At 41.2% G+C, this 121,954-nt stretch overlaps 6 protein-coding genes and 2 long non-coding RNA genes across 14 annotated transcripts; 2 read left to right on the forward strand and 6 right to left on the reverse strand.

Annotated features, from left to right (window-relative positions):
* Positions 1-1,201: 1,201 nt before the first annotated feature.
* Positions 1,202-7,086, reverse strand: spag6 (sperm associated antigen 6). The gene is made up of 11 exons (XM_051410516.1): positions 6,623-7,086; positions 6,448-6,543; positions 6,202-6,368; positions 4,803-4,986; positions 4,483-4,688; positions 3,393-3,566; positions 3,127-3,279; positions 2,791-2,982; positions 2,268-2,384; positions 1,990-2,135; positions 1,202-1,480 (listed from the first exon to the last, which is right to left on the reverse strand). Exons 1-11 carry the CDS (start codon positions 6,645-6,647, stop codon positions 1,417-1,419), a joined length of 1,524 nt encoding a protein of 507 aa, XP_051266476.1. The 5' UTR covers positions 6,648-7,086; the 3' UTR covers positions 1,202-1,416.
* A 1,028-nt stretch (positions 7,087-8,114) lies between these two features.
* On the reverse strand, positions 8,115-14,046 carry LOC127369679 (uncharacterized). Its single transcript, XM_051411245.1, has 5 exons — positions 13,975-14,046; positions 10,724-11,186; positions 10,570-10,638; positions 10,153-10,299; positions 8,115-9,822 (listed from the first exon to the last, which is right to left on the reverse strand). Exons 2-5 carry the CDS (start codon positions 11,183-11,185, stop codon positions 9,553-9,555), a joined length of 948 nt encoding a protein of 315 aa, XP_051267205.1. The 5' UTR covers position 11,186; positions 13,975-14,046; the 3' UTR covers positions 8,115-9,552.
* An 819-nt stretch (positions 14,047-14,865) lies between these two features.
* bmi1a (bmi1 polycomb ring finger oncogene 1a) lies at positions 14,866-24,619 on the reverse strand. Its single transcript, XM_051410870.1, has 10 exons — positions 24,314-24,619; positions 20,374-20,508; positions 20,070-20,166; positions 19,345-19,400; positions 18,706-18,753; positions 18,390-18,498; positions 17,603-17,642; positions 17,195-17,293; positions 16,936-17,016; positions 14,866-16,179 (listed from the first exon to the last, which is right to left on the reverse strand). Exons 2-10 carry the CDS (start codon positions 20,483-20,485, stop codon positions 15,820-15,822), a joined length of 1,002 nt encoding a protein of 333 aa, XP_051266830.1. The 5' UTR covers positions 20,486-20,508; positions 24,314-24,619; the 3' UTR covers positions 14,866-15,819.
* A 1,322-nt stretch (positions 24,620-25,941) lies between these two features.
* On the reverse strand, positions 25,942-30,311 carry commd3 (COMM domain containing 3). Of its 2 annotated transcripts, XM_051410871.1 has the most exons (8): positions 30,111-30,305; positions 29,144-29,255; positions 28,042-28,105; positions 27,900-27,934; positions 27,135-27,195; positions 26,990-27,046; positions 26,850-26,903; positions 25,942-26,186 (listed from the first exon to the last, which is right to left on the reverse strand). In XM_051410871.1, exons 1-8 carry the CDS (start codon positions 30,247-30,249, stop codon positions 26,127-26,129), a joined length of 582 nt encoding a protein of 193 aa, XP_051266831.1. In that variant the 5' UTR covers positions 30,250-30,305; the 3' UTR covers positions 25,942-26,126. The 2 variants fall into 2 exon arrangements, with proteins under 2 accessions (XP_051266831.1, XP_051266832.1); XM_051410872.1 differs by lacking the exons at positions 27,900-27,934; positions 28,042-28,105 and having other exon boundaries at positions 30,111-30,311.
* Positions 30,312-30,381: 70 nt separating this feature from the next.
* On the forward strand, positions 30,382-41,849 carry LOC127369463 (uncharacterized). 2 transcript variants are annotated; one of them, XR_007886076.1, is made up of 3 exons: positions 30,382-30,748; positions 37,046-37,247; positions 40,562-41,849. It is a non-coding gene; the product is annotated as an uncharacterized LOC127369463 (long non-coding RNA). The 2 variants fall into 2 exon arrangements; XR_007886075.1 differs by lacking the exon at positions 30,382-30,748 and adding an exon at positions 36,117-36,261.
* A 7,987-nt stretch (positions 41,850-49,836) lies between these two features.
* LOC127369267 (uncharacterized) lies at positions 49,837-53,836 on the reverse strand. Of its 2 annotated transcripts, XR_007886047.1 has the most exons (4): positions 53,290-53,835; positions 50,633-53,211; positions 50,427-50,530; positions 49,837-49,972 (listed from the first exon to the last, which is right to left on the reverse strand). It is a non-coding gene; the product is annotated as an uncharacterized LOC127369267 (long non-coding RNA). The 2 variants fall into 2 exon arrangements; XR_007886046.1 differs by having other exon boundaries at positions 50,427-53,211; positions 53,290-53,836.
* Positions 53,837-55,132: 1,296 nt separating this feature from the next.
* Positions 55,133-99,495, reverse strand: mllt10 (MLLT10 histone lysine methyltransferase DOT1L cofactor). Of its 4 annotated transcripts, XM_051410462.1 has the most exons (21): positions 99,122-99,495; positions 95,096-95,175; positions 91,666-91,720; positions 89,162-89,271; positions 88,943-89,046; positions 88,412-88,505; positions 84,904-84,993; positions 78,778-78,873; positions 78,141-78,477; positions 77,001-77,219; positions 75,947-76,438; positions 70,067-70,224; positions 65,973-66,090; positions 62,578-62,656; positions 61,203-61,390; positions 59,845-59,994; positions 59,393-59,448; positions 58,729-59,030; positions 58,420-58,440; positions 57,912-58,002; positions 55,133-57,617 (listed from the first exon to the last, which is right to left on the reverse strand). In XM_051410462.1, the coding sequence occupies exons 1-21, from the start codon at positions 99,282-99,284 to the stop codon at positions 57,333-57,335; spliced, it is 3,288 nt and encodes a 1,095-aa protein (XP_051266422.1). In that variant the 5' UTR covers positions 99,285-99,495; the 3' UTR covers positions 55,133-57,332. The 4 variants fall into 4 exon arrangements, with proteins under 4 accessions (XP_051266422.1, XP_051266424.1, XP_051266423.1 ...); XM_051410464.1 differs by lacking the exon at positions 84,904-84,993; XM_051410463.1 differs by lacking the exon at positions 58,420-58,440.
* Positions 99,496-108,545: 9,050 nt separating this feature from the next.
* skida1 (SKI/DACH domain containing 1) lies at positions 108,546-114,575 on the forward strand. Its single transcript, XM_051410466.1, has one exon. It carries the CDS (start codon positions 109,110-109,112, stop codon positions 111,615-111,617), a length of 2,508 nt encoding a protein of 835 aa, XP_051266426.1. The 5' UTR covers positions 108,546-109,109; the 3' UTR covers positions 111,618-114,575.
* The last annotated feature ends 7,379 nt before the right edge of the window (positions 114,576-121,954 follow it).

Below are 121,954 nucleotides of genomic sequence, written 5' to 3' on the forward strand. Positions count from 1 at the left end.
GTTCCTAATTATTCACATTTAAATTCAAATTTGGATGCCTAATTTTTATTTTACATTAGTGACTTCTTTTTTTAAAAATCATTATTATGCTTTACATTTATCACCCCGAGAGATGTCTGAACTATTGTAAATAACCTACAGTGAGTGTGTGCTATCGTCTGACCTATACAGTCTCTTTGGCTTTAGTTCTCTTTGCCATTTTCATTATATCATTTTACATATGATGTAATTTATACATCTAATGAAGGCTATTATTTCTTAATATTTAAAAAGAAAAAAAATTATATTCCAAAACCAGGTTCACACATTTTCATTCAACATGAATAAATTAGAATAAAAAAGATGTTCTTGGGTCCGCCGTTACACAAAAGGCAGTCTATTGCTTTGTAACGGGCTGTATAGCAAAATGCCAATGTTAGGCTATCCTACAGGCTGTACTAAGGAAATACGCAGGCGTCTTCTTTTTGATCCTATTTTTCCTTGTTTATACGTTAAATATAAAATATGCTCATTTTTATTATATTTATTTATATCCAATAAACTCGGCAGCTGTAGGCTATAACTTTATTCTTCCACATCAACTCAAAGTCTGCATTTATTCTTTTCTGAATAATATTAAAAAGGGAAGCAATCTAAGCCTGCTTCAAATCCCCAGAAAGAGATCATACACATCGCAGACCGGAGTCCTGTTGCTGTGTGGATGTAAAATCTGATTTCTGACAGGAGGAGGGGGAGAGGAGGGGGAGGAGGGGGAGGCGGCAGCTGCAGCAGCAACATGTTCAGATCTCCGCTGCGGTGAGAGGCGGAGGCTCATTTGCAGCGTCAGTACAATGTGGAGAACAAGCAGAGACAACCCAGCAGACAATAAACAAAGAGCGGCTCGCCATGTGCGCTGCAGCTGCCCCACACACACACACACACACACCCACACCCACACACACACACATACACACACACAGTGGAGCTGCAGTGGTGAGTCACAGCCGCCAGGAGGCAGTCTGACCCCTGCAAACCACAGCAGAGATGGAGCTGGAGATTCAGTATCACAGATATATAGAGTAGCTTATTCTCTGTAATGAAAAATGAAGGTGTGTAAGAGCTGCTCTTTAGGTTCAAATCTACGTGTCAGTGAGCATCCAGCCTACTGAAGGGTCTTTGAGCTGACTGTGACCTCTGACCTCTCTGTAGTGGGCACTTTAGGAATAGTTTATTCTATCTTTATTTTATCTTTAGGGTCTCTTACACAGCATATAGTGATACTATTGGAATATATGGTCCTAATACAGAATACAATGTATATAACACGATATAGAAAATGGAAAACTTTTTTCTGGTTTAAACAGCTTCAGTTTACTGTGAAGGCACATGCACGGTACATCCTCATGTTAACATTTCAGCAGGATGTGTGAGCTGATGTCAGGCCGGCTGGTAGTTCTCCAACCGCTCCAGCAAGACCTCCGAGTAGCCAGGCGAGTAGTACCTGAAACCACACACACACACACACACACACACACAGACATACGCACACACACACACACACACACACACACACACACACACTCAATGTGTTTTTTACTGAAGGATATTTTGTGCTTTTTACCATTATTATACAGCCAGGAATTTTCTTTTTACAAACAGTTTAACATATTTAATTGTATTTGCTGAGTTAATTCTTATTAAACCTTGATTGTAATTATGCAGTGTTCCTTTTACTGGAATTTATTTAGGCTTAATTTATTGTTAAAGCACTGTGTCTGAAAAAACGTGTGAAAAAAATGCAAAAAGAAATAAGAACGTATGATTGTTATAGGACAGGTTTTAGCTGACAGTGATAGGAAAGATGGTGGAGAGAAAGGACATAGTACTAGTACTTGTGCGAGTCACCACACAGCTCTGAAATTACTACTGTCTATATGGTCATGTGATCTAATCAGTCACTGCTAGATTACTGTTTTCGTTTATGTGTGTGTAGTGGGGGGTGTACCACACCTGACTATCTCTTCAGGGAAACAGCTGTTGATAGCGTTGATGTGCTCCTGAAGAAGGGAACCCGGCTCAGCCTCGATCTCTTGCAGTTTCTTCAGCCCCCCGCTGGTCACAAACAGACGGCGAGCCTTGCTATCATGAGGTAGAACCTTTGATAGGAGGAATGACAGGGTGTGTATTACAGATAGAAAACATGAATCACTAAAACCTAAAAAAAAACCTGACATTTATATTATAAAAATGCAGATTCAGGTTGGGATTCTGGCCTTAAGCTCACTCACCTTGCTGAACTGGCAGACTACATGTTTGAGGATGTTGCTTGGAACATCGTAGAGGAGGGGCTCCAGACCTGGCAGGTAGGTGCACTTCTGCAGGACACTCTTCAGAGCCTTCTTACTCTGAAGAGAACAGGAAGAATTAAACATACTGCACATATAAATCACATAAACCTTTTCCCTTCCTTTAAGCTGTGTTGCCCTTTACTTTGGCCGTTGATACCAGCTGACCTGTGACAGGAAATCTCACCATATATGACTTAAAAAAAGAGCTTTGTCCTCTTTCAGTGCTCACTAAGAATCCATCAAAGTTCAATTACCATTATCAGTTATTTGTCCCTCACTGTAAGTGTAAGCTGACAAAATATTAACAAGCTACTATAACATTTTAATTAAACTACTACAAGTGGTTATTAGCCAAGAACTAAATCTTCCTGTTTCTAAGAGGTTAAACATGAGCAAACGGTGTTTCCACTCTGCTTAATACACAGTCCCAGTGCCCATCAACCTGCAGAGCAGCAGCTCTTACTTTGGCCTGCAGGTCCTCTGAGCTGTTGGCATCCATGTACAGTTCCAGCAGTTTGGGCAGCAGGTGAGCTGTGGCCACTGCCTTGGCGTGCTCAGGGGTGTGGTGACCTATCTGGCCAATAGACCAGGCTGTGGCCGCCTTGATGTGATGTTCAGACTCCTCGGACAGACACAGGGCCAGCTGGGGCACCCCCTGCAGGACAGGAGGACACACAGCACAGCAAGACTGTCAGTCCAGTCAATATGACCTACATGCTGGACCTGAAGGGATGTGTCGGGTGTAGCTGTCACACACTGAAGGGGAAGTCAGAGGAGAGATTAACAACCACACACACACCTTGGAGAGAATGACCGCCATGGCTAGGTTCTCACTGTGAGCTGCCACATATCCCAGCATCATGATGGCCGGCAACCGCAGGTTTCCACGGCAATTGCCCAGATAGTCGATCACTGCGGCCATGCCACCACAATTCACGATCACCTGGGACAGCTGGAAAAACATACACACACACACACACACACACACACACATACACACACATATTACTTTGCGTCCGGCCACACATACGTTTTGCCTTACAAGTGTGTGAGTGTGTGCAGTACCTCTGGTGTGTGTTTCACCACCTCCCTCATCAGGGTGGTGACATTCTTCCGGACATACTCATCTGGATCTCTGAGGCAGGCCACTGCTGCAGGGAAGATCTCGGCCTCTATCACCATCTCTGCCAGGCTGACCGAGTGCTTACTGATCTGACTGAGGGCTGAGAACACCTGTCTCTGGATGGAAACATGTCGGAATAATTCACATTGTCGTAAATTCAATTAAAGCTGCATGACACTGATCTTATATGTTACTACACTACATCCTGCATGCATAAAATAAATCTACTGTGGAATTCTTGAAGTTACTAAATCTGTCTGCAGTTGATGTTAATATTCAACATTTAGACTTTTAATCGAAAGATTTCTATCTTGGAATTCTTTCAACTTTCTGTATGAATTAAAACTATTTCACCATCTTGGCATGTTTTATAACACTGATAATCTATGTTTACTCAAAAATTAAACAGATTTTCTACAATGGCTATTTTTACTCCATGCATGAAATCATTTTTGAAAATTATAAAATGAAGAGTGTTTCGTATTCGTGACAAAGAATATTATCAACTCCGTATCTTCAATAAAAATGTTTGAGAAAATGTTTCAAATCACTTAAATTAATTCATACAGAGGACAATTACATAGAGAAAGAACAATAACATGGAATAGAGCCCAACAGAAACTGTAATGGATACAAATATTTAGACAGTATGTCTTTTGAGTACATTTTTTAAAAAGTAACATTTTCACAAATCTGCTGTACAGGGGTCTTTTATAATTGAATGATATTGAGTGGGGAAAAACATTTATTTTGTTATGATGAAAAACAGCCTTAAGCTTCAATAATCAAAAATGGAGGGCACTTTGGTCACATGAATATTTAGCATGCATGTCTCAGGTATTGATTATATTTACCTTATATGACAAGGGTTGTTATAAGGTTTGTAAACATTTTACAAAGAAAGGAAAATAATTTAGATTATCAGTAAAACTAATTCCATAAAAACATCCAGTGAGAAATGTAGTTTCTTTCATTCATGCCGTCATACAGGGTCCGCTGAGCTAAACCAGCAGCTGTTCAAGTGAGACCTACCTTGAGTTTGGCGTCTGGATTGAGGATCATCTGTGCCAGATGTGCGATGGCACCACAGTCCACCACAGTCTGGGCCAGCTCTGGTGTGTGTTTGGAGATGTCGCTGAGGGTGGAAGCTGCGATGCGTTTCAGGGCCATCTCAGGTTCCAACAGACACAACACCAGCAGGGGAACAGCACCCGCATCCACAACCGACTGAGACAACACTGCACGGTGATGGGAAAACAAAACAAACACAGAAAGGTCAAGGCGGTAAATATGTGTGCAGAAAAAGGCAGAGGGAAATCAGAAATCTGAGCATGTTAGTGTGTCTTCCTTACATGCGTTGTGTCGTGCGATGAAGCCTAGAGCCCAGGCGGCTGCCTCCTTCACCCCGGGGTCAAACTCCTCCAGGCAGAGGACCAGAGCGTCAACTCCCCCGCAGGCCACCACGGCCTGGGACAGCTCGGGGGAGTGTTTGGCAACCGCACGCAGCACAAACGCTGCTGCCTTTTTATAGAACCTCTGTGTGCAAACACACATCAACTGTCACAGTCCAAACTGAGCATTAAAACAACATTAGACATTCATTAGGACTGAGATACTACAGTTCCATGATTTAATGACAAACCCCTGTGTAAAGCAATAAGATTAGATTTTTTTGTTTGGATTTAACCAATTAATCATTTAAAATCTCATGTAGCTATCCTTTTTACCCCGGTACTGTTTAAAGCTCATGTTTTGTTGTCTTAAATCCCTCAATTCTGTATGTGTAACAATAAGAATTGCAAAATCAACCAATTCTACCTTCAAATATTTTTCTTTTTACCCAATAACCCTGATCAACAGTAAGGTATTTCACGTTTTTACACTTTCACATTTGAGTGAGGTGACAAAATATCCAAATGATAATTAAACCTTATTATTACACCAAATTAGGACAGATTTTATATGTTTTTATATGCCATTGTACTCAGGTACTGCACAGTTTACATGAAGAAACAGTTTTTAATTAAATATCTACTCTTTTTGTCAAAAACATAATTCACAAGCAGTGGAATATATGTTATAACTTATTTAATTTGTGTTTTGGCTCAGTTAAACTGCAGAGAAGTCTAATGGTCAAAATCGTGGCTATAAGCAGTTCTGATAACATTTGTAAAGTCATGAGGCATTATGTTAACAAAGCAATGTTAAGTATGTTTTTTGAGCTGTTAAAAATGGGGTCTATATGATCCTAAACAGACCATTGCGGTGCATCAGCCCGCCTTTTAAAGCTGCAAACCCACGTCCAACATTGTGGTGTTTTTCTACAGGTTTAAATGGAGATTTTTGGCAAACACTGAATATTTGACATAAAATGTTTAAACATGTAAACTGGATAGTGTCCAACTTTCAGTTTATTTATGAGACCACAATGTCCCATTAATGACATGAACTAAACCATGTCTCCCTCCAGTCTGAGCCTCTCAGTGGGCTGAGAGAGAAAACAAAGGCCTGGTTGCTCTCATAGTAAAGGGCTCTTAGGTTTTGAAGTAGCCCCCAGGCGAACTGCCAGGTTAGCCCAAAACACACTCTCACATTCAGGGGACTGACCCTGGGGTCCTGCAGGGTCTCTGGCTGTGTCTTTTCTTTCCCTCCCTCAAACACAAACACACACACACACACACATATATATATACACACACATACACCAGTATAAAACTAGCTCTCATACGACCAAAAGGATGAGATACTGACATTCTGCGAGGCCAGAGAGTGGACCAGCTGGGGCAGGATGTCTTCCTTCACCACGGCCTCGGCCAGGTCATCGCTGTGGTCTGCCAGGCGGCCAAGAGCCAGAGCTGCCGTCTGCTGGATGCTGGGGACCACATCCAACATCAGGGGGCGCAGCATGGACATTACACCTGCAGAGAGGAGAGGGAGGGGGGAGTAAATACTTGGAGTAGCAGCTCAGGGGAACATTTTATCATCTTGTTTTCTTACCAGCATTTTGAAGCATCTCTATGTTTTGGGGTCTGGATGCTAAATCAGCGACAGTTTGCACAAACTGCATCCTTGATTTCTGATACTGCTCAAAAACTGCAAAGACAGACAGAAAGACAGTTTGACTCCTGGCTGAATCTTCCTTTAATGAATGTAAACAGCTCACTAGTCTCACCTTGAATGATGTGTCGTTGACTCATTGTCACTCGGATGGAAGAATGCCTCCTCTTAGAGATGAAATGCGCTTTATCTCCCCACAAAACACACCGATACGATCACAGCGTCGTCTCCTGGCCGTCTCCAGGTTCGGGTATAGGTAGTGTTGTTGTTGTTATGTGTTGCCGTGGAAACAAGACAGGAAACAGAATTTGTGCTGCCGAAGATCGTCTACTGCCAAGATGAATCACTCGCACCTCGCGAAGAGCTTTTTTTATGTTTCCCGGAAATACGCCGAGGATGGGAGGTCTGTGCCGCTTCCTCGTTTTTCGGTTCCCGCGAAAAGACAACCGCAGACATGTTGTAGGCTTTTCAACAACAGCGTCGATTCAAAGGAAAACACAACCGCGAAATGGACGCGGCCATTGGCTGAGAGAGTAAACAAGGTTTTAGCTGACAGTCTGCGGGTTGAACCTGCTCAACACTGCAGAATGAAAGAGGGTTTTTTTTTTTCTTTCTTTTACTTTTGCTTCCCTCGGCTGCTCAAGTGTGTCCTCACATGACCTGCATGGGAAGTTCCACTTTCATAATGTGTCAAAAAGAAGAGCAATAAACATTATTAGTATCATGGTGCTTATATCGTCTCTGTTGGTATTGTTTTATATTTGTGTCGCCGCTGCAAAGGAAGAAGAAAAGGGTATAAGTTACATGAAATAAAAAATGTTTGAATGTAAAATGAATAATTAAAGAAGTAGCCTGTGAATAAACATAGGTCCAATAACACTGTATAATCTGGGATATGTTGCATATAGCTGGATGGCTGAGGGAAAGATATTTCAGATGAAGCGATTTATTTATGGGAATGCTCACTTTACAAAGTTTCTGTAATCAGTAATAACTTTACCAGCATTCAAAAGAAAGATTAAATCCTGAACATTGTAGTCGGATCATATTCCATTACTACATTTTGTTAAGCTACTTTTGTTTGCTTTTTCACACATGTAATGCACATATGTGTTGTTGTTTTTTAACGGGGGGGATAATTATCACATTAAACTAAATGAACCGTACCATCCAGTTGAGCTCCAAACAGCAGATATTGCTGAATAAGGCTATACTTTGTGTTCTGTGAAAATACTGCCGGACTGAACCTGCTTATTCAGTTTAAATCCGAGCTGCCAGATGAGTTTGTTTAAACTCACAGCTGTGTTTTGGGGGATTTTATTGTATATCTTTAAATTAATAAAATTTTGGGTTGGAACATATTTTAAATTTTTTAAAAAGAACATCTTGTTAATTATGACTATTTTAATTAAATTTTAATTCATTTTAAAAATAAATATTTAGTAGCCTGTAGCATCCAGTAAATCATAAAATGCCTAAAAATGTGACTTTCACAAACAGCAAATGCCAGTTACTTGAGAATTAACTACATTAATTGTAGTCCGTGTGTGTGAGAGTGTGCGTCAAACTCCCGACAATGGACAATGACACAAAAACTCAGTAGAGACTCTCAGCACAGGGTTTTTTTTATTACATGCCTGTTATGGTACACTCAGTTAGCTGCCAGTGTGTCGGATAGCCTTCAGAGATTTAGGGGAAGATCTACCCTCAGTTGGCGCTCGGTGGTTGAAGTCAAGCTTAATGTTATTGAGGAATGTCTGAGTCAAGAAGATAGCAATGAATTAAAAAAAAACACAGATATTTAATTATTCATAGAAATGTAATAAAATCCACTTCATTTTATGCAGCATATTATTAATTACAGTTAAATGTATTTCAGATCAGAAAGGGAAAGGAGAGAAATAAGACAGAGAGGCAGGCTTACGTATACGTGAATTAAAGGTTGTCACACATTAGGAAATGCTGATTTGTCTAAGGCAACTTGGCACTAAGAGTAATGATATGCACCATTTCTGTGTCAGTGTGATAGCTGTGTTTTATCTTTTCATTTAATGTGGATTTAGTGTGTTGGCGCCATATCACAATATATTCCAGACGTCTGAATTACAAAAAAATGCCCACATTAGGCTTTTTTCACCTATGTAAATGTCTTGCCACAGTCTATATTATATTTTATTCCTGTATATTCATTTCTGCACTATTTTATGTCTTTTCTCTTTTTCATACACATTATTTTCCTTTTTAAAAGTAAATTTAATAAATGAAAGAACAAATAGCCTATTACCAAATTAATAAGACAAATAATTTTGTAAGAAAGTAAATTCCACTCAAAAACTATGCAGAATATAACATTTTGTACATTTGACAAAACAAAATAATTTTTGGGGCTATTCTTACACACCATCAGTGGTGAAAGAAGTAATCGGATACTATAGATATATAGTATTATAGTATAGATATATAGCTAGTATTATAGTATATAGCCTACTCTTAGTTATAGAGACTGTAAGTACTGACACCACACTTTGAAAATACTCCACTACAAGTAAAAGTCTTATTAGCATTAAAAACTGTAAAAAGTATAATTAGCTAAATATACTTAAAATATAAAAAAAGTACTCATTCTGCAAATCTTAGTTATGATGTTTTTGGATTAATATTACTGCTTAATGTTTATATTGCATTTTACTGCTGGAAGGTTGAGCTAATTCTAACTATAGGCTACTGATTAGTGTAATCTACGGTGATCATATTCTATAAGCTCATCATATGTTGTTAGTGTCTCTGTCTCTAAAAAGTCAACTTTTCATGATCTTAGAAAAACAGCCGTGTATTCAGCTTTGTGGCTGTGTGTTCTCCAGAAATTTTTTTTAAATAGCTCATTTAGCTTAAGAAGTACAGGAACATTTTCTGAACCCATAAAATAAAGGAAAAATCCAAAATCACTAAAAGTAGCTAGAGTAACTAAAGTTGTCACATTGTTGAACGATATTTTCCCAAATGTATTAAGCTGCATAAAATACTCAAAGTACCTCAAATTTTCGCTTAAGTACAGTACACCTCTTCCTTTTCCTCCTCTTCCTCCTCTTCCTCCTCTTCCTCAACGGCCTCAACACTAATTATCTTTTTTCCAACGGTTTGAACTTTGACTTTGAATGGCACTCTGCACAATTTCTTCCCTATTGGGTGCCAAACAGCCAGCTCAGTTTCAAACACAGTATCATTCTCCTGCACCAGAAGCTGCAACATTCCCGGCTTGTCATCGCACTCCAGCACTCCCATCACACCCAGAATGCAAGTTTTGACTGGGACGTCCTGCAGGGAGAAAATGAATCGTTAAAACAGAGAGGTCCCTTGGATCTTTATTACCCACAGATTCATGCATTACATCTTCTGGTAAAGAGTGGGGGAGCCATTTTAATTAGCTGAAACTCTACAGTAAAAAGAAAGTAATTCATTGCATGTAGGCCTACTTGCACTTTGTTGAACTGGTTACTATTGAAATCTGTGACATATCCATGTCTTTCTATTTTAATTTGGATACATTTTAATCCGTACACCTTGCTGCATATTATCCTTAGAGGATTTGGTTTTTAAGATGCAAAATCTATGTTTAAAAAAAAAGCCCAATAAAGAAGAACCTACCTCAAATGCTGTAAAGGTTGTGGACTGCAGGTGGTGTCCATATTTTGATGTGACTGATCTCAAATGTGTAAGCTTTATTTGGGCTCCCTTCTGGAGTGGCAACACAGCTGCCTCCCTCCACAGGTTTACTGCAACCTGTGTGCTGTCCTTCAACAACAACAAAAAAGGACTATTATTTTTATGCTCCCAAACCCAAAAAACTTTTAAATAAAAATCTCCTGAAAATCAGCTATAAACAGACTACACCCAGTAGCATATAAAACGCCTAAAATTGAACTTTAACACTAAGTAATAATATAGAATAAATATATTCTAAATAATACAAGACAGTGACATCTGTCTTTGAAGAAAACATTTACTTTTAATACATTATAACACTAACTGACTTGAATCTTATCAACAAAATGTACAGCCTACTTCCTGTAAATTCAGCATCCTCAGGGGCACCACATTGTTCTTCACCTGCATCCGTTTGATGGCGGAGATCTGAAATGATGTATAGGTATTCATTTTATGCTCCAAGATCACAATATGAAAATATAACTGAATCTTTTTGAATGAATTAACTGACCTTCACCACCTCCCCCTCCACCGTCACCAATCCCTGCGTCTTCTTGATGCCTTTCAAGGGACTCATCTTGGAGACGGGATTGAGGAGCCTCTCCGCCTCCATCTGCAGCTTCTGTGACACCAGCACTGGTGTCGAACTGAAAAACTGTGTGTCCCTGGAAACACTGATCTGGTAAGGTGGGGACTGTCCTCTAAGGGTGTAATGTCTCATCACATACCCCTGACCAAGAGTTACCTTAGCTGAGTACTCCTCAAAAAGCAGGAGTTTAGCTACAGAACATCCATCACTAATTACAACCATCCTATTTTCTTTTGTTACTGATGGTTTGGCCTCACCGCTGTCGGTGAAATTCCATGAGACAACCCTTGGCTGGTCTTTAATGCAGACCACACCAATGTGTAGAGGTTGGAGCCGAGAGAGCAGCGTCCCTTTCTTCTCCATCAGAATTCTTTGTAGCGCCATTCTAAAACAAATAAGCAGAAAGTTATGTTAATACAGAGTCAGCTATGTCCACTGCAACAGATGTGACAAATGATACCTTAAAAGAACTAGACTGTTCTCAAGCCATACAGGGAAAAGTTGGGGGTGAAGGAAAAACATCAGTCTGTATATTGATGGGTTTTTTCCCAGGATCATTTATATTTAATATAGTTGTAATTGCTTATTTTAGAAGGTTTTATACCACAACAGCCACAACAACTACACAGGCAGGAATACTGAACTAATGCATAATGACAATTGCAAGGAGAGGAAGAGGGAGTGAGGAAGTGCAGGGCAAAGACCAAGGATATATTTTCATTAACGATTAATCTGTCGACCATTTTCTTGAGTAATCAATTAGTTGATTGGTCTATGAAATGTAAGGAAACTATGAAAAATGTAAAATGTAAGGCAACGTTATCAACATTTTTAAAATGTTCCACAAACATGAATGAAAGGGTTTGCCAACTATTTGATAATCGTCATTTTTTTGTGCATTTTTGGTTCCAGCTGACGAACAACAACAATCAATCGATGAATATAGAAAACAATCAGCAGATTAATCAAAGATTAAAATAATCGTTAGTTGCAGTCCTACGCAAAAAAATGAAAAATGAGCTCCCCCTCAACCAACTACAACATAAAAGATTGTACTTTTATATTAATACACGAATAATAATAATAATAATCTAATATTTAACAGTCATAGGGGGCATTTTTCTGCATTGAATACTAAGTAACTGTTCCTGCGTATACATTATTACACAATGCAAGCCTTTGGCTACTTTGCCACTAGGCCTTGGCTGCACTCAGCTACTCCCTAAAACACCTCAATGCGTTGCGGTAAAATAAAGCTCCATCTTGCTTGCCCGTTATAGACGAATTGATAACGGATAAGGTAAAGGTAAAGCCTCTTTCCTTCCTCAAATACCGATGTACCGATGAATCCCAGTAAAAAAAAAAAAAACAAGAAATCCATTATAAGTTTAAACATTTTTTATGAATGATTAGATTCATGCCAGATTCTTCTGCTGCAGCTTTACCCCCTGCTTCGTGCAGCCATTAATCGGACCTTTTCCACGACTAGGTTTTCATATTAAAAGAATGGTTTAGCCATATCATGTTATAAAATAGTTTAGCCTACATTACTATACTATAGTGAGGAAAAAAACACAAACCTTTCTTTCTAAAGTGTCTTTAACGCGGTAAAACCTTCGTTGGAGATGAACTCGCTTAATGGACTTGTTCCGCCGGTCTCTCGGTTTTGCGGAGCAGAAGAGGGAAGAGACAAAGCCACAGTCTCTTCTGGTATTTCTCCAGTTCTAATATGTATTTCAAATTAAAAGCCCTGTTTTCAAATTAAAAGCCCTCTAGAGTTGTATACACTGTCCAGGCGTATGTGTGTTTTTTTATGTATTATGGATCATGGAGAAGGTATTTTGAAAAATACCAAATTGCCTCTCCATCTTCTGAGGTGACTATCAGCTGTTCCAAATGAGTCTCTTGTGTCATGTCAGCAGAGCATGATATTACGTCATCCTTCCCAACTTGAATGATTATTTATCAATCATCAGTTCAAGGTTAGATTAAAGATTAGTTGATGATCATGTTCACCTGGGTAGTCCAGATCAAAATCCTTTATGCAAGTGATAATCGGCTTCATGTTTATAAATATGTGGCGGGAATTCTGGGGTAAAAGCAACTAATGCACTAGCCTATATGGACAGGGCGATGCAACTCATGGGTTGTTTAGTAAGTAAATGATCTTGAATTAAAAGCAATAAAGGGTTCGTAGTCAGCTGAATGTTAATACATTCATTATTGAACATTTGTTGAACGAGAAGATTAACTTGTAACTCCACTGTTACAAGTTGTGTGAATATTTGACAACATTCATATGAAGGACAGAAAACGTTTACTTAACCAGTGGGAACATAGCCTAAGTGAAAATGGTCAACATCAACAAAAGAATGAACACATGCACATAATAAGACATTTGTTGAACATTTTTTAAATGTTCCACAAACATGAATGAAAGGGTTTGCCAACTATTTGATAATCGTCATTTTTTGTGTATTTTTGGTTCCAGCTGACGAACAACAACAATCAATCGATGAATATAGAAAACAATCAGCAGATTAATCAAAGATTAAAATAATCGTTAGTTGCAGTCCTACGCAAAATAGTTAAAAATGAGCTCCCCCTCAACCAACTACAACATAAAAGATTGTACTTTTATATTAATACATGAATAGTAATAATAATAATCTAATATTTAACAGTCATAGGGGGCATTTTTCTGCATTGAATACTAAGTAACTGTTCTATACATTATTACACAATGCAAGCCTTTGGCTACTTTGCCACTAGGCCTTGGCTGCACTCAGCTACTCCCTAAAACACCTCAATGCGTTGCGGTAAAATAAAGCTCCATCTTGCTTGCCCGTTATAGATGAATTGATAACGGATAAGGTAAAGGTAAAGTCTCTCTCCTTCCCCAAATACCGATGTACCGATGAATCCCAGTAAAAAAAAACAACAAGAAATCCATTATAAGTTTAAACATTTTTTATGAATGATTGGATTTATGCCAGATTCTTCTGCTGTAGGCTACCCCCTGCTTCATGCAGCCATTAATCGGACCTTTTCCACGACTAGGTTTTCATATTAAAAGAATGGTTTAGCCATATCATCGATCAGAAGGATCGGTATCATGTTATAAAATAGTTTAGCCCACATTATAATACTATAGTGAGGAAAAAAACACAAACCTTTCTAAAGTGTCTTTAGCGGTAAAATCCTCGTTGGAGATGAACTCGCTTAACGCCGGTCTCTCTGTTTTGCGCCGCCCATAGTTTGCCACAGATGATAGGCTATGGCCAATCAGAGAGAGAGAGAGAGAGAGAGAGAGAGAGAGAGAAACAAGAGAACACTAAACCAAACAGTAAACGTCATAGGGAAAAGTTCCTGGACTAGTGTGATTTCAAGACCAGAAATAGAGACAGAAAACCTGTAGACTGACGCGCCAGTGTGTGTGAACCGGTGTAGACTCTGGAGGAGAGGTTGGATTAGGGAAAGCATTTCCTTCTCACACAGACTGAAGAGGGTGCAACCTAATGCAACCAAATGCAACCTAATGCAACCAATTGCAATAAAAGCGGGATAGCTCGCAGCCATTTGTTGTAATAGATTGCTCTCTGATTGGTGTTACTAAATATTTACTATTTAGGCTAAATCTTTTATTTTTTAACCCTCTTTAGGGCAGCTGAGTAACAGAATGATTCAAAGCATAGAAAATCTGCCCTCTTTCATACCATCTATGTTAAATAATAGCCTAATCAGTCGTAACCTGCTAGGACAGATTAGTCCTCAGCTCATTTTCCATTGAAACTGCCGATATTCAGTGCAGTGTAAATGTCGTTATTTGTGGGATAAATTATCAACACGCACAAAAAGAACAACTTTAAAAGGCTTCCATGTTTAACTGGATGTATTTAGAAACATGATTTGATCACAGGCTAGATCTCAGAGCTGGCTTCCTTACTTAAGTTAACTCCATCACTGCAAACACTTACCAACCAGTCCCATTTCTATTATTGCTGTATTTGGTTCAATATTGCAGAGCATCGGGCTGACTTTATGACACAAAAAGGAAATCGAACTTTTTTTCCATAAGTGTAAAATGTTTTATTTAGATGTTTTATACTGTGCAACAGTAACAATACAATAAGTTGTCCATACAATCGAGCGATACAAATACGGAAAACACGGGAGACATCAAAACATCTGTCATTGAGCATGAAATGGAGCTGAACAGGACCCCAAGTCATTCCCTCAGAACGAAGGGGAATAAGAGAATAACATCATCGCTGATTAAATATGCATTTCGTTTCTATTTACACGTGGATTCTCTAAAACTGCTTATAACGTGTTAAAGACGTGAAGCATAAGCAATCCGATTCCACTGCAGCTACAAGAAACTGTTTTTTTTCCAGTAAAAGGCAATTTAAAGTTGATTTTTTTTTTTTTTTCCTCCAGAGGCAAATATTCCGTGAAGCCAGGCAGCAGCGCTACACAAACTGTTTTTTCCTTTTGCCGGAACAAAACCCGAAACACTTCCAAAAACGCGTCAAAATGACACTTGTGGGGTTAAACACGCAGAATCCTCTTCCATAATAGAAAAAAAAAGTGTTATCATGAGCATGCATGTTTAAATTGACAGTTTCAAAATATCCCAACACACATGAAATAATCATGATAAACACGTTTCATTGGAAAAAAAAAGAAAATATAAAAGTCTATCTTGTCACTTCTGTAAAATAAAGATGTAGCTTTAAAAAGGAGATAAATGCTTGTCCTTTTCCTTTCCAACTTTCTTTTTTTTTTTCATATTAAAAAATTCCCACGCCACCCAACTTCCTCCTTCCTTTTATTTTGAAATGCCTCTGATTCCACTACGTTTAAACTTACATATGATGCCATAATATTCAGAACAACAAATGGAGAGAGAAAGAGAGATAACATTGTCTACACAATGGAACTACGTTGGCATGAAAACAGTATTAGCTGAGCGGGTGTCTGGCGTTGGCTGGTCCGGCTCGGTCCGGAGCCCCGCGTCATCCTGAGGAGGTCGACGAGCCGTTCAGAGAGACCTTCCGGGGCTTGCTGCCGCCACTGCCGCCGCTGCCGAACTGAGTGAAGGACCGGCTCGGGGTCGCAGGGGCGGCGGCCGGGGTCCCGTTGACGTTATTAGGGCCGTGCGGGAGCTGCGGGTGCGGGGACTGCGCGGGTGTGCCGGGGCTCGGCAGCGACGAGGACGTGGACGGAGCCCCGGCGGGACTACCGGCTTTGTCGCTGGCGGAGTCGCTCTCCGGACCGGATCTGCTCGCGCTGTTCTGGCCTTCCTGCTGTGCATGGCTCACCTTCATCTTCTTACAGTTGGGTCGGACTCTGTACTTCAACGGCAAAGGCCCGTTCTAGGTTGAATGAAGAGGTAATACGAGGATATACAAGTTGAATTAAAACCATTAAAAAAAAAACTAAAAATCACAACAACTTATGATAGCTAATTAGGCTACTTAAAACATTTAATATATATAACCAAACACTTTTAAAACGACAAAATATATTCTGAAGGACAGGGAAAGCACATTTCTCAGCAACAAGAATTAAATGTATTTTCAGATGAGTTGTATTTTTCCTCTCCTCAGGGGATAAAGACCATGTTGGCCTACAAGCCAAATGAAACATTTGGAAAGTTAAGCTATATAAAATTGGCTGAGCTAGACCCTTCCCCTCAGTAACCTACTATTTTATGTTTAAATAACAAAAATGTAATTAAAAATAGTTTTTCAATTTACCAAATTTAGTGTCTGCACCCCTTATAACAAAGGTGTGGAAACCCATATTTTACAAGCTTTTTTTCTGAGCAGTGTATAAAATCAAATGTATGATCCTCAGATTGTTAATTAGTCAAATATAATGTATATAGACTCATTTCAACATCAACACAGGTTGTCAGTCATTATTTTGCTGTAACTAAATACAGATTTTTTTACTCCAGACAGACATGATATCAGCAACATTTATTTAACTTAAAATGATCAATACTTTTATATATTCTGTACATAAAAAGGCGGCAAAAAACAAAAACATTTATGCTTTATGACTGTTAGTTTCACAACTTTATGAGGACTGAAATTAAGTCTACTCTGTCCAAAAAGATAACTTACTCTTCTCCAAGTGTAGATATATGCTATATCCATTAACGTGTAGTAATCTTTCAGAGGTTCGTCTTCATACATGACTTCAACCTAGAGAGGAAAAACGAAAAGTACATTTTAATTTGAATGGAATAAAATATAGTAAAGACATCTGCATTTAAGAAAGATATTGAATTCTCTTGAACCAACAAATGTATATTCAAGTCATTTAAAATGTCCACATTTTATTTGTCTATAAAGAAAAAAAATCCAGTAAATCAATAAAGACCTGGTAGGTGCTTGGGATGTCCATTTTGCTGCGCAGAAACTTCCTCAGATGCATGACTGTCATGGCTGCCGGACACTGCAGGTACCTCTTGTTAGCCACCTGGAAATGGAGTATTCCAAAATTATACATATGACAATATATTTGTATGTATATTGATATAGAGTGACCAAGGACCTAAATGATTACTAGTCTGGTCCACCTTAAAAGCAGGAACACAATCTGCTTTACAGAAAGAATGTAGTAAACTGTGTGGACAGATTTTACAATAGAGCTGGTGGATTAATATTCTTTAGTTGCTGCCTTAAAAAGGAGGCTGTAGTATATAATACATTCTTATTTTGCTCTAGAGGATGCCAACAAGGAATAGTTCTGGCAGAGAAGAGTGTGGCCAAAATCAGCTCGCCATACCTGATCTTTTGATGGCTTGTTCTCAACTCCAACTCCCAGTCTGCACAGAATACAACAAAAAGAGAATATTAATAAATGTACAGCTCTGTGATATATGTCTTTCTATATGTCAACACCACACAATAACAACATTTGATCAATAAGATAACTTATTTAAATATAATATATATTTGTGTATCTACAGAATCCACCACTTGAGTGAAAAGTACACTTTATTGTTTTCCTCTTTTTTCCTCCCACAGATATTAGTTATTTTCTTGAAACTTTATCTGACACAAACAGTACTTGCAGCTTATTCCTCATATAAACACCCCTTAAAATATGTTTATAGTATTGCAAGGAAACCAAGAAGGCTGTCACTGCCTGAAACAATATTTCAGACCATAAAATTAAATTAAATACCAATGAAGTGAAAATAATTAAATTCATGGTGAAACAGTCAGGGACAATACATTAAATATTTCACTTTAATTTCACTTCCTTAAAAAAAAAAAAAAAAAATTGAGGGTAGAAAAATACTTCTAACACTCAGACTGGATCTAACCAGAGATAATGCAGTATATTTAGGTCATATCTTCCTTTCATATTTAAATAAAATCTGATGTAACACATGGCTTTACCCAATACGTGTGCTTAAATTTTTTCTTAAGCATATTATGGCATTATTAATAAAGACATTTCTCCACATTGTAACTAAATTAAATATTACATTCGATACTCTTGTTAAAAACAACCAAATGTCATTAAAAATGTAGAATATTATTCAACAACTAAGCCAAACAACTACCTGGTCTGATCAAAGAACTCAATAGAGAGGCTGATGATCTCATCGTCTGTGATAATTCTCTTGTCCTCGTCTGCCACCTCTCCACGATCCTCATTTGATCCATTAGAAGCTGTAGAAAAACACACACACATATAGATGCACTGAATACCCAGGAAATAAAGTTAAAAATAAAAAATAAAATGGAACATTGAATTGCAATGAAACACCTACGGAGTGTAAAGTCTTTTGTTTCTTCTAAAAGTTTAGGAAATGTGATTCTCTCTTCACCGTGGCAGGGAAATTACATAACACACACATTTCACACTTTCTAACTTACCATCTACTGGGTGCTCAGCATAAAAGTCTCTCCTCCTCTTCATTTCATCTGAGGATAATCAGGAAGACAATGAATTACAAGTCTGTTCACCATTAGTCTTCACTGAGATATAGATCTGAACATTGCAGTGCATTCAATAAGGCCAGAATGGTGGTAGCAATGTAAGAAATTCACATTAATGGTTTGATTTAATACATGATGGATTCTTTCAATACAGCTAAAACAAACTGTGCCTCAAAATCTGCCATACATCCCACTGAAACGAGTTTTGCATGACCTATTTTGAGAGGTTTGATCAACAGCACACACATATACCACCACACAAGAGCAGAACTTTACAAAGAAAACAAAACACTGAAATGTGATAACAGTAGAAATGATCTCAGCTCAGCAACCACAGTGACCACATTTATGAACAGATATGCACAAACACATTGACAAACACTGTAAATCTTCACACATCTTTCTATAAACATGCATTACTCTTTTATTCAAACAAGTGGTCACACAGTTGTTGTGGTGTTCTGATACTGCCGGTGGAGAATGCATTCAACTACTGATCGAAACAGTGCGAATGCAGAGTCAGAGTGGAAGTAAACACATGAGATACAGAGATGATTCAAACTGCCGCGCTCTTACTTTTGAAGAGGCCGGGGACTAGCTTGTAGACAATGTCCTGCAGAGTTTTGTCAGACCTTGATAGAGGAAGAGAAACTTCAGTCAAGTCATTGAGATACTGGAATCAACAACATTCGCAGTTAAAACTAGAAAAACAACTGATACCGGTGGTTGAACCGTTCCTATTCAATTAAGCTCACGGAGAAGACGACAGATGACAGCTTATGACTGAGAAGTATGGTTTTTTTTTTTACCCTTTAACATACATCCCTAAAAAACTATTTTCTTGTATTACAGCACATATACAATATGCACATAACAATTCAATAGACGTTCATAACAGTTATTCAAGGGTGTGGAAAGATCTCACATATATTATGTCAGTGGTCCCTAATAATGTGAATATTTTAAACCAATGACTGGCCGATCCAGCTGCTCAGTTGGGAAACAAAGGGGAAAACCACAAAGGGCAAGAAAGAGGAAACAAAGAATGTTCAAACTATTGTTGCAGCTGCTTAACATTTCTAATACCAAAAAACTACATCTTTATTACAAAGAATTAAAAAAAAGGCAGACTAAAGGTGCATCAGTTCAACACATAGACAGACAGTTTGTTTACTTTGTGAAACTAAGGCACCTCACTCTTTGACAAAAAATAAATAAATCAAATCTCTATTTGAAAACATTAAAAAGGAAACTGAGAAAAACTAAAACGATGCAGAATATTCTGTAACCACAGTTCTCACCTAATGTTGAGCAGAGGCTTGGTTTTATGCACTTGTACATCGCAGATGGGACAGTATTTGCTGGTTTCCAGGTAGCGCACAATGCACATCTTGCAAACTGCAATGAAAAGGAAAGGAAAAAAAAAACAGTCAGTATTAGATGTCATCTGAAAGTATATCCTGAACGTGAACTGGTGGCTAAATCTGGTTTTAAAAAAAAGGGACACAATCAATGTGTATAAGGTTCCTGTAGGCTGTAACTTGCTGCTAACAGATTCTCAGCCAGCAGCAACGAAAGGAGAGACATTGTTTCACGTTTGCTCACATGAGTGAAGACATTCGATGATGGTCGTTGCGTCTATGAAATATCCTCCGCACAGGACGCACATGAGGTGAGGGTTGAGCTCGGTAATCTTTATCCTGGTCGTCCGATGCATGTTGAGAGAAATGAACAACAATCCTGCGTGGGGGACAAAAAAAAAAAAAAAAAAAAAAAGGAACAAGTCAAAACACTGCATGCATGGCAGGCGAGGAGGCATCAGAGGGCTGCAGGTTGCCTTCCCAGCGCAGGGCAGACCATTTGGAGGAAGAGAGACAGAAAAGAAAGAAAAAAAGAGGCTGCTGTTTGTTTGACTGTGTTAAAGCAACATCATCTTTTATGCTAATCCAATAATAACCAAAGGGGAAGGAGCCCGGTGGCAGATTGATAGGCAGCAGCGCCACAGTCACCTGACCGAGGCGCAGTGAATAATCATAAATCAATCACTTCCACTGAGGGATCGATGGAGCTCCGCCGCTCCTCTTCCTCCCTCCCTCCCTCCCTCCCTCCCTCTCTTCATCTTTAAATCAACATCGTTTAACACATGGCGACATCAGAGGGGCCATAGCAGCGCGGAGCTAACCGCAAACGAGCTGGAATCCAAAACATTTTGTTTAAAAAAAAAAAAAAATTTAAAAGAGAGAGCAACGATGGCACCGACAACTGTGGACATGTGGAAATATTCTGCAAAATCTGGAGTTTAATGCGACACTTTAACTTCGCTTGAATCAACTAAAAAGGTTTGGAATTAAAAAACAAATATGGAGACAGAATTGCCAGACTTATAAAACAAATCGGACCAACCAAGCCCCGCGGACTGATGTCGGCTACCCTCCAACATAAACCGGGCGTCTGCGCTTCATAATGGATTTTTCCCCAATAAAACCGGACACATTCAGGTTGCGGCCGCTCCACTTTACACCCACACATCAATCCCAAACCGGGACGTTCTGGTGGAAAATAATATTAGGCACGGGGTCTGCGGTGCCCCGGGGTGAGTGTGGGTGAAAAGGGAGGGGGGGTGATAGGAGACACCCATTCACTGCGTCAGGTGTGCCACACACAGCTATGGGGGAAACCTGAGCGTTTCTATGGCAACTCCTTTTGCTTTTTAGCCCACATGGCTGCTCGCCAGTCACCAGAACGAGGCAGGATTCTCCAACCAAAACAACAACAGCACGTCGAGCTCGCCGGTGTGCGGGAACAAGGAGGGACCGGTAGGCTCCCCGTCCCTCCGCGCTCACAGACAGCCGCTGGACTGCCAGGCTGCCGAGAGCACGGCTGCCATTTTGTGGAAGAAAAAAAAAAAAAGCCCGTATCGGTTCAACGGGCTGCGGGGTTTCCTTCGAAAGGGGTCGAATAAAACCAGTATCCGAAGCGTTTACACGGGCTTCTCAAATCTTTACGGACCCACGGGGAGGAGTATAAGTGTCCAACTCGGTGAATAACCTCGGCTTTATTCCGCTTCGCTTTTTGCGCCGTGTTTTTCCACGGCGTGTGCGCGATAAGCAGCGCCGTGCAGCACCAACATGGCCAGACAGTAAGCGATTGCGCCGAAGTTGAAGCGCACACTGGATCATACTTATTTATTCTGCGCCATTACGGAACACTTCATAAAACGTAAACACTGCCTGTAGCCTACTTTGTGCCAACGCGCGTTTTAACTTTCCAAACCGGTTCTGACACAAACCACCACGAGCCCAGGCGGCGGAATAAGTCAGGCAGAGCCAAAATATCATCGTTTATACATTTTATCCAATATTTAAGAGCCATGAGGCGAATGTATCTTTTAAAATGGTGGGAAAGTGGTTCTAATTAAAAGCTGGGATGGGATGACTCTCCCTTTGCTGTCGCTTGAAGAAATAAAAAAACCAGCATCATTTAAAGTCTAAATGTCTCCTCGCCTATAGACTGGACACGGGGAGGTGACCCTCTTTAAAAACACTGGAGGACAGCCAGCCAGTCCAGCTCGGAACCCACTGTTACTTTATGGAGCCACAGCCGGGGCACCATGCCCGAGTCCCGGCCGGTCTCAATGCTCCAACCGACCTCTCCTGGCCGTCTCTGAACAGACCACTGTAGGCGAGTTTGGACAGCGACTCAGTCCGCTCAAAGGATGCCTTACACATGGATAATGATGGATAACGTCGAGCTACATATAAGCAGGGAGCCTGTTGCGCCATTAATCGATTGGCTGGTGTTTGGACAACTGCTGTCCCTCGGTCCTGTGGGAGCTGCTCACTTTCTAAGACTTTCAGCTCAATCACTCCACAAATCCAAACGTGGAGAAAGTTCATTCATAGTGGGAACGAATGCGGCACCAACCAACACACGCTGGACTAAATGAAGGTTGTTCAAGACCCGCATTATGGATACAGCTACTAATACAGGCTGCACATAGGAGATGCAGTGTCTACATCATTTTATGTGGACAGCCAGGTTTAATTGGAGTTGGCGTTGATAACACATAGCCTAGCCACTCAATTAATTTAGAGCTGCTACTCAACCTTTAATTTCCTCAATAAAGCAACAACAAATGGAGAGATTTCCCCTCGGTTCTTGCAGTGACCCAGAGTCGTGCCAACCTCATTTATTCCCAAACGAGAACAGTTCCCCCTGTAAAGGTTCCCCTTACACTTAAATCAACAGCAGCTGGAAATAACCCAATTAAAATCGTCAATGGGAAAAACCAAGACCTCATATTAACCGCTGTAGGTCAATTTAGAAAAATCTTGAAATGAATAAACGGGAGATTCCCCAACTGGCCACATGACCATAAACCTAAAGTCAATACAAACAAGAAGAACTTGCATTTCGTGTCTTAAATTGTGCTCATCGCCCGCTGTAAAAGCCTCCAGTCAGTTCGGCTGCATGATCACATCCATCCACCCACCTGAGAGGCTGTCTACCTGCACACCCGGGTGGGGGAAAATACATCCATTTTAACCCATTAAGCACACACAGGCTCCCCAACAGCATTCATGAGTAAAATGATAATTTTTTTATCTCCCCCCCAAAAAAGAGGCTCTGGCTCACGTCTGTCTGTCTGTCCTGTATCACCACATTGAGAGCCACACAGTGCGCCAGCATTTAGCCGTATGAAGGTTGGGGAAAATATGGAAATCCATAATGAGCTTAAATGTCAACAAACAAACTGTGCTGGCCATAGCTCATATGAAATCAAGGGAATTTACCGAAGCTTTGGCTGCTGCCGAGACGCAGCCTTTTGTACCCTGGCCGAGGTGTCGCCTACATTTTTTTTTAAATTTCCCTAAAATCCAACCATCCTTCTTAATTAAGAGAATCACACAGGAGGAGACAAACGGCCACAGTGCTTGATAAACGATGAACCAGTGTTTACCAAAGCAGCCGTCATGAAACATTTATGCACAATTGAAACGGTTTGTCTCCGTGTCACGTTTATGGGAGCCATCCAAGTTAAGTTAATAAATCCAAAATTCGGTCATATACGCCTGAAACCAACATCACACTCGGTTCCCAACACCCCAAACATCCCGACTCTATAAAATAAAGACGCTGTGTGGAAATATGGGCACAGAAGGACCGTTTGGAGCACTTGCTGCTGTTAACATCTCAGCCAACACAGCCTGCTTCGCCCGAGATCTTCCACTTTACATAAATCCAAACGACTCAAGGCGAACCCCGACCGCGATCAACTTATACGGACAGATTACTGGACACTAGATCATTCAGCACCGGGTGTGCCTGACTCTTAATTCACGTTTGTGCCCGAGTGGGGAACATCTTTTACCAAAAAAAAAGTGGTGCGCAGACACACACGGAGCTCCACGTCGCTGATCGCTGCAGCCACCGTTGCAAGCTCCACATCCACCGCTGGATCGGTACGTAGAAAAACACAAAAGCACCGAGCCCAAACCTCGCCTTCTGCCCCCGTTAGTTAGAGACGATATCGAATAAGACGTACCTGGAGGCTCGGCTGGGAATCGGTGGGTCTTGAGGCGAATAGACAATGAAAGTTGGGAGGCGATCAGCAGAAAATGAATAGGAGCGGAGCCGCCATCTTGAAGCAGGCTGCAGACGCTGTCAGTGGCGGAGAGCGCACGGCGGACCGGAGCGCATTTCAGATGTGCGAATAAAAACTCCTCTTTTCCTCGCCGCTTGCGCGCTGTGTGCGTATCCGATCCGCGGCGAGAAAACGACCCAGTCCTCCGGCTTCGGTTCGGGGAGGCTCCCACTTCAGTACCGATAACTTTGCCTCCAAAATATCCGCTTCACCCCCAGTGAAATGCAGCAGTGTGTGTGTACTCCGTGGAAACTGACACCGTCCCCAAAATGGCTTGTAGTTCGACCGCCCCGCTTTGGTCACGTGGTCCCGGTGCTTAAGGGTGCCCAGGAATTACTGTCGGTGTACGCTGTTTCTCTCAATCTACTACGCATGATATAAAATAACACACAAAACACACACATGTACACTCGAATAGCCTTTTAACCGCAAAATATCACAAAGAACAGAAGAGTTTGCGCTTTTCTCGAGCTGAAATGACACCCGGCAGCTGCTTAAGAGCGCATAAAATGTAGGCTATACTGTCGGTGTATTCTGGTCTTTGTAATGTATGACGCATGGTTTAAAATAACCCATAATACACATTCATACAGTTGGATGCACTTTTCAGCACGAAAAGACACCGCACATGCACAAAATATGCATCCTACTTTTTCGCTCAAATGGGCAATGTGATAGGGGCGTCTAGAAAGTAGGCTGCTGATGGTGTTCCCTCGCCTCTGATGTTAAAAATAACTGCAGCAACACGCACTCACACACGTTCATGTCGTTTTGACCGTGAAAAAACGCCTCAATCCCCTCATTAGAAAACATGCAGTCTATTGGAGGATTAGACAGCTACCTTTTTTTTTTTTTTTTTTAAAAAAGAGACCCACGCACTTGGTTAAAATACGTCCGTGTGACAAATGGCTCTGGTGTCAAACCTTTGTCACAGGCTGTTCTGACATCTGCAAGAAATGCGCCGCAACTTCCAACTTGATGAATTGGATCCTTTATCCCTCAGCCAGCGCCGCAGAAAATGAAGGCATCTCGGATGTTTATGGAATCTGAGCCGCCGTGGCGCTTCAGCTGCATGAGGAGCTTTGAACTTTCAGCGGAGGTGCAGAAAGTCTAAAAGGGGACCAAATATTCGCATAAGTCTGTAAAGTCATAGATCTTTGTTAGTAGGTTTTTTATACATATATATATAAATAGCTCCCATCGGCCGGAGCCATCCAGGAAAAAAAAAAGCTGGTCTGATCCCCTTTGCAGGAGAGAAAATACACTGCTGTCATGCAACTATGGCAAAAATCCTATTCAGCGTTGGTAAGGGTTGACAAAACACATGTCTACCAGTCACTCCGCTGGCTCCATGTTCAAATTTTTTTAAACATCTCTCTGACACAAAACCTACAATTTCAGAGTGCCATCAATTGTATTTATTAAAAAATATTTTCCCCCACCAAATTGCAGTGTTCTTACAAAGACAAGTAACACTGCTGGATCAGTGTGAGCACATCAAGCCCTGGAATTATTCAAAGCGCAAGGTGGACTTTTTTATTTTTGTTTGTTTTATTGAAACACAAGTTGGAATGGTAATTGTCTCGTATAGCATACACGGCACGTCAATGTCAGGTACAAAAGAAGCTATTAAGAGACGGGTAATGCCGCTGGAATCTGCTGAAGTTCAGTGCTTTGTGGCGCAGAAAAGGCGAGGAAACAGGACACCGGCACATCACATCTGACTGGCTTTCTCCACACTCTTGGCAGCGTCTTTGAGCTTCCCCACCAAATCCTGAAAACAAGCAACCATTGATCATTTAATAGGAATAAAAGTGTCGGGCATAACCTAAAATATCCAGTGAAAAAAATAATATTTACGCCATGAATAATACTCCTTATACAAAGAATTAAACAATCAGATTTTTTTTCTGAGTAAGTCTGACTGGACACTGAATGACAGCAGACTGTATGTCCGAACTGAATTCATCAAATATTTTGCATCGTGAATCTGACTGCAGCTTACATTATTTAAATAAAAGGTCAGAAAAATATCAAACAGCCGAAGTCATACAGGAACTTTATGTCCATATAACCTTTCTTATCATATTAGATGAACTTAATGTATCACCACCAATATAATCTCTTAGTGTTTACATGTAGGCCTATTTCATATTTAAAAGGTTTATCTGCAGCAATGAAACCCACGAAAGCGCAAAGATGTAACGATACAATTAAAACACATGTATTTTCTTTGGAAGTTGCCCTGTTTGAAGTGGAAAACTCTCCGTACGCCAACCAGCCAAATTAATCTACTTCTTTTATTTTTGTTTTATTGATAGGGAGGCTGAATATGGCATGGTTCAACTGCAACTCTGGAATAAAAATGCCACAAGGAGAGCAAGTTTAGAAGTTTAGGTCCAGTAAAAAGCAACAAGAAACAAACTCCTTCCTCTACCTGCAGTTGCTCCATTGTGCAGGTGAAGTCGATATCTTCCGAGCATCCTTCATTCTAACAAAAAGGAACAATTTTACCCACAGAATCACAACAGCAAAACGCATGAACGTGGAGGCTTAAAAACGTGCTCCGAGTCTCACCTCCGTGTTCAATGAAATCGAGTAGAAAGGCTCGTTGACCTTATCGACCTGTTCGTTCTGTTGGGGAAACAACATTTTAAGTTTGGCGCAAGACACTGCGCAACAAGAAGACATAATGTGCTCCAAAAACTCGTGTTTTGTGTACCTTCATGTGGTACTGGAGACGCCAAGACACGTCGTTAATCTGAGGCGGACGCCTTCCTATGCTATAGAGGATGACAGAAAAGACCTTTAATGTAGGACATTACACAGAAAATAAGCAGGGACTGTGGGGGGTTTACCTTCATGAACATACAGTAATTTAACGATGCTGTTGCATCAGGCAGTCAGGATCAAAGTGTCAGCCTATGTGTTCTGAAAAAGTATCTCATGTCATCATTTCTTTAGCAGATTCTCTTTAGCCTTTCAGTATTCAATGAGTGGGCCGTTTGAGGTTATTTAACCATATGTCCCAAGGTTTTTGCGTACCATAACATTTTAGTGTGTGATTAAAAGACTCTCCGTGTTTTATATGAATTGACAATTTGTTTGCAGACAATGTGGCTCTTACACAAAGAGCGTTTGTTTATGGTGCGCCATAAAGCAGCATTTACATTGCAATTAATCACACTCCTTGACCTTTTCGTCCTGACACGCAAAAGACCCTCTCTGTTCCCTGACTGGGCCGAAGCAACAACCGGGTTGCTCTTCTCTCAGTTTCCAAAGCCAGAGTGTCAAAACTCAGATATTCACTCAGGAGGATCCGTGCGTAATTCCCCCACTTCTGATGTCATTCATAGTGATGTGGAGTCGAATAAAATTGACCTTCAGTGTGTAATCATCCATTAGCAGAACCGTTATAATTCTGCCAACAAATGATTCTTAGAAATAACAACTTCACCTCCAGAAATCTCTCACAGCTCAGGCTTACCTGGCTAATAGGTGTTCCAATTCTTTTTTATGTTTCTGTAAAACAAAACACGTCGATGAGTTATGGGGAAGTCCGCCACAGTTACAAGAATTCATGAGAGAAAAACTGATTTAATGAATGTAACAGTGTTTTAAACTGTCACCTGATATGTGCTGTAGAATATTTCTATTCTCTCTGCACTGAGTGTGAGTTCTTCGAGGCTGGAGCTGCAAGAAAAAAAAAAACCACCAAACTCTGTTTACTTTACAGTCTTTTTTTTTTTTTTTTTAAGGTGGTCAAATTCTTGGACACGTTTTTGGATTTTAATTGTAACCCATGCATTTTTTTCCCTTTATAATAAAAAGAACTTACAGAGAAACATGTGTTAGTGCTTCAGTAGTTTAAAGGTTGATGTTTCCATTGTCTAAGTGAATTTTTTTTTTTTTAAAGGGCGTAAAAAAGAAAACAAAAGTAAAAAATACTTTCCTAGAAGTCTGAGAGATTCTTTAGCTATGTCTTGGTGCTTGTTTTGGACAATCACATGTTCATCTTCATCCAACTCTGATGATGACTAGCTACACCTTCCCTCTCTTATTATAAACACCCAAAGAATGACTACAAAGCAAAGGCAACGCAGATGGTCCACTGTGGGAAACTGAATTTTAATAATAAGCTGCCCTTACCCATAGGCCTATAACAAATTTAACTACAGCACTTATTACTCCAATTGATTTGCGTCCATTTGCAAGTTCCATAAAACTTGAGCATGGCTTCACTGTCGATTCCAAACGTTGCTTAATAATGTTAATTGATTGTTTATCTGTGGGAACACTGCTGCTAGTACACAAGCAAGACATCCCAGTTGCACATCTGGGACATGGCTAATTAACTCATTTCAGTAACAACAGCTCCTGAGAGTCACATTGCTCTGCAGTATTTTAAAAGCAGGCTATGGTGTTTTCTTCCAGTTGTACGGGGCAGATTTAAAGATTTAAACTCATTGCTGTAATCTTGGGTCTCTAATCTATGGTCTCTTGGGAGATGCAATCCGCAGGTCACATTATACTGTCCTTTACATGTAAATACCGAGCAAACAACAGGCTCTAGAGCCACATATTTCCTGCCACAATGTCTGATATGAGCACTATTGTTCACCCGTGAACAGACAACCTAATGAGCCTATTTTTAGAAGTTCACTATGAGCGTGTGCAGCATGTATTGACTACACGTTAACAGGAAACCTTCTTCTCTCTAACGTCGCCTACCTTATGGTCGACTTGTCTGCGTTTTGTTTGACCGCCTCCAGTATGAAGGTGGTCGCTGCAGCGTGACTCTGTTTGAGCAGGATCTGGTCGATCTGCTTCAGTTCGGGTTGATCTGTAACCACAAGCAAAACACACACACACGCAGTTAGATCACGCAGCTTTTTATTCCTCCATACGCACAGAAGTTTGATTGCTTTAAATGGTGTAGGATTGGCGATCCATACTCGTGCTCTCCAGATTGACGTGTAGAATGGAAATCAATGACGATTTGCATGTGAATGGACCCCTCAGCTGCATCAGCCAGGGGTCCTTTGTTTGTTTGTATACTGAACATTTCACTTTCTAAATAATTCTGCCATTAAAAAGAGCTGCAGAAAGTTGGACAACGCGTGGTCGTCGAAAACACGAGAAGTAGCCATGACACAGTAGGAGCTGTGACCATTACACGAAGGAGAGAGGTCTGGTGTCATTTTGCATCATTTAAATTTACTGCTTAAACCCGATCAAAATTAGCAATAGGCTATCCAGAGGTCTGCTGCGTTCAAAGACCTGCTGGTTAAAGCGGACAATCGGGTGTGTATCCATCATCAGCTTTGACTAATGGCGATTGAAATAGCCTAACATAGTGTTTCTAATGTGCTGAGTAGACTTGATGCCAGTTTAAATGACAAAAGGCATCCCGAGTGGCCGTGTGATTGTGTGACTGCTGCTGAATGTAAAGCAGGCAGCAGAAAAAGGGGGCGAAGATCGCTGAAAGCCCAGCTGACGGGCGGCTGTCTGCGGATCCAACCTCGCCGCCTCGTTTAAGATCTTAACATGAACGCTTGGAAAACGGGTTCAGAGCAACTCGCGGAACCGCTGCGGCGCCGTCAAAAGCACCGAGAAACACCGAGGCAGCTCCTCTTCAACATCCACACGGAGAGAAACCGGAAGCAGCGGCGGAGACAAAGCGGCGGCGGCGGCTCACCGAGGACTGCAGCGTCGGCGTGAGACGAGAGCAGGCTCCGGAAAGACACGTCCACCAGCACCTGGAAGCTGGTGTGGGCGAAGGCGGAGGGGTCGGCGAGAGACTGCAGCCCTCTCTGCACAGAATCAGACAACTCCATTTTGCAAAGAGGTGACCCACGACACCAGACCACGTGACGGATCAGCTGATGTATAGCGTGTGGAGCAGCAGGGCTGAGCTGAGGCGATTACACCCCAGAGTATGGGGCTGGCAAATGTCGAGGAATCACTGCAGGAGGGTCGTCCTAGATGTTATAGGAAGCATGATTTTGTTGGGGAAATGCTCGCATGTGGTGTTTTTTACCACCTCCTTGTTGCTGTAGGAGACTCAATGAGTGCAGTTTGCACCAAAGAGGCTAAAGACAAACTTGTGCACTAAAGTTTTGGGGGTGGGGGGGCGAACAAAATGAGATGAAATGTAATTTTCTGCTTCATTGTTTGAATAAACTGAAACAAAAATATTCTTCACAGATGATCTTACCGAAAACTGGAGATCTAATGGACTCCTATTATCTCTTTTACAGATTGACAGCTTTTACCCGCACAAAGATTCACACACAGATCTGCCTACAACCAATTGGACTCCTTTCCTATAAAAAAGTAACACTTTTGGTTTATGGGATGTTGAACATTGTAACTTCTGTGGCTAAACTGTTAGGGCACTCTATTAATAAGTAGGACACTGAAGAGCTGAAACCAGGAAATAGCACATATATCACTCTGTTTTTTTCCTGTTTAATCACACCATATGAGAGGACATTAAGTAAAACTGATGAGACAAGCATATATTATCATTATTATTATTACATCATGTTGACATTATTTTCACTTACTCTATTCATTAAGTACCCTGAAGACTTTAATCCAGCATAAACCTAATGTGCCTTATTGATTTTCTCTTTAAAAGAAAAAGATGAACAGATGGAAAGGACTGAAATGATGCACAACATGTAAATATTTTAGTTAATTCAGCCAGTCATCGTGAATATGTTGCTGTTTTTCATGTGAGGAAGAGTCTCGAGGCAGTCAACAGGTAGGCTACAGTGTGAGTGAGTAGGTCACTTCTACATTTCCACGATGTCAGCAAAAACATGTGTAATCAGAGTGCATTGCAGTCGGAACCACATGACAACTAACTCTGCAAAGGAAGTGCATAAAAAAAAAAAAAAACCAGACAAGTGTATTACTAACTCTGATTGGGCTGCGTGCAGATGGGTCTTAATGGTGCAAACTGCTCCTTACAGTGTTGCCAAAATTAACTATAAAACTATCAGAAAAAAACCCCTCAGGCTATAGTTATCATGTGACACAGGATTGTTCCTCTATGGCATAAAATACCTGGAGAAGTGCATCTTTCAGAGAAGCAGTGCTGAAGAAAGTTTCAGCAACACTCGCCTCTCTGATTTATCATTTCCTTGTATTTATTTATTTTTTTTAAAACATTTTTACATTGTAACTCAGTACAGTTACACCCCCGTCTGTCTATTGAGTCTGGCGCCATAAGATTCTGCGCGGTTCTTCCACATGTTTATGACCACCAACAGCAGTCAACGGGTTAAACTCTTGAGGGGGGGAAAACTATTTATTCAGCTTAAATGTTGCCTGTCGCTGCGGTATGCACAGCTTTTACAAATTCCGATAATTTCAGGCTGCATCATTTGGGGGGGGTCGTCAGTCTGATCCTTCATGATGCAGAATCGGAGGAGGACTGCGGTCTAGTGCACGGCCACACACGCTGCAGCTATCGCGGTGACCTCTGACTCCGCGCTTTGTCCAAAGTCCATTTTGGCTCCGGGTCTGGTTGTGAAATAGATTAGCCTCCACTCTCTCCCCTGGTGCTTCGCTTTTCCTCCAAGATATGTCCCCTCTCGACGTCTCTTACATCACATTACATCATCATATTTTAGGCGTCACAAGGCTGATGTCAGAATTGATCTGTCACAGTTTCCCCATTCACACATACTGCATGATGCCCCAAACCTCCTTGCTCCTGTGCTGCAGTGTATGTTTTAACAAATTGTATGTGTTCTTAATAGGTTTATCTAATTCCTTCAAAATAAAAGTCTCGCCCAGTATAATGCAACCCTAAAATCCACTAACCGACGAGGTGAATAGCGATGTATTAGAAGTGATACGACCCTATTAAATAAACACTTTCTATATACTAGTCTTTTCAGCGTCATCCTCAACCCAATCAGTTTAAAGCGCACAAGTTTAACAGAAATACATCTTTGTGTTGTCAGATTGAAAATCAGGCTGCTGAGCCTGTGTCTTTTTTTTTTTTACCCCTTTAAGTCGTTTCTGACACAGCTGTATTAAGAAAAACTGCATGATTTGCCCACATATAATCAGCTGACATGAGTGCTCTTTACGTCAATATGAAAACTGTCCTATGGAAGGTAAAAGAGCGCTGATGTCTCCAAATCAATGTGATTGGATCAGCTTTAACCTTTAAACTTTAGGACCTTTGCAAAAGACAAACACGTTTGACTTGTGGAGAAATAAAGTTTAGTTCAACTGAGCAGAAAGTCTCATATACAGCCTGCTGATATTTGCAGGTCAAATTAAATGAGAAGTTGTTTGAATAAAGTTTTGATGCAGAAACCTGTAAAGGGCACGCTGATCTGCACCTCTAATAAAATCTCCCCTGCTTTATTTTATTTGGATTTTGTGTTTTATTGATAATCCTTGGTTGACTGGAGGTCACCACAGTCCCTTTGGTTATTATCATATCCCTCCACTGACTGTCTAACAATGGCAAACGTCCCCTTTAAGAGGACGCTGCGGTAATTTGACCTTGGGAGATGTGTGCATTGTCAACAAAGAGACAAATTTTCAAAGCCAGCTTGTTAAAGCGGAGATCTATCAGCGGGGCTGTTTTAATACGACTGACTGTATGTATGATCAATGTATTGCAACAAGAGTTATAAGCCGAGAAGACATTGGCAGATTGTCACATTTCTACTTTTTTTATTTTTTATATAGCCTATATTTTTTGCTTGCTATGTTTTTTATTTTCAAAATCATAATAAATACACATCCAAAGAGTAAAAGTTATCAGATCTCTGAAAGGAGTGAGGATTTGTAAAATAAGCTGACAGTCAAGGCCTGTTTCTGTGGTCTGGCTTGGTGGCTTGTTTTCCTTTTACACAGCTGCATATGATAACAGTAAAATCAACGAATATTTTACCAAAGCCTCTGTCCTTTCAGAGTGTGGATGGGTTCCTGTTGTGCTGCATTGATGCAGCATACTGCACTCTAACATTTCTCCATCTTTGAGAAGGAGTTATACAGAGGTGACTGGCGATCCCAGGGGTCACCCGCCCTTTAACGTTAATTATATTCGTATGTCATACTGTCACCATACAGCAGAAATACAGTTAGTTATGAGCATCACTGCAGAGAGATACAAGCTCTGGGTTCAGGTCTCTGTGATTTCTGAATTTGTTCGAGCTGTGCTTATCTGACACTGACAAAAGATGTCTGCAGTAAAACGGCCAAATGAGTAAAGTGATCTCCAAATCCTCCTTCGACGACATATCAAAGGTTCTGTAGGCTATTCATAAATTCCAATAACTCTCAGCATGGTCCAGTTGCTTGTGACATTTCTCTTGTTAACATTTGTTTAAGGATTTCAACATAAGTAGCTCCTGGCTGTTAATGTCTACAGTGTGCTGTGATGATAGAAAAAAAGGTTATTTGCTGAGTTAATTCATTGCGGAAAGTATGAATCTCTTAAGTTGTCTGTCTGATTCAAGGTTCTCACATCCAAAGAAAAATTCACTTTTCCTTAATTTAGAGTAAGAGTAACCCATCAACTGTAACGTTTACTGATCTGTTTAATCATCAGTTCATTATAAGACTTTATTTTCCAAGTAACGTAATTAGTAACTGTTTTTTTTTGTATCGTTGCCATTAATCATATATTCTATATTCTACTTGCCATGTGCGGATATTGTAGAAAAACTAAATAAAAACTGCAGTCTGAACTTATACATTCAACATGAACGTGTCTTATGAATACGTTAAACGTGCAGATAACTTACAAATACCACATAAGTTCGGTTTTGTTGTTTGATATAAAAGGAGAAAGGTCTGCTTTATGGTGATCATCATGATCTCTGAGAGTCTCAATCTTAACTTGAAATATGCATTTAATATTTATTGATTGAATGAGCAGCAGACATAAAAGCAACGTGGCAAAATATCAACTATCCAATGCCTTTGCTTTGCCATGTTTCATTCTATCATTTATAAGCTCCAAACATCCATATTTTGCTTTAATTAAAACTTAATTAAGCATGAAAAAGCATGAAACCACAACTCTCACCAACCAGCTCCGGGGTCAGGACCCCGATGTAACCATGAGGCCCTTAGGAGAGAAGACTTAAATTCACTGTGATTCATATTATTTTTTTAAAACCTTAGACTAATCCCAAACTGTAACCTTAGAGGAGAACTTCATTTCAGCTCCGGGGAGGGAAGAAAACTTTCTTTTGCACTTTGTCAAAAATCAAGTCTGTTTAATGATTTTAGCACGTTGTAAACGTTGGGGTCCCAGCAACCTTTCGGCTTCATTAGCTAAAATATATCAGACACCCTGGAACTAATCTACACTTCTCTGATCTGGCTCAAAAGTTTATTTGTTAAAAAGACATATCCTGCTGGGCCCAGATTGTGTGTGTGTGTGTGTGTGTGTGTGTGTGTGTGTGTGTGTGTGTGTGTGTGTGTGTGTGTGTGTGTGTGTGTGTGTTTCTGTGTGTAGGCTACGTGACAGAGAAAGAGAGGATCAGAAAGAATGAGCGAGAGGGAGAGAGACAGAGAGGGAGATTTTGCAGAGTGATTCTGCCCCCTGTTGGAAAATAAACTCCCCATCCCCTCCTCCCCTCTCTCCTGCTTTCAATGCACTGTCTGCCTTTAAATTATTCATTCTTTTAACTAACAGGCTGATCGTCATATTTCCGGACATATTCTGTTGTTTTTATTGGAAGATTAGGCTACTTGTTTTTTTTTTTTTGTATGTGACAGAAGTGTATGTATAGGCTACACCACAAGTGATGGCAAATAACCACCATAAATAGGCTAAATAAATAAATAGGAGATATATGAAACCGTTTGTAGCAGCACGTTGGCGCCGATGAATTAAATGTGCAAAAATATGATTGATTAATCCCATTTAAAGTCTCAGAGAAGAGAGAGGATGCCCTGCAGAAAAAAACAGGGCCATATAGAATCTGTAATTAACGTCTCCCTGTTAAGTACCTCATTAACTAGGTTATATATAGAGCTAATTAAATTGTTGTCCTGCAGAGCCTATATATTCTCTTCTTTATTGAATCATTTGAATGTGTAATCCGTCAGATATGGTGGTGAAAAGGAATAAGAAAGCAGCGCGGATACGTCCCTCTGATGCTAATATGATAATGGCAGGAGGACAAATGCCCCTCCACGTCCCCAGAGGTCAGCATGGGGTCAGTGTCTTGCTCACTGACACTTCAGCAGGGCGCGTGGGTGTGTGTCGGCGCACCAGCAGCTCGAGCCCACACCCTAAAACGCAAAATGGCGGGAGAGCGGCCTTGTGCATGAATATGCTTGTAAAATGTTGCGAAGTTGTAAAGGTGCCGACGGCTTTTTTCCCCCTTCCTCTTATAACCGCTGATGGAAATTCATGGAGGTCGGGGGGATAACAAAGAGCACGCGCGCACGGTCACGCGCGCCTCCGCGGCCGCTTGGTGGCAGTGGTGTGGTTTCTCTCTCTCTCTCTCTCTCTCTCTCTCTCTCTCTCTCTCTCTGCTGTGGGGAGCTCATAGAGGGAATCATCGTAGGGGAACAAAGAGAGGAGGGAGAGAGAGAGGGGGAGGCTGTGTGTGTGTGTGTGTGTGTTTGAGGGGGTATGTGAGGAAAAGAGGAGGGGGAGGAGAGGAGGTCTCCCTTGTGACAGGACATATATGGAAATCTGAATGGCTCACATTCACCTCTACCAGAGCGCGCATGCCTGCTCTAATTCACCATCTCTATAGTCAGCACCATCACCACCATCACCTCCCATTATGACTTGGAGCGCGCGCCAGCCAGCGTCACCGGTTAAAGTCCTAAATGTGACAGATGTGTCGGTGAGAGAGGCACCGTGGTGATATATATATATATATACATATGTATATATATATATATATATCCTAAAATAAGCTTACCCCTCAAGAGCGGAGTATCTGTGTGTGTGTGTGTGTGTGTGTGTATGTGTGTGTTTGTGTGCGTGTATGTATGTGTGTGCGCGCGCTGGCTCATACTCTGACAATAAAAGCTTTTGGGGTTCAATGTGATTGCAATTACAGCTCTTTAAGCCTGTCTATCACAGTTACAATATGGCAGGCCAATGTGTGGCGGAGGGATATTAAATGCAAATATCACCTGACGTAAAATTCAATAACAGGGTACACAGTCTTTAACCTGCTGTTCACCTTTTCATATGTGTCGCGCTGCGACTGCATATTAAAAATATATGAAAATGTACAAGCAAATATTCTAATATAACAATAGGCTAATCCGCAAATACAGGATAAAACACATGGACTATGTATAAAATATAACTAAGTAATCTCATGTCTCATGAATAGTTTTTGTTGATATATATGAATATTCTATAATATATAAAAGAAAATAGGCTATAACAAAATAATTATGATCCATTATTATTATTATTATTATTATTATTATTATTATTATTATTATTATTAACTTTACTGACTTTTCACATTTAAAAAAAAACCAAAAAAAAACAAATCTCATTGTGTCTGTAACCTTTAGCCTATTATATTGGCAAAAATACTGAACTATGCCTATCGTCATATATTTTAATTTTAATTTTATAATTTAAAAAAAATATATTTAATCTTTCAGGCTACGTAAATGTCGAGAGAACCGGTGTTTCCCTGAGTGCGGAGGGGCAGCTGTTCCTCCTCCTGCCTGCCGGTGAATAGCAGCTTCCTGCCGGCCGCTGCCGCTGCTGCAGCCGCTGTCAGGAGTTCGGTTTCCCCTCACGTCCTGCTCGGCTCCCCGGCGGCGCGGCTTCGCGCCGAGCACAACAGGCAAGTCGTACAAAGTGAGAGAGTAGTTTAGCGATTATGTCTCAGTCACGAAACGTATTTATGGTTTTAAAAAAGGAATTTAAAACGAGTGTTGTTTTTTTCCCTCAGACTTATTCTCACGGTGCACCCGCCATATTTACCCTGCCTCTGACAGAGCACGGCAGGCAGTATGGGGCTTTTACAGTTTAACACATTTGGCTCTGCATTGCTCCACTTAGAGACAAATTAGGGGCATTGTTTTTCTCTAAATATGTTAAACAAACGTATCTTAACCTAAAACAAACCTATCCGGACTCACATCTGTTTTACAGCGCTATAAAAACCCTGAAGTTAATCACTGCTTGGTTAGTTTTTCAACATTGTTGCTGCTGGTTTGGAAGTGGTACATTTTCCTTATGATGAGCCCATCAGACAAGGATTTGCCAAAGTTCTGTGTGTTGTTCAATGTTTTATTCAGGATTGAGCTTGTTGAAGCCTCATTTTAGTCAGTCCACATGTTAAAGCCTCAATCAGAGGCAGAAGTCTGGATCAAAGTGAGTTAAGTGAGTAATTGAACTCTGCGGTTACAAAGGTTACAGTCTGGTTTGACATGTTGCCAGAAAAATCTGCGGGCTCTCCCTTTCTCCTCAGCTCCCACAGCATGACTGTTTCTGTATGAGTGTGTGTGGTTGTGTGGATCCCAGTGAAGTTTGCAGTGGGTGCAGAGGAGAGGAGGATTTTAAGCTAAATGTTGGTCATGGAGGAACAGTTCTGCAGTAGTTTCAATGAATATTCATCCTTTCACCTGCCATGTCCATCTTCTAAAAGTCCACAGCAGCCCACTCTCATGGCTGGCCATCTGTGTTGGGTCCATGAGGAATGGGAGAGGGGGGCGGGCAGGCTTTGAAGCCCAGAAGTGAAGTTGTTACACCAGCAAATCTAACTGTTTTCTATCAGCACATTTGTGCTACAGTCCATGAGAAATACAGACATTTAAACCCAAGGCCAGTTTGATAGCTGCAACAGAAGTCTGAATGACAACTGAGTGTAAGTGGATTGTTGTGATTATGAGTGTGACAATGTAGCGGAAAGAATCTGTAAAGATGTTTTTTGATGCTTTGAAAAAGTGCTAAAAAAGCTGTTTTCTTTTTTTGCGACAGTCAGCTCACAGACTGAAGGCTGTTTGCACATTCAAGAACCTACCATAGTCCTTCAAAACCTGCGTTTCTTAAAACCTCTTTATCCTGCAAACTGAATTTTCCTTCAGGCATGCACAGACCTGAGCTGTAACATATTTTGTGAAAATCAGAAGAAATGTAGGAATATCAACATTTTTGTAGAAGAAATACTCCTATTCAAGTGTTAGAGCATTAGAGAGAGATATTACTATTCACTATGGATATCATCTTTATAACATTTTTAAATGATGTAATATTCTGCACACAGTAAATAAATATTTGTAAATAAATATATTTTTTAATTATAAAATAATCACATAAATAAACTAGCTAAGTAATTTATTATGCTAAGTAAAAAAATTATGATACTTTGGTAAAGTTGATTAATTATGTTATAGTTAACCCACACACACACATGTTATCTGAACAGGAAATACAGACGGTCAGACAGACAGACACAGAGGCAGGCAGGCGTCCACTGCAGTCCAAATTAAAACGCTTTACAATCAGGCAGGGCGAAGGACGGCCCTGAGGCGTCTCAGTTTCCTTGTACAGGGGGTCTGAACCAAGGATCAACTTTCATGTGAGCACTCCCAAAGAAGGATGTTTCTTTGTTCTATCAGGACCAGTCTCTCTCTCTCTCTCTCTCTCTCTCTCTCTCTCTCTCTCTCTCTCTCTCTCTCTCTCTCTGTGTTTGACAAGTGAAAGAGATGAGGATATGAGGAAATGTAATTTTAAAAGATACAACATTACTCTAAAAAAGGCAGAAAGAACACCATTTATACACCGTGACATACCGCAAAGACATGCAGGGCCTCTCGTACTGTGCACGAAAGGAGAGTTGATTGTAAACATCCTTTATGCAGTCAGTCATTCATTTATTAAAGTAACAGTGTAGATTGACTGTCAACGTGCAGGTCCAGTGTGGCCACACAATAAATAGAAAATATTTACTGTGCTGTCCCCCCCCCCCCGAAATGCAGGGTTAATTGAAGATAGTAATGCCGAGTGTATAAGCACAGATTCATTGTTTGGTGATGCAAAATGTGGCTGATGTGTGCAGAAATGTGCTCTCCGAGAGGCCGCCATTGGTTTGTGTGGAATGAATACAATGTTGGACACAAAAGGAGCACAGCAGAAAGAAAAGTGTCAATCTCCACCTGACTCAGAGCCCATTATAGGGTGAGAGAGGAGACAGAGATGTGTGTGTGTGCGTGTGTGCGTGTGTGCGTGTGTGCGTGTGTGCGTGCGTGCGTGCGTGTGTGTGTTTGTGAGCCTGTGTGTGTGTTTGTGCTTGTGTATGTGTGAGTGGGAGAGGTAAAGAGAAAGACACCCAAAGGTGTATAAAGCGCATGCATCCATTCACTGTCATGATCAGCAGCTATTATCAACAGCCTGAGCTGGTTGCCAATCATACTGAATTATTCTGCAGTGAATCGACTCGCAGGCAGCTGACCAATGACTGTTTCCTTTACGCAGAAACAAACACTAACTCTGCTCGGTCTGATTTCATTTCCTACCCTTTCTGTCACTCCTTTCATTGATTGGCTCCTGTGCTTTCAACTAGAACCTCTCTTTTAGCAGTCCCACCCTCCTTTATTTCTACTGCTGTCTTTCCTTGCTGTTCCCCCTTTTGTCCACAGCACCCAGCTCGTCCTCTTTTTTTTGTGCTTGTGGCTGAGCAGTGATGAAATCTGGGGTCCCTGTGGCAACAGGCGCTTTTAGTGCGTGTGCGTGTGTGTGCGTGTGTGTGTGTGTGTGTGTGTGTGTGTGTGTGTGTGTGTGTGTGTGGTTTTCAAGGCAGGGGAGTGCAAGCAGCAGTCTGATCCATACTAATGTTCATTGATAGGAAAATCAATGGTGCATTGATCCAAGACTTGGCTCTGAGAGAGAGAGAGAGTGGGGTGGTGAGGGGCACTGGTGGAAGAGCAATAGAAAGAGGAAGAGATGGCGAAAGAACAGCAGAGGAAGGAAAGGATTAGGCAGATGAGAATGAGTAAAGAGAAAAAAAACAGGGAAAGAAAGAAGTTCAAACCACTGCAGGCCTCTGTGAGTCTGTGGATAACAGAGATGAGGCTTCAGCCCCGGTGGCTGCTGTTGGGGGTGGGTAACTATATGTGTGAACAACCTGTCGTAGCCTAACTATTCTCTTTTCTCTCTCTGTCTCGCAGAACTGCTCTTGAGAGTGGATGAACAAGCCTCAAATGGAACCTGAGAAGAGGAAAAAAAAGAGGAGAAACAGGAGAGGAGAGGAAAGGAGGAGGGGAGGGAGAAAATCAATTTTCCCAGACAGAGGCAGGCTGGTCTAATGGAGGTCTAAAAGAAGAGGAGGAGGAGAGGACATATTTTCCTCTGATTACCTCCTGTATAGCCTCCCTGGCAAACCTTGAAAGCTAGCATCGCTACAGCGGCCTCGCTCATCCGACCTTTTTTCACAGAAGGTATGGAGTCTAGTTGCTTATTCCACTCGGCAGCAGTCAGGCTTTGAGGTGGAGGACACACACACTGCAGCTAAAAACATCCCAACATGCAAAATGACAAGGAAGTCAATCAAACTGAAAGTAGATCATGTCTTCATGAGCAGAAATGCACATTTTTCTCTTTACTCTGAATTCTCAACAATGGTAGAACATTTTGAAGCCACATCTAAGTTAATTTCTCCTTTTTCAATCTCTAAACTGCCCTTTGTAGAAGTTATGTAACCCCTATATTTCGGAGGGAGAAAATGAACTGGATTAAAGGGATAAAGGTTTCCATTTGGCTGAGATGAATCATTTATAAAATATAAAGGAAGGAAATTTGTCATTAGTGTCTCTGCCAAATGAAGGGAGATATCTAGAGTACCCCTTTGCTTGTGATTCTCTGCTACAGCGGCCTCTCTGAAGTCATATGACCAGGTCGCTATGTTCAATTTCCTGCTACAGGCTTGATTATTATAAATTGGTAAGTGAAGTGGACATTTAGTGCAATGCAGAAAATGCAGGCAGTGATTTGTTCCAGTTCTAACTGAGTGAATGTTAAATCTTGTTTATGGCTCTCCTCATAAAGTAAAATGAATGTACGATGGTAGAAAATTTACTGGAAAATTACCAAACTGATGCCTGGAAAAAGGGAGCAATAAATCTAAGATTTTTTGATGTAAAACTTTGTATAAACCGATGGAGCAACATTTGTCCCAGTTAGAGCATGTGTGACAGCTTCGCTTTTTAAATAAATGATAGTGAGTTCAAATCTGTTGCCTCATGTTGCCACAAGCCATGTGAAGTTAAGAGTCTAAAAGGCTGTGACCTGCAGTAGAACCAGAAAAGAGAAAAAAAAGGGACCAAAACAGGGACAGATGTGGCTCCAAAACCACAAAACCCCTCCAACAGCCACTGTGTGTCTACTTCTGTAGCTTTGTGATGTGCTCATTAAACCTGTGAATGTTCAACCAGCTATTAAACGTTTCAATGAACTTTTCTTTGCTTACTGTACAAATATGGTGTTTCTTTCCCAGGGAAAGGAAAGGAGGGTTTGAAAAGCTATTAAATGTAGCTGAAGGAGAGCTTGTAACACACTGCCTGTCTGTCTGTTACTGTTTTTCTGTCACTCCCTCCCTGTCTCGTTGGCTCTTTGTGTTTTTCTGCCTCTCGGCCTGTCTCTCTCGGCCTGTGAGGTGAAAGTGGCTTCCATGGTAACGGCACACTCTGTTTATGCCACGACGTCTCACTTCATCACAAGCTGTTGATGGCTTTGATTTGCATGCGTGCCTATGTGTGTGTGAGCGAGTGTGTGCGTGTGTTTGTGCCCCCCCCCCCCCCCTCCCATTTCTGCAAAACAGAATACTCCCTAAAACACACTCACATACACATCATACAGGTGTTTGTGAGACTAATATGGCAGGTTAAAGCTATAATTCACACAGACACTCACTTTCCTCCATAAAATAAAGAGAAGTTATGTGAAAAAGCTATCTTCTCTGATGTTTCTTCTTTTGTCGTCTTTAAAGTCACATTTGTCTTTATAGGATCAAGCTCAAGGTCAGGATATGCAGTTATTTTTCCATCTCAATCACCAGTTTTAAGTCTATACCACTTAAATGAAAAAATTTAAGCAAATAACTCTCTTGAGAAGCTACAAAAACACCAACATGTGCATTTATCTTGTGCAAACTGCCATATGGAGTTTAACTTTAACAAAACCATAGAAAGGAAATTGGCACTTTAGCTGTAAAGATTAAAAAATGTAAATTTAATCATACTCATTTCCTCATTCTGCGAGCTGATCCCGTACACTTAACCACTTAAATTAGCAGCAGAAACAATGATTATGACTTCTTTTCACCAAAACCAGTCGCCCCCAATTAGAGAAGTGAGGGGGGGGGGCAGTGGAGGGTAGGGGATATGAGAGGGGGTGAGAGCAGAGGAGGGAGGGAGGGAGGGAGGGAGTGAGGGCCTGGCTAGCCGGACCCCCTGCAGGGCAGAAAGGGGGGAAAAATGGATTCCATACCAGGAAATCCATTAGGGCAGGGAGCGGCGTGGAGCTGGCAGCACAGAGCGGCCGCCGTGTTTTTAAAAAATTCCTCATTAGGTGTAATTTCTAAATTACAATCAGCATGGGCAGAATGAAAAAGCGAGGATCTGACCAACTCATCAGGATAATCAGGGTAATAGCATGATTCGGCGTGTGTGTTGGAGCAGAGAGAGACAGAGATGAAAACCAAAGAGGGCAGAGGAGGATGGAGGGTGAATTTTAATTCTGCTGCTGCTGGACACTGACTTTGGGATGTTTTGCTGCTTTTTTTATGTATTATTTTTTCAGCTAAGTGATCTCGGTAATTGCTGTGGTGGGGTTTGGTTAGTTAAAGCAACAAGCTAATGCACAGCAGGAGTGTATCTGTCAATATCTCTCTTCTTCTCTTGCTATCTGACTCCCACTCCTCCCCTGAATAAGACAGACGCGGAAAAATTGGTGAAAGTGAAGCGAAACAGTGGAAAAGGAGGAAGACGAGGGACCAAAAAAGAGGGTGGAGAGCGAGAGAGGAGAAAGGGAGTGAGGGGCCTCAGTAAGGGAGAGAGGAGGGGAAACGGCAGGAGGGGAGGAGGGAGGGAGGGAGGGAGGGAAGGAGGGAGGAGAAGAGGTTAATTTGCACATATTAGAGAGGGCAGGATTTTTCATTAAAAAGAGATTGAAGTTGATATATGCCTGTGCGCTCCTGACACACTGTACACTCTGATTGTGTTAAGTCCTTGACAGAACAAAGGATTTCCCCTCTCTCTCTCTCTCTCTCTCTCTCTCTCTCCCCCCATCTATCTCTAACAGCCATTGCAGCCCGGCTACAGCTCTGGCAGCATTTCTGTAGCTTTATGGAGCTGTTTCATGGTGAATAGAAGCTCAGATAGAGTGTCATATCACCTCAGGAGCCCCCCCTCAATGCATATGCATACACTTACTTTCTTTCCTATGTAAATCCATGTGCATGCAGGGGTGAAAATGGCTTTTATGCATGTACGCAACCGTTGGATTTACTCTTATGTGTGTGTGCATTGGACCAAGTGGTCAAAGGCTTCAGCCTAACATTTGGGTTCTCCTTCCTGGTTGCAAACAGGAAGCACAAGAAAGCCAACGCCTTTTGATATTCATTTCTATTCCCCGGGACCGAGGGAGGCATTTAATAGAGAGCTGTGTTCACTACAGTTACTCGTTTAGCTGTTGGTACTTTTTGGAGACTTCCAGTCCATTGTTCGAGGCCGACATTCACTCAGGTAAACTGATCTGGTGTCTGCCTGCGGCCTGAGGCCAAGTTTTACCTTCTGCAGAAACAACAGAAGCAATAATAACAACACTTATTTATGATCTGTTGTTCAGGACACACGCAACTGGTATAAATCTCTCCCTTCTCCCCCCCCTCCCTTTCTTTTATCTTGTTTTCCTCCGGCCACATCTGTCATTCCACGCTGGAGGGTTATACCTGATCTTTGACCTTAGTTAGCGCAGCCCTTGAGACCTGATTCACACACACACACACACACACACACACACACACACAAGGCTGTACACACAACATAGGAGATATTGATTGGTGATAGATAGATAGAGCAGGGCGGGCCTGATAAGGAGGCCATATTTGATGTTTGTTCTGGCAGTAGAGAGAGAGGCAGAGAGAGATTAAATCACAATGAGCAGCCTGCTCCGTCCTTGGCTTCGTCCCCACTTGAGGCTTTACAGGAGTTTAGGGGTCGAGCTTAAAGGATGACGGGTGAGGGATTGTGGACAAGGGGCGCCGGTCTGCTTAAATCCACTGTGGTAAGAGCCATTGATTAACATGCACTGCAATGTTATTCAAGGGTGTGTTTTTGTGCAATCCAAGGTTTTCAACATTTCAAGCTTTTAGATGCACAACAACAACTGCTTCTATTCTAAAGACAGATCTTTGTTTTGCCTCCCTTGTCCTCCATGTACAATGTAGTAGACTGATTGACAGGCATCAATACATGTCTGTAGGCTCACAATGGACACGCACACACGCACAGACACACATGAGCTCATTCAACCATGGCTGCTCTGCATATCCTTCTGTTCAAGAATTTGTGTTTACCCCCTCTCTGTCTGCAAATACTCCTGGAAAAATAGTCCCAGGTACTCTTGGGTTACATGATCACGAAATTTGTAGCCAGTGCATTTTCTTTTTTTTTTTGCGTATGACCTATTTAGCATTTATAAGCTGTATATGAACATTTTACAACACACTATAATGTAGTTGTTATAGGACAATTACAGGATAATGATAGATGCTAAAAATTTAACAGTTGCACAAGTAGAGAGCTAGGAGATATGAAGTCATTTAGACTCAGCAATGCTGACCACACCTATTGGAAGTTTGCTAACATTAGCTAACATTAGCCACCACACTGGTTATACCAGACAAAGTCAGGCTGTAACAACAACACTCCTGAGTGGATTGAATTGAGAAAGGGTTTGTTTTATTGCTTATGAATTCAGCATTTTATTTGCAAGAGGAAGGCGGTGTAATTTATTCTTCCAAAGGTTAGGCTCAATTAAGTGTTATAAGGTAATGTGTTTTTTCTGCAACTTGGAGAAAATAGCTATAAACATATATAATGATATATTATATAATGATATACATTTTAGCATTGGTTAACAGTTTATATACATACACTCACAGGGGGGTTTAAAATAGTTTTAAACTGTTAACAAATGTGTTGAAAACGTATAAAGTCTAACTATTTCAACTATTTAAATACGGCATAAATGGGGGAGTAAAATAAAGTGTTGCCAAATTAAGGGTCACATCTACGAAAGAAACAGAAAAACACTGGTAGATTTTAATTTCAGTGTTGAGAAGAAAACGTCGGACTAGAATGTGAAAACTGGCCCACACATGAAAACACTTGTGTCTGAGGAGGGCATATGCTTTAAATTCACATGTGGGTTTTCACATGTGACAGCATTTCCCCTGAAGACATGTAGGCTCTCTTTTTCTTTCTCATGATTCCCGCTAATTTGCACAGGTATTCTTTTGATTACAGTTTTGTACACACACACAACTTGTTGTGATGAATCCATATTGTAACTACAATGCCAAGTTAAAGGTTATGTTCTATTGATTATTACATAAATGTGGTTAAATCATAAATGGACCAACCCCTGTTCTAGCAGAGCAATGACCTTAGAGTCCTTTTTACATATGACCAGAGCCAACCCAGGATCCAAATCCCCTGGTCGAAAAGGCAGCATGTGTACGTATGAAAGGCTGTATATGTTGGCCAGTGTGTGCACGGTCTCGAGGGTTGGGAGATTATGTCGACAAAAGGTGCACCTGGTGCTTTAGATTGAGTTTCTCTCCTCCCCTTCCTCCCTTTATCCCTCTTCCATCCCCCTCTCCCCTTCTCCTCTGACCATTTCCAACATTACCCTGGGACTTTTAAAAGATTAGACTGCAGCTTTTATAATTGTGCCACTAATGCGTGTCAACAACTTGAAATGAGGGAGACTAATGGAGAATACTACTTTTCAATATCAGAAATACCTCCCAGTTGTGGGAATACGCTTTCTAGTTATTTTATACTCTAATATAATCATGTATGTCAGGGCAGATTATTGAGCCCTATCCCCATGTAACTCAGATCTGTTTCTGTGCAGCTAGTGATAAACAGAAATGCATGTGTTCAGTTACAGTTTTTTGTATCAGTGCAATAGTTACAACAGCATCAAGAGACCTGTTACTTGTTGATTTATATGCAGTGGTTGGCGCTCTTGCAAACTGACTAGCACTCATTTTTCTGATAATGTTTTTTATAACTGAGTTATGGAAGAAGTATTTAGATCCTCAACTTATGTGCCAATGAAAAAAAAAACAACTCAGTTTTAAGTCAAAGTTAGACATTCAAAGTCACACTTAAATACTGCAACTGCCCTGGCTCCCTGTGATTGATATGATTAGCTTGTTATGCAACACAGGAATAGTAATTTACTGTTGAAGCCTGTTTGGTCAAGGTGGAGCTAGCTTTAACTACTTTATATACAGTTAGGTAGTTTAGTCTAGTGTTTCCCAAGCTGAGGGTCAAGCCCCCCTCCAGTGGGTCATCCAATGATTAATGAGGCAGGAAAGAAGAAAAACAAAGTTCAGCTACACAAATTTGTTGTCACATTTTGGACTTTTCTCTAATCTTTTCTCTTTTTTTGGTGAAATATTGGATCATTTTGTCTGCGTCTAACAACTCATAAAGTGCCATAATCCACAAATGTTTGAAACCACTGCTTTAATCTCAAAAGTCCCCCCTCCACTCAAAAATATGTTTTTCTTCTCTTTCCTACAGTTGGATGTTTGAGCTTCACTGTGCAGAATGATGTATGTGCAGTGTTTGATACTAAAAGGATGTTTTCACATTCATCTGCTGAAAGTAGAAACTTGAAGCCACCAGTGCACATACACTGAGAGTGGATCTTGTGTCCAGCAGGAAAACTTTAGAAGTGAACACAATTTGCGTAATATGTAATGAGGTAGAGAGTCGATTTTAATGTGGAAATTCTAATTATAAATGTATTATATAATTCTCTTAATACATGTCTGGAGGGGGTCTTACATTTTATTTTATAAGCTTATCATATGTTTTATGTATAATATTAATTTGAAAGTCATTATTACTGTCAAATAAATATAGTGGGGGGAAAAGTACAGTATTACTCCCTGAAATATAGTGGAGTAAAAGTATAAAATAGCATTAAAAAGGAACTGGAAGGACCACAAAATTAGTACTTTACAGTAATAAAACAGAATTTTACATCACTTATTCTGCCAGCACAGGCTGCTTTACCACATGTGACAATTAGACTTGTAACACTAGAATGTTTGGGTTTAGCTTGTGGTAGCGTTGAAGTTCCAAACCACGTTTTTTGTCGATTAATGGGTCATATTTCCAGACCTGCAGCAGCGAAAATATGAATTTGTCTGCTTTAAAAAACCTCACAGGTTATGCCCTGCCTTTTGTGTCTTCTGCTTTAGGACACACAGATGCCACAGCTGTTTTCAATGTGTCATTTTTGTAACAAATGAATTAAACATGTTGTATTAAGGCTACCTGTGTCCACAGATGCTTTTCAGGGTGAAATGCATTTACAGTTCACCAGGAGTGTCCTTTTGTGTTCTCCCGCTCTACAGCAGCAGACACAAGTTAGCAGAGAGACACACACGCCAGCTCCTTTGTGTGTGTATTTCAAGGTCTGTGTGATCACATACACACGTGTTCAAATAGCACCTACACACACACACACTTACCTGTCATGAACCCTTGAAAAATTCACCACCAGAGTTTAAGCAACAAGTTCAGCACACAATCATTTGCACACACAAATCTCTCTCTCTCTCTCTCTCTCTCTCTCTCTCTCTCTCTCTGCCCCTTACTCCCACAGCACGTATTTGTGAGCAAAGAAACTGAATCAGCTGTGTGTGTGTGTGCTCTTGTGGGCATCACATGTACCCCACCACCACCACCACCCCCCATTTCCAAAACACACACACTAGCCTTCCCCTCCAGCCCAGGGGTCTCCAGTCTGCATAATAAATGAGGCCTGCTGATAGGTGGATGAGCAGGGGAGGGGGAGGGCTCTCTCTCTCTCTCTCTCTCTCTCTCTCTCTCTCTCTCTCTCTCTCTCCACACACACACACACACACACACACACACACACACACACACACACACACACACACACACACACACACACACACACACACACACCAGCCTGTACCATTATGCAGCCTGGGTCTTTTACCATTTAACAGCTGTTGCCGTTGGAGAAATCCCAGGTCTCTTTACATGCTTGTTGTTCACTCATTTATCGTGATTGCAGCAGCGGTCCGACTGCTCTTCAATCTCTGATGTTCTGATTCCAATACAGGAAATTAGCTTCAAGCCTCCACAGGGATATGTTCCTTAAAATCCACTGCAGTGTCCTTGAGCAAGGCACTTATCCATCAACTGCTTAGGGCAGCCCCCAGGTGTTTGTGTGTGTGAAACCCTCCCTCTTTCCGCAGCTTTTTCCCTGATGTTTATTAGCTAATCATAAAAATACACACATACAGGTGGAGCCTGTAATGTCAGAGGATTTGAGGTTGGTAACTTGTTATGCATGTGGAAGCTTTTTGAGCTGAAACACTAAACTTGCTTGATGAATACTAAAATCAAAAAAGTATAAAAAGAGGAAACGATTAATAACACACCTTTTCTTCTACTCTATCACCTTTAATGTAATTATTATATATGGACACACACACACACACACACACACACACACACACACACACACACACACACACACACACACACACACACACACACACACGACTAACCAGGGGTGGAATTATTTAATAATATAGACCTCTCACATAGCCAACCATTTGAAAGTAATTATCAGTAATAATCTGCCGCTGACTGATCTATTTTTACCTGATGATCAAAACCAGATCTCATCTCAGATCTATATCCTGTCACATTCATTATAACCCCACAAGATTACATTCATCTCTGCCAGCACCACCTGTCCTTGTAATGGTGTTTCATTCTTCACCTGGAGCCCGTTCACAGTGATGGTAAATACAGGAAATACAGTGATGGCTTTTGACTAATAAGGTAAGATGTAAACATTTGAAGATAAAATCTATTATGTTTATGAATGTGTGTGTGTGTGTGTGTGTGTGTGTGTGTGTGTGTGTGTGTGTCTTTAATTTCTGGTGTTATTATATGTTTATTCAAGGTCTAACATATCAGTAAGGATGCCTAAAACATCCCTGCCTAATCAGCATGTTAACTGTTGGTCTCCTGCAAATAAATATATAAATAAATACATTATTAAGTCACATTTGTACCAAAATAAAATTAAGACTAAACCTGCTTTTAAAACACATAAAAGCCAAAGGGGGAAAAAAAGCCATTGCAAAGAAAAAAGGGAGGTTTCTAGATGAGTTTAATTGAATTTATACATAATTTAGTGCATTTCTGTGTGGGTCATGTGGCTTCTCTGCAGTTGGCTGCTGTGGTCGATGGTCTTCAAGACAAAACCCAGTGGAGGTCGCAGACAGGAGGCTGTACATTTTACAAAGAGACAAACATCACAGCAAAACTATTTTATCTTATTGGAATATAATTATATTATAGTAATATAGTGGAGGGTTAATTGATTAAGGTCACCAAAACCTAATTTCAAGTCAATTTAAGAATATTATAAAATATAATAGGGGCATGAGGTCACAAAAACATGTGCCTATAAAAAAGTGCCTATATCATAACGTCACCAGACCTTCATTGTCTGTTACATTATACATAAATATTACACTGTATGTAGGCTACATTACTTGCTTGCTAGATTAATATATATGAAAATATGGGCTACAGCCAGTGGCGTGTAGTCGCTTTCTGTTTCAGAAAGTGAACATAATATATTTTTTTTCTAACAATAATTTCGGGAGAGTGTGTGAAAATTATTTCGCTGCTTTTAATCAAACATTTGAGAAGATTTTTAATATTGCGCAAATCTTACATGAGTCAACAGGACGAGTAGCCTCGGACAGAATAAGCAGGGTGATAATGTGGACGGCAGAGCTGCTGCTGGGAACTCCTCTCTGCTGCAGAGCTGCATTTCCCCTATCGAAGGGGAATAGCAGACAACAGAAAATCGCTTATGTAAACCCCCTCCCTTCGCCGCTGAATTTATATGCTCTTGGCGCACAGTGAAGTTGTCCTCACCGCTCGTGTGCGGGTTTTTTCGGAGCTCCTCTCTTCTCGCCGGTAGTGGGAGCCGCAGGCAGCGGAGCAGGAACGGCTCGCTGGCCGCGCAACGCGTCGCACGGGGGCAGGCGAGCATACCAGGCACCGCTGAGTCCGGGGAAGAAGCTGCTACACGCCGGGGCGATCAACTGTGTACACTGCAACCATTACAGCATCTGCCCCGCATGTGACCCGCATACAACTTATTTATACAGCCTATTAAATCCCAAGAAGATGTTTATATTATTTATTTGTATTTAGAAGTCTTTCAAACCTTTAAAACGAAACGTTTAAATTTCTCTAAAATAAATCCAAAATACATAAATACTACAATCAGCTTTATGCAGCCTACTGGGATTTATTGAGAGAATTTGTATTTATTTTTTAGCAATTTGCAATTTTCCTCTGATGGTTGCCAACATGAGACAAATGAACAAGAAATGTGTAACGTATATGAATAGACAGACAGACAGACAGACAGATAGACAGATAGATAGATAGATGTTGTAATTTTCTACCTCTCTCTCTCTCTTTCAGACACAGACACAGACACACACACACACACACACACACACACACACACACACACACACACACACACAGTGGGGATTGTGAGAGCAGATAGAAATGAGGTTTGGAGATTTTTCTTTGCATTCCTTCTCCCATGCAGAAATATCTTCCAAATATTTATTTGATCATCCATTTGTTCCTCACAGCCAATCCAACTTTCTTTTATTTACTCAGTTTTGTTTTAATTCTGCAAAATATTTACTTTTTCCCCCCTTTTAAATAAAAATGTGTTGTAGTTTTATTCTCTCTGTAATTATTTTATATTTATCAGTAACTGGTTTTTGGCTGCAATTATTCAGCAGTGGTTTCTTGTGTATTCTATGATGTTTTTAGTGTAAATGATAATTGTAAAATAGTTTCATTTTATTGATATAAACTGAAATGGGTGTCAAATAAAGTCCTTCTGTGTTGACTAATAATAATTTAAAATTTTAGGCTAAATAAACAAAACTGACATGACTGGACCTTCAAAATAAAATAAATAACAGTGCACTTATACTTTTACTGTAATTTGTCCAGTTTTGTTTCCCCCCTTCAGTCTCTGCGTGTGCGTTGTTATTGCATCCAGAATCTCCAAGGTGTCATTGAACTGGGAGGCAGAGAGAGAGAGAGAGGGAAGGGTGTATATGCATGTGTGTGTATGTGTGTGAGTGTATCAGGGGGGTGATAGAGGAGTGTCACTTAGCAGAAGAATACAGGCTATCTGAGAATGAAGAGGGATGAGGCTGAATCCTGCTGCTTCTCCTCACCACCATTATCCTACAGGAGGGAGACCTGTGGGGGGCACACAAACACACAAACACACAAACACACACACACACACACACACACACACACACACACACACACACACACACACACACACACACACACACACACACACACACTGGGAATCTCCTCAGCTGTTCCCCCTACACTCTCCCTGTTCCCTTCCTCCTCCTCCTCCTCTTCCTCCTGCCCCGGCCCTAAACACCTCTGTTTGCCGGATCTGGTTCCACTCGGCACCGGATCAGGGCCCCTAGCAGCTGACTGCAGGTTTCTGGCTAGGATTAAGCCTCCTAATGGCAGCCACTCTGTGATGATTTACACTGCATTACTGTACACACCAGCGGCTGCCTCCTCCTGCTAATGGTTTATTACATTGGAGCCTCTCTCAGCTTTATTGCTCTTTGCTCTCTCTCTTTGAGGCTGAGGTCTAATTAAATAATTTAACTGAATTACCAGACATATGCCAAAACCTGTGTAGGAATTACTCATGGCACTTGGTTAACCTGTTTTATGGTTCCGCTTTCATTTCTAGTGTGTGACGTCTTCATGCAGGATGGGAAAGATCATGGCAACAAATCTTGGATGTAAAAACTCCTGGGAAAACCATGAATCTCCAAACTACCCACTTTACAGGATCAAAGTAAAACAGCTTTACTTTAAGCTTTGAGACAGTGCATTTTTCTAATGGGTGGCCTTTAAATGGTTTATCAACTTTTTTCAAAATTCAAAATCACCAAACTTGGAGGTACATGGTTTTCATTGCCCAGCGATGAACTGGATGTGGACTAAAAACACAGGTGTGACTTTAATTGTAGGTCACAGTGGAAGTAGTGGTTGATACATTTAATACAAGTAAACATAAATTAAATAGTCTTCCAGATGTACTTCTTGGTAGTTGCTCTCTTCCATCATTTTACTTGGGTAAAATCATATTTCTCTGTTCACTGTGTTTTTTATTGAAGTAGACATTTTTATGTATAACAACCTAGTCACATACACTAAGATGTGCTGCTTTGCCTGAATTATGAATGTAGAAATTTGTGTGTGTACTGTACAGTTGTAATTTTTCAAATCATTTCAAGCTGTGTAATTTGGTTTTCATGGATACAATCAAGACAATACAAATAAAATCCAGAATCAAATCAAGCTTTCCTCTCTTTGGTTTCACTCGGCTTCAAGCGGTCTTGATTGCAGTTTTGTTCTCCGGCTTTTTGTTGTCTCTGAAAAATGCCAAACAATTAAAATACTTTATTTTGAAGCAGGAGAACAAACACTAGAACAAGGGGACAGAAACTTACAGAGGCTGCTCAGTCAGAGGCAGGTGCCCATGTTGATGCATTCCTCGTTGACAGCAGCTCAGCTCGCATCTGAAGCCACAGATATCTGCCCAACATTTGTCTAATCATCCAGGGTTTAACCCTCCTGCTGGCTTATCTGCTCTGTGTGTGTGTGTGTGTGTGTGTGTGTGTGTGTGTGTGTGTGAGAAACAGCGAGCTCTTCAGTCTGCTAACACCAGGGCTTAGTAGTGTTTTGACTTTGTGATCAGGCACCTGGTTGGGCAGCACACAGGGGTCCTCCATCAGCTGGTAAGCCCTCCCACCCCTGGGGTGGGTTTCTGGGGGAGTATGATCGATGATGGACACAGCAGTTCTGCCCTGTGTGTCTGTGTGTGTGTGTGTGTGTGTGTGTGGCAGGGTGGTGCTGCTATTACAGGGAGTGGAGGGGAGGCAGCTCTGATGGTGGAGGCTTATAAGAGATAGTCCTGGGTGGTGGTGGTGGTGGTGGTGGTGGGAGGGGGTGTATGCTGTTTAAACAGCCTGCCTTTGATTGACAGGGCTGATAGTGAGTGGAGGGGGGGAGGGGGGGCATGGTGAGGGATATTTGGTAGAGGGAGGGGTGTGTGAGCAAGTGCTTGAGAAAAGGGAAGAGAAAAGGGAAGAGAAAAGGGGGGTTGTGTTGTTGAATGCAGGTTAGATTGTGTGTGTGTGTGTGTGTGTGTGCAGGGAGGGGGGGGACTGAAAACTCCTGAAGGGGTGGGGGGTATTTTTGGGGGAGCAGGAGTGCAGGAGGAAAGTGAGCTTTTAATTACCAGGGCAGAAGCAGATGTAGCAGAATGGTGCCCCCACCTCTAAACACACACACACACACACACACTGGTTGTTTCTTGGCAGCTGGAAGTCATCAGCTTTGGGGGGTGTATGTGCATATTTGTTAGGACAGGAGCCTTGAAGCACATTGTTTAAATCTAAAGATGTTCAGCTTCTATTGGCACTTCTTGATTATTCATTTTCCTCCCCCTTGTTACTGAATAAATCACATCTCGCTGCCGCCATCTCCTCCATAATTTTCAATGTAATTAATGTCATATAAAAACCAGGTATGCCATTTCACTCTTTTCAACATACCATGTCATTTAATATTTGCAAGTTTAAACAGAATATACTTAATATTTTCACATTTATCCGCAGCTTATCTGGAGTCGCCTCATGAATCGTTATTTATCCGTGATCAGAAAAACAAAACAAAAACAGCTTTAATCAGAGCTGTATACATTTGAAAACTTAGGCTACTTCTTTATTTGGCCTATAATAATACAATACTATCATGTATCATAACAAGGTTTTATTTATTGATGGATGTGTTCTGTACTATTTTAATATGTTGTATACATGAATTTTTTGAAAGATGTGTTATTCTAATTTGGGTGTTTTTTTTAGCCTTCTGGGCTTATTTTAGCTTTTTTTTCTACTGATCTATGAGCACTGTCCCTATCGAATAAACTAATAAAAATGTAATTAATACATATATAGTGTATATATATGGGTGTCTAAAACTTTATATTAAATGCATTTCCGAACAATATACTGCCAGCATTGTTGCTATAATGAATCAGATCTGCACTATATTTCTGTCAGCAAGATAAACATTTTGAAAATAGAATTTGGATTGTACTGTTCTGAAAAAGTTCAATATTCAGAGTATTGAGAGTTTAAAAAATATCTTTACAAGTCAGTATATTCAGTATTAATTTAGGTGTAAATGGCTCAATATTGCACATTAATTCCATTTGAAACCTTTACAATAAACTCACTGTCCAATGCATATTTAAAAAAACTCTGACACAAAGGCTGAATGTGCCTGTTACTTTATCCATAGTGTTTCTTTATTTTGGTGTTTTGAAATACAATGTCAAATCCCCTGCCCCCTTCTTATTGTCCACTTGTACAAAACTGATCCAAAGAAATGTGTGCACAGATGAAAACACGGTGCCCCAAGTATAAAATGACTTCTCATCAAGAAAATGGTGCAAAACTTAAAAAAGAAACACAATGTCCCTGAACATATAAAAATAAATTAATACTTTGTGTGTCCAGTCACTGTCAACCTTTTTGTCTGGTGCTAAAGATTCACACACACAAACTGAGGCTTCATTGGCTTTCCTTCACACCAGCACGGCCAATCACAATCACTTATGTACACCAACGGCCAATGAGAAAGGTCTATGTACACTTAACGAGGTAAAAACTGTGCCACTGAACACCCCCCTGACACACTTCCTCCCCCCTACAAACTATATACAACCACACCCCCCAATCAGCCAACTATCAAGTAGCTTCTAGCTTTCAAACACAACACAGAATAGAAGTCATTAAAAGGGTTTACAGCATGATTCAACTGTAGGAAGAAAGAAAAACAAACAAAACAAACAAAACTTTACACAGTAGTACAAAATGATGTTAAATTGCAACACCAGCAGGCTTTTAAAATATATCATCTTTTGCCCGTTACACAAACTCCCAATAAATAAAAAGCAAACAACAAAGTTGGCTTTGATATTAGAGAATGCAGCAGAATAATATTTCCTGGTTTTATTAAAGAGACGGCATGTCCAGCCTGACTTTTCTTTTTTGTAATCTGTTGCCTATGCGACGCAGCTTAATTACCAGCAGCGTTGTTCAATGACGGGGACACAGGTAAAAGGAAAATAAACCCCTGTTGGCCTCAGGCACTTGGGTTTGGACCCTGATTGGCCAGTCCTGACTGTTGCGGGTTTTGAGCGGCCGCTGCTGTCGGCCTTTTAGGTCCTGATAGGCTGGTCCTGCTCAAGAGGTAGGTGCAGCGGGGGGCTCAATCAAGAAGATGAAATGTAATGACTTCCACGCGCTGACAACCGACTGAATCATTTATCTTTGTGAGTGTGTGCCATGTGGACTGATGTATCCCTCTGAGCATTTAACTTGCTGTTTTTTATATATTTATTTCCCTTTTTTTTTTTTACATTTCACTTCCCTGAGTGAGCCCCCTGTATCTGGCCCAGAGAAGAGACAGTCAAAAGCAAGGCTTCTGCGGTGACTGTACGAGGCTTGGCTCACTGACATTAATGGATCTACACAAACGGAGTGAAAGAGACACGGGAAGAGAGGCAACGGTGAGAACATGTGGGATATTTTCACAAGCCTCTCACCCAGTATTCCCCTCGGGACCGCTGCGAGACAGATGTCAAACATACATCTGCTACTGTTAAGTCCTGTGGTAGGGAATTGTAGTTTATTTTTTATATTCATGTATTTCTGCTATTTTTCTTTTTACGCTTGAAGTTCTGTGTGTGTGTGTGCGCCAGCTTGAGTGCACAACTCTGATAGCTGAGGCCCCTGAGAGAGTGAGACAGCAGAGAGACCAGACCGAGAGGGGTGCGAGTGTGGAGGATTTGAAGCTGTGGGAGAAAGGATGGAGACAAAGGAAAAGAGAGGAAATGATGCAAAAACATGACAGTGACAAGAGAAAGAAGAAACGTGAAGAAGACGCCGAATGAGGAGATTAGAGAAGAAAATATCAAGAAAAACTAATTAAAGGAAAAGCTGACCTGTTAGTCAACTCGCCTGTTGAGAGAAGAGAACAGACACAGCATGTGCTCACTTACTGACACTAACGCACTAAGTTGCCTCCAGTGATATCAAATGAAAATCATTATCACAACAGTGATAAAATAAAACCTGAAGCAGCACTAAAGATAAAAAGTAAAAAAAAAAAAAACTGGATGGAAATAAATAGAACAAAAAACAAAAAATGCTGTGTTAAGACTGTAACCTGAAAAAGTTGCAAAAATAAACCTGAAAAGATCAGCTAGAGTGAGCTAGTGACAGCAAATAAATGCTATCACTCTATGCTAATGAATTAGCATAGACAACTGGAAAGAATAATCTACCACAGGACACAGATTCCTCTGCTGCCAATGTTCTCAGCACTGAACTACAAAGGTGACCAAGAGGCTGATCTCCCGAAAACTCTGCATATTTATTTAAAAAAGAAAACAACCAAAAAGGCAAAAGAGCATCTGCCGTCATGTCTTCTCCTGCCCTGCGACGCCCACGGCCTTCTCAGCTAGCCGCGGCTTCTGTGCCCCCGAGGCGTGCGTGTCAGCGTGTGCGTGCTGCAGCGCCAGGAAGGGGTTGGCGGTGATGGTGCCTTGGCCCTGGCTCTGGGCGCTGGGCAGCAGGTTGCTGATGGGCAGCTGAGCGGAGGAGAGCGGGATGGAGGGAATCTGGGCAGAGGAGGAGAGGGACTGCAGCTGCTGGAGGTCCTGCTGCTGCTGCAATAGTTGGTAGAGCAACACCTGCTGATGCTCCTGGGGGAGAGAAGGAGGGTTGGAGGGAGGAAGCAAAGATGGAGACAGAAGGGGAGAGAGGAGGAAATAAGGAGCGGGCAAGAGGAAAAAAATTAGAGTAAAGTGAAAGTTTCAGACAAGAAAGGGAGGGAAACAATGGGGGAGGGAGAACAGTTAATAAGCTTGGTGATTTAAGACATTATCCAAAGAAACAATATCTTTGTGTGTGTTTAATGTGTGTGATAGTGGCGATTGCCTGCCAGTGTGTGTGTGTGTGTGTGTGTGTGTGTGTGTGTGTGTGTGTGTGTGTAGTACCGCTGAAGGCTGTGAGGACAGCAGCTGCTGGAGCTGATGATGCTGCAGGAGGAGTCGCTGCTGCTCAGACATCAGGCCGAGCCGCGCAGCGCTGACGAGACAAAAACACAACTCGCAGTCAGACAAACACAGTGTCCTTACGCAGCTATCAGGACAAGACATTTTATTACACAACTTCAAAACATTAGCAGTTTATACCGAGGACACCCCCAGGAATGGCTGACTACAGCAAAATGAAAAACACGCACAACCCAAATATGAACAGGCCTGAAGAACAAGCATTTTACATGTACTGCTATTTAAATATTAAGAAAGAACTAAATTCATGATGAATGTGATATAGCTAAAAGGGGATTTTACATAACTACACACACACACACACACACGCACACGCACACACACACGCACACACACTGCTGCAACATGTTCACAAAATCTCCAGACTTTAGAGACATGAAGGAGGCTGAGCTAATAGGTTGCTGCGATGCTGAACCGACTTCTTTCTCACCTGTTCTTACTAGTTGCTGAGCTGCTTAATCCAACACGCAAGCAAGAGGAGACAAAAAGAAGGGGACGCAATAAAGTTCACATTCAAACATCTTGGGAAAGTAAGAGACAAGTTGTACATTCACTGACATGAAGAATGACTTTTCAGTACTAAACAACGTACGCATTTAGAAACCTTTAATCCACTGACTGAATTTGTTGAGGTGGGTGATATGAATTGCTCCTGTTTTTCAGTTTTGCTCAGCTTGCTGTTGTAGCCCAAAAAAGAACATCAGAAAATGATTTTTGGGACAATAAACATCAGACGTACCTATTATTAACGGGTAACGTGACGCCCGTAACCGCTCCAGTAGTGTGTGTGTGAGGGCTGGCGATGCCTGCTGGTGTCTGGATCACCCCGTTCAGCGCCCCGACAATTCCCCCCATACCCAATGCGCTCCCTGCACCCAGAGCCCCCATCAGCCCCGCCACCCCGCCCAGCCCGGCTGAGGCCGATCCGACAGCAGCGACGCCGTTCAGCTGCGGCTGGGGCGGGCTCTGGGAGATGGAAGGAGGGGTGGAGAGAGAGGATGTGGAGCCGCTACTGCTGTGGCCGCCACATGACGCACTGTCCTGAGAGAGAGAGAGAGAGAGAGAGAGAGAGAGAGAGAGAGAGAGAGAGAGAGAGAGAGAGAGAGAGAGAGAAAGAAAGAAAGAAAGAAAGAAAGAAAGAAAGAAAGAAAGAGAGAGAAAGAAAGAGAAAGACACCATTAACTCTTCCATTTGTAATTGATGATGGATTTCATCACAAATATAAATTGATGGTGTAAGTGTAATAATGTGTAAAATTATGACATAACTAACCATCTGATGCTTGTTTCACTGAACCTCAGCTAATTCAGATATTATATTAATGACATGTTACTGCAGCACTGATGACTTTGTGGTGATACAGGATTTGAACGGATTACGATGTGTCAGGTGTTTGCTCTTACCTGAGCTGCCACGGGTAAAGATGAGTCAGTGGCTCCCAGGTGAGCTCCTTTCACATCTGCAACACAAATTAACGCATTAATTTATATTCTGTCTGTGTCTATGTATATATATGTATCAGGGCTGCAACTAATGCTGATATTCATGGTTTCATTTAATTGATTGTTCGGCTGATTATTTTTTCTGTTATATATATTTTAATCGTTTGGTTTATTAAAATGAAAAACAAAATAGTGAAAAATGTCCATCCTGAGTTAATATTTCATTTTGTGAGATATTCAGTTTAAAGTAATAAATAGAGGAAAAAAGCAAATCTTCACATTTGAGAAGTTGAAACCAAAAAATATTTCTTCTTGCTTGATTCAACAACTGTACTAATTATTCAGTTATCAAAGCAGTAGATGGATCGATTAATTGACAAATGCTTTCAGTTATTGTGGGTGTGGGTGTGTACCAGAGGAGGCCGTGGTGGGGGTGAAAGGCACTGATAGCTGAGCGCTGAGAAGCTGCAATCTCTCTTTCTTCATAGTCAGAGTTTTAATCTGCTCCTCCAGCCTCCGGTTCTCCTCCTGCAGCTGGTGGAGGGACTTCAACATGCCCACCACTGAAAGACAGGAAGAGAGAGAGAAAAAGTTTTCAATATATTGTGTGAGAGAAAATACAAACTCAAATGTTCAACAATAAGAATAATCCTCCTGCCACAGTGTGCGGTCAATGCAGTGCTGTACTGGAGGGATATTTTCACAAGCGAGAACAATGATGCTCTGACTTTCTGTAAAGGCCACTCCTTCCTTACGGCAAAACCATGCAACTCAGTGACTGATTAGACAGATATACTCCACAGGGAGGTCAGAGGTCAAGATCGGCTACAGAACAGTGACCCTGGTGCCTGTCCAGACTCAGTATAGAGCTCAAGGACATCTCAACAAAGAGGAGAAACTTAAACCTGACTCATCCAGATGAAGGATGACCTTTCTAACAACTGGTCCACCTTCCTTTTTTCATTATCACTTTATAGATCCCTGAAGGGATGTTCAGATAGGCAGATAACTGACAGAGATCGACAGATACTACAATAACAGATAATGTGAGAAAGTGACTGGAGAGACGGAGCATGAGGTAGCGCAAATGGCAACAGCTGAAAGGCAAAATGGCGAGGGATCAATTTAAAGGAAGTGAGAAATGTGGCAAACAGGGAAAAGGTGGAAATAATGATTAGTAGTAGTGTGTAGGACTGGGTATCGAACCTCAATACTTTCTTGACCGAAATATGTGATAAGTACCGAAAGCTGGCACTGATTGTCTTGTAAGATTTGTAATCTTGTCGTCTTATTTTTAAGTCAGATAGTTCCCTAGTTAAATCACAATTTTGCTATTTTATGACTATTTTTGTGTACTTAAGTACTTCTACGATTGCTTATATTTTGACAAATTTAATTGGTTTCGCTGACAACATTATAATTTATTAATAAAATACAGCATATCAGAAATGGTCACTTGTAGAACGATACGTTTCTGACTTATTTCCATCACTGCGCCCAGTTGGTTTTTAGTCTCTCAACCTTTATCAACATGGAGATCATTTAAAAGACAAGAGCTAAAAAAACAGAATTACATGAGCATGCAATTGATATTTTCTCAAACTTCTGGCTCAGGAATGTTTGAAAACTTTAACAGAATAGTAGTCTAACAGTGTTGTTTTGGTATTTGAGAGTCAGGTGTTTTTTAGTGTGTGTGTGTGTGTGTGTGTGTGTGTGTGTGTGTGTGTGTGTGTGTGTGTGTGTGTGTGTGTTTGTGTGTGTCTCCTCTCACCGTCTCCCTGCGCTCCTTGCTGCAGCAAGAAGCTCTGCCCCTCGTTCCACTGCCTCTCCAGGAGCTGCTCTATGCTCGTGGCCACCGGGGGCATCGTCTCCCCGCCGGCTCCCCCCGCCCCTAGCAACCCCGGCCCCGGCAACGACCCCGAGGAGTCATAGCGGATCTGCAGGCCACCAATGGGAGAGCTGAATGAAGGGAAAGAGAGAGAGAGAGAGAGAACGAGAGAGAGCATGGATAGAAAAGGAGAGATAGAGAGGTCAATGGGGAGATTAACGACCCAACATAAACGTCAGACAAACATAGACACTGCTGGCTATAAAACTACATCAATTTGTTGTTACAGTGGCCTCTAATGAAAAGGGGCCAGGCTTTCTGTCTGTGTGTGAGAGTGAGAGAGAGGGAGCAAGAGAGAAAGAGGGGAAGAAAGAGGACATGCAAGAGTGAGGGAGACAGAAAGAGGGAAGTGGACTGTCTTGATGCGATAAATCTTGGTGTGTGTGCTAATACAATCTGTTGAGTGTGGAAGAGGGGAAATGAGGGACAGCAGGAGAGAGTAGAAGGGACAGAGAGGTACTTAATGTGAGGAAAAAGTGAAAAAAAGACACTAATGGCAAGATTTTTCCACTTTTGAATCACACCGCAAACGTAAATACACCGATTTTGAGTGTCAATATCACAAAATTATCAAAATAATGTTTAAAATGTATGACCTATTTTTATATTAATACATTAAACAAACTACAACATCCTCAAGGTAATTACAATGACCTAAAAAGTGCTACTAACATTCCCCCTGTCACCATGTCACAATATTTTCTTTTAAAGTTAAATGCCAACCTTTCCCACACAAATTACATCCCATAAATGCAACATAATATAGGTGGAGTGTTAAAAAATAAATATCCAAAATCATAAGAATTGTGACTGACCTCATCAAGTGAAATTATCCAACCCACAAAGAAGTAGAATCAAACAAAAATGGATTTGTACCATCAATATTCCCATCCTGAAAGATCCATACAAATGTTCCCAAATGAAGCAGATGTCGAAAATCATCAGACTGTCCTTCCATGTGTGATTAAACTAAGGGGGAAAAAAATCTAACTGGAGTTGAAGGATGGTTACCACCTTCAAAAACACAAGTTATCGTTGGCTGAGAGAGCGAGAATTGCCTGTAGGGGTACGAGCGAAGGGAGAGTGTGCATGTGTGTGTGTGAGGAGTGAGAGGAAGAGAGAGGAGATGAGGGGCCAGCAGAGGGAAAAGCAGAGAGGGGGGATGGGTGAAGGAGGGTGGTGGAGGGGGGGCAGTGAGGAATGTAAATGGGGAGGGATGGGGGGGCATCTGAGTGAGTGTGTGTGTGTGTGTACTCACCGCGGGGTGGTCTTGGGAGAAGCTCTTATGGAGAAGCCCTGAGCTCCGACGCCGCTGCTGCCGTCTCCCACCTCCTGATCTACACACACACACACACACACACACACACACACACACACACACACACACACACACACACACACACACACACACACACACACACACACACACACACACACACACACACACACACAAAATCAATTGTATATCTAAGACCAAGTCCGCACTTAGCTGGCTGAAGTTGAAAACGCTTTATGTGTAAAAACAACGCGCATCCACAGCATCATTTTCAGCCCATTTTTGTGAAGATCTCTTGCCCATAAAGAGGAAAACAGCTAAATCTCTTCTTCGTTCTATTTTGGTGGGCAAACAACAAAACTGTGCATCTCAGCCAACATCTGGTAAGGGGTGAGACAAACAGTCTGGTTATTGCTGAGTCTGTTCCGGTTAAACCACTGTTCTGTACCTTCCTACTCTCTGGGATCACCTACACTGTGTTTTAATACAGCTCATGTTTTTATTGTTCTCATATTTACGCTACATATTTCTTAAAAACATGGCTAAATACAATAGATTACTTAACCTAATTAACATAAAATAACAAGTAATGTCGCTATGTAGGATCACTTTTACCGTACTTTTATTTGGCAAACGAGAGGAATACATATATATTTGTTCATGTAGGATTTAAAAACAATAAAATTGGTTGATTAGTCAGTTAATAGTATTATTTTTACACAGCAGACCATAAACAAGGATAAAGTAAAGCCAATGTCAACATAACACAAGGGTTAACTTTAAAGCTGCAGGAAATAACTTCTATAAAATATAACATTTTGTCGTATTTGGTGAAATTTCACTATATCCTGACAGTAGTACATGAGACATAAGGCAGAGGACTTTTCCTAGGGCTCCCTGGCATTTTCAAGAATCCAGTGTGTGTGAAGATAAAACAACCAATCAGTCCCAAGAAGGACAGTTGATTGTTTAGTCTCATTCCCAAGTCATCAAATATCAAGGCTTTTGGTCCCTGGGAATGAGACTGAACAATCAACCATCTTTCTCACGTCTTATATACAACTGTCAGTATATAGTGAAAGGTTCAGCAAATATGACAAGAGATTTATTTTCATAAAAGTTACCTACTGCAGCTTTAATGCCACTCAGCCCATAACCAGGCTTACAGTACATTATTTTCCAAAAGCTCAGTTGTCCTCAACACTAAAATACATTACCGTTGTTCTCAAAATGTATCCACTCTGCAGTTTGTTTTTTAAAAGCTCAGTTTTTGGGTGAGAAATGAAACAAAACAATACAGAGTGCCAAAACAATGAGAAAACGCACATTTTCCTATTTAGTCAGCGTAGTGCAGACGACATATTGTAATACTTGTGGATCTGCAGCCTATGAAACTTTGTCTCTCTTCCTTTATATCTCTTTCACAAGCCTTCATTCAAACTGCCTGTGCATTTGCCTCTTTTCCTCTACCTTCTGTGAGAGTCTTTACCTCCTCCCTCTGGGCCCCTGGCCAGACGCTTCTTTTCATTTTCTTCAGTAAGAGTAATGAATCACACATGCACACACATGCAAACGCACACTTTTGCATTTACACACTCACAGAAACTCCCCTCTACTTAAGACAGTCAATCCCAGCTTTTACCCCCACCAGGTCACCACTCTAGTCCCTCGCTCGCCTTCTTTTTCAAGTCCTTTTTCCTCTCGTAACCCTTTCCGTCCTGGCACCTCCCTCCAGACACTCAAAAGCAAAGAGAAACGGCTGCCAAAGTAAACAGCCTACATGCAAACAAACACGCGCACACCTTGCATGTTTGTGCTCACATGACCCTTACTAGTTCACAAACAGAGCTTCACGCTTGTGTAGCTGTACACACGTGCTATACACAGACTGTAACGGTAAGAAAATATCACACGGGAATGTTCAGAAGGGCTGCGTAACAGTAATTCTCATTATTGATTAGACATTAATCAATTTTATTGAAAATAAATCAGCTGTTTTGGTAAATGATCAATAATTTTAGTCCATTTTCATAATTAATTCTCTGGTTGCACCTTCTCAAATGTGAGGATTTGCTGCTTTTCCATATTTTATAATCACTGAAAACTGAATGTCTTCTGCTGCTTCTGTTGGACAGGTAATCAATGGTTCAGGAAGTAATTGGGAGATTAACAGATAATGATATTGATATTAAAGATATTCTAGACATTAAAATACAAAATGGAAAATGTTGACATTTGTGCTTGAAAAACGGCTCAATAAATCCAAACTCTTACATCAAGTAATCAATTAGTATACACATCTTAAAATTTTACTCTGTAAATTAAATATATTTATAAAAAACATAAAAGGAAAAAGTGAAAAAAGTGTAACAGTTTGTTCCTGGTGCTACCAAACTTTTGTTTCAGGAATTACACAAAGCTCACTTCTGTGTACACACAGAACCTGCCTTGTCTCTGTCTGTTGCACAGGCGCACAGGCACACAGGCACACAGGCAGGCACACACACACACACACACAGGCACACACACACACAGGCAGGCAGGCACACACACACACACACACACACACACACACACACACACACACACACACACACACACACACACACACACACACACACACACACACACACACACACACACACACACACACACACACACACACACACACACACACACACACACACACACACACACACACACACACACACACACACAGAGCCCTGTGGCCCCCTGTCATTCAGGCTGATTAGTGAGTTGACCTGCGGGTCAGAGTGGATCTGGCTCTGATGACTGCTGACCGGCAGCAGGAACTACCTACCTTCCTCCTCTTAGCTCTCAACTCTGTCCTCCTCTCCCTTCTTTTCATTTGCTTCTCTCCTCTGTTCAACCAGATGTCTTCTATCAGGAAGTGGCTACTCTGATTACTGAAGCCATGTTCTACTCCTTCATCAGCTCTTCTGAACCAGACAGACAACCAAACCAACTCTTTTTCGGCCTTCTCTGCTCCTCTATCATATCACTACCTTAACAAAAACCTCCTTTATCTCACACTGGCCACAGTTTAGAGGAGAGAGCTCTATGTTTAATATGTGTATTATGCTGTAAGTGTGAGAACAAATGTGTGTGTTTTTGTATGACAGAGAGAGAGGGGGGTGTCACAGCATGTAACTGGAGTTGAGTAGGAGGAGCTTGAAAATATCACGAGTGTTGACCCTTGACCCTTCTGTGGGATAGTGGGGGTGTGACCTATCCATTATCTCCCTCTATGTCGCTCTCTAACACACACACACACACACACACACACACACACACACACACAATTTTGTCACGTGCACATACACACACGTTGCCACATTAGGTGTGTGTTGCTGTACCTGCTGGTGAGGCCTCGGACTGGGCAATGAGTGCCGCCATGGCCGAGTTGGGGTTCAGCCTGTTTCCAAACATGTGGGAGGGAGCGAGGTTGAAGACTGACCCTGGCAGACCGCTCACCTATAGACAGAGGCACAGATACAGATGAGAAGAAGCCAGAAGAAGCCATGTTTCACTGTGATTGAAATCTTATAATCACGTTAGAAGCAATTTTTTAAAAAGGGATTTTTATTTTGCCTTTTCCGCATTTATTAGATAGCTCATATGATAGAAACAGAGACAGGAAACAAGGGGGGGAGACAAGAGAGTGTGACATGCAACAAAAATCCCCCCACAATGCAGTTACATGGTATGTGTCTTAACTGCATGGTTATTAGGAGGTTTTTAAATCTTGAGAAATCAACATCAAGCAATGAAGTGGTCTATAAATAGAAACGGTGTCTATAAAATAATGGAAAAGCCATATAAGAATTTATCATTTAATTCAATTTTAGGGGTACAATCAATGATGATTTTCATTCATTCATACATTGTTCATTTACACAACACATTTATTTTAAGTGTATGAAATAACAAAAATACTTCCCATTCCCATTAGGACTTCCCAGAGCCCAAAAGACACATTAATTGAATTTACCATGATACAAATAGTAATTAAAACACAAAAGCTCACATTTCCAAGGCTGAAACCAGCTGATTCTTTTGGTATTTTTTATTGATACATGACCTGAATGATTAATTCATTAAAGTGTTGTTGATTTATTTTCTGTTAATTTTATGTCTATTGTTTTATAAATAAGTATTTCTTTAAAATAACAAAAAACAAATGTAATTCTTGAACAGTAGCAAAGCAATGTTATCTACATATCAGTTACAATTTTAGTTAGTGAACTGATATTCAAATCACATGTTGTATAATTTTCTTTGGAGGTCTGACAGACTGGCAGGCTGTTACACATTTAATGAGCCTGAGTCCAAAGCTGAGAATGAATCTGATTTGAGAATTTAAATTCTCTGGTCTCTTCTATTGATTCTGCATTGTCACAAAGCATCTACATGTCATTTCATGCCAGTGAAACTCGTCTGAATGTGGATTTGACAACACTTTGACTATCTTTTCATGTACAAAAAAACAGGATATAATATGGATCCACAGCTCATTATTCTGTTACACACACAAATACACAGAGGGCTCAGAGTGCCTCGACACCCCGACAGTACGCTGACATGCTGACAAAGTGTTTCTGATGCATAGAGTTTAATCCAATTAAGGCATTTCCCAAATAAGGACCGTGGAGTAAAGGGTGGGGTGAGGTTAGAGGGAGGAGAGCGAGGGTGGAGCGTCAGGAGTGGAATCATGTCTATCTAAAAGAACAAAATGGCTGACTGTTTTGGTTGTTGAGGAGTTCCAGAAAAAGTTACACAGCAAAAAACGTATTTATATCACTGGAAGATGCTCTTTCACGTCACATGAGTGTTGTGAATTAAGGTCAAGCTGAAAAGCATGAGGAGATATTTATTTTAAACATTATTGAAGAAAAAGTTACTTGCTGTCAAAACACAACTTCATAATGAACTCATGGGAAAGATACGCTTCTGGGCTTAAATTGTCTGGTTTCCTAAACCTTCAGTAATTTGACTGCTAGAAAAAATTATTTTGCAAATGAGCATTAAACGGAAAAACACTCTGAAAATTACCTGAAAAATTAAAAAACAAAACAAAGTGTGTACATGCAAATCTTGCATTTGTGAAGCTTTGCCGGCCTTTCTCTTATTTTCTGTTCTCAAGTCTTTTTTTTATCCATTTGCTGAAATTTACGTTGCACCCAGGGGAAAAAAAAACAACCTAGAAAGTCATAATCTCCTATTACGATTTCATGGAAGTGGTTTGTCTGAAATAATAAAATCTGGAAACATCCTGGAAATTCCCACCACTGTTAAATGTTAAAAAAGAACCTGTACCCTCCGTCCATTTTTCCCCCTCACTGAAATGACTTTCCTTCTAGACCCTCCTCCCCTTCCTCCTCCCTTCTTCATCCTCCTCCTCCTCCCCTCGGTGCCATAATCCTGCCCCCTTTCCCATCAACATTCATTTTTCATTTTCATTCATTTTTCATTCAAAGTCTCTCTCGCACTCCCTTTCTCTATCCTGGGCTGATAGCCAATAACAGTAGGCCGGGAGTCTGCTAGCGGACTGAAAATAGCAAATGGTCTCTGTCACTCACTCTCACACACTCACACACACACACACACACACACACACACACACACACACACACACACACACACACACACACACACACTCACATACACAGACTGAGGAAAGCCTGTTGTTGGCGTCCTTCTACAGTTGCGTAATTTCAGCAGCCTGAATTCGGAGTGTGTGTGCGTGTCCCAGATGCCCAGAGCAGTGCATTACACTACAAAAAAACACACACACGTACACACACACACGTTTTTAACAATCTGGAGCGATTGAAGGAAATGAAGGGAAAAAAATAACATTTCTTTCTCTATTAAAGCCGTCCACACTCTGGCTTTCCACTGCTCTCGTTCCGTCTATTTTTCCTCACACACACACAGCTAAAGCCCAAACTCATCTATACATGCTGCAAACAGGCGTGATATCCTGTGCTTCTCTGGGCCTCCCGTCTTCTATAATATGTGCTGAACAGAGAGGAGCGGGGCAAGATGAAGGCCAGGCCAGCGAATTCAACCCCCCCCCCACACACACACACACACACACACACACACACACACACACACACACACACACACAGTGGCCCAATCCCTCCCTTCCTCCATCTATCCCTCCATCCCTACTGTGGTGCTTGTCAGATGTCATTACATCACAGGACAACGGAGGGAGAAAAAGAGAAATGGACGGGGACAGAGAGAAGGAAGGTCGAGGGTGAGAGAAAGTGTGTGTGAGAAAAAGAGAAAGAGAGGTGGTAAGTGGACACGGGAGAAAAATGGAGTTGGGTGGACAGAGACAGAGCGTGGTCTTTGGGGAGGGTTTGAAAGGACAGACACTGGGGTCAGTGATTGAAGATTTTTTTTTTTTTTGGGGGGCTCCTCCTCTTTGAATGTAAGCATATTTAAGCCGACAAGACACACTAAAAACTATTACACTTTTTAAAAAAGCAGAAAAGTTCTAGTACTACATCTGTCAATCACCATCATTCATTTTGATCTGGATAAACCTGCTCAGCTGTTGCTTCAACAGCCAACGTAAAAATAGAAATATGTTTAATAATAGTAAAAGACAAAAAAATTATCTTGTGCATAATAAATTTCAAGATAGGAGGCATTTTCCTGAAAGATGCACCCTGGATCCACTTTCTGTCCTTATGCATAGTGAATGACTTATTTCCCAGCTTTGCCCACAAGTGTTTTTTTTTTTTCTTCTTTTTCTCCACATTAAGGGATATAATAATAGTGAGTGTTGATTACAATAACACACAGTCTGTGGTTTTTCCAGGATTTGATAGTACACTGAATTTCTCTTTTTTCCCCAAAGAAAAATCCCAACACATTTACGGATTCATACTAGTAAAGATGTATCACTCAATATTATAATACAGACCATGCGCACTAAGGCCAACAGTTATTAAATTAAGCTGGAGAATCACATCATTTCAATGTAGTGAAAAAAAATTTAAAATACTTTCTTGTGCTCTGAATACACAAGAAAGAGCCTCTTAAGGTGCACCGTATAAAATCAGCTATAGAATCACTTGCTGAGAAAACACAATCCACACAAGGTCAGCACACACACATTTCACAAATAATTAACATGCAGTGGATTAATAATAGTGCTGGGAGATTTGGTGCGGAAGACGTTTAATTAGTGTGCTTTGGTTTATTTGTGTTCCCACAGTTTATCTGCACTTCAGCTCACAGATGCGAGAGATGTGGGTGAATTGACGGATGTAGAAGGTGCTGAATGAAGAGAGAGGGTGTGTATGTGTCTGTGTGGGTTGGTGAAGGAAAGAAAGAAATAAAGAAAGAAAGATGTTTAATGAGCATGTATTTTCATGTTATGTGAAAGCGAGGAGGGCACTGAGGGTTTCTAGCACCCTGTGTTTGGACTCACGTGTGTGGAGGCTGTGCTGGTTAGCGGTGCGGTGGCAGTGAATGGAGAGGGAGGGGCCAGAGAAGGCGTGGGCTGCTGCTGGGACAAATCAGAGCTGGCTACGCCCACGGCGACAGCTCCCGTGCCCGACGATGACCCATCCGCACCAGAGAAAACACCTGTGGAGAAATCAGAGATGAACAGACATCAACAGTGTTATCTTTATCTAATAATATATTTGAATAATACAATAAAACACTGATTTTAGAGAGATAGTGTTTGACAGTTGATGCTACAACGATAACAATAATTACAGTATAAAAGCACAAGGGTAAATAATTAAATTAATAATGGCTGCTAGTTTCCTGTCCCACTGTCAGGGCTTACTGAGACACTCATTAATGTTTTTACCCGAGCTTTTCCTTTCATGCCAAGTGAAAAAGTTGAGTCACTGACATAGTTGCAGCTCAGACATTTGTCTTATTTCCTTGGGATTCTTGTCTCAGGTCTTAGTATTTGGTCCATGCATTACTTTGTAAAATGTATTGTTGCTTCATACGTTGTCCTTGTCATATACAAGCTCAATTAAATTTGTTTTCATTATTTGAACTACAACATTATTTAAAAATGTTGCAACCACCCTGGTTAAACGTCTATTTTCTCCATCATCTCTCTGTTTCTTAGGTCTTTTCACAATTGAGTAACACAAATGCAAATAACTGGAGATAGAAGTAGACAAATTGCTATATTAGAGCATGAATCATTTACAGAGATAATGGAACATCTAAAATTACGTTTTAAACAAGGCTTAGATCTGTTGACTTTAACCAATTTAATGCATGATTAATAAAATCAACAAATGTAATGCATGATTAAGGACGCAGGCCTGCTCGAGTGTGCGGTCAGATAATTTGGTTTCTTTATGATTGTAAAATCTCCATCAATTATAATAAACTCAAATTCAAACGTACAGAAACACACACACTGAGCTGGTGACCCACAGCGGCAAAAATCTGACGACACAAATCATTCACATTAAGCTTTTACAAATTAGGGCAGAAGAGAGAAGGGGGGAAAAAAATAATAAAATTCAATCGGCACGTTTTCTCCCTCCATATATATTCTCTGTGTTCTTTTAACTAATTCAGACAAAACAACTTTATTCAGCTTATAAAAAATCATGAATATTATATAACAAAACATATGCTAGTTATAAATCACCTACACAAACATATTGCTCCATTTTCACACACCCATACCCATGCTACATTCTCTTATCTCTGCTCTCTCCCTCCCTCCCCCTCCCTCCCCTCACACACCCCTGTGCTCGCCCACTAACCAGGGATAAGCCCTGCCCCTGGCCCCCTTTGACCCCAGCAGAGGAAGGGGGGAGGTGGAGGGCCCCTCAGCCCCACAAAAGCCTGAATGGCTCAGGGCATCACACATTCACTGGGGGAACAAGAGATCTTTGTGCCAGGAGGGGAGGGGTGGAGGGAGAGCGAGAGAGAGAGAGAGAGAGAGAGAGAGAGAGAGAGAGAGAGAGAGAGAGAGATACGAATACGACATGGGCCTACATACTATTTATAACGCTTTGTAATATGCACCAGAAAAATTGATACCCAAAGCAGGGCTGCTGTGACTCAGGGGGCACGAGCTCCTGAAAGATTTTTAGCAGCTGGATAAGAGGCCAAACCAACAGTTTATCAGAGTTTAGTTCATGCCATTGATGAAAAGAGTTACACACAAAGGGTCGGTGCAAAAACAGTGCCAGCAGCGAAAGAAAAATACAGATTAATTTGAATGCATGTTGACTTTGTGATATAAGAATATAGGTTATTTGAAATGTACCGAAATAGAATCACAGTATATGTATGCTGTATTTTAAATTTTCCATAAGGAACGCTTATATTAAAACAAAAATTATTTCATATTTGAATTTATTTTCCTGAATTAGAAAACCAAACTAAACAGCTGCTAGTTGTTTTCTGTTTTTTAAGTAAGCAGGAAATGTTAACACCATTTACAAATAAATGTTTTAATTGGTTATACTTTTTAAATTTAAATTTTAACTGTATTACATTTATATCATTCATTTCTTTGAAATATCACTTTTAGGTGAAATATAGTGATTCTCAGGTTGTAACAAAAAAAATCATTTAGTTAAACAAATCAAATAAATGTACATAAAATATATATAGTCATAACAACAAGGCTGTTTTTTTTTAAGAGTTGTTGAGGAACTGATATTTTGGACGTGTGCCCACTCTGGTATGAAGATTTTTAAATATTACAAAGATTGTTATTCATACAAACTGATTCTCATTTGACTCCTGCTTTAGATGGGAATTAAAACTTCCCCTTCGATAACAAAAGGCAAAGAGCAAAACATTTTTCCACACACACACACACACACACACACACACACACACACACACACACACACACACACACACACACACACACAGCTTGTAAAACTTATACCCTATCTGAGTGATCAATAACATTAAGCCCCTGAAGCAGAACTGCCTCCATCGCCCGACCTTCCTGTTCCTTTTCCCGTCCTGCTCAGTGTGTCTGTAAGCTTCAAAAATATCCACCTTGATTAGTTCAAGCTGGTATTATCTCCATAGGAAATCTATGTTGTCTATTTAGGGAGGGTTAAGTCCAATCTAAAAACTAAGTGGATGGCATCATACTCGTTATTTAACAGCTGAATCAATGTTTTGATTAAGAACTTGCTTTAAATTTTGTTTCAGGAGGAAATTTCTATCCAAGCAGCGGGGCGATGGTGACTACTCGGGCTCTATAACTTGTTTTTTTTGAAAAATTCAGACAGTCATTTAATCACAATTTAAAAATGGAATTTGGAGACAAACCCAGAACGCCATCATGGCAACAGGAAGATATTTGTTATTTTCTCATAATTTTCTTCCACCAAAGACAAACAGAAATGTATTCAAACATCACAGCAATGTGAAGAGGGAGCAGAGCCACATCAAGGCCAGTCAATTTAACTCTGTGTGCATGTGTGTGCTTGTCCATGTCTGTTTGCATGTATCACAAAATGTATGTGGGTGTTTGCCATTGAGTGATAAAGCTGTGTCAGTTGCAGACAGTTTGGGCAGACAACAATATTCAAGAGTCTCTGCAATTATGAACATCTTCAAACTGAAGAGTGATCGGACTAGTGTAAATTCTACTGAAAATGTTATTTTTACTGTCTACTTATTCACCATAGTTTACTAATGAGGAACACACATATTTTCTAATGCACACGAAAGAGCTGTCACTTTGAAATTGTTTGTCTCCAATTTTTTCAGAAGTGTTGTTTGTTAGAGGTTTTCTGCATGATATGTGTGTGTGTGTGTGTGTGTGTGTGTGTGTGTGTGTGTGTGTGTGTGTGTGTGTGTGTGTGTGTTCTTCAGCTTGTGATTTTTTTTTGTTTAACAATTTTTGTTTTGGATGAATTCTCTGTTTTCCAGAAATACTTTTAAACTCAATCCATCACAGTTCTCACACTCACATATACAATACGTATAATAAAACAGAACTTTCAATCACATAAAAAAAGTAAAAATTTGAGATTGTGAATTAAAATTTTACAGTGACCAAAAACTGTTTTTATTCATGATTCTCAAAATAATTTCTTCTAATGTAGAAATGTATTTCCCTGGCAGAAGAAAACATGCAACACAACCACCCACCGGCCTGAATAAATTCATGTCCACCAAACATCTTTCCTCCCCCACTGCGCTCTACCAGCTCGTCCGTCCCATCGGTGACCCCCCTGCCGTCAAACATTAACCCAGCCAAAATCTAACCCCGTGCCTCTCCCCACCATCCAACACATATCTATCAGGCTAACTATCTATCCATCAGCACGGTGGAGTCAGCAGACAGGATGGAGGGAGGGGGGTAAACGCCAAGATCCTCCCCATTACTGCCCTGCATTAACCCTCGGCTAAATATTTACAGTAGGAAGACGAACACATGACTCTCAGACACACACACACACACACACACACACACATACACATACACAGATATAATGCGCAGCCATACATAACCACCACTGTTGTTTTCCCTATCTTCTTTCACCAGCTGTGGTCAGAAATGCCGCCACTGCTGTAGGGAAAAGCACGAGCACCAAAAACTCAGATGGACGTGGAATCACAAACAAAATTATCCTTAACCACCACTGCTGCAAAAGATTATATTCGGAAAGCAAACAGCACCAGTCCTAAGGTTTGACTCACCAACTTGTGCTCAAAGCTACCAATATATGTAATATCTACTAAACACACACTTGAAAGCATGACTTTTTATGGGTCGACACAACTTGTACTTACATATTATTAGCAACAACTACATTTGGGCACTTGCAGTGATACAATAATTCTAAAGTCTAACTGCTGCATTTAATGTTGGTTTAATAACAGGTTTCCTCTCAGTGACATATAATTTATAAAAGCAATATATGTATGAGAAAATTTGTCAATTCACAATTAACAACATTGAATTGGGGGGAAATTGACTAATTTTTAAAGTGTAGCCATCTGATAAATGTATTATTATCATCAGATGGCTACACTATAAAATAATTTTGTCTCATAAGTTCACCAATGCACATGCAAGTAGACAAACAAATGTTTTGATCAGAATCTGTGTACTCCCACTTGGCAACCGCATAATATCTCATACTTCACAACAGAACAATGCTGCTATGAGGAAAAACATGATATTACTACAGATTTATTGTATTCTATGGATGCTCCAATCCAATCAACCTGTCACTGAGTGGAATTGTCTAATATTTGTTATAGATTTTGAAGGTTAAAGACAAATAAATAATTTAACAAGCTGTAATCAATCAGTCTGAAGAGTGTTTCAAAGTACAATTGAAAATATTTTAGAATTAGGAACCACCAAAAATCAAAAATAGGCTGAGTAACAGACAAAGAGCCTGAAGGACGTCTCAAGCAAGAGCCTTGTGTAAAAACTGGCGATCAGCAACGGGTAAGATGATCCTGATAAGTGGTGGATATTGGTCTAATTAGAGAATCTATTTTCTATACTTGCATTTGGACATGGGACTACACAAACACACGTACACCGTCAGCTGCATAAAGCATCAACAGGTGAGACGGGGATTTGAGGAGTGAGCAGAATGCAGGTAAGAGAGAGCGGCTGAGAGGCAGGATTGAAACAAAAAAGGGTGGTGATTCTGGAAGAAAGGGGAGAAGTGGGATGTGTAGCCTGTACTGAGCCATTTCCATCAGCAGAGGGGAACTCCAAAGCATAAAGACAGTTGCCAAGCAACTGATCACGATGAGAAAAAAAAAAAAAAATACATACAGACCACTTCCACGTGTGTGAGCAAATAACACATAGACCCACCGCACTCTGACATACACACACGCACACAAGGAGCCAATCATAAAGGTTTGTCGAATCCTTGCTATCTGTGATCGGTAATGTTAATACTTTGCTGCACAGAGGCAATCCACATATATTTTCTGTTTAATTCATCAGCATTTGGGGCGAATGGAAAGAAAGCTCCACAAACCAGGAACTGGACATAAAGAAGTGCTACAACACTGCCACACAACCATTTCCCTTTTAATCATTGTGATGCCACTATGTTGAGCAGGATTGGGCCACTTCTTTGTCTAACATGACACAACTGGCATAGAAATCTTGAATTAAACCAGCCTGTTTCCTGATTTTAGCTGCCAACAACAATTTAATTATTTCTGCATATTAGCTTCAACAAAACTGTGAAGATAATTTTCCTAAATGCAACTGACACTGACAGACAGAAGGATCTGAGAGAGTATTTCTCTTGTTCATTGTTGTGAAACGTTGTGTTTTGTGTGTGTTAACTTGCTGTGTCCTCCTCACCTGGCCCAGTGGTCGTGGAGCCGCTGTTGCTTTGCAGATTCCCATTCCTGAGGAGTGACGGGGACTTCTGAATCCCACCACTGACACCCATGACCCCAAGCCCCCTCTCTCCTCCTCCTCCTCCTCCTCCCCCCACTCCCACTCCTAATCCACTGCTGGAAACTAAGCCCGGCCGGCCTGAGAGTGTCGAGGATGAAGAGGAGGACGGGGAGGCGGTGGAAGAGGCGGTGTTGGCTGTGGAGGAGGTGGGGAGAGTCAGGGAGGGAGCTGGCTCCGAAGGCTTCACATCCGTGGTGAAGCAAGGTCCAAATCTGTTTCGCCAGTTGCCCTTCTTTTTCTTCTTCACCCCATCTTCCCCTCCTCCTGCCGCTGCTCCTCCGATCCCCGGGCCTGAGCTGGAGGGTTGGGGCCGTTTGTAGCCAGCGGACCCACCGAGGCTTGTCGCCTCACTAGCTGTGTGACTATGGGAATTCTCATACAGCTTCCCGCCCACTGAAATGATAAGAAAGCAGAACTGAATATTTAAGCATAAAGCCTGCAGTCTTGGGTGTTTTTTGTTGTGGTTTGTTGGCCTGAGATCCATCAAAGAATCTACTTTAGAGGAAAGCACTTCCTGCGTCATCAGTTCTCTTGTAAATTAGGGCTGCAACTAATGATTACTTTCATTATTAATTAATCCCCTGGTTACTTACTCAATTAATCTATTGCTCTACAAAATGTCAGAGACTTTGAAAAAGGCCCATTGCAATTTCCCAGAACAGAAACTGGCATATCTAAACAGCTTGTTTTGTCTAACAGTCCTAAAACCCAAATATATTCTGTTTAGTATAATAGAAGGCTAAGAAAACAAGCAAATATTCACATTTTATTGTGCTTCCATAAAGTTACAGTACTTTCAAAGGACAAAATTGATGCAACAGAGGTTGAGGTAAAAGTTCACATACAACATTCTGTTGAAGGACCCAAGTCCAACAGGAGATTACAAAAAAATTACTAACTGTGGCATCACTGTAATAATGAGACCAAAAATGTAACCATTACAAATAACTGGTACCTGCAGACGCTGTAGTGGCGGACATCAGAGAACCGAAAAGTGTCGTAGTTCCCTCTGAAGCTCCGCCCTCCGAGCTCGGCTTCACAAGGCAGCTGCTGAAAGATGGCGGGGAGGAGAAGGTAGTCCCACCCCCGGGACGCAACGATGAATCTGAGAAGCTTAGGAAGTCAGAGGAGGAAGGAGCAGAGGGAGTCTTGCTGGCACTGGTCAACAGGAGGCCTGGAAGAAAGAAACAGACATGTGGAAAACAGAGACAATGTGAGAAATAGAGAGAAAGACAGAAGTGGAGATAGACAGGAAGGACATGTGAGATGAGAAAGGAAGAGAGAGACCAGGAGTGAGAGGAGGAGAGAAACAACACAGAGGAAACAGACATTATAGCTGGAAAAGTTTCCAAATGAGTCTCCGTTCCATCAGCATGGGAGCAGCAGAAACAAGATAACATTTTATCTACTCTCTTGCTCTCTATCTGCTGTACAGTCAGCCCCCCTCATCCTCCCGTGAAACAGATGAACTGCCTTGAAAGCACAGGGATGGACGGACACACACACACACACACACACACACACACACACACACACACACACACACACACACACACACACACACACACACACACCTAACAAGGGCTTCAAGGTTCTCATAGTACAAAACACAGGAGCTCAGTGTGAGCACCGACTCCTTTCAGGTCCTGACCTACCCTCATGTTTTCTTTCTTTCTTTCTTTCTTTCTTTCTTTCTTTCTTTCTTTCTGTGTGTGTGTGTGTGTGTGTGTGTGTGTGTGTGCTGTGTGTGCTAGTCTGTTCGCTAGTCTGCTCCCAGACAGGGCCCCCGATTAAAGGAGCCAGAGGCCAGTCGAGACGAAGCACCGTTATCACGGCCACACACAAAAGTCTGGGGTCTGGCCAAAATCCAGAAAATGACACAGCATGCGCACACACAACACATGAATCTCCCTCTTATTTGAGTTTTAATAGCATTGCTGTAATTGCAAATGTGCTGCACTTGCAGTTTTTTGGTGGGTGGGCAGAGGAGGAACAGCAGATGATTTGTCATTGTGTTTCCATTTTTCTAACTGCAGGGTTAATTCCCAGTTGTGGGAAAATTAACATACAGGACCATTTGCAGCCATCAATTCACCTTGGTGGAAAGGCCCCGTGGAAGCAGAGGCAGATGTGGAGGATGTTGCCATGGTGACCACGGCAGAAGGGAGGGGTTTCCCTGAGGAGGTGAGAGACTTGCGGCCGCCCCTCTGTCCCGCTGCGTGACTTCCGCCGCTGTTCTTCTTGTTCTTCACCTCAGACACTGCTTTCCCAGCGTCTGCAGCCATCCCATCTTTGGACCCGCCGCCGGAGTGAACGGCTGACACTTCTTGAAAGTTAGCGGTGGTGAAACGGGCGGTGCCGTCGTCCAGTCTCTTCTGTGAGGGTGCTGACAGAGAGGTGACGCCTCCCCCTGAGCTGCTGGTGTTGTAGGTCTGGAAAAGGGAGGAAGAATAAAATTATGGTTGAACGGAAAGGGAGGACAGGAACCACAAGAAGCACCGGAACAGGGATAAAAATTATCAAAACAATGCCAGTTGAGAAAGGGAGGACCAAAAATGGGGGAAAGGTCAGCGGAAGGACAGGATGTTTGAGGGATACAGAATTAGAGCAACAAAGGTTAATAAAGGTAATAAAAATAAAAAAAGTCCATCAGACACCCTTGCTGTCATTTTTAACTAGCCAAGTCACAAATCACCAAAACAAAGCAGTACATAGTGGAGGGGTGCCCTCACCTTGTCTGGGACCATGATGTTTGGAAGGACGAGGGAGGGTGACATGTCCATGGTCTTCTTGTGTTTCGGTTTATGTCTGTCCCGCTCCTTGTGTTTCTGAGCATGGAGAATATAAAAAAAAAAGGAGAAAGAAATGGGTAAAGTTGCTTAAGATATGATACAGGAAGGAGAGGAAGAAAGACAGACACAGAAAGAAAAACTGACTCAAAACAACCATTATTTCATAGCCCTCTGCATTTTTGGAACATTGGGAAAATACTGAATGTGGAGACATACTGGATCACATATGTAAGTGTTCTGTGGAAGATTACAGCCAAACAGATGTCAAAAATAAAATAAACTAAGGCGTTATTAGGATATAAGCATAGAAGAGGGAGAATGTGTGTGGCTGACAGAAAGAGAGATAGAAAGAGCATTGTATTTCAAAGGCTCAGTCTGAGATGAAAGCTTGGAGATCTACAAACACAAAGAGAGTGGCGGGAGAGAGATAAAAAAGGGGCAGAAGCAACAGGAATTCAGCACGCTGCAGTTTAGAGCAGAGTGTGTCTAAGTGCCTCGCGCCGAAGCGTACAAGGTCTTGTCGTTTCATCCAATCATATCCTGCTTCTTGGACGATCACAGCTCAATTTACACCCTCGCTATCACACGCGCCGCCACCCTCCTCTCGCACCCCTGATGTGGCGACTGGGTGCCAGCGCATTTACACCTCACACGCACACCCCGCACCCCGACACCTCTTTGCACGTGCGTACAAGCACACAGGTGCATGTAGACTCGCACACAATTTTATGTGGACCCTCACATGCATGCAGACACACATCCACACACGCGAGACACGCTCTCAAAGACAGGCGGCGAAAATATGCAGCGATCCTGAGAGACGACATGGGACTCAACATGCTTGTAATGCTCAGTGTCATGACAACTCTGAAACACCAGAAACCGCCCCTCCCCCTTCTTCTACCCCAGGGTCTCGTTGAGGAGTGATTGCATGGAGGCTGGTGACAGTTTAGCCAGACTTCCTCTATGACTGGCAGTTAACAGACATCATCAGCCAAATCAGGAGATAGCAGCTCCACTGTAACCTCTCTGCGCTGGCATCTGCAGATACTAACGCTTTGAGGTTAGGAGTTCTGTCTTTGTGTGTATTTGTGGGTACAACCTTGAACCAAGTCTACAACTAGCAATTATTTTCCCCTTTTTGTTTTCTCATAGATAGCTAGTAGTTGAAATCATCTAAATCCTCTCTGACAGTAGCATATATTTTCTGTATCAGTCTCATTTGTTACACACTTCCCAAAATAAACTGACATATTTCATATCTTTGATGATCTGAATAATTTAAAATAGTGTTCTGTGAGTCTAAACAATATTTGGCTTCACAGCATGAGCTTGTAATGACTGAGCTATCGGTGGGGTGCTGTTTGTTAAGGGGTTTTAACACGCAGCGATTACATTTTCAAATAATCAAGTAATAGTTTAGTCTACAAAATGCTACAAAACAGTGAAAAATGCCCAAGCCGTAGGTGGTGTCTTTAATTTGCTTGTTTTGTCAGACTAACAGTTGATTAATAAATATAATAAATTTACAGTGATATGATAGTAAAGTCTCACATTTAAGCAGCTGAAACTAGCAAATGTTTGCCCTTTTTGCTTGATAAATTACTTTAATTATTATCAAAACTGTTGGTTAATTTAATCAGGGTTTTCAGTTTACAGCCTGCTGTTGCTCCTGTGTTGTTGTGTACAATGACGCTGCTAAAAACAAAAAAAAGCACAGTGACTTCACCAAAAAAAATCAGATTCGACTGAGGATCTTCTTGCCTCATTACTCGAACCTCCCCAGCCCTAATTTCCTCTTGATCTTATCAACTAAATGCTTATAAACTACTTAAACAATAGTGTCCACCTTACAAATGGGCCACAGCAAGCAGATAACCAAAAAGAAACATAGTAAAGAGTAAATTGCTTGAGTGAGACGGTAAACCTAACCAGCTTCTACAGAAACAAAAAGAAGAGACGATACTGAAGAAAAGAGGAGTGAGAGAGACAGAGAGGTAAATTCTTTGGGATTCCCTTGTTGTTTTTCATTAACATTCCAGAGGTAGGTGTTGATGGACAGAGGCTGAGCTGAGAGGGTCAGATAACACACACACACACACACACAGACACACACAGACACACACACACACACACACACACACACACACACAGACACACACACACACAGACACACACACACAGACACACACACACACACACACACACACACACACACACACACACACAGAGGGGACCGAAGCACTGGGCGTGGGAAACATAACACACACACAATGTAACCCTGACACACCCTTATCAATCAGGTCAATTGATTATACAGGCAGAGACAAAGCCTTTCAGTGTGTCCTCTCCCCTCTTTCTCTGTTGCTGACCATTAGCAGCCTGATCATTTGACATGTCCGAGTGCTCTTTGAGCCTGTGTGGGGTAAATATACGTGGTGGCAGAGGACGATGGCCATGTCTATTTATCAACAAACTCCAGAGCAATAAGCAATACAAAGGTGGGCTGAAATCCTGTCTGTCTATGTTGAATGCTGATCCCGGGGCTCCTGATCCAGGAGATAAACCCTGTTCCTTATAACTGTCTCTTGCAGTCCAGAAAATATGTGTCTGAAAAAATTTCTCTTGGCACATACAGGAATTGAACTTTTTGCATTTACTAAAACTTAATGCATTACATTATGGCTAGAACAATTATATGCTATTTTTTTATCTATCGAATTTGTCAATTAAATGACATGAGACAGTGAACAATGTCCATAAATAACTCTAAGAACCCAAACTGATGTCTTCAAATTGCTCGTTTTGCCCAACCAACAGACCAAAGTCCAAAAATATTCATTCATAATCAAATATCCAGAGAATATCCACAAACCCTCACATCTAAGAGGCTGGACCAGATATTGTATCGTTGCTTGATAATTAACTTAAAAATGTATAAATGATCTACAAAATAAATTAAAAGTCATTAAATGTAGCTATGTTATCCAATCAAAGAAAGTATGGCCTAGTAATTTGATATAAAATGTATTTTAAATGCTTCACAAGTCAACACAATGGCCTCACAAGGAAGATGAGAGGGTGCAGACACCAAGGGGAGGAGGGCTGAGGAGAGGCAAGGGAAAAAGGGTGAGGGGGGGGACAGAGGAACAGGAAGTAAAGGGGAAAATAATCCGCCCTGGCCTGGCAGGAATTCCCCAGTGCAGTTTCCTGCAGGATTTCTGACCAGCCATTGTGTATGTATGGATGTGTGTGTGTGTTTCCTGCAGGCTGTTTCTAAGTGGCCAGTGTGGGGGGATCTTTTAGCCGTAGTTTGACTGCAGGATCTAACATGAGGTGTGTATACATCTGAGCCTCCAAACCACATATCAAATGCATTTGTGGACACGGAGACACACACACACACACCTGAGCCTACTCATCTTTGACCCTGGAATGCGGATAGAGCGAGAGCAAGAGCGAGAGAAGGGGGTACTCAAACTGATGCAAATAAGGCTGTATTAACAAAAGCCAGGGCAGAGGGGCTGAATAGTATGTGGACAAATCTGCGCGCGCACGCACACACACACGCACGCACACACGCACACCCTGAAGCTGGCATTGTTTGACACAATGACAAAGTATACAGATAAATTGTCACACAACATGCTAAATGCTCAAATTGGATTCCACTAATTACTTTATGAATGAACACAATGAAAAACTATTGCCTTTTTAAGGCTTTTTTATCGAAAACAATGAACCACAACTGAAAAAAGATGGAAAAGGGAACTCAAAGCATCATGAAAATTATCTCTACTGAGCTGTCTGCATAAACATAGTTTTAAAAATAAATGCACCATCTCATTAGAACAAGAGCATTTCATTTGGTGGAAGTGGAACAATTATTTGTTATGCCATTCATGTGACAAAAAAAAGCTTGATGGAGGAGCTGACTTCCTCTTATTTTAGAAAGGTGGAGCTGACTGCAGGGCCAAGAATCACTTTCAAAATGCATCCATCCATTCATTCTGCCTTCCTCAATCTGAAAACGCTAGTGGTGCATCTTCAGATCCATGCCCCCCCCCCACACACACACCCACACACACCATTTCCATGATGTATTATACTATTATTTTTACACTCATAATAATAAAAATAGCTATCACTGAGCAGCTTTCACCCTAAACTTGTCGCAGCAAGGTATCTGTAGCAAACAGGCGGCTAATATGCTTACAGTGTCGAATATTTTAAATGAGAAAGTTACAGCAGCCACTTGTAATACTTTAATTAAGCTCAGTGCTTTCATATTTGTAAGAATTATATGTGATGTTTTTACAGTTGGTTTATATTGTTGATACAGGCAATATTTTCCTAATGCAGATTTAAAGCATCCCGTTCCCAAATTGAATTGGTTCTATGAACGCACTTAGTATTCACTGTGCAGCTGCATTACATAGAACACCATAAATATCAGGGACAGATGGAGAGTATTTTGGATGACTGAGCAGAACTGTAAGCAAACAACTGGACTGAGACATCACTGAACACAATTTTATTTTTGTCAGAGAAAGATCCATTTTTGGGGGCTTTTTGCCTTTATTTGATTGGGCAGGTGAAGATAGGAAACGGGGAGGAAGGGTTGAAATCGAACCAAGGGCGCTACTGTAAGGACTTGGCGCGTGCTCTACTAGATAAGCTACCATGCAGCCTGTGATTCACATTTGTTAAACAACAACAATTGTTCCCCTTGTCTTGTTTCTGAGGTGGTCTAGACCTTTGGCTAAAATATTTTCACACACATACACGCACACACACACATCGGAGTATGTTAAGTACTTGTTCTTGCTTGTCTTATCTAATGAGTGTCATTTGTTTGCTGCAATGCACTTTGTAACAATCTTGTTTGTTTGACAAAGCTGACTTCACACACCAACACCAACTTCAAAATCTGGGTCCTCTAAACTCTTCCCAGTAATCACTACTCAAGAAGGGAGTGAGGATGGATGCATTTTCAAAGTGCTGTCCAAATGGGGCACATTGGTGAGTTTGGTGGGGAGAATCAATGACACTGAACAGAAAACTCTCTCTCTAAACAGCTCAACTGTAAAGGGACAGTCATGTGTTTGTGTTAGTACATTATAATGGGTTTTAGGGGGTTTCAGTATCTAGTATAGTGCCTACCTACTATACTCTATTATAGGCCTGCAAATGTTGGAGATTACCTATATTAACTGCAGTTGAGGCCCAGTCCTCGGTTTTGACAAAGGCTGGGTAAAAAAAAGTGGAACAGATGACTCGACACCTCCTGTAAATCCTGATTTTTCGCAGCCTGTGATTACATGTTCGGCTAACAGCTGTGACTGATTAAGTCACACTAATGTAGCATTCATTAGAGGCTGTGATCACTGGTGGGTGTAGGTGGGCTGCAGTCATACAAGCAGTGGAAAAAAAAAAACGATCCATGCAACTGCTGCTAAGACTTATAAAATAACATTCCAGTGCTTACTTGGACATCAAATTAAAGGACTTCTACGATATTGAAGGCCTTGTTTAGTAAAACTGAAAGACAAATTTCTTTTCGTTTTGAGGTGGTACACATTTTGCGCCAAGCTCAAATCAAGAATTGTATCTATGGTATAGGTTTTTCAATATTGATAAAATATTAAATAAAGATTACTTTCAAGGCCAACCATCCATTTCAAAGCATTTAAATCTAGACAATGTAGACATCTGTAGGGGTTCTGGTTAATTGTCAACATGTAATTAACATTACCAAAAAAGAGAACCCTACATGAGTTTTCAAAACTTAAATCAAAAGCACACATCTCTTTTTCCATTAACCTTACTAATTTAAACAAAAATACGTCTTTACGACCTCACTTGTCATAAATAATGTCCTGCCAATACATTCAAAGACGGCCTCCATAAATGCTTGTAATGGAGTACTGGAAATTGTTATGATCTATGGTTTTACTGCGCATTTGCCTGTCCCTCCACAGTGTGAGCATGTAACAATATGTTTCTGGTGGAGTCACAGTCGTCGGTTGAAGGCATAGAGAGGGTAAGATCTGAGGGCTGTCTTACCTTCTTGTTCTCGTCTGGGGGTCTATCCATACACTGAGTGGAAGAGTCACTTAAGCTTTGAGACCTACTACCACGGCCCCTGCTCCTTCGCTAAAAGGTAAAGAGGAACTCCAAGTTACTGGATGAAGTCCAAAGGAAAAAAGGCTAAAATGAGACCAAAAAAAAATTCTACATTAAAAAAATAAATAAACAAAACGTAAATTTAAAAAAAAAAAAAAAAAGCTGACTGAACTCAAGGATAATTCAAAAACAGTCAAAAAACATTGTCACGAACATTAGTTAGAAAAATTGTTTAAAAGAAAAAGCATGGAGTAGGTTATTTAAACAAAAATATATTATATCTCTACTGTAGAAAAGGCCATTACTTTTTTCAACCAAATGTAACCATTAGACAAAATCATTCAAGTGTAGAACTACCATCAAAACTACACATACACATTTTTTTTAGGATTGAGGGTAACAGTAAAACCCCACACTACCATTAGTTGTGTTTAAATGTTTTACAACTTCTTTGCCAAAACAAGGGTCTAAGGAGGCATTATGGCACACTTTTGAGGAGTCTTGGGTTATCGATCTCAGCCCAAGCCAGCTAAAAGTATGTGTTGCCATGGTGATAAACAACTACATTCTCAAATTATAGCCATATTACCTCCAGGGAAAGATCAAGGCTTGTGTTGTCTTGTCCAGTCTCTGTTCAAAAGTACACATCTATGACCAGAGACTGTTTCTTTTGGAATTTCTTGTAAACCTTACTCAACCTGGTGCATTGTGAGATAAATCCTCCTCTTCTGGCCTCACATAGAGCTCATTGTCTGAGTCACATGGCAATTTTCTCCCTTTAAAAGTCTAAATCTGGATTTCCATGCTGACACACTGCAAGTTAACACGTACCAAAGAGTTAAGAATTTACTGCTCCGACAGAAGAACAATAAAAACCTCTTGTTAAACACTAGATTATCATTCAACCTTACAGGACAAGCATAGAAAAGAAAAACATGATGTCTCAACTTGCAAAAAAGATAGAAGAATGAACTTGTATCACTCTGCAACACATTTTCTTTGCCCCTTTTTCAGGGATAGATTTTCAGCTTTGTTACATTTTCCATTCAATGAATGTAACTTAACTGCACTGTAAACATGTTTTTACTGCTAACAGTCGCTTTGGAAGAGCCAGTGATAGAAAGTTATGCAATAAGGTTTGCCAATCACAGTCACAGAATATGGTTGAAACCAAATGCAACCATGTGCCAGCAACACCCAGTGTAGATGATTGGAAAAATAAAGCCGATGTGTCAACGAGTGCACTTACAAATTATTCATACATAGTGTTGATGAAATCTCTAGCCAAGGAGAAATTTCACTGTAATCTACACTAAAAAAAAAATAATCTAAGTTTGAAATTAGATTTGGCTACTGACTGAGTCCAGTCAAATACCATATATTGCTAACATGCCGTAAACATCCATCAAGTGGTATTTTATAAAACCCACTCTGCTAACAACATTGCTTTCCTCGTCATTGATTCCATCTCGTACATTCCTGTCATCCATACAATCCTAGCTTAATGACATTATGCCCCAGCATCCAAAGCCATTCATACGGGATCAATATAACAGCATGAGTCTTTCCATCAGCGTTTGTTAACATTGCAAAATGTCATCTGTGTGTGTGTGTGTGTGTGTGTGTGTGTGTGTGTGTGTGTGTGTGTGTGTGTGTGGGCACCACAAAGCCTGTTTTGTGTTTCCATCCTACCACTGTTCCAGAAATCATAATAATCAAGTCACGTTCCTGTTTTTCATATTTGTGTCCCTCCCCCAGCTGATGCTGAGTGTGTACATGCATACACCTTGTGATAGGTTGTTAACTATTGAGAGAGGTGGAACAAAATCTGGAACACAGCAGGACATCTTTCAGGGAATGTGTGTGCTGAAAACACATTTCTTCTGCATATCCAGTTGTTGGATGTGTGTGTTGATATGCCTATCCTTTTCATTCTTCTCTTATCTGATTGAATTCTGCTTGACAATGGCTAGCTATGCACCTATCAGGTTTGCATTATGCTGGCTGCATAGTCAGAGCAAGGCTAACAGACTACGAAGATTAGGTAGATCACAGTGATAGAGGACAAGAAACCAGTAATGTGTCACTTAGGAGTGAATGCCAATTGTGACTGTCTTCTTTAGGTTAACCGTAATGCTTAATACTTTTTATTCTATACTGTCTAGAGAAAGAGTAAAAAAGGCTTCTCAAACACTAAAAAACTGACATTGCAACTTTTTTTTTTTTAAACCTTGCGTCCAATTTAAACAATGCAGCACATAAGACACTGCTAAACCTCGTGACCAAATAATAAAAGCTAAGTGACAGGACAAGTCATTAGGAAACCTAGAAAATAAAATCACTGAAATTTGATTTTTCCAAAGAATTTAAAATACATAAATAACAATTAAGCTGATTAGCCTTGTTTGACTGTACAGTAAAAACCACGCTCAAAAAGGACCCCATCCAGCACCTGCAAACCGAACCCGCTGTGCCCACTTTGGGCTTAGTACCAATACACGAGAGAGTAGAGGGGACGATGGGCCACTGTTAGAGAGATTAGAGGGATCAGGGAGGGAGGAGGAATAATAGTAGATGAAAAGGGGTAGATGGAGGGTAAAGGACAGGTGGAAGAGAGACAAGCAGTGGGGGGATGGATTCATTGGTCTAGTGAAAGAGGAAACATATGGGAGAAAAAGATACTTGGAGGGAAAGGGGGGCAGAGGCCAACAGAGACCGGAAGCTGACTGAGGAGAGAGAGAGGACAAGCAGGAAACCGTCAACGGAGGAAAGGTTGGACAAAAGATGGAGAGGTGGAGAAATGAGGAGAGTACTATTGAGGGGAAGGACAGGGATGGAAAGCGCTAAGAGAAGTAGAGACAGAAGAAAATGAGAGAAGAAGTGAAGTCATTCACAGGATTTAGAGATATTTTTTCACTGTGTACAGGTATAACAATATGTGTGTATTATATCTAGTCACCCATGCTTTAAGTTACTGGAACAAAAAACACTAATGAATAGGTACAGAATTCTTCAAGATACTCTATGTATATACGTATAGTCACATGCAACCAACACAGTTGCTGCTGCAAGGGGTTATGCACAACAGTTAGAGGGGTTTCATACTTAAATGCTCAGTTCTCGGGGAGAGACAGTGTATGCATGAGTGTAATACAAGCTAGAGAGCGAGACTTTTCATTTACTGTGGACACATGTCAAATTGTAGTTTTACAAGAACACAACCTTGTTCCCGAGTTAACTGATGCAGTGTATGATTGATCACTGGAAACTTAATATCAAATCAAAAAACACATTATTTGTCCTCATATGTGCAAAAATAGGATAAGGCTACAAATCAATATTTCAGCTGAGAAGAATGATACTGTCTAGTGACATGTAAAGTTATGGTTTAGAGTATCAAAAGACGTGCTATCTGTGGAATACGACACAAATATAAGAGGACACTTACCAATTTGCTGTGGTGGTATTTGCAATATCCACAGTACTTGACATTGTCTGCGTCCGACCCTTGTTCCTCACATAACAACCCTGCAAACTGGGCACTGCGGCAGAAAGTCGTGAAAAAGACATCAAATGAATGCAAAAGAACATCTTTTCAAAATGTGTGTGTAACACTGTAGCACAATAAGAATCATCGTATCAACAAGAGCTGAACATGAAATATGATGCACACAAGGATGCAAAGAAGAAGTGGCATAAAAAGAAGCAGGCTGTTTAGTCATTACAGTTTTTAAATCTCAACTCTCAAACTACAGCAACACAAGCATTCACAGGGAACTAATTTAAAATGTCATGTTGGCAGTATTAACATGTGAAAAAGGTTATTCTAAGCACTTGAACCACTGAGATGCATGGAAATACCCACAGTATCTCAAAGGTTAACAGTATACAAATTGTAACAGTCTTTACTTGAGTCTGAGTGAAGAAACAATCTCCTTCTTTGTCTTTGTGAGATTAATGTGATGTGAATGGGTCTCACCATGTGACATGGAAGGCCTGCCTGCAGCCATGTTTGTTGCAGGTCATACAGGCTCCAGTAGCTGCTTTACTTTCTCTGCCCTGGTCCTCACAGATATAACACGTCTACACACACACAGTTAAGAAAACCATTTTAATTCAAAAACAGATTCCGTTCCTCATAATTACATTTCACATGGGATTTTGCTGCATGTCTAAATGCATAGATAGATTTTCTTACTTTGTTGTAGCGCTCATGTGGCACAGACTGGAGTACTATAGGCTCCATAGTTGACACGTTGGCGAATTCTACCTCGGGTATGTAAAGGGCACAAACTACATGGGCCCAGCCTGCAAAGACAGACAGAAAACAAGCATCAGCCACTGCAGACATGACAGCAAAATGTTGTTTGTGAAAATGCTAGAGAGTTTGCATGAAGATTTATAAACCATCTGCTAATGCCTTGAACAGTAAGAAAACTGTTCAGAATGTATATTTGTTATCAACTCATTTGATTTGTTGGTTGCAAATTTACCAATGTGGCAAAACTGCATTGGATATTTGAATTCTTCTGCACATTCTTTAGAGTTGTAACTCCTCGGACTCTGGTGTGGATCAAACAAACCCTGACAGCCAATGATGGTCCTCCTTGTCACCCATCATGTTGCACTACATGATAGATCATCTCCTCTGACTTCATGTGCACAGTCTAAACAAAGTCTGGTACAGTTTTGACAAATGCTCATGTCCAGGAATTTCCTTCTGAGCTCTTTGTGACCCTTAGTGAAGATAAAATAAAGCCTTCAGACTCAGTGAAAGGCAGCAGTCCTTTGAATGTGTTCCTTGTCAGTCCATGAAACTTAACTTTTGGTTAGCTGTCAATGTAAAGCGGAACTGGAAAAGACCAAACACCAGCAGTGGATAATATTTCTTTGACATAAATGTGGTCTGGACTCGTAAATATTTTAATTTGCAAACTGGTAGTTAATCTATCTAAGTAGCCATTTATTGAGCCCTAACACACACACAGCTGCCTGTCAGTGAAGACTAACTGGGGGCGGTGGAATGACAGTGGGGCATGGTGGAGTGGCAGCAGAATTGACGACGAGCTGAGGAGGAGCAGATGGAGGTCAACAGGAGGTCAAATAGAGGTGGGAGTCTCCTGCCACACTGGAGGTGTCTGTTTTTCCCCATAGCGGAAACAAAAACAGGCTTAAACTTACAGTTGAACCCCTGACCTGCCTTTGACCTGGTGAGCGGGGCAGGGGGAGGACGGCAGAGGGCGGGATGGAGGGGAGGCAGCGGGTGTGAAATGGGGGCATGTTGTTGTTTTGAAGTCCCTCCAAGAATCTGGAAGACGCCTATAAAACAGGACTATAAAAGCGGCACAGCCTTCCTCCTCAAACTAAGCATTTTACCCTAACAAAGGATTTCTTTACGAACCTCCCTTTCTCCAAGAAGTTATCAAGTCCAATGTGCTGAGAGAACGAGCTTCAATTTGGTTGATAGCAAATCTGAAGTATGTTTTGATATCAAATAAAACAAAAAAAAGAAGCAAATGGCTGTCAGTTCATGATAATGGCTTTATAGCCTTCTGTGGTAAACCACTGTAAAACCATGAGACAACACCAGGTAAAGAACAAAACTAAGTTAAGTTCTTGTTGCACTTACAGTGGCAAGTCAAATTAATAGTAAAACCACATCAGTACAATCAGCAATGTGCTCAAGAGTGACAGACTCAAGCTCTAATTCAAAATGTTTCATACTACTGCCACAGTTCTAATAGTCCTTAGTACCCTGTCCTGCAGGAAGACTACAATCTGCTGATTTTACACCAAAACTCCTTAAATTTATGAATGTGACAGATATGTCTGAAACCTTTAATTGTATAAAGTCTTTTAACATGTTATCATCTTTAACTTCTTGATATGAGAGCACCAACATTTACAGGCTATCTACAACTTAAAATACAAAAAAAAGGAGGCCAGGACAAACAGCTCTGTGTCTTTTCTTTCTTCTCGGCCTGCTATATGTTGCCGGATCAAATACCTATTTCAGACTAATACCTTTGCTCTGCTTTATTACTGTCCCACCTGAAATAACAGCAACTACCACACAGATCAACAAGTGAAGAGGAACTGACAAGAGCACAGAAGTGGATGGTAGGGTTAAGAGATGGTGAGAGAAAAATGGGAGGAAAAAGAGAGGGAGAGAGGGGTCATGGGAAGGGTAAAATAAAAGAGAAAGTAGTAAAACGGTATGTGCTAGTGTTGTCCTGATGCCTCCCTGCAGGCCTGGACACAATCCCACAGCTGTGCCTCTCTCTCTCTCTGACTGACTCAAACACACACACACACACACACACACACACACACACACACACACACACACACACACACACACACACACACACACACACACAGAATATTTACAGTCTCCACCAAGCTGACCTCCCAATGAACCCAGAGAGGAGACTCCTCACAGGCCATGCACTATACCCATCCTGTCCCGCCCCCTCATAAACATACACACACACACTCATAAAACATGGACTGGCAAGGACGGTAGAGAGAGGCAGCACACACAACAAACAGCAACATAACTCTCCCAGCACGCTCACACCCCTTAAACTTGCCGGTGACATGCAATTAATGACAAAATACACAAGAGGCTCGCCACAGATGTGTATGCGTGTGTGCGTGTGTGTCTGTGTGTGTCTGTGTGAGAGCTGAGAGGGATTCTACCTCCGTTGTCTGTCCTCTTGAGGGCTCCATCTTTATGGGGACACAGCTCACACCTCTGTGGGTAAAGAAGAAACACAAAGTCAGAAACAATGAGTCAACGTCATTTAGGGTGAGGTAAACACAGAAGTATGACAAATATGCCAGCATGTGAGATAAACTGGAGAAGGCCAGAAACTCTGAGGAAACACCCTCATTATCTGCCACCTATGGCTGTTTCTTTCTTCAAGTGTGTGTGTGTGTGTGTGTGTGTGTGTGTGTGTGTGTGTGTGTGTGTGTGTGTGTGTGTGTGTGTGTGAGTGTGTGTGTCAGTAAATACAAGTGCTCAATCAATTTTATTCTGTTGCTCTAAACCTGACAATTCAACTCTTCCTCAACTCAGAAATCAGCTGGTGTTGCTCATCTTAAGGCCTCAACTACATGTTACAAAGAGCAGTGTGTGTGATCTGCAACAGAAAACAAGGTCTGCAGATCAATTTATTTCAGACTACTCAATTCAGGTAAGGGGGTGGATGCTTTATTTTAAGGGTGCTCCGATTGATCGGCCACTGATTGTAACCGGCCTATATTCGCTCTTATTAGTTTGATCGGCGGTCTCTATATGCGATCAGCTGATGCATTTATGTCATTCCACGGGAAGATTATTAAGTCTTTGACATACTGGTCAGGCAACCCGGTATATTAACGGTCAGGGACTTTCGTATTTTACAGAAAAACCGACAGAGAGAGCAAGCGAGAGCGAGAGCGAGAGAGAGAGAGAGAGAGAGAGAGATCTGGTGGATGTTTAACAAGCAAGGAGCAGGTAAAGCAACAGTTCAATTTTCGATATGCAACATCATTAACAAACCTCCTTGTTAATGCGCGGTTCACCTGCTGCTGTGAGAACAGAATCACGGGTGAAGACATTCAAAACGTGAGTTGTGTTTCTTGGGAGACTTTAAACAACTTACTGCTGAAAGTAACAGAGCACATACACAGCCTGTATGATAGATGGAGAGAGAAGTAGAAAGAGGCAGGGCAGCCGGTGTGTACGAGACAGAAGTGTAGGTGTGTGTGAGGGGAAAGGGAAAATGCAAGTGCAAAGTATTTTGTGAGTAAACAGAGCTCTAAGCTGCTCCCAATAACCAGGAACAGGCTGCTGTTTAAGTTGTGTCATATTTAACATATTGCCTGTCAATAAATACACAGTTGCCAAATCAAAATTTAATAATGATATTTAATAAACAATGTTGTTAAGAATAGTGAATAATAAAAATAAAAATCCCTGATCGGAACACCCTTACTTTATTTGTCAAATCTGAGAGGAAAACAAGTATCACTGGTCATTATCTATCCCTGTTTCATTAAAGTAACAATTTGTAGGATGTTGAGGACTTTACATTATTACATTTATTTTTCATTTTCATGAAAGCACTCTGTCAATTAAAAAGTATTACCTTAACTTTGCAGACAATGTAACTCATGGAACTGCCAACACTTTTTAAATACTTTTGTACGAGTACATTTTATCACCTTAAAAAAGGAATACCTCACCCATATTTTGTATTTGTCTAGAATGAAGTTGATGGTACACAGATTCCTTCAAGGAGAATGATGTTTGGCTGTTTAATACTTTACTTTTGATGTAAAGATTTTGTACACTTGGACGCTACTTAACAGCTCTGCAATGTTCAAAGCATTTACATGTATGTGACCTTCTTATTGTTGACTTTCTGCCATAAACTCTTTTCTTAGACACCATGTAAAAGAGAAACCTTATTTACTTCATCTGGTAAAGAGATTGGAGGAACACTTCGTTATCCTGCTAAATGTCTGCTAAAGAAACTTTGCCCTGTGCCACACATGAATACAGCAAGTCGGCAGATCATTCCCAGCGCTTGTATCAACAAGTACAGGAGTAAATCTTGTCCTTAGAGGTTTGCCGAGGTCATATTAAGTTTAAACTCAGCAAGCCATACCAGTTTCACAAAAAAAAACAACAACGTCCAAAGTATAGAAGCTCTTTAACACAATTCAGTTCAGACCTAAGCGACATGATTCAGAGGTGTGTGGGTGAGCGGGTCAGTACAACGGTCCTGCAGCAATTGGGAATGAAGTGAATGAAGACTTTCCATGCCCACATTCCTGCCTGGACAGTATCATTGTCATGTGCTGTTATGATGCAGACTACAGTATATAGGTCGATGTTTGCAGGCCATAGTATGCCACACACAAATTGTATTTGGCCTCACTCAAACAGCATTTATGATAATCTTTTTTTAAAGCTTTCCAATCAGGATTAAAAACCATTTGGTGAAATATGATGGTAACTGGTACAGAATACAAGGCTGACCGGCAGGCTAAGGTCAAAGGACAGCAGGAGATGGCTCATGCCACAGAAAATCCTGCTGGCGGAGGCTGTGGCGAAAAAAGTGGCAGTAGCAGGCAGTCTGTGCAGACCTCTAATATAATTTCTGTACTTAAAATGCCTTTGATACTACAGCTCATACCAAGCTGTATAGGGATGTAAGATGAAACGATAATGGGCTGAACAACACAAGCAAGCTTTCAAGTCTCACGAATGACAACAATACCAGTGTTCTGTGATAACTAGTGTAATTTAGTACAATACAACTCCTTCTTAGGTTTCTTGGTTTAAAAAAGCCAAAGAACGCCTCTATAAAGCCGTCAGCTTCCTAAACATCTGACCTGTTACGCTGCAGTTCAGTTCACCACATATATATCCACTAAGCCAAACAGTAAGGCTGGCAATATGCCAATATTTATTGTTCATTATCTACCACTGTAATCGCATGACATGATTTTATCTTTTTAGATATTAAATAATAAACTGTTCTTTTAAATAAACCCAAAACACTAGTGTGGGTGCAATGTATTTTCACATGTGAGGGCATTTTAGAACATTTGATTTTCTTTCACCAAGCTGTCCATTTTAAATGATGCTAAACCAAAGATAGTTAGTTTGTTCTGTTATCATCCAGCCCTGCTGTGCAGGCTGCACACAAATATTGGGAATTACAGGCGGTCGTAAATAATGACCCATCTCCATTGCTTTGGGTTACCTCACATAATAACTCCAATAATTGGAAACACTGGACAACTCGCATTCAGAACCAACTCAAAGATGTTTTCTCATCAGCACTTCTCCTCAACATTATGCGTTAGTCCTCCCTCGAATGTTAATAACCGACACTGAACAGGACCACCAACAGTGGAAAATATGGACTACCCATGGTGATGAAACATTACAATGTCTTCAAAATACATTGTGTTATTTTAACTTTTTGTCCGTTTGTTCCAAGCTATTTGAAGAGACACATGATACAAGACCTAACCTGGCACTATTTTCTTTACAAATGATCGCAGATAGATAGGTGTTATTCCAAGAGTTCACTCATAACTGATGAATGGATAGATGGATTGTGTGACTCACCACGCGGGCTGCTCTCTCCTGAGATTCACACTTTCTGCAGAACCAAGGACCAGTGGGCACCTGCACGATGCCATAGCAGGCTGAAGAGAGACACAGGGGCATTAAATTAAGTTACAACAACCAAAACAAAAACTACATTTTATACTATAGAATACACTTGATAACATCTTTACAAATATCTCCACTTCCAACTATTGTGCCAAAACTTGTATCTGAATTAACTGGTCTGAATGCAGAACTGAACAGTGTTTTGATCTGACATACTGCTGAAAACACTACTGTAGGGTTGAGCGATGTGTTAAAATTTTCCAACCAGCAACCGTCCAACATTTGTCAATTTCCGATATAGTCACGTGCGTGTATGCTGCGCAAGTGCCCCCAGACACCCCATAATCACCGTCCCAGTGGTTTCAGCTGGGAGATAAGCAGCAAGTTAACTATGTGCGACAAGCTCTAAAGGCGCTCATAAAGAAAATACACTCACCAAATGTCAAGAAAGGAAAGTAAGAAAGCAACTATTTTCCTCATTAAAACAGAAAAAAATACAAACATACACCTTCTGAATTCAAGACTCCTCTTATACTGAACTAAGACCCTTTTTAGATCTGATCTTAAAGCATACTTCATTCAAACTCGACAGAAACAATTATTAGTCTTTCCACTATTCCAACAATTACCACTAACAGAGCTAGATGTGAAAATATTCTGGCTCTATGTGCTGGCCCCAACCTCCCTAGCTCCTCTACCTACTTCATGGCTCTCCTCTCCTGGTCTATCCCTCTCCTGTCCTGTGTCCTCATCTTCCCCAGAGTTAGAGACTTGTTTGGAGCCTCTGTGAATCACCTTGTAATTGTATTTCCCAGTAGTTGAAATAAACCCTTAATTAACAGCAGTTCAGATGTGAAAATACACAGGCTCTACAGCTGTTTATCCTCTCAATCATTCTGCTGTGCAGTAGCCGTCTGTCACTGAGCGGATCTCATCCTTCAGAGGAATATCACTAAATTAGCACAAAAAAGGACAAAAATAGCACCAAAAAATTGGTTTAAAAAAAAGTGTCCAATCACCCAATCCTACACTACTGTTGTCTTTATATCACGCCACTGACAGCTGACAGAATTTCCGGTGCTACAACATATTTTAAGCCCCAGAGACATGGCAGAATCATTGGTATTGTTAATGTCAAAACACAGTTATCAATGATAATTCTTTGTTAGAGGTGTTGGCAACACACATAACACAACCTTGTTGTACCACACATAGAGAGAGACTGCATTCAAACAGTGCACAATCTTTACTCGATCGCTTTCACACATTTCTATGAAACAGGTTGAAGAAAGCTTGTCAGAGATATGAAAATACTCACAATGACACAATTTGCTGCTGTGTGGATGCTGCATGGCCACAAGGCTACAGAGGACTTGGTTGCTATTGATGTTGCTTTACTTTCATACTTTCAACAAAGTTCTGTCAATTCCTAATATTTTGACACTGTGTTAGCAAACAGTATGGTTTACAAGACGCAAGAGCAATTTTAAAACCACTTTCTTTCACTCCGAGTTATAACCTGATTTCAATGATCCTTATGTGACTCAGGCTTGAAGTTGCAGTACAGGCATTGCTACCCTACATGCAGCTGCACTACCCTAAATAGCCTACCTCTACACATTTTCAGATTATCTCTGATCTGACCGGAGCCCATAATCCAATGAAATAAACAGCTATAATCCAGATTTCGGAGAACAACGCACCGAAAGGTTACTGAGTTCAAGTGAAGAAACTGATGACCAGACAAACAAAACATCAAGTGGTGTTTGGTTAAGATATTCTGCACATACTGCCAACCTGTTTTATTTTAATAAAGTATGGCTATCTGATCCAATTTTACCTATTTTTATTTTTTAAATGCTACCCAATGCCAGAGTGTGTGAATGCTTTGTTATTTTAAGATTCAGAGGAGCACTCAAACACACAGGAGACATGTTTTTATTAATTATACATTTGTCAACAAATGTTAAGAGATTGTGCTTGTTATTGAGTGTACAGCCACTCTCACTAGGTAATGTAGGTGCACCCAAACCTCAGGTGCAATCAATATATAAGCACATTCACATAAGAAAAATTACAAAATTAAGGAGACCTTAAAATGCCATTATTTATGCTAAATACATGTTCTGACTGTGCTGTTGATGAATACTTTTGTCCTACAATGCAACATGTAATAGAAAACGGAAAAAAATAGAACAGTAACAAAATATCTTACGCAAACTTTTTTTAACGTAAGACATTACGCATACTTACTTACCTATGTATTCATTTTATGTGCACTGCAATACAATACTACAACTTCTCTTCTAAAATATTCTCTCAACATTAGTTTACAGTATGTATTCTATAGTATTAGTATACAGTGTGAAATTCTGACACTCTCCTACACTTGGTGAAGCACTCCTGATCTTAATTAGGCTTACGACATTTTACATTTTCTTTATATACAAATTATTAACTTTCATTGATTAAATAAATGTCAGTGTTCTGATATATATGTAAATTATTCAATTTAAATGCCCCAACAGATTAATGTCTGTTGATTCCTTAATTTCTGTGGTTCAATGGCACATCTGGACAAGGTAACACATGAAATGACAGAGCTCTGATGCTTATCTGAATGAAAACCCTGTCCATTGTTAACTAGAACAGTACAGCTTATCTGCTACCAACAATTCACTAGAGGAGATAGATGTGGCTTTTAAGCTTAATGTTGCCTGTGAGCCCTTCCAACCATTAGAAAATATGTGTCCCTGCAAAGCATTATACATGACAAACTATACATTATACGATGCCTTGCATTGTTTCACTTTCAACATTTAGTAATAGTTGAAGCTTAAAAACTTTCATTCTGGACAGACCTTGAGGGATAATAGTATAAACGGTATACGATGATTGATGGGGTACATTTGATATTGAGAGTATCAAATTGCATTAAAAATACATTTCCTATCTAATTATCTCACCAGTTTCAAAAAGTGCTTAATCTTAAGCAAACTGATACCATGTTTTCTACACAGCTTGACAGGCTGGGGCTCGGATAAAACGACGCAACCCTAATGCAAAATATTAAATACTATGAGATTTGGAACAATTTGAATCTCTAATAATAAAAACCTTAAGTCTCATCACCACTAATACTGCTTAAGGTTTGTTTCTGCAACTTCAAACCAACAAATATAAACTTCTGGGTCAAATAGATTTAACATTTGACTTAGTTCTGAGCTCTGCCATGTATATAACAGCTCGACTGTTAGTAGGTCATTCACAGATGTCTCCTGTCAGACCTATTCAACAGTCCAAACACTGTAACAAATTGTTACAAACAAACCCCTGTTACAAGTGCAAATACATCGGAATGCATCTGCAATGTGTTCAGAGTTGCTGACATTTCAAATGAACACATGGCCAGCTGGTAAATTTGTAAACACTGGACGTCATCATGAGTCATCTTGGGCTCTGGCTTGGCAGCACAACATCTCTGTCACTATACTAGAAGCTAACATGTAGCCATTAGAAGTCAAGGTTTTGCTGCTTGAACTGGACCAAGTTTTGGACTCCAAAGAATAATAAGCAGCGTATAAGTAAGTTTTCTCTCTGTGTGTAATGTAGTTTGGATTTTTTAGTAAACAGTGGGCCGAATCACATATTTTAAAGTCTCTCTTTCTCTCTCTCTCTCTCTTGACAGCTTCTGGGGGCAAAAAAATAAATCGGCATGACTCGCAGCGAGGACTGTGCTCATAAAGCAGCTGCCAACCACCATCCATGGCGGACTACACAGGAGGCTAAATGAACCGCCAAGCCAAAGCAGCGACCTGCCCCGCTGCATGAGTTGAGCCTGACCTCAGCCTGGCCTTGGTGAGGGCAGGCGGAGGAGGCGGCTGCACACGGAGCGCACCATAACCTTGCAACAAGGCAACGCTAACTAGCCTGCGAGCTAACCAGCTAGCGCCTAGCCGAGCTAACGCCACCGCTTACCTTGATGCACGGCGACGTTGCAACCGTGTCCGTCGCAGTAGACTAGCGGGTTTTCCGCCCAGCCTCTCTCGTCTGAGCAAACACAGCAACCGCCGATCATCTCCTTCATATTACTCGTCGAGAACTCGTCGTCCGCTGCTAGACAACGCTCGCCGGAGACCATCTACGAAGAAAGCGGACATGCGGAAGAATACGATATACAGATACACCGAAATCTTCGCGGCAGACGGCCCTCTTCCCTCCGCTACGCCGCCTTAGGTCCCACTCGGTCGAAATGTCATGTTTTAAATGTGTTTAGGTCCCTTTTCGACACCGTATTTTTTCACCAAAACATCCACTTCACGGCGCGACGGTGAGGAGAAGAGGGGGGAGCGGGGGGGCTTCGTGGAGAACAGGAAATGCGTAACGACGCAAGGCGCGTGTGCGTGCGTGCCCTCTGACAGGAAGTAAACGACGGACGTGATTGGACCGCCGAGAGTAACGTTCCATTTTGGTTCCACATGGCGGAGAGGGTTTGAAACTTTGTCCTAAAGATACCTCACTTTACTCGGTTCACTGTCAGCAGTGTAGCAACATGGAGGTAGGCTAAGAGATGGTGTTACTGACTGGAGATCGACCAAGTCTAGCAGCTGTTAAAAGCACAATGTTTAGGAAACAGATGTGTTTACAGTGTTTATTATGTGTTTCACGTTTGTTTACTGCCACTAGTGCAATTCTTGATCTGCTGAGTGAACAAGATGGGTTTGTGATGCATTGGTGCAGTTACATTGAAATGAAATGTGGATATTTCCAGATTAAAAATCAGAGGTTTTAGTTTCAGTGTGATGATCGTCGTAGGCTAATAGCTAGAAATGAATTGATAACAAGTTTGGTTATTGATTAATCATAAGTCACAGATGTAGGCCTACATACCTCAACCTGGGGTCTGGGAAATTTTAATAAGCATTTCTTAATATATTTTATAGAAAATAACACAAAGGTTGAGTATGGCGGTCCCTCGTTACATTGGAGCGATTTTATAGAGTAAACAATCAATTAATTGTTTACTCTCTAAAATCAGTATTTTATTGATGGCCGAATAATCAATAATGAAAATAATATTTACAGTAATCTAAAGCCTGAATGACCTACAGAAAACCTTTTGTTGGTTTAAATTGTAAAAGCACACACTTCTGGACACTGGTTTTCCCTTTTTAATGGGATTTTTCTACATTTAATATTTGTTTTATCCTATCCTTTGAGAAGCCATTTAAATTAGTTACATCATTTTACTATACCCTATAGGCAGACTGTGCATACGTATTATTATGCCATAGGCGTAATGATTAATTTTCAAGCTGTAATGCAGAATGTTTTTTTTTTTTCAGATGTCGTTTGTACACATCCACACATGCATCCTTAAAAGTCAAGTTTGTAGTGATTTTATTGCATATAATTAAACTCTAAACATTTTCCAGCACAGACTTTAAAACAACATGACAATAGATGACACAAATAAAAAATACATATATATATAGATAGATAGATAGATAGATAGATATAGATAGGGACATGTTCATAGACAAAATAATAGCCCATATACATAATATATTTGAATCATGGTTTATATAAATAACAGCAACTCTGGACAATCAACAGCTTGGGTTGGAACTTTTAACTAACTATTATATATATATTAGCTAAAATATTTTGTTTTCTCACCATACCATTTCATTATGATTAAGAATGATAGAAGAATGGAGAAGGTATAGTAAGCTTTTCATTGTAAGGATGAATACCTTTTTTATTTTTCAAAACATATGAAATGGGCTTTGAGAATCCCACATCAGGCTGCATATCAGACCTGTCAATATACAGTTTTGTTTTGACAGCATCCCCATGCTGTTGCCAAGGATGCTCCAGAACACACGCACACACATACACACATGCTACTCCAAGCACTCAGCTGCTGCTTGCATCACCGATTCCTCTGAGCGAGCTCCCGCTCTTGGTTTCCAGAGAAACGTAATGACTTGCCAATAATGCGCAAGAGCACACGAGCGTCCTCCGTGTAATATGGTGAGCGAGAGGTTCCTGGGAGTGCCTGCCCATTGTTTGCTTTAATTTCAAATTGCTCAAATGCTCCAGTCGACACTGGGCACTGCACTAAAAGGGGGTGTGGGAGGGATGGGGAGCTGGGGAAAAAAAGTGAATTGTGTGTGGCAGGGGAAAACCTATTAGAGCTGGAGAGAACAAAGGGAGGCGAAGGAGGGGGCAGCGGTTGTGTAGGGGCCCATATAGCTACTGAAACACTGAAAATGGCAAATGATTTTTTACAACTTGCACTTGATTAAGTCAAAGTCTGCACGAATAATGTATAATGTTCCTTGCGTTGTCAGAGAAGAGCTGTCTCTGAGACAGAAAATTGCAGCGACACTGTGTGCTTCCAGCAACTATTGGTGACCTCAAAGTACATATAGCACTCAGGGCTTTTATATAATTTCAGGTGTTCTGTGATTATAACCAGGCAGTCCTCTTAGATGTTGTATGTTAGAGCTTTGTTGTTTATACTGTACGTCATCAGGTTGGTATTTGTATGAGGATCTCTGCTACAGTCCTTCAAAATTAGGTGTCTTGTCTCAACTATATTCCCTTGTCAACAGACACAATAGACAATAATATTTATTGCTAGAGAAATAGTTCATTTAATTTACCACAGTTAAGAAACCTGAACTGTTGTATGTAAATGTAGCCTGTAGAGCAGGATGTATGTCTGACAGAGCCAGGGTTGTCAGGGTTTTCAAAAATGTTGCTTGTATATTCTGCACAGTAGGTAGCCTATTTCACTTGCACAGTACAGTACTGAAGGTGGACAAGGGTGAGACAGAGCAGAAATAAAGGAAAGACTGAGACAACGTGCTTGAAAAAAACATTAAATTGTGGTATTTTGCACTTCATTGATTTTGCAGTTTGCAAGTGCTTGAGAGAACTATAGAAACAACAGATGGAAATAAAAGGGTTTGACTGGCTCTCCTGCAGTGTGTTCATTCATATTCCTTCTTATTCTTGTCTTTTTTGGGCCACATTTAATTGTAAGAAAGGTGACTTAACAGCACTTGAGATTTTAAAAGTTAGAGGGCTCTCTTGATTGGGTTCTGGGCATGTTTGCATAGGCTGAGTGAAGTTTTGTGGTCTCTCTGTGCAGAATGAGAAACATGTAAAATACTCAGTGAGGAAAGGCAACACTGGGAAAAGCAGCCTTCACAGCGACAGACTTGTTTGTAAGCTGCATGTGAAATGGTATTGTGTTGAGGCACTATACACACAAATGGTGGACATACATAATTGCCTGCCAGGTATTTATTTTCTCGAATGGTTACTGCTCCTAGATTGTCCACCTAACTCCATCTCTTTTAAAGCTTGTGTGTTTTCTCGACATTTATAAATTCTCAGAAAGACCCAGGAGGAGGGAACGTTTGTTAGAAAAATCACACCAGTAATAAAATCTGAATATTGTCCTTAAACATTGCATCCCAAATGTGTGTGTGTGTGCGTGTGCATTGCAGGGGAACTCCACAGAAAACTAAAGCAGTCTGGGAGGAATGTTTTCACAGACTGAGCTCATAAGCTTTAACAAATGACTACTGACAGCTAAGTATAGGACTTTTATTTTAACGCAATTGTGTTCTCAAACACATGCTGTATGCTTGCTTTACAAATCAATAATTTATTAATGGGTCATGTAGAATCTATGGCCTTTAGACCTTGCTAAAAAAAACAGCCTAACATTGTTAGTGTTAAGAAAATCTATGTAGTGTGACATAGCCTATTTGATCCGTTTTCTAGCATGTAGCATATAAATTTAGCCCAACTATTAAATAGAAACAATGAAAACAGTGTTTCACAGACAAAGCCGTGAGCTAGCAGCACGCACATGCACAAGTTCTTCACCCCTTCAGTCCATCTCCTTGTTTCATGAATACAGTTAATACAGTAAGTTTTATTTAAGGTTATTCACCTGCAGCAACCCCAGTAAATGCACCATTAAACTTAATGGAGCCTGATATTCATTTAGGCAGTAATTATAGGTTATATAGTATGGACATACTTTGGCTAATACTGCATGTCATTCTTATGGTTTATGGCAGTTTATGGTAAATGTAATATCTGTTGTAAGGGCTGTACTGGGGGTGACAGACCATGTGCGTTCCCATCTGTGTCATGTGATTTTTGTCATCCTAACACTGTATGACTGTTTGGGAACAACTGGAATAAAAATGGACACTATAACTTCCTGTCAAATCCAGTCACTTCAGGAAACTAACCATTTATTTGTTTTTACAGGCATCAGCTATTCAAATAGGAATTTTCGTGTTTTTCCTCCGCTGCTGAGCTAGATTGTCGATGTGGGAAAGAGTAAAATAAAGAGAAGTTGCAAACACTGGAATTACCCCCAACGCCCCAGTGCCATAACACCTATTTCCTGGTTACACCACATTCAGACCCATCCGTACATTTACCCATCGTCTCCTCTCTGGTTGGCGAGTAGCACGGGGGCCCAGGAAAAAAATAGTCCCAACACGGCGGGGTGAAAGGTGAAGAGAGCCCTCCCCCCACCACTGTCCGCACACACTTAAGGCTCGGATTGCATGTAAAATCACATTCTCCCGGGGTGGTTGGGGGGTGGAGAGGAATTCATTGTTTTGGCATGGGGCAGTGAGTTTGTGTCATAAAAAGTCTATGCTCTTACAAGTGCCTGCGCCTCCTTGACCAAGTGTCTCCATAAAACTCAATGCAAAACAAATGGGGCTACAGGAGCAGCACGTTTGGTTTGATGAGTGTTGGAAAAGTGAACGAGATTGGAGGCTTGCCTGTATCCAAAAGATTTTTTATGGCCAGTGAGCTTATAAAAATGTATGAAATTCACCAGATGAACTAGTTACATAAACCTCGTTCACAAAACACGTCCCCACATTGCGCCTGTATGCAGTGTGTGGACTTACTGTGTATTTTGCAAGCCTGTTAAATTGAAATGAACTACGTTAGAATTCCATAAATGGTGCACTGAAGTTTCAAACCATTTCACTTCTGTTAAAATGTAGGTTACACTGCACAAAACTGGATCGCTGGTCATGTGTGTTCTCTGGTTGTGTGTGTGTGCCGTGTCCTTACCGTAATCCGTCCATCTCCCCCCATTAAGCCGGTCTTCCACAGTGAAGTAGTGGAAAATAAAAAAGTAGTTAAAACAGCACTCAGGAGTCACTGCGAGGCTGACACTCGCCATTTATGCTTTAAATTAAAAATAGACGTTTTATTAATTTATGTTTCACGTTAACATATTATTCAATTATGCATTTTAGATCAAAGTGAGTCTTGGTGGATCCCTTGCATTCTAACTCCGGTAATGCCACAAACATATCAGGAGTAACCTATGTGTCCATCACTGAATGAGCATGAAGTGTAGGATTGGGTCGTCTGAGACGTTTCCCCCCCGTACCACCAGCACTCAGCGGGATGTTGTAAGAAACCTCTACCGTGCCTGAGGTCTCTCTCTCGGCCACTCGGCCTCGTCTCCTCCCCTCCGGTCCCGGCCGACATCCTGGCGCAGTAGAGGGTGGAATAAGTGCCCTGTGGCATCTGGTGCATCACAAATTCGCATAACAAAGAGTCACTGGTCTTAATTGGAAATACTCAAATATGTATACGTACAAGGTTATTTTCATTCAGTAATTATTACAGTATTATATTATCGTTTTATAGATGGCACTCAATTCAGACCTAAGGATACGCTGAGAGCTCTAATTCAAAAGCAATGATCATGGGAATCAGCATGGGGCACCTACACAGCACCAGTGAATGGGGAACTTAACTCGCAGATGCTTTGGCAAATTCAATCTGATATATTATAAAGAACGTAGCTAATCATTATTTTAAAAGGTTTTTTTTTTTTGTTTTTTTTTAAGCAGGTATAGATCCTTATTTTATTTGATTTATAAAGTTTGTCATGTTCTGGGAATTATTTAATGGTTTATATCAATAATAATAATTTATGGATATTTCACTGAATAATTCTCATGAACAGGCTATTTATGCTTTGTTCTGTTATGCTCTTGGTAAATTATTATTATTAGTGTGTGTGTGTGTGTGTGTGTGTGTGTGTGTGTGTTCGTGGGGGTAGTTGTGGGGATTGGGGGTAGTGGTTATAAAGTGTATAAGTATAAATATTTATATAAAATTGAAAAAAATATTGAAGTTTGAATCAACAGTATTGTGCCAATACTAAAAAAAGTTTTGAGAAATTGATGTTAATTGATCTCTGCTGCAGTAGCCCAACAAACGTCAAACAGTTTGTCTACAATCACTGTGTAATCTCATTATTTTGTGATACAAGATGTGTTTATGCAATAGGACCATTATATTCTTCGCAGAGCACACATGAATGGTCAGTTTGGATGTGGACCAATTTAGGTCAGTAGAGTAGAATTGGCAGTTTACATTGGTTTAAATCGTCTACATTCAAGTGAGAACCCTTGGCTACACTGTATGAACAATAAGCACGAAACTTAAGTTCCCGAAAGAGCGAGACATGCAGTGGTCAGGACGTTAGATGAAAACAGCCTTGACTGTGTTCCTCTCTGCATCTCCCAGGCCGGGCACGGTGCACCGTGGCTCTGGGATCCAAGTTATTCCCCCGGGGATCCGGACCTCAACAAGCTGCCCCTCCTCTCATTTCATTCTGCTGCATCCGTGAAACTCCGCATGCCCCATGTATTAATGCTGTCATACAGAATCAGCACGTGAAAAGTGAGTTTTGCTGCAGCGAGAAGAGCTCAATGCGCAGGTCACTGGTTGCATTTAAAGCGACGAGAATGCACGTCAGATGACCCGTGGGTGTGTGGAAGTTAAACTACAGTTTACTGATTGATTGGACAGCATATAAAACACATAATCACTGATAGATGCACAGAGACGCACCAACACACACGCACACAGTGATCTCTCATGGTGTGTTTCAAAGCAACCCTGAGCCTATCCTGTCCACAAGTAACTTGTGCGCCGCATAACAGCTCTCTGGGGCTTATCGAGTAAAATATAACCTACTTTAACCTACTTCATAAGTAGGAGATTTGTCACACTAGAGTCTACTATAATTATAATATTTAATTATCTCAACGGTTCTATGCCACAATATGCGTAGCCACTATAGTGTAAGCTCTTAAATTAGAAGCAAAAGGATTAACCCTAAAAAAAGATAAAAATACTTTTGGTCCACAACAAAGCATAGTCCTGATAAATAGGCTGACATTTCAAGGTGTAACACTGTGACCCTAATCCTCCAAACACGTGCGCATGCGTGTGTGATAGCTACAGGTACTGTATATAGTTTGTATTTCACCCCATAATTAATTAAAAATTACAGTTTTCCTTATCTTGTCTGGTATGCACGATATTGTCCATGACCACCACGCTCAGTGATTATGTTCAGTCCAGTGTTTTTGTGGACATGATCCAGTCATATTCAAAGGTTTAAAAAGGGGGCTATAATAACAACGCCTACATATATAACACGCTGTTTGATGTAACACCGAGGTAACATCGACGCTATTCGACATACAGTGGTCTGTAAATAAGTAAATAGGCTTAACGCTGTGGTGATGAGCATGCCCAGTCTTGAGTTGGGCCCCATCGCGCACAGCGCTGCCCGTGTGGACCGGGCCACAAGAGATTCACGTGTTTTACTAGATAGCAAAGAGGGAACATAACGCAGGGAGTAATGTAGAAATGTGGCTCATGGGCGAAACAGCGACTCCAAACAGCCTTCTGTAGGCCTACCGGTAATTCAGACAATTAGCCTATATAATATAGTACACAGCCACATTATTTGGACAGCGTTGTGGGCGGCGGCTTCAGCCTGTACGTTTCCTCTGCTTTCTACGTAGCCTGTGCGAGTCTGCGTGTGTGCGTGCGCGCGTGCATGCATACGTCTTTTAAATTGCGTGTTGTTCTTTGTGTGTGTGTGTGTGTGTGTGTGTGTGTGTGTGTGCCTGCGTATGTGCGCATATGCTCATGTGCACGCTCCGGGAAAAGCGATGTGTGTGTGTGTGTGTGTGTGTGTATATTTAGATAATAATATGCACATGCGCATAGATAAAATGTGTCAATGTGTACAAAGTAGTATGACAACAGGAACAAAAGGAGTTCCCAAAAACAGCCCTAGGTGACTCTGTTATGTTCAATAATCCCACAGTTTATGTTCCTCCACCCCTATTATGAAAAGCTACTTGTTGATAGTAACATTATATTTTTAACATAAACGCTACATTGCAATATATTAGACACATTTTTTATAATTGTAGCTCCAAGATCTCCAATTAAAATGTATTTTAACTGACGATCTTGATTGGATTATTTAAGTGGCTACAGCTTTAACCTACATTGTCTGGAAAATCTTGTGGGAAAAGCAACCCTGACTCTGCAGTTTTAGTCCGTCCAATCACTGTTCACGTTTTACCAGGGTGAAAAGTAGGCTACAATTTAACTGGGATATGCCGGTTTAGCATGACTCCACTAAATTTACAAGAATATAATTCCTGAAGTTTGACGGTGTGTATATTTTTGATCTCCAACAATAACAATTGCATGCGTAAATTCACAATATCTTAACAGTGTTACACCACAAAACATTTCAAATGATTTCATACACACACACACACACACACACACACACACCCACTGTAAAGGGAAAAGGTGAGATATAAAAAAAAAACTATTAGAAATGCCGATGGATTTATTAAGGTACAGCGTGAATAATATGGATATAGTCCTACGCAGTCTGAACAAATATTGTAGGATAAGTAGGTCAGTCTATAGTCTACCACCGAGGAAACAATCATATGGAGGAAAAGCTAGAGCCAACAAAAGCAGATGAGTTGAGCCTTGGTCAGGGCAGCAGCCTCGACGTGGAAAAGCAGCTCTCCAAGTGTAAAAAGCAAATGTCTTTGTTTAAGCTGCGCTGCGTTAACACACACCAAACCGTGTAAAATGCCCGGAGTGTGGAGTCATTTTACCAGCATACAATCGATTGCATATAGGACTACTACCGCATGCGTTTTGATGTGGACCGAAAGGAAATAGCACACAATACATTCCAGTCTTATCATGACACTTTGCAGGCTCGGGCTACCTATTCTGGCTGTACACGTACTATGGACCGGGCTTGATTTCCAGCAGCTCTTTATTCAGCTATTGAAATATGAACTTGTCATAACTTATTTACCCAAGCAGCGGAGTCTGTGGGCACAATTGTAAACTATTGTAATGGCAGGGTGTGGAAGGGGGTGGGGATGGAATATCCATTTTTATTGCATCACCTGTCAGCGGCGTCCAATGGGCGTCGACTCCGAGGGCATTAATTGATGAAGGTGTCTCCAGTCTGGCGCACCTCCCCTCTCTGTCATTTTATTTGTGGCTCAACCAGCAGCCAGAATAGCAGCTGCATTTTAGCTCTTATTCTGTTTCTCTCTGTCTCGGACTCTCTCTCTCTCTCTCTTTCTCCCTCCCCTCCACCCGCACAACTCCCTCTCCCTCTCCCTCCCTCTCTCTCTCTCTCTCTCTCTCTCTCTCCTCGCTATTTTATCCCTCTGGCTGAGGCAGTGGTGTACACCTACCCCTCGTCCTGCTGCCGTCCAGAGGGGAGTGGAGCCGGCAGAGGCAGGTAGCAGCAGCCCCGGCTTGGTGGACGCATCCGTCGCATTCCTCCACCATGCCGGACCCGGGCAAGAGGCGACGAGTGGATGCTGTCGGCTCATTCAACCTATTAGACACCGGCAGCTCCATTTAACTCTGCATGTCAAAGTTTGCATTTTCATGACGCAGCAGCAGCAGTGTGGATGGATTAAAGGTATGAGCAGGATGCCTTGAGCCCGAGACCCCATGCCATTCACTGGTAAATCCATAATATAGTGAGAGTGACTACATGGATTAATACATTGGAGCTGATACATAAAACATGGGAGACCTGGAGTGTGGATTTGAGGAAATGCAAGGAGTGAGATTGGGATACCTGCTCATCAAAGGCAAGCAAATGTTTGCTTTGTCTCAGGTCTTCACCGACCTGCTGAAGAACATCCCTCGGACCACGGTGCACAAGCGCATGGACCACCTGAAGGTGAAGAAGCACCACTGCGACCTGGAGGAGCTGCGGAAGCTCAAAGCAATAAACTCAATAGCTTTCCACGCCGCTAAATGCACTCTCATATCGCGGGAGGACGTGGAGGCTCTGTATATCTCCTGCAAGACTGAGCGGGTGTTAAAGTCCAACAAAAGGAAAGCGAAAGCGGTGTGTTCTCCCGGGGGTGAGGATGCGTCCCCGGGGCTCCTCCGTGCGGACGCCGAGCTGTGGAAGGAAAAAGTTTGGTTTAGTTTGCACGGTGTCCCTGAGACTCTGACGCTTCACAACAAAACCGGCAGGAGGAGAGAGCTGACTCCTTGCCTTACCGACTCCAAACTACCTCAATTTTACCACAAAACCCACGGACGGGAATACCGTTCGGTGACAAAGTCCAGTCACAAACACTTTAAAAACTATGAAACAGCGAAAATAACAGGGAACCGTGTTACTTTGAGCCAAAGGCACTCGTTTTTCCGGAGCGCGGTGAGCCGGCAGCCGGTGGTGCTTCAGTCCGCCATAGCTGCTCAGTCCAGGCTCTCGCGCTCAGCCGGCGACCTACTTCACAAAAGGAAGAGGAGGCGCGAGGGGGGCGGCGGCAGGGACAGCGCGAGGCACTCGTGGAGCAGGAGCAGACACGCGCACCAGCACGTACCACCGGTGCTGCTCGTGCAACCCAAGTCATCCGGCAGTCACGGGACTTCTTTTGGGACTTTTCAACTCGGTCCGGATTACTATCTTGACCCCAGACCTCACCATCATCACCACCACCAGCATCACCATCATCATCATCATCACCACCATGAGCCGACTTTCCCGGAGAGTTACAGTAGCGACACCGAGTCCAGCACCTACTCGGACCGGGCGTACCCGGACTCGGACTTCGGGTCCGGCTTCTCCACCACCAGCAACTCCGGGAGCTCGGAGGAGGAAGAGGAGGGCGAGGACGAAGACGACACGCAGTCAGAGAGTTCAGAGGTCAGCTCGGACGAGGAGGAGAGCTCCTCACAGTCCGACTCGAGCTCCGTTTCGAGCCGTGTTTCGGTCCAGAGCATCCGGTTCAGACGGGCCCGGGTCGGTTCTCTCGCCAAAACTCTCAACACTAGTAAAGCACCTTTGGTCCTGCAGCCCACGTTTCACTACAACAACCAGCAGCAACAAGAGAAACAACACGCACTGGGCCATGTTGCCACTCCACAGACAGGAGACCTCAGGCAGGAGAAACGCCAGAAATGTGAATTTATATGCAGTGAAACTAGAAAGGACTCGGGACCCTTACAGCCACCAAAATTCCACTCAACTGTAGTGGGAGACAGCTTTTTCACCGAGTCCAAAAGGGCGTTTGAGGCTGATCCAAACAGGACTGACCCCGTGGACGAGCCGGCCCCTTATTCACCGGAACCCAACCGGAATAAGACCTTTCACCCCTCACGCAGGACACCGGGGCATCCCACCAAGTGCCCCCCGGGACTGAGCGCACAGTGTGACCACGACAAGCTCCCCAAATGCGCCGACAAAAGGGAGGCGAAAGCTGGCAGCCTGAAACTGCCCACTCCACTGAAAAAAATAAAGACCGAGGCGGAGGAGTCCTGTGTGACCGCCGCCCCCCACTCGGACGGCGACAGGACAGCCTGGACGCCACCCTTCAACCTCCACAATGTGAAAGTTAAAGTGGAGGAAAGCTGTGATGAATATGAATACCAGAGCCAGGCCACTGTAGTCAAATGTAAAGGAGATAAGGCAGAGAGCAGCAATGGCCCGTATCCCATCAAACAAGGGGACTTTTTCGGGGTCAAAGCCACGGAGAGGAGCCCCGATGTGCTCCCCAGGTCCCCCTGTGGTCCTCAGGAATGCTGGAGCACCCAGGACGGCCCATGCGCGGACGAGGGGGAGCACAGGAACAAAAACTGCAGGGCTCCGGTGCTGGGGAATAAGAAACCCCGAGTTTCCAGGGCGCAAACAAAACAAAACGTGCCCAGGGTCAACAAGGCTGCGTCTTCTTTTTCGTCTTCTTCTTCCTCCTCTTCCTCTTCCTCTTCATCCTCCTCCTCTTCTTTTCGTCCCGCGGGCTGCGAGGAAGTATCCGCGGAGGATTTACCGAGCAGACGCAAACGCAGCAGCAACGCGAACACTGTAGCATCGCCTGCTAAAATGCCTTTCAGCCTCATGGCAAATTTCCCATCCCCGCCGTCGCTGGTTGTTGGCAGCGACGGGGATTTGTGCCCTGCTTACTCCCTGAACTCGCTGAGGGGCCCCGGGCCTCCCCCTCCGTCCCACCCCGTGTGGAGGTGGCAGCCGGGCGGCCAGATTCTCCCTCCCCCACACGCTCAGAGAACTAGGAAATACTGAGCTGGTTTTTTAAAAGCTAAAAAAAAATCACAAAAACAAAAGCCCCCACCGCGTCAATCTCCAGACCTAATCGCAGCCCGAGTCTTAACGTGAGCTCACCGAATTGCTCGCAACTTTATCGGCGTTTGTTATTATTATTTTTTTCTTTTTCCCTTTTATTTTCCCTGTGAATGGGTTTACATTCCGCTTTGTTTTGAAGTTTGATCGAGGAAAACCCACGAGATCCCCCTTTTTGGAGCCTCAGAAAACGCCCACAGGACTGTGAGACACCGCTCGTGGATTTACGCTTAAAGGAACTTGTGTTTTACATAAGCTATCAGTCCTAAGCAATATGTTAGGTTCTCCTTATTGTGTTTACTTGACTTTTTTTTATTTTTTATTATTATCATTATTTCTTCTTCGCTTTTCTATGCTCGACCTGTTGGATTGTATGGTGCCAGGGTTTCAGTGGTTTGTGCTTTGTCTGAAAGAGGAAAGGGGTAAAAAAAAAAAAAAGAAAAGAAAAGAAAAGAAAAAAAAAGAAAGAAAACCCCACAGCATTCCTTGAGATGAGGCTACTCTTAATCTATCTGGGACTGCAGAGCAAGCTTGACTTGGTAAATCACGCAAAAAAAAAAAATCAGGGTTTCCCATTCTGTGCCACTTGATATATTTTATATATATCAGAGCTGTGTTTCCTGTCATGACTGTCATACTGATCAGCTTGGCCACAGTGGCCCATGTGTCCAAGTGTTCAATTTTAGAGAATTATAAAAAATAAAAAAAAAGTTTATTAACGTCCATCTATACTCACAGTTACGCCTTTATTAGATTTGACAGGAATGTATTCCTGGTGATTGTGGGCTTTTTGTTTGTTTGTTTGTTCCTGGAGTCCTTGTGATCTGATTTCCAGTCTTGTTTTTATTTCTGCTGAGTATTTCCTGGTCTTCAAACGTGTGAGTTTGCACAGACGCAGGCCCAGACACAACACAGGCCTTATGTACAGACAATCAAACAGAATAAGGCTCAGACCTTCATAGCACGTTAGTTCCCACGACAGAATCAGATTCACGTCCCTCCTGGTCCACGTTGCCACCGATTTCTTCTGCACACCATATTTGTGCCAGGGGGAGTCTGCATTTGCGTTTAGAGCACGAACATTGGTCAAAAATATATATATACAAAACACAACAACATTGTCCAAGAAAGGCTCTTGGGTGGGATGTGATTGAGGAGTCACCGTGGGGGCAGAACAACACCAAAACAGCGTGAAACACCTTCTAGCTACTCTGGCTACTCAGAAACAATGCGACAAAGCACAAGAGATAGGCTTAAATGCATTGCACTTTGATACTGTTGGGGGGTCTGGTTTCAGCTTTAGGGTTTTCTGACCAGCCTGTGAAATGATGTCTGAGATGCTGATAGAAAGAAAAATTGACTTGGATGCAGACACAAAGGCCAAACTGCATTCATTCGACTGCTATTTGAATATTTAGGATTCACCCATATGTGAGTGTCTAACCATGCCATTTGCTGATTTCCTATAATTTAATAATATGCTAATTTCCGTGAAACCACTGTTGTTCATTATTCTATTTTTAGTTGGAGTCATCTGTCTCTATCTGGGCTAGAAAAAAAACGCCAATTATTTGCTATTATTGGCCCAAAATACAATCAGCTTTTAAAATATTGCTCCCTTTATTTGTCACCATTTTTAATGTAGGCTTTTGAATATGGCCGCTCAGTGAATGTAGTATACCCCAGACCTGTTTCATTTAGCCCCTAAATTCAGTAGTAGCTATAGTGTGCACACCTTCTTCTTTTTTTTTTTAAGGACAAATAAATCAAGTGGTTGAAGTCGCACCTACACGTAGGTATTTTAAGTAAATGTGTAGATGTTTTTTAATGGCAGTTCAGGACGCGCTCTGCTAATTGGCAGGCTTTTCTGTCTGCGACAAAGAGAGGCCCAGCTTATGGCGAGCCAGATCACAACAAACCCAAAGCCCGTGAATGATGTCAGCCCCCTCACAAGCACAGCAAAGGGTGCATTCATTCAGAGGATTGTAGAAACTATTTAATGGGTGATTGTTAAAAAAAGAGGGAAAAAAATGTACAAAAAAGTGAGTTTCACTCTGTCTAAATCAGTGTGGATACATATGGTAGATGTTTTAGCCATGTGATTAAAGCACTGCTCTGCAGTCATGAAGCCCCAGTTCACCGTGGGCCTTAATTCTGAGCCTGGATGAGACAATTCAAACTTGAACTTATATATTCTCAGCCTGTGAACTGACTATTTTTGGAAGCCATGACACGAGCTGGTATATGGGCAGGCTAGCAGTAAAACGGAGGGGGTTGCACAGGGTTTGAGGGGGGGTTGCTGTGTTGCAAGAGCGAAGCTTTCAACCTTTAATCCGCATGTCAAAAGCATAGGCTGCACAGGCATAGGAAGAAGAGGAATCGCCTGCGCCCAAAGCAGTGCGGGTTTGCCCCCCTGACGCACCAGCCTATTCTCACGCAGCGCTCACAATGCGCGGCTGAGGGACGGAGATGGTGGTAATGGCCTGTTGGGAGGGCCTTTCCACCGCTAAGACAAATAGCTCTCTGACAGTGACGCTATCAATGTAAACAATTGCATCGTGCAGCAGCTAGAGGCTGCGTGCACACTCTCCCCCCTTCCTCCTCCTCCTCCTCCTCCTCCTCACTTCCCTGCCCTCCTCATTCACTCATTTACTTCGCTTTTTTGATACAATACTTGAGGTCAGGTTTTTGACATGGAATTTGAAGTCACTGGTTGTTTATCTGAAACTGAATATTTATTTTTGTGAATTTTTCTGGGGTTTTCTTGTATATTGATTTCTTTTTGTTGTGAATATATATAGGACAACTGCACTCGAAATGGAAACTTGAACGGTGGATTTCTGAAGCACTTTCCCTTTCTTTTTTAATTATGAAGCATTCATTAAACGCGACTGAGTGTAATTATCCGTCTCTTTCTCTTTATTTTCCTGTTGGACAATCGTATGTTGTTTTGGAAGGGGGGTTAAACAGAGTTAATGATAGGAGAGTCCTATGAAAACAAAGAAGGGAGGTGATTTTAAAACTTTTTATGCGGTTTCCCTTCTTTAACAATCTTTTATTTTGGGAACACAGCTGCTCTTGGGTATATCTTGCACTACTTCGTCATTAAATGTCCCCAAATGTCTTTCCATTTACTCTGTAACACGAGTAATTCCATAATGTTTAAAGTCGTTTAGGGAAAATTAGACATAACCAGTCTTCAATTAAATAACAGATAAGGAGTATGTCCTGAGGCGAAGAGGTGTCAGATTTGAAAGGAAATAGACCCCAAATAGATCTACAGGAGTGCTTATCCACATTGTGGGTAGTTTAAACTAACAATAGAACTAATGATGACTGATGGTGCATATCCCTTTAAAGATGGCAGTATCTTCACTTTGGTTTAAACTCTTATAGTAGTGAGGGAATCCCTTTCCCGGTATATTTAAGGGGTGTGTGGCGGAAGAAGTGGTAGGCCTGCGGAGCCTGCAATAATAACAAGAGGCAAACCGCAGACATTTACGCATGCATCGTTTCCAACCACTGCACATGAGGCGGTGCGAGCCTACTCGGTGTAATACTTGCAGCATATGACACCTCAATGAGCTGACCTAAACAACACTCCTGCAGGGACGCTGAACATTGGAGCAACTCATAAAGCAAACAATGCTGCATTTGCAGGAAGGGCGTGTGCAGAGGGGCCAACAAGTCGAATAAAACATTATTCCCTTCCATAAACAGCTTTAAGTATTAGTACTGTAGCACCACTGCAACTATATACCTGGGTATTGTAGAAAAAGCCGAAACCAGAGTATAGTGATCCTACCATAGGGGGTGAAATACAATAAAATAAACTAACAATCCACAAACATACCTGCTGTACGGACACACAGGAATACTGCAAAACTCACCCAAAGGCTATTCGACTCTCACAATATTGTGTGCAATGTAGGACCATGCAACTTTTTCTAAGAAGCTTTGACCAGACTTGCCCTTTCCCTCAGTCTGCCATGTTTGACGTGATGTTTCCCTGATTAATGGGACTCTGCGGTATACGGTCCAGGCCAAAGCCCCGAGGTTGATAAGGGGGAGCCGGGGCTGGCATGCTGTCTGGCCCCGGCACGGCTGCTGCTGCTGCTAGAGCCTGCAGGGGCCATACAGGGAGCAGAGACAAGCCATTATACTGCTGCTGGTGTTTCAGGGTTAAATTCCAGTGCGGATTGGGAACCAGTAGACTGTAACTTCTATAGAATAACAATAGACAGAATACGTGAAAAAGAACAAGACAGGCCATATTTGGTTTTAATAGGAAAGGAAAGATAATGTTTTTCTAAAGAGCTCAACTCCAAATTATATTTGACGCTGACTGTTTGGGAAACAAAGTTATGGTTAATGCTGACAGACACATGCCGCGTTAGGGTCAGCACTTTGCATTGATCTTTGAGACAATTAAATACACGGAGACCGATAAAAGCTGTCAGGGCGTTTTTATGTTGAATCTCTCAGCTGTAAAGTATTTGCCCGTCAACCGCCCCTTAACGCAAGGTCATTCACAGACCCATAATATTTTGGTGTAAAATATTGATGAACAAAACAAACATTTTGACGTTTTGGAGCCACTTTCGGGTGGTGGGGGTATTCGTCAATATTTGTGTGTGTTGTAGCAGGCTTTGAATGCATCAGCAATTACTTTGCTGTACCCATTTTTCTTTCAGTGTTCGGTGTGTGTGTTTGTGAACGGCTCTGTATGATAATATAGCCTCAAACTGATGTCTGAAGCCTCGCTGCATATGGTGAATCGTGGCGGTAGCGAGCACACTCTGCTCAAAAGCTGCTGCTGCTGCAGGACGGTGACCTGCTGCGGACGGGGGGGAGAACAGCATTTACACCGTCGACATAAAATTAAAATAATTCTGAAAAAAAATCTCTCACTCATCAAGCATCAAGAAAAGGGGAAAAGTTCAAGATAGGCTATTTAATCAGAATCAGAGTCATACTTATTACCCTAATTCTGCACAAGGACTGTGACTCCTTAGAAAGACTTTTTCATTGCTGGCACAATGTATAAATGCATGTCTAAATACACAATGCAAGATACATTGAACAGTCATCCATTAGATTATCATAGTAAAGTCTGCACACTCTGGTGTGGGCGCCTGATAACACTCGAGCCCTGCAAACCAATCGGCGTGTGTATAGTCTATTTACGAGGGGTAAAATGGGTTACTTTTATTCTCTTTAATTCTAGCTCATCATTTCAAAATAAAGGCTCACTCATTAAATTCAGCGAAACACCACGCGGGGTTAAAGTGTGTGAGTTTGGCTGCCCCCATATGATTTAACAGAGAGCAGAGCTTCTGTTTAAGGTGTCAAACAAACTTTTCCCCACAGAGAAAAGTCGGTATAATCTAATGGCTCCTCCATGCGCCGAGCCGAGAGCGCGCCTCTGTGTGGCCCATGTGCTTTTCCCTCTCCAACACCAACTTCTACAAACTATAGATGTGAGAAGCAGGGTGGATTACAGACACTATAAAATCTCGTCTTTTCTCTCTCCCACTCTCGTATTTCTGTGTTCTCGGTGTTAATATTTTGACCCTTTTTTTGAGGAAGTGAGCTGTAGGCACTTTCACGCTTCAACAGTTGTGAGGGTGTACAGACTTTAACTTTAGATGGAGTTTAAGTTACACGAAGAAACATCGTTTAATGGGTAACAACAGATATGCGAGAGCTTGTTTGTATCCATTTTTTTTAAATGTACAAAACCCAAATTTAATATAAATATGGGTTTAATCTTCTGACAAAATACACCCAAACCTCTCCATTTACAGCATATGTGCATGTTAGTTTTAGGTCCGAGGTCCAGTAAAGGTCCGAAATCTCCATGAACCAAAAATAGGTAGTGCAAAGGTTCAGGGGCTCATAACATTATAATATTAATATAAGCATGCAGCTATTACGTAAGAGCGGAGTGATACACAAACACACATAAGAATGAAGGGGTTTTTAATCAGGTCTACTATATCAACCAATCCCAAGGTTTAGGTGGCTGCACTCCATAATAACTACCATTCCCACATGTGCATTAACATTTCCACTAAAGTCGCGGTTATCCAGCATTTCCCTGCAGCCTCCATCACCACGATCGTGGCTCAACGTGAGGGGAGGAAACAGCGGGGGGAAACAGCGCTGCCTCTGCCTGGTTTTACCCGGCATCCCCCTGCACAGACACGGGGTCAGAGGCAGGGATGGCGGCCTGCGTGTAGATGAGATGGAAACAACAATGTAGCAGCTTCTCCTTCTCCAAATGTTGTATTTTCAAAGTGCTGACTAAGATATGCATATTGGTTAGTTTCTCACTGCAGTTTAAACAATAAAAACACATTGTGTAGCCTACTTTAGCTGCACATAGGGTTAAACGCGTTTTCTCATATGGAGCCATTCAGCTTTGCAGAATTTACAAATGAAATGTAGTTAATGCATACCAGACCTCTGTTTGATGATAGCCTGATAACACAATAAAACAGATTAATTGTAATTATTATTTTTTTATTCATAAAAAATATAGTATCCATTATTATTATTATTATTATTATTATTATTATTATTATTATTATTATTATTATTATAATATAAAATAATTGTTAGATTGTGAGATTTTTTTTATGCTGAATAGTTTTACCAAAAGCATCACTCTGACAAAATGTCCGATGACCAGATTAGTGAGGATATGTTTGCTTGAAGTGAGTCAACTGCATATTTTCCAGCCTGCATGTGTAAATTAAATTGAAACGCTCTCGAGTTAATAACTGACCCTACAGCGGCGAAAACACGTTTAGAAAAGACGCAGGGAGCCCAGAGAGCTGATGTCTGGTGGATTTCCCTGGCCAGAGGGACTGCATGGGGGAGGAAGGGGAAAACCAGCACCAGAGGGCTTCTGCTCAGTCATGGAGCTCAACTCCATTTGTAAAGGCTTTTCTGAGGACAGGAGAGCGCCAGATGTAGCCTAATGTTGAAAGGAGACTGGAGCAACTTTTAACATACAATTCAATCAGTTATCAACAAGCCCGGTTGTATGACGGGTGTTGTTTAGGCGATCAGCGTGAGTCACAGGAAGGCATGAAGTTCCTGCTCATTTAGACTGTTATCCCGCCATGTATCAACATGTTTACAGTGGGTCTTATTTGTAAAACTTAAAAACTATTTGCCATTCAGCTCTGTTTACTGTTGGCTGCATGGCTCCCATCAGAGTGTTTATTTATGTATTATTCGTCAAATGTAACTAGAGGATCATTGAAAGATTTATTTTTACACATTAAATTATATTTATTTTATATTTTTAATTGGTTTAAGATCCAGTACTGCTGAGTTTGTGGAGATGATTTTATAAAAAATATTAAACATTTTTTTAATTAGGGGTGATGAATTGCAAAACTGTGCAAACTCAGGTTTCACATGAACCATAACGTTGTCCACTCTTTGGACATAAAATAAGACAACATTTAACTCCAAATGTATTTTTCATAAAGTTATTTTGTATTGACCCACATTTTTAGATAAACAAAGTTTTGACATTCCTGTTGTTCATTTTTGAAAGTTGCCTAATCCCATTACATGAATGATTGAACATGTGCCATGTGTGAGCATGTTTCAACGACCATCCTGAGCTCATGTTTGTCATTATTATTATTACCATCATTATCATTAGATTCAATGATATTATTTCTTTCTTTAAATAAAAAATATAGGAATACATATAAAAAAAACACTCCTTGGCAAGGAAATAATTGGGAAGATTATTATTTTAAGAAGACCTTTTTTTTAAAAGTTTTGTATTGACACCAATACATTATTGGCCTTTAAACTGAACCCCTCCTCCATACACACACACTCACACATGAATTTCATATAAGGGTTTCTTTGTTGTAAACTATAGTAGAAATACCTTGTAATCTCACTGGTTTTACTGGCCAGAGTTTTTAGAGGTTGACCTTTCCACCAAAAGGTATTTTGTGTGTCCATTAAAAATATTGTACCATGTAACGATTTTAAATGCATATTTTTCAGTCTATTTGGATAAATTACCTATAAAATGTATGCAGTCTCATGACAACTTAAAGCTCCTGTGTGTTTATCCTTTATATCAGCTAATTAAAATGTTCCACGGCCTGAAAACTAATATCTGGACACTAGTTCCCTTTATAATGTTGAGAACATTACACACTATAGGGGGATTTGAACACGGCTACAAGCGGCGGTGACCTTTGACCCCTCATACCAGGGAGTTAGGACAAGAAGCCCAAACTGGACTGGGGATAAAAGCCACTAATACACACACACACACACACACACACACACACACACACACACAGACACACACCACCACCACCACACACACAATCACACAACAGAGAACCTCCTCTGCTGCTACAACCACACTGATACACCAATGATATGTTTCATTTCTATTATTAAAACACAAAATAGAAAAAATATATCCCTCTAATTTGACTAAAACACTGGTAGAAAATGATCTGGATTCCTACCAGCGGCCTACATGCATTCAGGCCACAGCTTGTTCATTATTGATTACTATGTCAGCGCCTAAGTCGACAGATATTCTCACCTACAGCCCTTCTTTAGTTAGGGCTATATGTCAAACATCAGATTGATGAGAAATGCAGAATATTGCCTTGCTGCAGGGCACGCAGGCAGGAGACATGACGCGTCAAAAGCGGATTTGAGCGGATGAGCTTCCTTTCTTCTCCTCTTCTGGTGAAGTTTCTTAAATTGGGTGGTTGAGAAATATAATAGGACACTTTTTTAAGGCTGTCTGGGCCTTTGCCATATAAGGTTTCAGGCAACGTTTTTCACCCACTTCTTTATATTGGGTATTCAGGATGTGGGACAAAGGGGAAACCTGGGGATTCAAGACTCATTGTAACTAACTCCTTATTTAGGCCTAATTTCACTGGATAGTTAGAAGGTGTGTTCAACTTAAAACCAGTAGAATTTTTCCTTTAAAAGCCATTTAGGTATAGCCCTAGTACTCAATAATGCAATATAGGTCATATTAAATTATATTCCAGAAATGTGGCTGTTACATTTATTAGTGAGTGTGCAATGATATTACCTTTAGTTTGTATTGACAAGCCTTACGAAGAGATGTTCTTAATATAGGTTCTGCTTTTATTTAGGTTCATTTTATGGTGACTTTTTAAAATCTTAGTGCAGTATAACGAGAATATTATTTTGATATAACATGTTGTTTACTTATATATTTTTTAATTTCCTAATGTTTCTTTAGTCCATTGATGGTTTTGCTGTATTATTATTTGTATAAATCCTCTTAAACTAATTTTCTGATGTGTTTTTTATTCTTTTCTCCAGCTGTTGTTGTCAAACCGGGGAGACTACTCCTGGTGATCCAGCTCTGATAAGATCTGCATGTTACAGTAGATTCTCGTTAATAATTTGGCCTGATTGAGGCTTGTTTGGAGAGTAATCTGATCCAACAGAGCCTCATCTCCTCCCCCCCGGGGCAAACAGCGACAGAGCGCCGTCAAATAGCTTTTAAATACGGATGTTTAACTTACATGTTTAAGAACAGTTGGGACTCAAGTCAGGACTAAAACTTTGTTATAAAGATGCACCACGCATGTGTTAATAGAGCTTTAGGATCTGATAGATGCTTGATTACCTTAAATGTTCCAATAGACCTATGAAACCATCAATGGTTTCTATGTGATTATACCCTCTTTTGTAGCCTATAATTACATATTACTTAATGAACATAGGTGATTGTTATATATAGTCAATTATGAATATTTACATTTTGGTTGTTTTTTTCTGCAGGCACACTGACTCTTCTTCGACCTCTATCAGACATGCTCCCAGAAGTGCAACATACTTTTTGGTTTGTCATGACCCTCGACATTTATCGTGCGTTTCCAGGCCTCCTTTATGGATTTGTGAATTTGTGAATGCCCTGAACAATGACCCACGAAGCAGAGAGTTTGGCACTCAGTAGCATGTTGGTGCTTCAGCTCCAGCTCCGTGCACACAAAGACAGGAACCAGGTACTTTCAGACATCATCAGAAAACACACAGGTCAGAGGAGGGTTTCTGCACTTAATGCAGCTGGTTGGATAATTAACGAACGACTTAACTGTGAGTTAGGCCTCTTTAATTAATGAACACAAAGGGTCATGAATTAATATTGAGACACAGGACGTCGTGGTATTTTATATATGAATCTATACTTTACACAAGTCAGTCAAATGTGCGGTTTGTTGTTGCCTGTT

The sequence above is a fragment of the Dicentrarchus labrax genome, unplaced genomic scaffold (assembly GCF_905237075.1).
Source record: "Dicentrarchus labrax unplaced genomic scaffold, dlabrax2021, whole genome shotgun sequence".
NCBI classification, from domain to species: Eukaryota; Metazoa; Chordata; class Actinopteri; family Moronidae; genus Dicentrarchus; species Dicentrarchus labrax.

Coding starts and splice junctions, on each gene's coding strand:
- spag6 (XM_051410516.1), bottom strand. CDS start 6,647: ATGAGTCAACGACACATCATTCAAG. Junction 4,987..6,201: donor ACTCTCTGGCCTCGCAGAAT/GTCAGTATCTCA, acceptor GTTTGCACACAG/AGGTTCTATAAAAAGGCAGC. Junction 2,136..2,267: donor TAGTCTGCCAGTTCAGCAAG/GTGAGTGAGCTT, acceptor CTCCTATCAAAG/GTTCTACCTCATGATAGCAA.
- LOC127369679 (XM_051411245.1), bottom strand. CDS start 11,185: ATGGCGCTACAAAGAATTCTGATGGAGAAGAAAGGGACGCTGCTCTCT. Junction 10,639..10,723: donor TGGAGGGGGAGGTGGTGAAG/GTCAGTTAATTC, acceptor ACATCATTTCAG/ATCTCCGCCATCAAACGGAT. Junction 10,300..10,569: donor GGATGCTGAATTTACAGGAA/GTAGGCTGTACA, acceptor TTGTTGTTGAAG/GACAGCACACAGGTTGCAGT.
- bmi1a (XM_051410870.1), bottom strand. CDS start 20,485: ATGCATCGGACGACCAGGATAAAGATTACCGAGCTCAACCCTCACCTC. Junction 18,499..18,705: donor TGCTGAGCACCCAGTAGATG/GTAAGTTAGAAA, acceptor GTTTTTCTACAG/CTTCTAATGGATCAAATGAG. Junction 17,643..18,389: donor GAGTTCTTTGATCAGACCAG/GTAGTTGTTTGG, acceptor TATTCTGTGCAG/ACTGGGAGTTGGAGTTGAGA.
- commd3 (XM_051410871.1), bottom strand. CDS start 30,249: ATGGAGTTGTCTGATTCTGTGCAGAGAGGGCTGCAGTCTCTCGCCGAC. Junction 27,047..27,134: donor GTCTCCAGTACCACATGAAG/GTACACAAAACA, acceptor TTTCCCCAACAG/AACGAACAGGTCGATAAGGT. Junction 26,904..26,989: donor CGATTTCATTGAACACGGAG/GTGAGACTCGGA, acceptor CCTTTTTGTTAG/AATGAAGGATGCTCGGAAGA.
- mllt10 (XM_051410462.1), bottom strand. CDS start 99,284: ATGGTCTCCGGCGAGCGTTGTCTAGCAGCGGACGACGAGTTCTCGACG. Junction 88,506..88,942: donor CAGGCCTTCCATGTCACATG/GTGAGACCCATT, acceptor TTTCTGCCGCAG/TGCCCAGTTTGCAGGGTTGT. Junction 59,995..61,202: donor GCAAGGAGCGCAGGGAGACG/GTGAGAGGAGAC, acceptor CCTGTCTTTCAG/TGGTGGGCATGTTGAAGTCC.
- skida1 (XM_051410466.1), top strand. CDS start 109,110: ATGGGAGACCTGGAGTGTGGATTTGAGGAAATGCAAGGAGTGAGATTG.